This window comes from Natrix helvetica (genome assembly GCF_964273705.1).
Source record: "Natrix helvetica genome assembly, chromosome: 8".
NCBI lineage: Eukaryota > Metazoa > Chordata > Lepidosauria > Squamata > Natricidae > Natrix > Natrix helvetica.
In genome coordinates this window covers 1,177,735-1,315,317 of record NC_138559.1, presented here as the reverse complement: position 1 = coordinate 1,315,317, position 137,583 = coordinate 1,177,735, and the positions used below count along the sequence as shown (strand labels likewise).

General features: G+C 48.3%; 9 protein-coding genes and 1 long non-coding RNA gene across 15 annotated transcripts in view; 6 read left to right on the top strand and 4 right to left on the bottom strand.

Annotated features, from left to right (window-relative positions):
• GGCX (gamma-glutamyl carboxylase) overlaps window positions 1-19,166 on the top strand; it is a 22,720-nt gene extending 3,554 nt beyond the window's left edge. Inside the window, exons 4-15 of the mRNA XM_081960969.1 lie at window positions 645-810; window positions 3,296-3,374; window positions 4,197-4,303; window positions 4,421-4,584; window positions 5,676-5,947; window positions 6,357-6,488; window positions 14,259-14,410; window positions 15,176-15,345; window positions 16,083-16,213; window positions 16,829-16,976; window positions 17,433-17,628; window positions 18,102-19,166. Coding sequence (XP_081817095.1) covers window positions 645-810; window positions 3,296-3,374; window positions 4,197-4,303; window positions 4,421-4,584; window positions 5,676-5,947; window positions 6,357-6,488; window positions 14,259-14,410; window positions 15,176-15,345; window positions 16,083-16,213; window positions 16,829-16,976; window positions 17,433-17,628; window positions 18,102-18,249 — 1,865 coding nt within the window. The 3' untranslated portion in view covers window positions 18,250-19,166. The remainder of the gene's footprint in view (window positions 1-644; window positions 811-3,295; window positions 3,375-4,196; window positions 4,304-4,420; window positions 4,585-5,675; window positions 5,948-6,356; window positions 6,489-14,258; window positions 14,411-15,175; window positions 15,346-16,082; window positions 16,214-16,828; window positions 16,977-17,432; window positions 17,629-18,101) is intronic.
• Window positions 17,644-20,458, bottom strand: LOC309396174. The gene is made up of 3 exons (XR_014176061.1): window positions 20,320-20,458; window positions 19,870-20,031; window positions 17,644-17,683 (listed from the first exon to the last, which is right to left on the bottom strand). It is a non-coding gene; the product is annotated as an uncharacterized lncRNA (long non-coding RNA).
• Window positions 20,459-21,904: 1,446 nt separating this feature from the next.
• Window positions 21,905-25,341, top strand: DKK4 (dickkopf WNT signaling pathway inhibitor 4). Its single transcript, XM_081961052.1, has 4 exons — window positions 21,905-22,238; window positions 23,019-23,172; window positions 23,949-24,098; window positions 24,801-25,341. Exons 1-4 carry the CDS (start codon window positions 22,128-22,130, stop codon window positions 25,052-25,054), a joined length of 669 nt encoding a protein of 222 aa, XP_081817178.1. The 5' UTR covers window positions 21,905-22,127; the 3' UTR covers window positions 25,055-25,341.
• A 2,508-nt stretch (window positions 25,342-27,849) lies between these two features.
• POLB (DNA polymerase beta) lies at window positions 27,850-39,682 on the bottom strand. Its single transcript, XM_081961031.1, has 14 exons — window positions 39,512-39,682; window positions 37,675-37,732; window positions 37,293-37,359; window positions 36,897-36,971; window positions 36,644-36,702; window positions 35,940-35,989; window positions 35,382-35,433; window positions 34,696-34,750; window positions 34,535-34,607; window positions 33,215-33,285; window positions 30,610-30,696; window positions 29,731-29,795; window positions 29,287-29,426; window positions 27,850-28,514 (listed from the first exon to the last, which is right to left on the bottom strand). Exons 1-14 carry the CDS (start codon window positions 39,570-39,572, stop codon window positions 28,420-28,422), a joined length of 1,008 nt encoding a protein of 335 aa, XP_081817157.1. The 5' UTR covers window positions 39,573-39,682; the 3' UTR covers window positions 27,850-28,419.
• UFM1 (ubiquitin fold modifier 1) lies at window positions 39,644-43,344 on the top strand. The gene is made up of 6 exons (XM_081961058.1): window positions 39,644-39,711; window positions 39,809-39,865; window positions 40,645-40,702; window positions 40,939-40,978; window positions 41,262-41,294; window positions 42,304-43,344. Coding segments are annotated over exons 1-6 (288 nt in total). The 5' UTR covers window positions 39,644-39,709; the 3' UTR covers window positions 42,402-43,344.
• Window positions 43,345-44,470: 1,126 nt separating this feature from the next.
• KANSL3 (KAT8 regulatory NSL complex subunit 3) lies at window positions 44,471-65,875 on the bottom strand. Of its 3 annotated transcripts, none has more exons than XM_081960960.1 (22): window positions 65,722-65,875; window positions 64,108-64,385; window positions 63,750-63,920; window positions 61,269-61,359; window positions 60,863-61,048; window positions 59,274-59,405; window positions 58,497-58,613; window positions 57,523-57,624; window positions 57,319-57,390; window positions 56,288-56,362; window positions 55,340-55,497; window positions 54,390-54,453; window positions 53,633-53,836; window positions 52,962-53,115; window positions 50,819-50,998; window positions 49,141-49,225; window positions 48,232-48,389; window positions 47,421-47,533; window positions 46,660-46,882; window positions 46,161-46,279; window positions 45,757-45,922; window positions 44,471-45,166 (listed from the first exon to the last, which is right to left on the bottom strand). In XM_081960960.1, the coding sequence occupies exons 2-22, from the start codon at window positions 64,323-64,325 to the stop codon at window positions 44,595-44,597; spliced, it is 3,360 nt and encodes a 1,119-aa protein (XP_081817086.1). In that variant the 5' UTR covers window positions 64,326-64,385; window positions 65,722-65,875; the 3' UTR covers window positions 44,471-44,594. The 3 variants fall into 3 exon arrangements, with proteins under 3 accessions (XP_081817086.1, XP_081817088.1, XP_081817087.1); XM_081960962.1 differs by lacking the exon at window positions 65,722-65,875 and adding an exon at window positions 64,823-64,844; XM_081960961.1 differs by lacking the exon at window positions 65,722-65,875 and adding an exon at window positions 64,645-64,766.
• DUSP11 (dual specificity phosphatase 11) lies at window positions 65,736-76,988 on the top strand. Of its 2 annotated transcripts, none has more exons than XM_081961021.1 (10): window positions 65,736-66,200; window positions 67,536-67,611; window positions 68,614-68,745; window positions 68,969-69,092; window positions 69,325-69,385; window positions 70,192-70,238; window positions 71,923-71,998; window positions 73,228-73,347; window positions 74,456-74,494; window positions 76,806-76,988. In XM_081961021.1, the coding sequence occupies exons 1-10, from the start codon at window positions 65,845-65,847 to the stop codon at window positions 76,810-76,812; spliced, it is 1,038 nt and encodes a 345-aa protein (XP_081817147.1). In that variant the 5' UTR covers window positions 65,736-65,844; the 3' UTR covers window positions 76,813-76,988. The 2 variants fall into 2 exon arrangements, with proteins under 2 accessions (XP_081817147.1, XP_081817146.1); XM_081961020.1 differs by lacking the exon at window positions 76,806-76,988 and adding an exon at window positions 75,706-76,321.
• Window positions 76,989-78,136: 1,148 nt separating this feature from the next.
• On the top strand, window positions 78,137-105,828 carry STAMBP (STAM binding protein). 3 transcript variants are annotated; one of them, XM_081961024.1, is made up of 10 exons: window positions 78,137-78,281; window positions 79,921-80,134; window positions 81,110-81,185; window positions 83,168-83,263; window positions 93,542-93,905; window positions 94,940-95,064; window positions 96,011-96,103; window positions 96,277-96,389; window positions 103,029-103,128; window positions 105,279-105,828. In XM_081961024.1, exons 2-10 carry the CDS (start codon window positions 79,932-79,934, stop codon window positions 105,333-105,335), a joined length of 1,227 nt encoding a protein of 408 aa, XP_081817150.1. In that variant the 5' UTR covers window positions 78,137-78,281; window positions 79,921-79,931; the 3' UTR covers window positions 105,336-105,828. The 3 variants fall into 3 exon arrangements, with proteins under 3 accessions (XP_081817150.1, XP_081817148.1, XP_081817149.1); XM_081961022.1 differs by having other exon boundaries at window positions 78,139-78,281; window positions 95,966-96,103; XM_081961023.1 differs by lacking the exon at window positions 78,137-78,281 and adding an exon at window positions 78,916-78,933 and having other exon boundaries at window positions 95,966-96,103.
• A 4,780-nt stretch (window positions 105,829-110,608) lies between these two features.
• LOC309396253 (actin, gamma-enteric smooth muscle) lies at window positions 110,609-127,560 on the top strand. Its single transcript, XM_081961238.1, has 9 exons — window positions 110,609-110,726; window positions 114,197-114,350; window positions 115,306-115,434; window positions 116,457-116,567; window positions 117,397-117,481; window positions 118,450-118,611; window positions 119,010-119,201; window positions 119,942-120,123; window positions 127,255-127,560. The coding sequence occupies exons 2-9, from the start codon at window positions 114,225-114,227 to the stop codon at window positions 127,396-127,398; spliced, it is 1,131 nt and encodes a 376-aa protein (XP_081817364.1). The 5' UTR covers window positions 110,609-110,726; window positions 114,197-114,224; the 3' UTR covers window positions 127,399-127,560.
• A 762-nt stretch (window positions 127,561-128,322) lies between these two features.
• On the bottom strand, window positions 128,323-132,397 carry LOC309396373 (interleukin-1 beta-like). The gene is made up of 6 exons (XM_081961468.1): window positions 132,306-132,397; window positions 132,043-132,091; window positions 131,096-131,267; window positions 129,966-130,136; window positions 129,715-129,854; window positions 128,323-128,812 (listed from the first exon to the last, which is right to left on the bottom strand). Exons 2-6 carry the CDS (start codon window positions 132,079-132,081, stop codon window positions 128,606-128,608), a joined length of 729 nt encoding a protein of 242 aa, XP_081817594.1. The 5' UTR covers window positions 132,082-132,091; window positions 132,306-132,397; the 3' UTR covers window positions 128,323-128,605.
• Window positions 132,398-137,583: the final 5,186 nt, after the last annotated feature.

Here is a 137,583-nt window from a genome sequence, read left to right as displayed (position 1 = left end):
TGGGGCTGGGGAAGAGGGGGAACAGGCGGATTGCTTGGCATGAAGGGAGCTGCCGTTTTATAAGGGGAAAAGGAGGTAATTTGGGAGCCCTAGAAAATCTGGACAGCTCTGGACAGCCCATAGAAAGACAGCTTGTTCCGGAGCGGCCCCACGGAAGGACAGCCAAGGCCAGAGGAGCAGCAGACCTTCCCACTTGCCAGAGGGAGAAGACAATTGCAGTAAATCAAATCTACCCGCCTCCAGCCATAAGAGAGTAGCAGCCAAGCATAAATATATCCCTTGATGACTCAAGGAGTGGTTTGTGGGGAGGGCTTACAAGTGTAGCTACAGGCTGGATTAGACGTTGCCTCGGCTTGTAAGGCAAGCGCAGCAGGGAATTAATGGGTTGTCCTTGCATTGTGTACCAGACTCTTGTCCAAAAGCTACCAAGAGGTGAGGAGATGAAGCTGGTTTTCCTCTGTTAGTTGAATGCTGCATAAATAATCTTGCCGTACTGAAAACGAAGCCAAGGTTTTCCAATTTTACATGTTAAAAATAAAGCAGAAGAAAGTATTCAGGAGAAAGCGCTGGAGCTTGTCTGGTTGTTGCGGAGCCCCTGAAAGGCTCAGGACACCCACTCTGGCCCCCCTGGCTTCTTCCCGTAGGGGCCGTGGGCATCATGCTGGGCTGCTTCTACCGCCTGAGCTGCCTCCTCTTCCTGCTGCCCTACTGGTATGTCTTCTTCCTGGACAAAACCACTTGGAACAACCACTCCTACCTGTACGGCCTTCTGGGCTTCCAGCTGCTGTTCATGAATGCCAATCGCTACTGGTAAGGCTTCACCGCTCTTGCGTTTCTTTGGCCCCAGGTGCTTTTCCCCCCTGCAGATCGAGTAAACATGTTTCCTGTCATTCCGGTTGCATAATTTTAATTGGACATTTGCCCCAGCCTGGAGTCTGCCAGAGTCACATGCAGCAGAGGGAAGGCTGCATGCCAACCACGGAAGCTGTCGCGGGAGTGAAGAAACTTTAACAAGCACCCACATATGTGCTGTGCTGGACCTCTACCTGATCCCTGCCTCTTTTAAATACAATGAAGGTTTCTGCAGAAAACACAGCTGCGCCAGAGCTTCACCTGCATCCCCCTCTGTGGCCAGTCTCTACACGGAAGAGGTAGAAACCACAGCCCTAAACTCCCTCACCTATTCACTGGTGTAGGTATGTGGATGATACTTGGATCAAGATTAAAGCACAGGGCGTAAAAGCCTTCACCAACTGCACCATCTCTGTGGACAAATACATTAAGTTGACATAGGAAGATGTGAAGGAAAAGAGTTTGGCTTTCCTGAACACTACAGTATACATTAAGGAAGACAGAAGCCTTAACGTTGAGGCTTACAGAAAACCTCCAGTATTTACCTTTTGATTCTCACCACCCACTGGAGCACAGAATGAAAATACCGGGCTGAAAGTTTGCCTAGCAACCAAGAAGAAAAGAAAAAGAATTAAACACATCCAGGAAGTCCTCAGCTGTGACCCATCGCAAGGCCCCCACTTGACACACCTGAAGCCCTTATAAGCAGAAGAACACCAACACTGGCACCCCCTAAACTCCCCTGAAGGTATTACCTAGCTTGGTAATGAAACGTTCAGAAGCCAACCCAGAAGCTCGGAGAATTAACCTTCACCCTCATCCTGCACGCAAGCTACAGATGTTCACTATGATTGCAAATGCTCTAGGGGAGGGGGCTCAAACTCAAGGCCCGGGGACCGAATCCGTCCCACGGGGTACTTAGAGCTGGCCCACAGAGCTGCGCTGGAAACAGCGAAGGACCGGCCCACGGTGCGTCTGTCAGCAAAAACAGGCTCCCGAGCTCTGCTTTTGGCTGCCACAGCCTCCTGCAACTCTCGGCCAGTGAAAATGTTCCACTTTCACCGGCAGAGGGTTGCAGGAAGCTGTGGCACCCGAAAACAGAGCTCGGGAGCCTGTTTTTACTGGCAGAGCGCTCCAGCCACCACAGGCAACCCTCCCCCCCAGGAGACATGACTACACCCCCCTCTGGCCACCCCAAACTCCCCCCCCCCAGGTCAAACACAACCCTCATGTGGGACTCAGTGAAATTGAGTTTGACACCCCTGGCCTAGCGTCTCCTGCTTGACCCTGATCCCTTCCATGCTCTCTCCCAACTCCGTTATTCTGTTATATCGAAACTGAAACAGGTTTTCAAAGTTGAAGCTTTCTCCCATCCCTTGAGAACTTGAGTATAGAGACAGATTGGGTGGTAGGAACTTTCCTTCCGGATTCTCATCTAGTCCTTATTTTTCCTTGCCACCAGCTAATACCATAACTGGACTTCCTGCCAGTATCTGCGTTATCTTCCTGGCAGGCCTTTCCAGCGTGTGATCACATTTTTCTGTATTTTCCCATGAGCTAGAGATGAATCTCAAGTAAACCTGTGCATGAAATCCTAATATTCTCTAGATGACTCCCCCCAGACATTCGAACTACCACCGACCTCCGTTCCTTCCGGCAAAAGTTAAAGACTCACCTATTTCAATCAGCTGGCCTGGCACTTTCTTAGTTTTACCTCCCGGGGATTTATTTTATTTTAATTGGGTTTGGGGTTTTAATTGTGATGTTTTTAGGATTAGAACATATTTATTTCTTAGTACAGCCTATCTCCCCCTCCAAATGTATCTTAAATGTATTTTATTATTATGACTGGTTTTATTTGTATTGACTGTACACCGCCCCGAGTCCCTTTCTGGGAGAGGGGCGGTCTAAAAATCTAAGAAATAAATAAATAAATAAATAAATGACTACCTTCAAACCACAGAGAAAGGTGCTTTCTTCTCTTTTCTGGGTGACCGAGGAAATTAATGCTGTTGTCTTCTAATTTTGACCTAAAAACCAATACTTACTTTCAATAAAACAAAACTGTTAGTAAACTTTGTGCTTCAGTGAGGTGAATGTAGAAGAATGGGGGCAGAGTTAAGCATGTCATCAGCTTAGAGCTCCAAGCCCAATCCTTCCTGAATTTCATTGACCTTTATCTGGCGCCAATTTAATGCTGAACTTTAGTTGACCAGTCATATAATATATGCATATAGGCATATATCATTTAGATCGTTCATTCTTCAACCTTATGAGTGGTCCTGATTTTTTGTGCCTGTTGGTTATTCTGTTTAGAATCAGCATTATCGAGGCAACGTTCAAGATGTTCACCCAAAGGTTTTTCCAGAGATTACTGAAGGATTAGTTGCTTTTCAAGGCTGCCTCCAGTTCCTACTCTTGCTAATGAGCTTTGTTTCCTCAGGTCCGTTGATGGCCTCTGGCGTCCGCGGAAGAGAAACGCTCATGTCCCTTTGTGGAATTACACCGTTCTTCGTACGCAGGTATTCTCCGGAGCTGCGCCATCTTTGATCTTGGTTTCCTCTGAGAGCAAACAGGGCTAATGAACAGCTCCCAGCTGGCGTTGCTTGCTCTGCATTGCATGCTGGCCCCAGAGTCTCAGGAGGCCATTTGGAAATGGGGAAGCCACGGCTCTAATGTGGACCCCGAGAAAGCCTGGAGGACGGGAATGAGCCAGGCCTACCTTTCCGCGATTCTGGGTTCTTAGGCTGGTGAGAGGCCCTGTCAGAGATGCCATCCAGTTAGAATGCTTAAGATTACAGAATAGGTAAATGGTTACATATATCGTGAGCTACTATTTAAGTTTAGGTTAAGTGTGGAGGTGAACAGCATGAAATGAAATTTACCATTTGTCTCATCCTTGCCGCATCTGTGTTGTTTCTCTGTGTCATATAATATATGTGGGCATGTGCGTAATTCTGTATTCATTTATTTTGTCATGTTCATATTGTGTATATGGGAGGAGGTGACCCTTTGAGAGCTACGTGCAATGAAATTTCATTGTAATGTATGCCGATCAGTGGACATTCAAAGATACTCTAAATTCTACTTCTAAGTTCTGCTTCCCATGCCTTTCAATGTGGCATTCCAAACTCCTGTGGGTTTTTTTTGGGGGGGGGTAGGGGGGTGTCATTTGTGGCTGAAGAAGTTTGAGTGATGAAATTGACTGTGGGAATTTTGCAGGAAGTTGTAACTTGGAAGCTGGTTTGGAAACAGCAGCTAGAGAGTCGCCAGCTGCCGCTTGGTGAGTTTTGCCGACTAGTTTGCCTCGGAGTGCCATGTTTGTTGCCTTTCTTTCTGAACAGGTCTTCATTGTTTATTTCATCGCGGGCATCAAGAAGCTGGATGCCGACTGGGTGGAGGGCTACTCCATGGGCTCCCTTGGGAGGCATTGGCTCTTCAGCCCTTTCAGGTGAGTGATGGAAATCAGGCAGAGAAAGCCTCAGGTGGGTCGGAGAATTCGGCTCCCTCCTCTTCCTCCCTCCTGGACGTTGCAACTTTGGATGAATGCCTCTCTCTGGTCCCTCAGGTTGTTGATGTCAGAGGAACTGACCAGTTTATTGGTGGTGCATGGCGGAGGGCTTGTTTTGGACCTTACGGCTGGCTTCCTGCTGTTCCTGGATGCTACCCGTCCCTTTGCCCTTTTCTTTGTCTCCTACTTCCACTGCATGAATTCCCAACTTTTCAGTATTGGTAAGTTGTGCAGAATCCAAGTGTTTCTTTAAGAAGCCACATGAGAACTTATCAAAGGAGGGTGTTGAGTAATAAGGGTTATGTTAAAAAGGATTAAGATCGGAGTTTTGTTCTGGTCTGTTTTTGCAAGGAGTGGTTAACCAAAGCCTGCAAAAACTGCTCACCTTGAATGAACAATGATCCCTTCTGCAAGATTAGGCAAAGAAGCTTTTGTTAAAGGCGGATTATCTGATATAGCATTGTTTGCTGGTACAGATTTAGTGTATGTTTGAAGGAAAGCCAATGCCACTTTTTGTAGCGATAATGCCTTGGGTTGAAACTTAGAAGTTCAGCCTACAATTGTGGTTGTCTTTGAGGCAGTCGCTCTCAGCCCAGTACGCCTCACAGAGATGGTCTTTTGGGGATAAAGGGTAGGGAGATGCCCGCCTGAGATGCCTCAAGCCAGGAATCCCCAAACTTTGCAACTTTAAGACTTGTGGACTTCAACTCCTAGAATTCTCCCAGGTCTGAAGATCTCCGATCTAAGTGGAGAGATTGCAGAGGAAGGGATTACAAGAGAGTAAGTGATGCTGGCTGGGGGATTCTGGAAGATGAAGTCCACAAGTCTTAAAGTGGCCAAGTTTGGAGACCTCTGATCTAAGTGGAGAGATTGCAGAGGAAGGGATTACAAGAGAGTAAGTGATGCTGGCTGGGGGATTCTGGAAGATGAAGTCCACAAGTCTTAAAGTGGCCAAGTTTGGAGACCTCTGATCTAAGTGGAGAGATTGCAGAGGAAGGGATTACAAGAGAGTAAGTGATGCTGTCTGGGGAAATCTGGGAATTGAAGTCCACAAGTCTTCAAGTGGCCAAGTTTGAAGACCTCTGCCTTAAGCCTTGGAGGAAATGAGGGTAATGAATTTGACAAAAGTTTTAAATAAATCTCGGTATGAGTTGCCCACATGACCAGAAATAATTTCAACGGGAGTCTCTCCTGAACACACTGAAGATGCTGGGTGTCCAGATGTTTATGTATGCACAGCAGATGATCTGTCTTTTGAGTGACCAGAGCCCACCTCTGTCCTTCCATCATACTCCCACTTTTCATCCCAAAGGCATGTTTCCCTTCACCATGCTGGCCACCAGCCCACTCTTCTGCTATCCAGACTGGCCACGTCGACTGATCACCCGCTTCCCTGCCTGCTTCCAAAGGTTTCTGCCACTTACCAAGCCTCCGCAGCGGAGTCTGGAGTGTGTTTACCTGGAGCAACAATGTCCCAAGGGAGCAGCTAGGAAATTGGGGCTGCGGCAGAAGCTGGGCGCCGTTTTTACTGTTCTGTACATCTTGGAGCAGTTCTTCCTACCTTACTCACACTTTATTACCAAGGTGAGAAAGAACCTAAGTATTTTTGTATAAGTGGTTTTTGAACCAAACGGTTTAGAATGGGTAGTATTTGAATGACGACATTTTCCATAGTTCTGGTCCTGACAAGGTGGAGCTCACCAATGGACATAAAAAAATGGAGCCCCTCAGAGAAACTACTGTGTCCTCCTCATAGTAGTATTCCAGCCACAGAAGAGAAAGGGCGGGCCCTGGACTTGGACGTGTGTGGGAGACCACTAGTTAAACTTGCATCAAGGCTGCGTGGTTAAGTCCCAGTTCCGTATAGTTTTAGTACCCCAAAGAGCCCCAAGGAGTCTTAAGGGAAGCTGGAGATTCTCCAAGGCATGAGAAGAGTAGAAGGTGCTTCTTATTCTGGGAATGTCAACTCTCCCCTTAACAATTCTCCCTGCAGGGCTACAACAACTGGACAAATGGGCTGTACGGTTACTCGTGGGACATGATGGTCCATTCACGCTCCCACCAACACGTAAAGATTACTTACCGTGACGGTCGCACTGGGGAGGTTGGCTACTTGAACCCTGGGGTCAGTCTCTCTTTCTTTTCAATGGGCACTGAAATGATACCATCTGGCGTAACTATGGCTCCTTCAAACAAGGATGTGAACGTTTCTTCTGTGCTATGCAGCAGTTGGCCACATGTCAGGTTGCCTGCTGCACGTGTGTTTGTAAAACAGCCATGTGTTGCGAGTGTGATGGAGTCTGTACAACTTTCTATGCAGAAGCAATAAATGGGCAAGGGTTGAGTTTGGGGAGACAACTCCTTTAGTGGTCTCCAAGAGGAAAAGCTTCCCATTGGTGCCTGCAGAGGTTGTGACTTTTGGGTACAATTTTATGCCCATTCTTGGATCCAAAAGCTGTCTGACCTTCTCAAAAAAAAATGTATGTTATGGATCCAAGAAATTGAACAACTTTGTTAAGATTTTCCTTTCCTTGTTTCCACTCCTGCTAATCCTTCTTTGTTCCCTTTATTTAATGGGCTCCTAACGAGTCTTTTCCAGATTATTTAGCTCCTTCATATAATAATAATAATATAACCCAAGGGATTTTGTTCTCCTGTTTGCTGCTTGGAGAATCCAAGCATGGGTTACCTTTGTCCATTAGCCTAGAGACTGAGTTATGAAAATGTTGACCACGCCTCCTCTGACCGGAAGGGTTCAGTTTTTTAACTCAGTCCAGCCTGAAGAGACGTATAAATTTTCTCTAGGATACTAGACAAATTAACTCTCTTATTCTGGAAGTATTTTTTTCCTTGTAGCATTCTCCTTTTTCCTCTAGGTATCTACAGATTAGGAAGGGCAGGCTGTTCCATTCCGATGGTCTGCCTTGCTGGGCCGTTCTCAGCGCAATACTGGCGCTTCTCAACGCTAAATCAGCCGGAACTGGAGGCGATTGACTCCTTCGCCTACCGATCGCTGCAGCCGAGAGCTTCTGCGCCACTCTCATGTCGGCTACCTCGGGCGCGATCCACTTATTAAGCTCAATCAGTCCCTCTTTAATAAACTCGTTTGCCGCTGAGTTTACCTTTGGGCACGATCGGCCTTATTGTTCTGCCGCGATCCGCTTGAGACAGCGATTGGCGTCCTGCTCTCAGCTACTCCACTACCGCTGCCAGTGTTGCAGCCATGAGGGAAAGCAGTTTTGGAGTGGCCATTGTCTTCTGTGGAATTCAAAGCAGCGGTCATTTTTGGAGGATTTGAATTGCGTGCCATTGGAAGCCAACCAAGGGGTGGCCGGATTATTCGCGCCAAGTTAGTGTGACGCGAAATCACCCGAGGGCAGAGCTAGCAGTTTTTTAATGCTGGCCACCATTGTATACAAGGATTCGTCCGGTGCAGTAAAGCGGCACATGCTTTCCTTACTCTGTGCACTCTATTCCGAACTTGATAGCCTGATAGTAGAACGAATCTTCGCTTCTCAACTCGGCTGCTTTATTCTGAGTGAGCTCTCTAAGGATAATAATGGCAGATCGCTTGGCGACTGGGAACAACTCTGGGGCAGAAATCTCCCCCTCATTACCATCTAATCAGTCCAGGGCCAGCGATAGGGTCGGGAGGACTGTCACCAGGACCAGGGCAGCCGCCTCATCCGTGGCTGCCGATAAGGCCGCAGGGCGCAAAGAGAAAAACAAGAAGGGAGCTAGGCCGCCTCCACTTCTAGCAGGTCCCCACCAACTGTTACCGTGCAGGGCTCTCCACCTTTATTTATTTATTTATTTTATTTATTTCTTGGATTTCTAGACCGCCCCTTCTCCCAAGAAGGGACTCGGGGCGGTGTACAGTCAATGCAGATAAAAATACAATCATAAAACACTTAAATACATTTGGATGGAGGAGATAGGCTGTACAAGAAATAAATATATTCTAAAACCCTAAAAAACATCCCCAATTAAAAACCCAAACCCCATTAAAATAAATCCCCGGGAGATAAAACTAAGAGAGTTAGTTGCCTGCCTCACCACCCAGTCTGGCAGGGGTCCAGAGTTGGTCCCCTGATATTCCCATGCCACAAGACCTTTCTGTAGGGGAAGTGGGTTCAAGGCCCCAATCCTTATCTGATCTCTCGGAGGGTCAGGCACCCGCACCTAGGCACATAGAACCAGCAGCTACCTTTACCCCCACCATGGCAGGATTGAGTCCCGAGGAAACTTCTCCCCTCAGCATCCCTCCGGAGCTCAGAAATTTGATCTTGGTTACCATAACTCAGGGAGTAGATGCTGAACTCCAGCGAAGGGGACAATGGCCCAAACACACGGCCTTCTCCAGGGATCCATCTGCTTCACAGGTGGATCCTCCCTCCCCACTCCCCTCAATTCACAGTGAGGGTTCTATCCTTGGTGAGGAGGAGGAGGACCTGGAGGAGCAGGAGCTTTCTGATGATGATGGCCCAGGGCAGGACAAGCTCTCCTTCTCTGGGTTATTTCGGCCTCCATTGTTTAAATCACTGTTATACAAGGCCAAGACCACCGTCAACATGGGTGGCCCCACTACTCAGGCCAGTGCGGCGCTGGGACTGGACTCCACGGACCGGTTTTTTGCTGAACAGGTTCAGGAACAAGATGTTATTCCCTTTCCTAAACTATTTTTAGATGTAGTGCAGAGACAATAGATGCAGCCTGCTGCGACCCCACCTCCCAGCAATGGCGACAGAAAGCTATATAGCTCCACCGCGGAAGAAGACGGGATTCTTCAGTTTCCTACTGTAGACCCCCCCCCCCATTGCCGCTTTGGCCTCTCCAGCCCTGGTGCCATCTGAACTGTTGGAAGGCCTCAAAGGGGAAGATCGCAAAGCCAAATTAATGATATGCAAAATGCACCAGCCGGCCTCCTGGGCGTTACGATCAGCGGCTGCGGCCTCATTTTTCAACCGGACATCCTTGGTGTGGCTTAAACAACTCCAGGCCAGAGTTGCCCCAGAGGATATGCGGCTGTACCAAGATATCAACAAACTGGTCACAGTACTGGAATATTCCTCTGACGCTACTCTTAACGCGACTAAATTCGTGTCTTGAGCTATAGCGTCCAATGTCACGTCCCGCCTCCTCCTATGGTTCCGCCATTGGCAGGCAGATATAAAATCTAAATGGCACCTAGCTTCGACTCCATTCAAGGGTGGGGCCCTGTTTGGTTCTGCCTTGGACCTGATCTTAATAGAGACAAGGGACAAGCGCAAGGTGCTTCCATCCACCAACAGGCGTTCCAATAGGAGACACCAGCCTTATTTCAGGAGGCTGCCATTTCGGGCCACGATTTCGGGTTCACAACAGGCCCTTACGTTCCCCAGTACAACTGGCCATACACACAGGGACAGGACCGTGCTCAGGACCAGTCAGTGCCCGAGACAGGAATAGACAACAGAATCAGCAACAATCGCAGGCTCGGCCATTTCGTGGCGCCAACAACCGGTTTTTTCACTGGTATAGGTGACTCCCAAAGGGATGGGCCTATTGGCGGGCGATTGTCAGCCTTCGCAAGCCGAAGGGCTGAAACCACCTCGAACGCTTGGGTCATCCAGACGGTGATCTTGGTTACCATAACTCACTCTAGAGTTCCTCTCCATCCGCCCGAGACGATTCATCAAGTGCCCCGTCCTCAGGTGTCAAGTGAAACAGGGTCTCATGAACCAAGAGATCCAACACCTGTTATCCATCGACGCCATAGAACCCAAGGGACAGGAAAGGCTAGGGTTCTATTCCATCTTGTTCCTAGTCCCTAAATCCTTGGGAGGATGGAGAGCCATCCTAGATTTAAAGCGACTCAGTCTTTCCATCAAGTACCAAAAATTCAAGATGTAGTCTCTCAAAAGCATATTGACGTGCATCAGACAAGGCAACCTGATGACATCAGTCGACATAAGAGAGGCCTACCTGCATGTGCCAATACATGCAGCACACAGGAAATTCCTGCGTTTCCAGTTTGCGGGCCGCCACTTTCAATACAAGGCCCTACCATTCCGCCTTTCGTCAGCCCTGCAAACTTCTACCAAGCTACTGGCAGCGAATAGTATCTTCGCTCCCTGCGGGTCACAGTAAATTGTTATCTCGACGATGTCTTGATCTTCTCGTCATCGCGATCCCAGGCAGTTCGAGATCTTCAGACGACTATTGACACCTTGCAGCACCACAGCTTTGTGCTGAACTTCCCAAAAAGCCACTTTCAGCCGACTACGAGGCTGTTGCATCTCGGGACTCTCATAAACTCCGACACATGCGAGGTGGCTTTATCTCCGGAACGTCGCAGCAGCATCCAGTCGCTGGTGAGTCACATTCAAGGTCAGAGGTCCTTACCACTGGCGGTGCTTTCCCAACTTCTGGGAAAAATGATTTCGTGTATAGATATTGTTCCCTGGGCACACTTCCATGCTCGTTCCCTCCAGTGGTTCCGTCTTCCGTTTCAGAGGGCGCACACCAGCCACTCTCAATCCAGGTTGCAAATCCCACCCAAGGTGTTCACATCGCTCCACTGGTGGAAGACTCCCAACCTTCTCCAGGGTCTCTATTCAAGGAACCGGAGTGCATTGTGGTAACAACAGACGCGAGCCTATACGGGTGGGGAGCACCTTCTCTCGATCAGGTAGCCCACGGGCGCTGGAGCGCGCAAGAGCTCAGGAACAGCATCCGGCTGGCTCTTCACAAATTTCAGGTCTTGGTCAGGACCAGTCATGTGCTGGTCCTCACAGACAACGTCACCTCCAAGGCTCATGTCAACCACAAGGGAGGCACACGGTCCAAGTCACTGATGTTGGAGGCAGAGAGGCTCCACTGTTGGGCGGAGAAACACCTTTTATCAATGCGAGCGGAGCACATATCAGGGACCATGAATATACAAGCGGATTGGCTGAGCAGAGCAACGGTGGATCAGATGCAGTGGCGTCTATCCCCAGCATTGTTTCAGGAACTATCCCGCAGGTTCAGTCACTGAGAGGTAGACCACTTCGCGCAGCCTCACAACACTCACCTCCCATGGTTCTTTGCCAGGTTCCAGGTACCGGGAGCGGAGGGCATCGACGCACTACGCAGCCCTTGGCCACCAGGTCTGCTATATGTGTTTCTGCCTCTCCCGATAATTCCACATGTCATTCAGAAAATATTGACGGAGAGAGCGGAGGTTCTGCTGGTCGCCCCAATGTGGCCATGGCGCCCCTGGTATGCCGACCTGCTGAATCTGTCCGTCTCTCACCCTTGGAGAATTCCAGACACTCAGATATCTCTCTCTCAGGGGGCACTAATCCATCCGAGCCCCCAAGACTTACAATTAGCCGTGTGGCCCTTGAGAGGGATATCTTAATCAAGCAGAAATTCTCTACCAAGGTCATTAAAACAATCCAGGCAGCTCAGAGTCTGTCGACATCATGCATTTACGAAGCCACCTGGAGAGGCGTCTGTGGGTGGGCCTGCAGAGCCAATATTAACCCCATCTCTGCTTCGGTACCACAAGTGCTCGAGTTTTTACAGACGGGTATGGACAAAGGCCCAATACTCTACGCCGCCAGATTGCAGCACTGTCAACAGTCATTTGCGGCGGACACGGTCGTTCCCTATCTCACCACCCCTGGGTACGGTCATTTCTCAAAGGGGCTTCAAATCTCAAGGCCCCCGTAATCCATCACTATCCCACGTGGGATCTGGCAGTAGTATTGCAGACTCTCACCGCGGGTCGTTCATTCGAACCCTTTCTTCACTCAGGTAGTCTCAGATTGTTGACCCTTAAAACCATTTTCCTTGTAGCCATTACATCAGCTGGGAGGGTGTCGGAATTGGCAGCCCTGTCTATCTGTGAGGACCCCTGTATCTTTCACCCGAATAGGGTGGTCCTTCGCTTGGACCCAGCATTCCTCCCCAAGGTCAACACATGGTTTCACTGGGCGCAGGGAGATCCTCCCGGACTTTGGTCTGTGGCCTGCACACCCGAGGAAGAGGCAATGGCACCATCTTGACGTTCGCAGGGCACTTTGTCGTTATGTGAAACGCACGGCCTCATTCAGAAGGTCGGAAGCCTTATTCGTTTCCTTTCAGCCAGCAACCACGGGACAGAAGGTGTCCTCCAACACCATTGGTTGTTGGCTGAAAGCATGTATTGCCCTCGCATATGAGAGCCAATCCAGGCCTGTGCCCAGGCGCATCACTCCTCATTCCACCAGGAGCGCAGCCACCTCGGCAGCTGGGACACTCAAGCCTCGGTTGAGGAAATTTGCAGGGTGGCGACCTGGTCATCGCTGTCGCCCTCCATCAGGCACTATAAATTGGATGTGTTTGCCTCGGCAGAGGCGTCATTTGGGCGACGAGTCCTCCAGAGGGTCCTACTCAGACCTCCGACCAGCCTAGCTCCCACCCTTGAGATTCATTGCTTCGGCATGTCCCATGCTTGGATTCTCCAAGCAGCGCACAGGAGAACGACCGTTGACTAACCTGAACGGTCCTTCTATGTGCGCTGCGAGGAGAATCCACCCTGGCTTCGGCTGGTCCAGGGGAATTCGGGACTTGTATTTCCGGTTTCCGTATTATTCGGATTGGCCCATGTCTTGAATTGGTCGGACTGTATCAATTGCATTCTGAACTTGTTGGACTATATCATTTACTTCTGAACTGACTAAAAACTGCATCTCTTCGTCCGGCTGAGCTTTCGTACAAAACTGAACCCTTCCAGTCAGAGGAGGCGTGGTCAACCATTTCATAACTCAGTCTCTAGGCTAATGGACAAAGTTAACCCATGCTTGGATTCTTCTTGCAGCGCACATAGAAGGACCGTTCAGGTAAGCCAACGGTCGTTTTCCTAAAGGACGGGTCATAGGAGCGAGCACTGAAAATTAGCCCAGTGAAGAACCAGTTCTCCCTCTCCCTCGTGGCTGTTGCCAGAAGGGCAGTTTTACAGTATTTCCAATTTGTTCTCTGGCCTGCTGATGCTAGAGGATAAGTCTGAAATAAAACATCTTGCCCAAAATATCTCTCCTAGTTGAATCTCTGGAACTGGAAAAGTTTTCTTTGCAAGCTTTGTGTCTGAGCTCCTGAACACTCATGCGCACGCACATGAAGCTCCAACTTCAACAGATTTGTTGGCACCCCCTGATCTTCTGGAGTCTCCATAGTTTGACACAACACAATTGAAGGCTTTCTTATAGTCAGTAAGGCAGATGTTCTTTTGATAGTCTTGAGATTTTTCCATGATCCTGCATCGATTGCAGTATGGTCCCTAGGGCCACAGCCCTTTCTGAAGGGCGGCTTGAACGTCTGGCAATTTCTTTTTGAGGGCCAGTTGTATCATCTTGTATGATCTTAAGGAGAATCATACTAGCACAAAGGTTGAGGGCAGTTGTGTGTTAATTGGAGCCGTCCTTGGAGTTTCTATCCAATGGAATAGGACAGAATGCAGATGTTCGTATTGACGGAAGAGGGGGGGATTTGGCTATCCCAGAAGACAGAGTCGTTGGTCAGTCTGTACATACATATATCTAAATATAGGCGGAGTAAATAGACGTCCTATTTCTCTCTCCACAATGTTCGACTGGGCAGCCCATAATTGGGAGTCTTGTTCCTTCTAGCTTTCCTGTGGAACAAAGCTCCATATCCTACAAAAACGCCATTTAGCAGTCAGGACAAAATGTCCCAGGGAAGTACGTTGATTGTCTTGAGATCGGAAGTAACCCTTCTGATTTGGACTGAGAGGTCTGAGCCCCAGCCTCTGCTCAATGACCCATCCAATGCTGTGCCTCCTTCCTTCTTTCTTTCCCCTCCTCTGTTGCCCTTCCTTCTGCCACCTGCACACCTGTTTTCCAGCTGAGATCTGTGTATATTGGAGCAGGTCTTCACACAGAGCCGGCGCTGGAAGGACCATGCAGACATGCTGAAGCAGTATGCCACTTGCCTCAGTCATCTGTTACGTGATTACAACGTCTCGGAACCAGAGATCTACTTTGATGTTTGGGTTTCCATCAACGATCGTTTCCAGCAAAGGTTAGTGAGACACCTACGGGGACACAGATCTGCACACTGGGCCAATTACTACATGGATTTGTTTTTTTAAAAAAAACCAGAATCTTCAAGAAATGTTGCTTCCAGGCAAAGGGTTCTTTTCGGAATTTGTCACGGGAAATGTAGAAGTTGCAAAATTGGGATTTCTGAAAATTTGGGCAGGTTATGGGAAGACGTTGGGGCTGGCTAGAGATGGGGACATTGCTTCCCATTCAGTTCTAAAAAGGAACAGAAATCAAATCTTGGATAATGTTTAAAACATAAAGTTAGGCCAATTGGCACCACAGTATGTGTGTGTGTGTGTGTGTGTGTGTGTGTATGTGTGTGTGTAAAATATACTATAAAATATATAAACTATAAACATTAGTTTTTGCATTTATCTAATGTTTTACGCCTCCCCATAGATTTTAGCACGCACACGCAGACACACACACACATCTCTTTAAAAATGTATTTTTGTTTTTTAATTTTAAGTTTTGTTTTAATATTTTTTGCTTTTTAATAATTATCGGTTGTTTGTATCGCATCCTCTTTCTGGTGGCCTATGACCATATTAAGGTTTTATTCGATACATTGTTATAATCCCTGGCTTCTAACCTATTCAGGAAAATGATAGCTGGAAGTAGGGGAGCTTCCTGGGTTTAGAAGAGTCAAAGAGGCAGATGGACTGGCACTTCCTACTGATCCATGGGCTCGTGGGCCACTTTCCCCTGGGTGTTGTATTTCTCTCACTCCTATTTTCCCCAGGCTCTTCGATCCAAACACTGACATTGTCCAAGCCCACTGGTCCCCCTTCCAGAAGACCCCGTGGCTGAAGCCTCTTCTCATTGATCTGTCGCCCTGGAGGACCAAACTGACAGAGATTGAAAAGTCGCTGGACAACCAAACCGAGGTTGTCTTCATTGCAGATTTCCCAGGTGCCGAATTTCTCTTCTCTTAAGAACTGGACCTTCATTTCAGGCCAAGGGCATGGGGTGGCCATGGGGCTTGAGGACGAAGGCTTTCAGCTGAATCCTTGGGGTGGAAACTGAATGTGGGACCTCAGAGAAAGGCTTGTGCCCTGTAGAAACTGTGGCTGCTGCTTCAATGGGGCTTTTGGGATGAGAAGCAAAACGTATTCAAAGAAAACCCAGAAAATCCAGTTGCCTCTTGGGAAAAAAAGCACCTTTGGGTTTTATTTAATTATTTTTCAAACACCTCCCGACAATGTGGTCCAATCCACGTTTCTCCACCTACGTAGCTCCCCCTTGTGGTTGAAGTGTAGATTTTTCAATAAATTGTTCCTGGCCAATCACAATTCATAAAAATAAGAAAAATTTCATCCACCCACAACAAAACAGCTTACTTAAAGAGAGCAAAATAAATCCACTATTTTCTATCCTATGTTTCTTCAGCAAAGTTTTAAAAAAAAGAAAGAGACTCCATGCTTCCTTATTCCAGTTTGCCTCCAGTAACCCTCTTCCTTGTCACTTCCCAATGAAGGAGTCTCGAATATGGTTTGGCAGACTTTCCAAAGGAAGTAACAGGCCGGGCCTAAACAGGGCTAACTCTTGTTCACTGGGGGAGCTGCTGAGTTGTGGGAAGAACGGGGGACCCCGGTGCTTCCGTGGCCTTTGCTGTTGACCTTTTGGGCGTCCATCCCATCCCATGGCAGGGCTGCACCTGGAGAACTTTGTGAGCGAGGACCTCGGCAACACCAGTCTCCATCTGCTGAAAGGGGAAGTCAGTGTGGAGGTTGTCAGTTCGCAGAAGAATCATTCACTGCAGGAGGGAGAGAAGATCCAGGTGAGGGCCAGGCTGGATGCCATGCAAGGAGAACCTTTTTCTGTCCAGTTGATGCGCTGATAAAGAAGAGGGGAAATAGGTAACACCACCTCCCCCCCCCTTCTACGTGGGACCTGGACTCATAACACCCTGAGAGATCAGGAGAAGGCAGCTATATAGGCTGGGCGGGACCTTCAGATCTGGCCTTGGCCTCAGGTGGAAGATCGAACCAAAGAACCCCTTGAAGGTTTCTCTGGCTTCTTCTGTGTTTCCCCATTCCCAATAACAATGCAGTGAGAGTCGGTGGTTTTGCTGGAAGGGAAGGGAGGGTGGGGGGAGGGGCTTCCCTGTCCTGCCCATGTGTGTGTGCATGTGTGTGTGTGTATGGATCTACTGTTTATAGACACACCTGCACAGCTACCTATAGCTCCCGATGCCGTCCACCGGTTGCCAGTTGCAGTCGGTTTGCCCTTTGCATCTTCAGGTGCCAGTTTCTCTCGCAGGCTGGGCTATTTGGGAAGGCATATTACTCACCTAGATGCTGGTGGTCCCCTGGCCCTTAGGAAGTGGGGGGGGGGGAAACTCCACTTCGGGGCTGTTCCCAGCTGCCTTTCTGCCCTTTTCTCTTGGTCACAGCTGCCAGCTGGGGAGTACCACAAAGTATTCACGGTCTCTCAGGAGCCCTCCTGCTACATGTATATCTACGTCAACACGACGGAGGTGGCGCTTGAGCGGAATTTCACTCAACTTCAGGAGTTGCGGGAGAAAGTTCAGAACGGGACTGGTAAGCCTGCAAACCAGCTGGTTGCCCAGACAGGCCCTCACAGTGGTTTTCTCCTCATGAATATTACTTCATGACAGCAGTCTTCCAATATCTCAGGGGCTGCCCCAAAGAAGAGGGGGTCAAGCTATTCTCCAAGGCACCTGAGGGTAGAACAAGAAGCAATAGGTAGGAAGGAGAGAAGCAACCTAGAACTAAGGACAAACTTCCTGACAGTCAGAACAATGAATCCGTGGAACAGAAGTTGCCTCCAGAAGTTGTGAATGCTCCAACACTGGAAGACTTTAAGAAGATGTTGGATATCAATTTGTCTGAAATAGTATAGGGTTTCCTGCCTAGGCAGGGGGTTGGACTAGAAGACCTCCAAGGTCCCCTTCCAAACTCTTATTCTATTCTCTGTACTTGCCTGATTTTCAGAAGGTGCTTCAACTTCTGTTTTTGCCACTTCCTTCTTCGCAGAAACGGAGCCTCTCCCACCAGAGTTGCAGCCCATCTTGGAAGATTCTCTGGGAAACATGACGCAGGCAGACCCGATTGTTGAGGCTTTCCTCTACCGCCAGCGACGCATGGAGGAGCGGCAAAGGAGGCGCAACGCAACCCTGGCCGAGCGGCTGCAGCGTTTCATGAGCAAGAAGTACTTTGTTTTCCGCAGGAGGTGAGAGAGGAAGGGGGGAGGGAGGGGAGGTCCTGCTGGGTGCTTCCCACATTCTCTTTGTATTAAATAATGTTATTACAAGTTTTTATTAAAATAGTCAAAGATCATGAAAACTTTAAAAGAAAAATATAAAGCAAGAATAAAAGCTGCAAGAAAACAGAAAATTAAAGAACAATAGAAAGGAAAGTGGCTTCCACCCTCATCATGCCAAGTATAAACCATTTCATCATCTCTCCCTTTCCTGTAAATTAACAGATGACAATCCCCCATAACTCCTAACTTCGGGCAAATCTAGCCAGGATCCTCTTCTCCGGTCTAGCTATCAGCAACCAAAACAAAACAAAAGCCAAGGCAGACTTTTGTGTGGGGTGTGCTGTTTTGCCATTCTTGTGCTCTTCAGGCACACACAAAAGCTCAGCTTGGATTGTGTTGGGTGCCTCCTCCTGACAGTGTTTCCCTGGTTTTGCCCACAGCCTCCTGATGACCTGCATCTCCCTTCGGAACCTGGTGCTGGGCCGCCCCTCCCTCTCTCAGCTGGCCCAGGAGGTGGCCTATGCCAACATGAAAGAGGCTGCCCCCCAGGAGACAGCCCCCCAGGGGCCTGAGCGCTCGGACCTTTGAAGTGACTCACTACCTCAACCCTCACCACTAGCCGGAAGGCCTTCCTGTGGGCCAAGTCCAGAGGGATGTAGCCAGGCCTGAGGAGTCCCCTTGTGTTGCTTAGCTGGAGCCCCTTCCTCCCTTCCCGAGATTGGAGGAGTGGGCTCTGAGCCAGCGTGAGCCTCTCCTGCCCTAGAGGGGCCGAGCGGAGCTTAAACCCCTTGCAGCAAATGCTGCAGGAAGGAGGAGGGAGGGGGGGTTTGGTGGGCTCAGCTGGCCAGCACAATTATAATCCCTCTGCGATGGGAGGAGATCGGAGATCCCACTTTGAGAACAGTTGTCTTCTCTTGGGTGGGTCTCCTCATCCCACCGCACAGCTGGGAGAAAGGATTTGGGCCGAGGGGCTGCTTTTAGAATACCCTTTTGTAGGACTGATTGGATAAGCCCAGGGGGGTTGGGTTCTTTGCGGTGGGGTGGCCAGCTACGCAGCTTGTGGGCGGGAGAGGAAGGAATGTGTGAATGCAGCCAGAGACAGAAAAAGCAGCCCTAATGGCTGCCTCACTCCTCCATGGATGTTGGCATTCTCCCTCTCGGCTCCCTGACATTTCCATGGGTTACAGAGGCAGAGCTTCCCCTCTAAGGCTGCGGTGCCCAAACCTGGGAACTTTTAAGACTTGTGGGCTTCACCTCCCAGAATTCCCCAGCCAGCCAGTCCACGAGTCTTAAAAGTTCCCTGCTCTAAGGTCATCATGAGACATTTCTCTCACTCACGGTCCCCATCCCATAATATCCCACACTTGAGATCCAGGTCTAGCAACACAAACCCCTAGGGATTCCCACCTTCCTTGGAGTGTTCTAAGAGAAAGGGCTGGCTGCATCTCGTGGGATGAAGGCAAGAAGAGCCTTATTTTTCTAATTAAAATCAGCATTGTGCAAAAGTCTCTGCCTTCTGTGTGTTTATTTATTTATACCCCCACCTTTGTTTATTTGTTTCCCAAAGAGCTCAAGGTGTCAGAACAAGGTGTCTTAACAGACCAGGGGTCTCCAGCCATGGGTCATGACCTGGTCCTGGGCCATGGCCCGTTCGGAATTGGGCTGGGCAAGTGGCAGCCATGGGGTTTAGCTGCTGGTTGTCCCCATGCCTCGATCTCCTCTGGGTTGCTCTCTCGTAAGCCAACATTCCTAGCCTAATGTTACACCTGCCCCAGCTGGGTCCCTTGGAAAGACCCTCGACTCCCATTTGGTTGAAGTGATAGGTTCTGCTAAGAATTAGCGGTTGCAGCAAACGTGAGGCCAGATCTGAGTATTCCCGTGCAAACGTTACATGTTTTTCCCGGTCTGTGGCCCTCCCTCCTTCTCTAGATTTTCGGCGGCCAATAGCATCCCAGTTTGATGTTTTGGGAACTGATGTTAGGGATATCTTGAAGAGGTTTCCCATTCTTTCCCAGGCCAGGCAGCCTTGGGGAGGCTGCATTAATCTGATTTGACACCTCTGGTTCCTGCCAGTGTCTTCCCCTCCCCCTCTTACATCCTCCTCCTGCACAACGTCCCCAAATTCCTTTGCCCCCCCTCCCCCTGTTTATGGCAGGATGCCAGCAAGTGTGACGAAGATGGCAGAGCTGACGAGTTAAAAAATATTACATGTGACATTTAAACGAGATCTGACCACAAAGCAGGAGCGCTACACTTGAAACATGAATGAAGAAAAGAAGTCCTGGAAGGTTCTTTGGGGTTCGCCAGATAACAATTAGCGCTCAAAGGCTTCCTCTGATCAGAATTCCAGACATCCCATCCTCCCTTGGCCTGGGGAACAAAGAGGTTTTTATTTTGAAGTTTAGGACTCTTAGAAGTTATCAATCAAACAATCAAACATTATCATTTAAAACAAGAGAGAAACATTAATCAAATCAAAGTACAAAATCACCATGTTAGCAAGTGCAAGAATACTACAAAGTCTAGGTTGATACTACAAACCCCAGTTGTGTGCCCCTCAGGTAGGATCTCCTAATCTACTAACCGCCCCCAAGACGACCCTCCCTCATCCAGGCCCCGGGCCAATAGACAGAGCCAGGAGTTGGGAGTGAGTCTCACCTGGGGCGGGCAGGAGCCACGGCAGAGAAGGCCCTTCTGATGGAATGCCTCCGTCGAGGGGGTCAGCAGCAGGTCCCTTCTGCCAGAACAAGTCCCACCGGCCAGTCCCACTGGGCTGAGACACTTCCTCCAGGAGCCCGGACCCATGTCAGAAACAGTTTTTATGGATAATAACCAACAAAATACAAGTATTTAGAAGATGGCTTTTAACAGGAAAATGTTGATATAAACACATACCCCCAAAATTAAATGCATAAATATACATCAGTTCGAGTACAAAAATGGGAAATTTGAATATGATCATTTACTTGGTCATTCTTTTCCCCCTTGCTTTTTAAAAATAATTCAGCGAACAATTTTTAGAAAATTAATTATTTTAGGAATTCTTTAATTTTGAGGCTGTGATAGAGTAACCAAGTGGACAGGGATGAATGGAAGCATTAAGTAGGGGAGATAAATATTACTCTGAGAGGCGTTGGGGGAGACCCCCACCACCACCAATAAGCCATTGCTAGTGTCCAATTGGCCACTAACCCTCCTTCCTTCCCCAAGGCACCGCAGGCTAAAAACAGTTTGGGATGTAGGCAGCTGTTGATCTTCGCAGTCACATCTCCCGAACTTTGGAGGAGGAACTCAGAATGTCTGGTCTCTTTGAATCAGTGGGATGTGAACCTAGCTAAGCCCCCAGGGGGATTTTAGGATTTAGAAAGAGGTGATGTAGATTTAGTCACAGGGTTAATACACGGGGGGGGGGTTCGTTTCGAGGGCCTGAAGTGACACCGAGGCCAAGGGGGCAAAGCATCAACCGAATGACAACATTTGATCTGCAGAACCCCCCCCCCCAAGGAAATTAATCTCTAGAAGGGCCCCCACCTTGGCTGAATGGAGACCTGACTGTTCAGAGTGGGGTGGAGTGGGAGAGGTTCTTCCCCACGGACTTACTTTGAACGTTGAGGGAGTAGCGGGCGGCCACTTGTGGCCCAGTCTGGCTGAGCTCAGAGCTGGAGACAGTTGACTGCTTGGCAGGTCAAACGGTTTCGTTTCAGTTTGCGATATCTGGTCTTTCCCATGTCCCCTAGGATTTGCCTGGTATTAAGCCCTGAAAGACCCAGGAAGCGTCTCCTTAATTCTGGAAAACAATAGGCGCCTTAGTGGCCAGGGGAAGGGGCGCTTCCTTCAAAGGAGGGCCCGGGTGGCTGCAAGCAGGTGTCCCTGGGCAGCTGCCGAAAGCTGAAAACGCTGCTGCTGCTGCTCCGTGTGGCCCGGCCTCCTCTTCCTTCCCCCCCCAGTGTGGTCAAGTGAATCACCCGTCAGCTGTGAAAGGAGATCTGGGAACAAAACCACTTTTGCAAAGGATTACAAAGACCAGGAAATACAGGTGATTACCAACAGGTGCCTTTGATACCTCCATCCGCTGCCCTCGCTGGCTCTTTGAACTGACTTTGATAGGCTGTAATTAGGGGTGGTTCGGGGGAGGAGGAGGAGGGGGAGGGGGGGCTGGCCTCTGCGGGCCTGCTTCCCTCCAGATCCCTTTGAATGTTTTGTTTTGAAGTAGCGATCAAAGGGATTTGGGGAGACCGGGGGGGGGGGGGTCCAGAGAGGAAGGAAAAGGGAAGCAGGTCCCTATAAATAAGGTGGTGGAAAGGCCCCAGAGGCAGGTGAACTCCTTCGTCTCCCAGAGGCAGAGCATCCTTCCCACAGCAACCTGCCCCAGGTGCTTCAGGAAAGGGACCACCGAGGGACGCTTCAGCCCTGGGAACTGCAAAGCTTCAGAGGAGCTCCGGGGACCGTCTCCCGCAGGGCAGAAGATGGAGGCCACCTTCCTTCTGGGGCTCACCTGCCTCTGCTCCCCTTTGACTGCTCTGGTTCTTGACTTCAATACCATCAGGGGCTCGGCTGAAGTGTCCGGCTCCAGGAAGGTGAGAGGGTTTGAGGTCTTCCGGTTGCGAAGGAGGCTTCAGGCGAGAGGAGGCTGCACTGAGCAGGAGTCTGATTTTGGGATAGATTCTGCTATCATGGAGGGCTTCACTCAGGGGCCTGAAATGCATGGGGCACCTTGGATGTGGGTGTGGACTGGCCCTGGGGAATCTCCCTCCCCTCCCTTCGTTTCTCCCCCCCCCCACCCTTTCTGTCGGGGGAGGGGGTCTGCTCAGGGAACCATCCAGCTGTTCTCCAGTAGCTAAAAGCAAACCCTGGGACTGAGGAGACGTTTAGCCTGGGGATCAACCACTCTCCTGCTTTAGGATACCTTCCCTCCCTCCTACTTAAGTACTCCGGGGGGGGGAGATGAAAACATGGGGGGGGGCATGTCTGTTTGAGCTAACCTGGACCACATCATTTGACTTTAAAAAAGGGGGGGATTTAAAAGGCTGCCCCCCCAGCCCCTCCTGCTCCGGGCCTCTGCAGAGGATTCTTACTAGGATGAAGACCCTCCCCCTCCCCCCCAGGCAGAAAGGGTCAGCGTGACTTAGGGAAGGAACCCAGGGCAACGTCACTTCCTCTAATGGACACCTTTGGATGGCTTCCAGCTTGGACTCCCTGGTCCGTACCTCGTACCCCAATTTAGATCAGCCCCCCACTCCCTCCTTTCCTGGCAAGCTCTTGGACTGAGACGTTGCCCCTCTCAGTCTTGCTTCTTGCTGGTTCTCTCTTAGGGGTCTTCTAACTTTCCTCCCTCCCTCCCTCCCTCCTTTCTCTAGAGCGCCCAATGCTCGACAGACAAAGATTGCCGGGTGGGGAAATATTGTTACAAGCCCCAAGAGGAGCAGCTGCCCTTCTGTGCTCCCTGCCAGGGTTTACGGAGGAGGTGCCAGGGAAGTGGGATGTGTTGCCCGGGGACCATCTGTATCAATGGTAAGTTCTAGCCCCCACAGCCCCTCCAGGAGCCTTCCCCCAGGCTTAGAGGGGGGAGACTAGACTGGGGCGGGGGGCTGAGACGGTGGGGAGCGGTCGGGCAGGATCCACTTGCTCCCTATCTGAGCAAGGTCTGATCTCTCGCAGAGGGTCCCCCAGTGATCCACCTTATGGTTTTACTACCGATTCTGTGGGCATGGCTTGGTGGGCATGGTGAGGCCTGGTGGGCGTGGCTTGGTGGCAGGGGAAGGATACTGCAAAATCCCCATTCCCTCCCGATCCGATGGGACTTGGGAGGCAGAGGATAGATGGGGGCGGGGCCAGCCAAAGGTGGCATTTGCCAGTTCTCCAAACTACTCAAAATTTCCGCTACCGGTTCTCCAGAACCAGTCAGAACCTGCTGGATTTCACCCCTAGTGGAGGGGCTTCCTGTGATCCCATCCCACCTAGGTGTCACCAGCTTACGCCTGGACTGAGCCATCAGGAATAAGCGTCAGGCCTTGATCCTGCCCGCCTGTTGACCAGCTAGACTTGGATGTGACGGGTTGAAAGAGAATTATCTTGTGCAAGGGGAAAGAAGACAGGCAGAGGGGATTTTTCTAACCATTTTTGGATTGCCAAAAGGACCGAGCTCCTATCAACTCATGCACTCTGGACCTCTTCCCAAACAGGCTCGGAGGGATGCCATGAGGGGCGGGGGCGGGCAAAGGAAGCCTCTCCCGTGTTCGGTGCCCAACTGGACCCTTTTAACCTGAGGCTCCTCTTTCTGATGCCAGAAGTGTGTGCCCAGGTGGAAAGGATGCCCTTGGCTGAGGAGCAGAGAGACGGCAGACAGGCTGACTTGAGTGCCAGGGAACGACGGCCACGTCCAGCTCAAGCCGGCCATGTCCGGAAGGAGGGATCTCGGCCGAAGCCACGTAGCCCAGGTAAGAGAGGAAGCAGGAGGGTCTCTGTCAAGCATGCGAGGGAGAGAGGAGCCAGGAGAATTAGGAGAGTCTTTAAAGATCAATCATTTATGGAGGGAAGTTTGGACTTTTTCAACCTGAAACCATCTTGTTACCGGAAGGCCCAGTTGGGGGAGGGGTGATTAATCATTTGGCAGTGGGGAAGAGGTGGCCCCATTGCATTACATCTGGAATGTGACAGAGTGAATCCCTTTTGCTTGCAGACGCAAGGGGGAGGGGTTCCTTGTCTTGTGGAGGCAACAGCGGGGCCACTGTCCACTCTGGGGTCCGGAGACGCAGGGGCCCAGCCAGACCTTCATTCCTTAAAAACACACAATGGATCGTGCTCTGTTGAAGGCTGGTGGGGGCCAGGAGGAGCACAGGTCGTGCATGCTAGGATGCTGGGCAGGGCCACATGACAGGTGGGCAGGGTGAGAGGCAACTTGACCGGGTGGCTGCCATGGGGCAGAAAACCATCCTGCCAACTGGGAATGCCTGGAGGTTGGTAACCCAGATCTGGCAGACCGGAGGGCTTCAAACTTGGCAACGTTAAGACTGGTGGACTTCAACTCCCAGAATTCCCCAGCCAGCATTGTTCAAATTAACTGTCACCCAGCAATGCAGGCTCCAGAATCGGGGTTCGCTTCTGGGAGACCCCTGAGACCTCTTTGCCTCTTCTCACAGCTGGCACGGGGGAGCGCTGCCTCCGGACCTCCGACTGCGGCCAAGGGCACTGCTGCGCCCGCCACTTCTGGGCCAAGATCTGCAAACCTGTTCTTCCCGAAGGCGCCATGTGTTCTGGGCGAGGGCAGAAGGATGGCGGGGTGCCGGGACCCGAAATCTTCCAGCGTTGTGGTTGCGCACCCGGCCTGGTTTGTCAGCGGCCCGTCCGGGGGGCCCCACAGAGAGCTCGCCTGCGTGTCTGCCGTAGCAACTGAGGAGGCTGTGAGCCTGGAAGAGGGCAGAAGCAGAGGGAGCCTAAAGCAAAGCACAGGGATCGGCCCCCAAGGGGGCTGGCTGGCTGCACACCCGCCTTCACGGACATTGCGCCCCTTAGGACTTCATTCATCCCCGGTTACCCCCGTACTTCAGGCGGCAGGAAATTAACCAGCATGGACTTTGCTGCCTCCGTTTCCGCTCCTGTCTTGGCTTATCCCTGGCGTGGGGCGTCCTGATTACGTGTGTTTGAGGCACTCTAAGTAAAGCCATCAACAGATTCCTCCTGCTTTCCTTTCCCCCCTTTTGAGTATCAGCAGCTGGTGGGGGGGAAATGCACTGATTTTGGTAGGGCTGTGATGGGGGGGGGGGGGGCTGGAGGCAGGAAGCCAGTCCACATTTGACTTTTGCACCCTGCCATGCCACGAACGGACAAAAGGCAACGGAAGGAGAGCCCCCTTTAGGCCAGACCTGCTGATAAGCAGCCAAGATCTGATCAACATTCTCTCTCTCACCACTTCTCTTTTGGGTCCAGACATGCACAGAAGTCCTTCCCTGGTTCTCTTAACCGTCATGCCTGATGCAGAGGGGGGCAAGGGGGGCATGGAAGAGGAAATGGTTCCATGGGGGGAGTGGCTCCAGTTGCATAAGCGGCAGGTGCACCCACCACTCAACACAATGGGAGGGAGTGCCTGCCACTTACACAAATGGAGTGGTGCCTGAACGCTCGCCTGCTGCTTGCATGGCCCTGTTCTGGACAGGCTGGGGTCCGGGGCTGGGGTCCCCCTTGCCTAGTGCAATGGACAAAGCCCCTCCTCCCACTCAGTAACTTGAGAGCTGCAGGGAGGGAGGCTGGAGTGAGCTCCCTGCAGGGAGAGGATTTGCTGTCCATTGGCCCCCTCCCCCCTCCAGCTGGTCCCCTGCAAAAGTACTTTCTGGCCTGGGTGGGAGATGGAGCTCCGTCCCCCCCCTTCCCTCCCCCCCTCTGCCAAGACTGTTTTTCTAAAAGGAGTAATTATTCTGACCAACCCCCTTTTTAAACGTCTGAACAGGCCCCCATGAATGCCAGGGTTTCTGAAGGCTGGGATCTGACTTTCTCCTGGAAATGCAACCCCTCAAATGCTTCAAAGGGGGAAAGGGAAGGGAAGGGGGTGGCCCCAGCTTTGGTTCACCACAACAACGCACAGCCAACGTTCTTACAAGCGGTCCTTGACTTACGCCAGTGAAAGTTGCAACCGATTTCTCAAGAGTTGCCTGCGACCCACCCCGAATGCTGCCCTCCTCGGTCAACCGGCTGCCTTTTGGGCGCTTGGCGACTGGCTCACAGTTGGGATGGGTTGCCATATCCTACGGTCACAAGACCACGATTTATGACCTTTTTGCCAAACAAAAGTGCCGTTTGGAAGAATGGATTTGCTTAGCAACCATGTGATTCAGTTTATGACATGTCAAAGAATGCACTTGCCCACTACAGATTGGGTGCTGGAATACGTAGCCCATGGGGGAATAGCCAAGGATATCCTCCCCCCCTTCTTCCCCCAGGAGGAGTGGGGGAGGAGCAGCAAGAGCTCTTACGCCCCCCCACTCCCCATAACGCACAGGGAAGATGGACCTCTTGGGCACCAGTAAGGAAGGCCTTTCCCAGTATCAGGACTGGCAGGAGAGCCGTTCCCTAAACCCTTCTCTTATCAAGGAAGGAAGCCTTCAACTTCATCCATGGCTCCTGCAAGGCATCTTTTCTTTTGGACTCCAGGCCTGCCACACTTTCTACGGTCTGCTTTCTATGGTGGGAAAATGGGAGGGGGGATTATACGGAGTTGGGTGATAGGTAGCCATAACAACATTCTTCTTAGAAAGCCAAGGTCATCCTTTGTCTCTGCACCCCTGCACCTGACCGGAACTGGATGGGAGATATCTGTCTTCATGGCAGTGGGAGGTTGGACCATGGGATGGACTTGTGGGTGTGGGGATGCAAGATCTTGAAACTTTCAACTGGGTGGGGAAAACCGGGAAGCTTTCAGATTCGGGCTTTCCCAGATGTGCCAACATGACTCTCTTAATCAATTGGAACTTTGAGGAATCCTTTGCCTCGGACTCTGATTCAATTTTGGGCGCTATTTGGAACCCTGACATTAACACGAATCTGAAAGCTTCCAGGTGCCTACTTCTTTTGGGGACAGATTCCTGAGTCTCCCTGGCTGCTAAGTCAGAAATGGGAATGAAGGGGAGGGGGGAGGGGCTGTGTTGTGCTGCTCACATAGAGGACTACTGAACACTGCAGTCTACAGGCGCTCAGAAAGCAGAACAGTGAATTCTGGGGTGAAATATCTGCTGTGAGTGCCTAGACAAACCTCCAAAATAGCACCGGAGCATTTTTAACACATGGGCTTCTAAGAGAATCTGCTTCTCAGTTCTTTGAACTGCCACCTGTTCCCGCACAACTTGACTGGACTAAGCCCCTCACCCGATTCAGTTCCCACGACTGAATGCTCAGCAGCCATGTGCAACGTGAGACCTTTCCCTTGGGGCCAGACGCATCCCAAGTGGAACTTCAAAGATCTCCTGAGCTCGGCGTTCTCTTGTCGCCTCAGAGAGGCATGAAGCACACATGCCTGAGGCGAGAATGCTTGGCTCGGAGCCCCTGCGTGCAACCGGCCTGGTACCTTTCGGCTGAAGTGGGAACCTGGAAGCTTTGAGAAGGTTTCTGATGCTTTCTGATGCTTTTTGTCTTCTGCAAAACGTTGAAAGCAGAGTTTTCTTGAAACAACCGCTCTTTCGAGAGAAGAAAGCAAACAAATTAAATCCGTGGTTTTTTTTTAATGATTATTCCTTGGCTTAAACCATTTTTGATCTGCTGCAATTGGAACACAGGAATAAGCACAAGAAATACCTGCTTAAAATAAAACTGAAAAGGTTGCAACGCCTCACTTGCCCTCCTTGGTGAAGGGAAGGGTTGGAGCCGGAATCCCTTTCTTGTCCAGGTTTCTTGTGGGCTGAATCGCCCAACTCCCTGATACGAGGAGAGTTTTTAAGGAAGCAGCCAAGCTCAAACTCTCACTACAGGGTTTTACGTCCTTATTGGCTACTAATTATTTCAGGAAATTAGAAGATTCATAACTTAAATGGGAAATAAGCAGCTTGAACTTCTTTTTTTTAAATCAAGCCAAAGTCGTGTTTCCTGTTTATTGCTTACGGTGAATGTTTGCCTTGCACACTTGTAACAGGTTTTAAGAAAAACCCCTACGTTGCCGTGGCCCCCCTCTCCCAGCCGAACTCTCCAGAACAAGAGGGAGCAGTCAAGCCCAACCCCAGGGCAGCTTCCAGCTCTGCTTGGGGAAGCTCCTTCCAGGGCCTGGTGGGGGCCCAGCTATTCACTCCGCTCTTTGGGCTCCCGATACGGCCATTGGATGTAGTCAAAGATGTCCTTCTCGCTGTCCACAGGCAGTGGCTCCCCCGCAACTCCTGTCAATTCAGACCAGAGAGACCCACTTGGTTACCACCCTAGCAAGAGATCCCCAATTCCCTGGCTAGGAGGCCTGTTAGGCGAACAGGAAGAAGAGGAGGTCTGAGACGCACAGGCAGGCTTGCTTTGTGGACAAAGCTTCCACTTGCACAGGTCTGGCAGTGCCAGATTCTGCTCCCTTCTAGAGCAGGGCTCTTAGGCTCCATTTCATTGGGCAACGCATTAGGGCTGTGGTTGATCTTGGGAGGGGGGAACGGGACGGGACAGGCAGGTGTGGGCCAACTGGGTGGGCACGGCCAGCTTAACGCCACTCACTGGGTGCGGCCGACTGGGTGGGTGTGGCCAGCTTGACGCCACTCCCCAAACTGCTGGCATATTTCCTCTTTGCGCTGGGAAGAAGCGATGAGGGCCGGCCCCTTACATTTTCCAGGATGGCTCCGTGGGCTGGATCCGATCCCATGGTGGGCTGGATGTGGCCCACAGGCCTTGTGCTTGACAGCCCTGTTCTAGAGGAAAGATCCTTCAGACCTTCTACCAACCATCATAGGGAGAAGGACCGGAACCAGGGGAAGAGAACGAAAGGACTGGACTGCTATTAGCAGTGTTAACAAAGGCCCATCCACCAAAACTTTCCTTCTTCTTGACACCAGGAAGCTGATCTCATGAGGACTAGACAACGCAACATGGCTTTGCTTGAGCCAAATTTGGGATGGGTGGGATTACACTCCGACCAAAAAGCTCTTTGTGAGTCAGACAATGAAGGATACTTACCAGTGATGCCGAGAGGCCGGATGGTGTACTCATTCAGGGTGAAGCCCATCTCCAAGGCGTGGGTCCGCATGTTCTTATTGAAGAGGTCACTTCCGGTGAAGTAGAGGACTCCACAGTAATACTGATCCTTGGGAATCAACCTAGAATACAGCCGAGAGGGGGACTGGCACCGGGAGGAGTCCTCGTCTTACAACGTTTACTGGTTGCAATGCTTACAATGCAAGGGAAGCCCAGGGATACTTGGGGAGTCTGTGGGAGGATGGAGAAGGGGGGGGGCAAGGGAGGTGAAGGTGCAAGGGAGGTGTGGTAAGCTTGGTGAGAGTGCATGAGAGTGTGCAGGAGGCACACGGAAGGCTTGGGGAGGGTGTGTGCTGAGGCACAAGCGACTGAGGAGGCAAAGGTAAGAGTTCTAAGGGAGGAGTTCTTGTTCTGTATGAGATTTACCGGATATCGATTCTCCTGTAAGGATAGACGGTGTCATCATCGTTACCTGGAAGCTGACATACACCCTAGAAGCAGAAAAACAGGGAACAATGAATTGCAGGTGTCCTTTCTTCTAATATGGCAAATAAGAAGCCTAGGAAAACAAGAAACTTGTCAACACATTTTATAACTCTTTTAGAGAATTCTTGGATATTAATTCAATTCACCACTATCTCTAAGAGAACATTATAGAAGAGTTCAAATCACCAGGACCAGATGGAAGACACACCCCAAGGTTCTGAAGGAATTGGCAGACGAGATCTCAGAACCACTGAACTCTCTCTTTCAAAGACCCTGGAGCACCGGGGAACATCCAGACAAGGGCTGATGTAGTTCCCACCCCCAATAAACGCAGCAAAAATGTCTCCACCTTAACATTTTCCTATTGAACAAAGAAGCCAAAACACTTCTAAAGCTGAAAACATAATTGAAAGTCCTTCTGAGTTTAACCTTTAGAGGTTTTTTTCCTCGATTCTAATACTATATATAGAAAATAGAATAGAAATATATATGTGTAATACAATAATAAGAGTCCCAAGCTCACCACCTTTTTAAAAATGAGACCGTTCTGGGCTTTTCTGACTCATTTGCCCAGTTCAGTATTCTGCAATCGGACACATTTTACTTAGGCGGGGTTGGCATCTTCCCAAATTCCCAGGCAGGATAGGCAACTAAGGCAAAGCATCTCAACCAGGTGGGACACCAGGTCACGAAGTTGAGGAACTCTGGTCAGAAGAGGATTACAGACCAGCCAAAACGGGAGCTACACTGTTGCCCCTAAAAGACAGAGGACTTTTTAAGACACACAAAATATTTCTTTTGGAAAAAAAGAAGACTCACCATGAATTTTGTTTCCCCCTTTGAGAGTGTGTCCGTAACAAAGCGAATGCTTTCCAGCTGCTCCACAACTTGATGCAAAAGCTTTGGCTTGAAAAGAAACAACCTCATCACAATCAGGAAGAGAATCAAAGTGCTTGAGAATGTTATTGTGCTGCCTCGCCTGGACCTAAGTAAAGTTGAGGAAGGGTCTCAGGCCCTGCACAGGAAACCTGGAAGCCCTGGGATTGCTCTCCTTGGCACAATCCAGAGAAAAGCAACTGCTGCAGATGTTACACCAATGGACGATGCTATTTGTACCCCAGGGCTGAACTATGGGGTCCTCAGGGCTCTTGGAGCTTGGTTGTTCCCTTCCAGGCCTTTCATGACTCAACCAAGTAACATCATCAGTGCCCGGAGGAGATGGCTGTGTGTGTGTGTGTGTGTGATGCTTTCTTTTCAAATATTAGTGGCCTGCTGTGTTCTTGGTGCTTTCTGGCTCCTAGTTTCCTAGTGGAGACTATGGCTAAGTTTGTCCACATGTGGCGAAATGGACGTGTTTTCCTCATGTCCTCTGACTGCCCCTTGGCCTTCTTGGAGTGCTCTGCTCGTCTTCTCCCAGGTTCTCCTCCATAGTGGCTGTTACAGACTGTACGATGCAGAGGATTTCTCTTTTTTCTTCTGGGACTGCTGGGTCTTTTGCTTTACTTTGGATGTTCTGGTTTATGAGCTACGGTGAGGCCACCTGACTGTAATCATCTGTGGGTGGTTTCTGAAATGTTTTAAGTGTCAGTGTTATTCTTCTAACAGCAGAACCCGGTGGGCCATTTCCTCTCGTTTTCTTTTTCAGTCACATTCCTCAAGCAACAAAGATCCGGCAAAGACCCAAATGGGGTCACAGCCACCGTAGCTGTGAGGATGAAAGGCAGGTTTTTCTCTCAGGGTCTCTGTTTCTGAAAAAGGGGCCCTCCTCCCAGGATGAAAATCAAACCACCCATTAGTCTAGAGGGAGACCACACACAAAGCCATGGCAGGAAGGAGAGGGCCTTGAACAAGACCAAAGCATGCCACCAATTAGGGATGGATGACAGGCCATTAACCGCTCACCCCGAGGGCTCTTATTTCAAGAGCGTGCTGTGTGAAGCCTTGTGTGTGTGTGTATATAGAAACCGGTCCCGGCTTTTATCTCCAAACCCTTCATTATCTTGGTTCTTTTGCTTTGCTCCCTGGGAGATCCAGAGCAAGGCTTTTTCATGCCAACGACACTGCAAACTGTTTGCATCTTTAGAAGCAGAGCAGCCTGGCCACTCCAGTGTCTGGCCACAAGGACAATGCAATTTTGACCTACGACAATATTGAACAAGAATTCCCCATGGAAGCACTGACCACCAGAAGGAAGGGAGCCCCATGGCCACTTTTGTTCTATTTGGGATCCCTCAGATTGGACAACCAGATGTTCTTCTATGGCTGGCTAGGGAATTCTGGGAATTGGTCCACAAGTCTTAAAGTTCCCAAGTTTGCACACCCCTGTTCTATGGGTTTCGGACCCTGTACCAGGGATTGAATCCATGGGCCTGTGCGCTTAGGCGCCTGCATACAGTGCATTAACTCTAGGAGCCAGGCAGGCAATGGTGCTCCGTGGTTGCAGGAAGCTGTTAGATACAGCTGTGTAACTATATATCCATGATGGCAAACCTATGTCACGCACGCCAGAGCTGGCATGCAGAGCCCTCTCTGTGGGCAAGTGCACCATCGCCAGCTGCTCTCTTGGTTTCCGGCATGCACATGCACGCTGGCCAGCTGGTCTTCGTGGGTGCCAGAAAAAGGGCTGAAAATGACCCCAAATGCCCCCAAAACAGGCCGTTTTCCAGGCCGTTTTTGGCCTACAAATGGTTGAAAAACGGCCCCACAAGCTGCCAAAAAGGCCCAAGAAACAGGCATGCGTGTGCCCGCCAGCTGGTCTTTGGGTTTCTAGTGCTCTGGTGGGCGCACGCATGCATTTTGGTTTGGGCACTAGGTGCAGAAAAGGTTTGCCATCACTGCTGACCCACAAGCTCTCAAACGTTAGATCATGTCACACCTCTGCCTGCAGGGCTTGAATCCCACGGAAGAACGTCAGGCTACCTTAGGGATCCTAAGCAGTGCAAAACCAGCCTTGGCATGCCTGTGTCTCCTGAAAACCCCACCCTGTGAATGCCCCAACCTCCAAATGGGCCGGGTGGGGGAAGCCATGTAAAGCCCTATGTGAGGGGTCTGACATAATCTAACCTCTCTCTGCTCTGCTCTGAGAGCTAAAGGGAAGGTGGGCGAGGTACTGGCCCAAATGCTCCCGTGAAAGCATTAACTGCAATTTTTACTGTGATGCAAACAATAATGAAAATATTAAAAGCTGCCAAGAAAATATGCATCGCTTCTTCTGGCAGTGCGCATCTTCCTTTTATTCAGACAAACGCAACATCCATAACCTTTGTGACAAGTCATTAAAAAATCTGGCTGAGAATGAAGTGGCAACATTTTTTTAAAAGTGATTAATCCCAAAGTAATTTGCCCTCTTTCAGGGGAGGTTCTTGGATTTCCTGGATCCCAATAACTGCTGGTGTCAACAGGATTATCCAAGAAGGAAACCAACCTTTTTGGCAGATTCTGAAGTGAAGTCTGGGTGGGTCAGCAGGATATCCATATCTCCACTGGATTCTGCACCTTTCAAAGCAAGGCCAGGCAGGAAAAGTCAGTCCCAGCCTTGGATTTAAGATGTAATTTAAGAAAAAATCTGTGAAGTGCTATTCAAAGTGACAGTAGAAGGTTTGTACTTTCAGACTCGCACAATTCTGTAAATGAAGTAGAATTAGCTCATTCGGTCATGTTTTCTGTCTGGTTTACCTGGGAGGGCCGACTTCAACCTTACAACACGGAAAAAGTACAAATTTCAAATTACCAATACCGTCTCAATGAACAATTCTAATGTGTCAAAAACCTGGTGTGTTTTTTGAGACACCAGATTGCCTGAAACCATTTGATAGCAACGGCACCTAAGACTTATATGCCGCTTCACAGTGGCTTTACAGCCCTCTCCGAGCGGTTTACAGAGCCAGCCTCTAGCCCCCAACAATATGGCTCCTCATTTGACTGACCTTGAAAGGAAGGAAGGCTGAGTCAACTTTGAGCCCATCAGGACCGAACTCCTGGCAGTGGGCAGAGTGAGCCTGCAATGCTGCTCACTCTAAAGGCTGCGCTGCCACAGTTCTTAATATGATATATGTCTTGTTCAAAGGTGCAATTAAAGTCCTTTGTTCCCCAAAGCAATCACATTGTGGTCCCTCATTCCAGCCATTCTACATCCATCTGATGAAGAGAGACGTGTCAGGGGCAAGAAACCAGAACGACACTGTGTGCTGAACAAAGTCATGTCTTTGTTGTTGCTTGCCTATCTAGACTAACTGAATTCTCTTGGGGAAAGGCAGTTAAAGGGGGTGGGAACCTGGCCTCTGGCGCTTCCTCTCTTGGAGGGAGTCCGAGCTCGTCCGGCTCTTTTCTCCATCCCCTCCCTACTCTAGCGGGAGATAGGGCCACATCTGCAAGGCCCAAACGCTTATGCCTTTCAGTCAAAGGTGTCAGTTGGAAAAGGTGTTCCGAGGCTCCTTCAGACTGAGAAAAAAGATCTCAAAGCCTTATTATATTCATAGACAATGATCTTTCCTGATCATGAAAACAAACTCTGGACTTACTCCTGCTTTACCTGATGGGCCCGATTTTTGGCAACTTGCTCACCATGATCCCCAGATCTCTGCTGCAGACACATTAATGAAAAGTCTGCTTATTTGGAAAGAACTCAAGATGTGGCAAAAATGAAACACGGAAGACAGGGAAACCCGTGTAGCCTCCTTGCCCATGTTCTAGCAATCGATTCCAAAAGTCATGCGGCAGGAAAGGGAAAATGGGGAACACCAACCTCGGCGAAAACTGCCACAAACCGAAGCGATGTAGACAGGGTCCACTTTCTTCACTTCATTCAGTACAATGTCCTGTTGTGAAGAAAGAGGTCAGGCCATTTGATCTCTGGTGAATTCTTGTGCCTTTTTTCTTCAGCAGAAGGAGTTCATCGTTGCTTACCTGCATTTCAAGCATCTCCTTCCTAGGAATCCTCTTTTCAAAGTCTTTGAAGTATCTGTGCATGCAAAATAAAGGAGGATCAGGGATGAACCGTGGCTGGGATCCAGCACAGATTTATTTTCAAAGAAATTCTGCTGAAATGAAATGCTTAGGTTGGCATCAAATGCCGCCTGGAACTTAAGCACATCAACATTGAAGAAAATGTCCATGCATATTAGACAGAGTTTAAAATATTCATTATAGTGAATGTTTGACATCAGATCAAATTTACAGCAGTTCATCCTAAATAACAACTAAATGCTGCAAATAAAAATTCCACCAACACATCCTGCCCTGCCCTCTTTGCTATTAGGAACAGAAATAAAGAGGATCACTGACAGATTTTGCAAGAAAGGTTTTTCACAAGTGTGATACAGTTTTTAAGTAATCCAACAGTGGTGGCATTTGCTTTGAGAATAGAAATGTCTGTTTTCAAGGACACAGTGGGTGACTTTCAATGCACCTATTTGTTCTTCAAAAAAACCCACCCCAAAATGGAAAATAATCTACTTCCCCTCTCGCCCTGGGCTGCAACTGTTAGCCTCTTGTGAATCAACACAATCAGAATGTCAAAAATGAGGTGTCTTTCCTAGGCATGAAAACCCTGCCTTCTCTTCCCTCAGACGGACAAAGTAATCAGATCTTACTTTAGTCCAATGCGTTGATGATGATTCAATTTATTTTCATTTTTCTTTAAGTCTAGAAAAAAAAAGAGTATGGAACCAATTAAGTTTTTCTTGAATACCAAGCTTGGAGAAAGCCACCTGCCAAGTCTTTCCTAAAACAGAACTGTCCATTGTCCTGAAAACTTTGGGATGCAGCCAGAGAGAGGGAGGGAGGGAGAGAGGGAAAGGGAGGGAGGAGAGGGGAGAGAGAGAGGGAGGGGGGGGGAAGGAAGGTGTCAGAAATTTAATTACTGCAGGAACAATTTGATTTCTGGGTTAAATTTAATATTCCATCAACAAAAATGCTATTACATCTAACGTAACATACCGTTTTTTTTTTAAAAAAAAGCACACACCAGCTACACTGAGATAACATCGTCCTGCAGGAGAATGACGCCTAATTGAGCAACAAGGGAGAGTCAGACTCAGAAGGGAGTCTGCTAATCTGTTTTAGCAGGCTGCTCAACGAATCTCTCAAAGTAGCCATACATTATCAGATGTAAATGCAGGTATGCGAGTGATAACCTTTGAATGGCTCACCTTCCAATGTTTTAATACCTTCGTCTACTAGTTTCCTGGCGGCAGCAGGACTGCAAAGAAAAAGATAACTCATGAACAGCTGGACAGAATTCCCACTGCAAAATCTCAGTACAGCTCAAATTAACACCACATCTGAGTAAGAAAACTGATGGATTGCTTAACCAAAATGGTAGAAATTAATTCAGAAAGGTAAAATAGTGGCAACTCAAAATCTTTGGGAGGCAAAGAAAACTAAAGCTATTCAGAGCTGAGGAAATACCAAACAAGGACAGAAAAAATTTACAGTATTTATTTTATTTAGTGGATGGCAGGGGCCCCCAACCTGTGGGACGTGGCCCATTACTGGGCCATTTGCAAGTAGGCTGCTTGAGTGGGGCATGCCAGTGCAGCGGTACTCCCAGCCCCCTCCCATACAAATACAAATGCTTGCCTGCTCCTCACACAAAACCATCCCCTCTTCCCACCCCCCTCCCAGCACTGGGCCACCAACCCAGAAAGGCAGGGGAACGCTGGCCTACAGCACCTACAGAGGTCGCACACAGAAAAGATGTAAGCAGGCTTTGCTAATATATACAGAGTAAAACTACTTTTATTACTATCATTTTCTTCAGGAAACCTAAATCCTATTTTTTAGATTTAGAATTATTTACTTTTTCCAAACACCCCTTTTGGCAGTTTAAGATTAAATATGCCCATCAATTTACCCAATGCCACTAACTCTGGTCAGTAAATTGATAGAAGAGCTTGTGTCATCTTGTCGAATCTAGAGGAAGGAAAATATGATAAAACCACCACTTTGAAGCACACGCACACACGCACGGGAAGACCCATAGCATAGCTGGGCTGGAACATTATCTCAAGGATACACGAGAGCTGTATGTTAGCATATGAATTGCAAATAGGATGACATGAAATGTAAAAATACATAAAATAAGACTCTAAAATTCTAATATGTACCTTTTCTATCTTACGTAATTTTCCAGTAGATAAAAATTCATCGATCTTTTCTGCAATTTTAGTTCCTACGCCATCCTAAAATATGATGAAATTGACATGAAAAAGAACAAATCTTACATCAGACAACAAGCTCTTAGCATACAAACACGCACAAATGTTTTCAGTTCACTAATTTCTCCAAAATTTCTCAACTGTCCTTTTCAGCAGAGGAGGACCCATTTTCTGTAAAACAGAAGTATGAGATTTCTCATGAACATGTTTAGTGAACGCCTTCTTGCTAAATGGATTTAATTATATTTATAATATTTAAAATCAAGCAATTTCTCAATTAAATTTGACTGAATTAGCCACCATATCAACTTAAAAGTCCTTATTCTTATTAGTTCCAGAACGTACCAATTTCTTTGCTTCAGACCCACTTTTAATCTTGCTAGGGTATTTGGATATTACCGATGCTGCTTTCCTGCATGGGACAAGAAAAAAAAAAGAGTCTTCCTATTTGGGCAGCGTTGTCAGTCTATTGCAGGGATCCCCAACTCCTGGCTCACTGCCACTCGCACAGAACCATCCCATCCCCAACCCGCTGGCTTGCCAAGCCGGAAAGATTTGGGACTGCTGGGCTATGGCAAAAGAGTTTTCCAAATTTCATGACAGAATTCAAGAACATCCTCTTGCAAGAAAGAAATACCAGGAAAATTTCCACTGTAGTTTCTAAAACACTGATGACAGATTTCATGTGAAACAAATTAGATGATTGTTCCCAAAATGTAAATCTTACCTGTAAGCATTGTATTTATGAATAGCTCTGTTCACATTCTTTTCATAGTTGGCCAATTCTGAAAAAAGTTATAAAGAATAGCATAAATTAATATAAATTAACAAATTAAATTAACAGCATTAATTTAAATATGTAATTATTTTTTAAAAATTATATGGCCAAATAACTCAATGACTTTGAGCAGCTTATAAGGTTTAAATCCCAATATAAAAACAATACAAAAAGCAATACACCCCCATCCCTTTGGTGACAAATATGTGAGCATTGCATTTATGTATCTATGTTTATGTATTTATGAATCTGAAGAGGGCTTTGCATAGGAAATGCCCTCGTGCTCTGATAGATTTGGAGCGCCTTTGCAAGGAAGAATGGCAAAGATGCTCAAGGCAAGATGTGCCAGGCTGATAGGCTCCTACCTCAAAATACTGAATATTGTCTAAAAATCAAACAGTACTTCAACAAAGTATTAGTTTAAGTTTTTGTGCGCTTATGCAACCATGTTATTGTATGGTGGTTGGTTTTTTTTTCTTCTAAAAGTGTTTTTTTCCCACTAAAATATTTGTTTATTGAAAAATAAATTGAATCACAGAGCTTATAATGAGTTGGGGTGGTGCAGTGGTTGGAGTGCAGTACTGCAGGCTCCTTTTGCTGACTGCCAGTTGCCTGCAATTTGGCAGTTCAAATCTCACCAGGCTCAAGGTTGACTCGGCTTTTCATCCTTCCGAGGTGGGTAAAATGGGGACCCAGATTGTTGTGGGCAAGAGGCTGACTCTGTAAACGGCTTAGAGAGGGCTGTAAAAGCACTGTAAAGCGGTATACAAGTGCAATTGCTATTATACATTACATTAAAGGTGGAAAAAAATCCTGAAATGATTTAACTAGGATTGATTCTTCTTTCTTTCTTTTTCTTTCTTTCTTTCTTTCTTTCTTTCTTTCTTTCTTTCTTTCTTTCTTTCTTCTTTCTTTCTTTCTTTCTCTCTCTCTCTCTCCCTTCCTTCTTTCTTTCTTCCTTTCTTCCTTCCTCCCTCCCTCCCTCCTTCCTTTCTTTCTTCTTTCTTTCTTTCTTCTTTCTTTTCCTTCTTTCTTTTTCTTTCCTTCCTTCCTTCTTTTTTTACAAAAACCTGGCCTTGTAACATAGGCGTGTTGATTCTTTGTGCCCAGCGTAGGTTCAACACAAGCAGTGAAATGTGGAATACTGTTTCGCATTCGCCTCAGACCCAAAACCATCTTGCAATAGGAGTATGCAAGGGGGCTCAAAAAGAGTTTGGGATTATGGCAGCAGCCTTTCCCGAAGCTGAGCTAGGAAACACACCCAGGGAATCAAAGTCAACAGGAGCCAAGGGTTTTTAGGAAGAAGCTGAGGCTGTTTATGACAGGCCTCTCCAACCTGGGTCACTTGAAGCCTGGAGGACTTCAACTCCCAGAATTCCCCAGCCAGCCCAGGTTGGAAACCTCTGCTTTAGGACCTGGGGATGGACTTCAACTCCCAGAATTCCTTAGCCCAAGCCAGCAAAGGGAAGCTGGCTGGGGCATTCTGGGAGTTGGAGTCCTCCAGACTTCAAGTGGCCCAGGTTGGAGAGGCCTGGTTTATGATGCCCCACAGCCCCCTCCCTGAGGTCCTTGTGCCGCCGAGGCCTCGCAGAGTCTCAGGCCAGCAGGAAGAGACCCGAGGGGAAGACCCAGGCGCTGCGTCGCCTCGGAAGCCAACCGAGCCCTGCTTCCAGTCCCTCCCTGCCTCGGCAAGAGCACCGCCGTCCCCTCAAACCCCCGTGGCGGACCCTGAAACGGCTCTCGGGGCCCCCTCGACCGTCCCTCCGCCTGAACCGGCGGCACCCACCGCTGAGGAGGTCGGTGATGGCCTGGTTGGGGTTCTCCTGCGGCGCCTTGCGCTTGCTCATCGCGGCGGTCCCCTCTGTATGTTCCTAGCTCTCTGCACGGACGACGGGGAGGGGGGGGAAGAACGAGCGAGGCGGAGGCGGAAGTGACGCATTCGGCAGCTCCGGAAGTGGGGCCGCCGGCTGACAAAAACTCAGCGATGTGAGTGGGGCTGCGCGCCCGGCCCTGAGGGACCCCCTCTATCCCCGGTCGGTCTCCCCCGCCAGCTAACCGCCGTTGTCTCCTTCTCTCCCCGCAGGGCGAAGGTCACCTTCAAGATCACGCTGACGTCGGACCCGCGCCTGCCTTACAAAGTGTGAGTCCCGTGCCGCGGCTCGACACGTCACGTCGTGCGCATGCGCAAGTCCATTCGCGTCGGGTACGCGCACACGGCCCCCCAACCCCTGTTTCGGCATCACCCCCCCCTCTGCCCCTCCCCCCCATGTCCGGTCTGCAAAGGCTGCTGCCCCGCGAGGGGCCCTTGGAGGGACGGGGAGCCGAAAGGAAGCCGGTTCCGGGATGGGAGGCTCCCGGGATCTCCCGCAGCCCCCGCCCAGGCTTGGCAGACGTGGCAGGGAAGCCGGAGGAGTCGCTCTCTGCCCAGGAATCTGCCTCCTTGCAGCCCCCGCCAGCTGAGCTTCCTGCAGTAAAATGTAATGCAAGCCCCCCCCCTCAAAAAAACCCATGTGGTTAGAGGTGGGGGTGGGGATTGGGTTCTAATTTCGTTGTATTTAAGTAGAATGACAATAAAGATTATACCTATACTAAAAAAAAGCTGAGCTTCCTGCAGTAAAATCAGGGGTGAAATCCAGCAGGTTCTGTAGTTCGGAGAACCGGCAAATGTCACCTCTGACTGGCCCCAGAGTGGGGAGGGAATGGAGATTTTGCAGTATCCGTCCCCTGCCACGCCCACAGAACCTGTAGTAAAAAATTGAATTGCACCAAAGTAAAATGTAAGGCAAGCTCTCCCTCCCCCGCCAAAATAAAACAACCCAAGTGGTTAGAGGTGGGGGTCAGGATTGGGTTCTAAAAAAAAGAGCTTTGGTGTAGAAATACTAGTAGTCGATTTAGAGAACTGCTATCTTGTTTTTGTAGATTAAGTGTGCCTGAAAACACGCCTTTCACTGCTGTCTTGAAGTTCGCTGCCGAAGAAGTGAGTGGTTTTCAAAATGTCCCAATAGATGTTTCTTTTAGCAACATCTTTTGTATGAAAGATACAAAAAGATATTTTTTATTTGTCAGGAAATGCAATAAAAAGAACAAAATATAGAAATAGTGTCACTTTTCTTCTTGCAAAGCAGGAGTAGCAGGAATATATATTTTTTAATCAAGAGGAAAGGCAAGGTATAATTCTATTATTTTAACTTGTTGCATTTCTATTTGATTTAGTTCAAAGTCCCTGCAGCTACAAGTGCCATTATAACAAACGGTGAGTTTACACCTACATCTCACAGTACTTGGAAACGTGGAAGTGATTCCACTATGCAAAGGTGCTGTTTCAAAAGGCAACTGGGCTGTTTTTGGTTTTTGTTTTTGTTTTGAGGAAGAAGAAAACGTTTTTTTCTTGAAGGAAAAAGCCAGCCCAGTTGCCTTTTGAAAAAGCGCCTTTCAGACAATGATGATCTGGATGATTCCATTCCTTTTCATGGGATCCAGAAGGGCTATATATATACTGCAGAAGAATCTCACTATCATCTTAATTTCTTCCCCAGATGGAATAGGAATAAACCCTGATCAGACAGCTGGTAAGTGCCTGTAAAATTAAGAGTTATGAGTATTCGGTAATGAATTCTGTCAAGTACAGATGTACTGATATTATAGATGTGGGCTAGCAAGAAATAGATTTTTCCAGCGTATAACGTCAATAAAGAAAGCAGCATGAGAAATCATCCCGACAACTTTTCCCAAACATTTCTGAATACTAAATAATTATGTTAAGAAGTGAATTGGCAGATCCTTGTTCTAGTGGCGAATGATGACTTCTGCAATAAAGAGATTGCTGGTCTTTTATCTGTGCAAATATACTCCTCAGAAATTAGATGGCATCTCCAGAGACACACACAGGAACCCAACTGAGCATTTGCAGATGTGAACAAGGATAAATGCTTATCAAGTTTTAAGCATTTCCATGGCTCTATGCTTTTACATTATTGCTGCACAAAACAGCCTTTTACAATAAACTCATGACTCGATTGTGGTTCTGCTAGATCCAAGCAAACCGCAACCAATTTGGTTAATGTTTGGCTCAGATGTTCTGTGTGAACCCTGAAAACTTTTTTCTAATTTATAAGTGATAAAATACATTGACTATGTCTACATCAGTTAAGTGTGTCACTTTTTTAGGAACAGGTTTCATTTAGATTCTGAAGTCTGAAACAAGCTTTGTCTCCTACCCAATGAGAGAATAAATTTGTTTTTACCTAGACCTGCAAATATATTTGTATAATGATTGCGAGCTGTGAAAAATATTTCATGAACAAAGAAAAAGGTCTTTGTGAACCCACTCTTGAGTAGGAGTATAGGAGTATAGGAGTTCTAGAATTCCTTAGAAAGGTTTGATCTGCCACCACATTCTCTCTGCTACTCCCTAGGTAGTAGTGGAGGAGCAAAACATGCAGCTGTTTTTTTTTAAATTTGTTATTTCTTTCCCTTGCACAATCATGTTTATGTATTTACTAAAACCTTTCCTTTGAAGCACAAGCAAAAATCTCTTGTGTATCCTTTTAGGCAGTAACCTTCCTTTTCTTTTTCCAGGGAATGTTTTCCTGAAACATGGTTCAGAATTGCGGCTTATTCCCAGAGATCGTGTGGGAAGATATTGGCATATGGAGGGGCCACCTACACTTAGATAACAGAACTGGCAGACAAATAGGCCAACTGGCAGGTCATCCAAGAAGTGTGCATATCTTGAATTTCTCTATAAAATCATTGTTACCACAGTGAACTCATGATAAGTAGTCAGAATGTCATTTTTGAACAATATCCAGAGGAGCATCTCATCACCACTACCATGTCTGCCTTCTTTATTTGAAGTGTCTCTAAGCTTGTTTGCTTTCTGAGTTCTCCAGTTCACTTGGCGCAGACTTTGCAACCAAGGGCAGTTGGTAAATAGATGATGTTTTCTGTTCCTTTGAAATGAATAGGAAAGCATTTTCTTGCGTTTACCAGCGATGGGACAGCTACTTTTGTAGCCAAAGCAAAGCAGTTCATTAATACATTGACAAAATATTAATTTGGTTTAGACAGTGTAATCATGTATTTGAATATTATGAAAAGTATTACATCACATACCTCCAATATTTGCTAAACGTTTGTGTAACCATTAGAAATCCTTTATTACATTCCAAGAAAAAAGAAAGCAATTTAAATAGCAGGTTACCATTGTGGGTGCTTATATGCTTAAATTATGTTTAATGTTGGTTCCTTGAAATCGTAAGGTTTGTTCCAGGAGAGATTTTATGTGGAAATGCATTTTACTATCGATAATAAATTATACATTTCCGAGCCCTACTGGCACGAAACGTAAAGCCTGCTCACTATTTTACGAGAGTCTTCAAAATGCCAGAGGCTCTGGTGTGCTAGGCTGGTTCCCACTAATCTTTAGGCTTGGGTGGGTTCAGATTTAAACCTTTTATTTATTTCCCCAATTTTTGAGTAACATCTGCTATAGAACTGCATACTACCTAATGGGGTCTGTTGTTAATTGAAAGGATTGAGCATGCTTAGCGTCTTTACTCCTCACTTGATAAATGTTTTATTTTTGGAAGCAAAATAAAGTGTCCATCAGCAATTAAATCTGTCTTACTGGTTTGTGGGTTCTCAAGAAAAGGCATATCAGGAATATTTCTGCTCACCTTGAAATAGTAAAAAAATGAAGTTTGCTGGCAGATTAACTCTTGCTGCTATGGAGCAAGATGAAAATTTTCAACACCCCTCCAATTCAGGGTGCTTTTGCATTTGATCCACAGGGCCAGCCTGGAAATAGCAAAGAATCGGCCCACGGTGCCTCTGGCAGCCAAAACAGGGCACATGGGGGGCGTGTGAGGCAATGGTGGGTTTCAATTTTTTTAGAACCTCTTCTATAGGTGTGGCCTGCTTTGTGGGAGTGGCTTGCTGCCATGTGACCAGATGGGAGTGGCTTGCCAGCCATGTGACTGGGTGGGCGTGGCCAACTTGTAAAATGTGGTGAAACTCACTTAACAACGCTCTTGCTTAGCAACCAAAATGTTGGCTCAGGAACTCTGGCAGTGAAGCACGCAAGTCTTAAAGCTGTCAAGTTACAAAATCCTTGTACCCCTAACCCTTTAGGAAAAAAAAAAAAACCAGGGGTGTTGAAACTTGTCAGCTTTAAGACTTGAGGACTTCAACTCCCAGAATTCCTCCTCTCGCTCTTCATCTTGATGATGTGCAGATGGGAGGGGGGGGGAGCTGGAATCGGTTCTAAACGGCACTGTAGATTTGTGGAACCTCTTCTATAGAAGAGGCTAGAACTGGCAGGAACCCAGCCCTGGTGTGAGGCCACGCGTGTCCTGTTTTTGGCCTGGGCAGCCTGCAGCACACTGATGTCCAAAATGGCATGGGAGGAGGGCGGCGACGGCTCATGCGCAGCCCCATTTTGGCTGCAGGAGGCATCTGCCCCCCCCCCCGTCCTGTCTCCCCCCCCCCCTGCTCACAGAGAACTACAATGCTGATCTGGCCCTCAAAAAAATCCAGTTTGAGACTCCTGATTTCTGCCATTTTACCTTGTTTATTTGGGAAGGGCCTGATGCCCTGAATACAGCCTGACCTGGTGGTCAATGAAATGGTTCTGCCTCCCTTACATACACAGTGCATGTCCACTCAGGAACGCCAAATAAAAACATCTAGCCCATACTTAATACTTGTGGAAAATAGAGCAATTTACAGAGCAATTAAAAGGGGCTACATACACAAAAAGTTTATTAAAAGGGTCAAAGAAACCAAATAAGGTGTCCTCTTGTCAGGGACGCCAGGAATGCTAAGCTGTGCCCTCAAAGGTGACTTCCCGTGGTAAAGCCAAGAAGAGGTCAAATGGCCGGAGGTCCTGGGTTCTGGCTGAGGGCAGCCCCAGCCAGGGGGATGAGCGAGGGGCCGGCCAGGTTGCTGCTCAAAGTAATAAGGGTGGGGCCGGCCGCAGAAGGCAAGACCCCCTGGGGAAGCAAATGTCTGCTTGTCAGGCTCTCCCGGGTGTGGATGATGGTGCTGCTGTCATCCATGACCGATGGGACCCTGCCCAGAGTTTCCATGGTCCCAGGTTCATGCCCTTTGGGCAGGGTCACCTCCCCTCTCTGTCCCAGGCTCCGATCGGCCTTCAAAGCCGTTAGCGCAGAGGTGAGTATCACCGTCTTGGAAGCCGACTGCAAAACAGGCCTCCCTTTCGAATGCCCCAAACCGCCAGAGGGGCTGCTTGTCGTCGAGGTCGCTAAGGTCACAGCTCCCGGAGGGGAGGGAGGAGTAGCGGAGGAGGAGGAAGCAGCAGCAGCAGCAGCAGCAGCCGTCGTTTGGATGGATGCCGCTTCTGCCATGACCGATTTTGTGAGTGCTGAGAGTTTTGCATCTGACATCACGTAGAGGGTCTTCATGGGGCTGGTGGTCGTGACTAGACAAGGAGAGGGACAAAGGGGGGGGGATGGTTCATGCGAGGTTAAGCCTTCGGCTCCCATAACTGAGCCCCTGGGTTTTGCTGAGCATCCTCGGCCTCCGCGGGCGGATCGAAGGGTTCCCTGGTTCTTACTGTGAGCTCTGCCAGCAGCCAGGCGTTCAAAGCTGCCCTCTAGCAACTGACTGTCTTTAGCCTCATAATTTCCATGAACCTCTAAATTATGGCAAGGACTGAAGGGAAGTCAGGGAAGCCAACAAGAAGGAAACTCCCCAGCAATTTTGGCCTTTTCTCCAAAATGCTTCCATGCACTACAAAATTGCCACTAAAACCATGTTTAATGCCAGGCTTCACCCAGGGGATGCTGGTTGGGGTTAACAGAAGTTGGGGGGACACAGCTGGGGCGTTGTGCATTAGTCACAACAGGCATAATCTGAGAAGGCGCAGCTGTCAGAAAAGTTGACCTTGGAGCCAACGGGCGTAACAAGCCAGAGATTTAAAATCTCCCTTTATCCGCGGGAGATTCTATTTAACCGGAAGACCCAGAGCATCCCTGGGGCTCTGGCCGCGGGACTGTCACTCTTTCTCACCTACAGACAGCGATACCGTTGAGGACGGGGGGTGAGATGGGGGGTCAGCCGCAGGGAGTCTCTCGGCGCTCTGGGTTTTCCCAAGGTCCAGTTGAGGCAACCGTTTACTGGGAGGAATGGGGCTGGAGGCTGGGCGGGCCAGATTCCCAGCCGCGTTATCTGCAACCTGAGAAATGGGAGAGGCACAATGAACCGAAAGGGAAGCCAGTCAAAGCGTGCCAAGAATGCTGCGGTGAGCACCAGGCAGGACAAAACCTCACGGCAAGTTGTAGTCAGGGGGGGAAAGAGCAGGCCTTCAAGAGCTGGGTCTCCAGGCCAAAACCCGCTGCCTGATCCTCTCCAAAGAGCGCCCAAGGCAAGCCCCCCCTCTCCCCGGGCTCAGCTCCCCCTGCCTTGCACGTTACCTGGGGCAGCAGCAGCTGCGTCTGCTCCTCCAACGGGGTCTGGGCAGTCTGCCCGAGTGTGGTGGCTCGACTGGCCTGTCCCCGGAGGGTCACTGTGATGGTGGTTGGGGCCTTTAAGCCTGGCAAAGGGGAGGCCAGAGTTACTGGAGGGCCTGAAATGCACATTCCAGCAGGGAGGAGGGCTTTCCCAACAGCCCCCCTGACTGGACAGGAAGACAATTGGGTGGCATATTTTCCAAGGCGGGGCCTCGGCCACAAAGACTGCAACCGTACTTTCATTTGTCTTAAGGGCACTCCATAAGGCGTGAGTTTTTTAAAAACCTGTGGGGCAAGTCCATATGAAATGATGACAGGCTGAAGGTTACCGGGCAAACTTTGCTGGGCCTGGTACCGGTTCAACTCCCACCACTTCGGCTGCTCCCTGACTCTCAAATTGTGTCACGGAGACACGCCAAGAAGCACTTTTCTTTTTGCTCTGCCCATGCAGGCGGACTCTTACCTGTCCCCTGGCCAGAGATGTGGGCCAAACCAGGCAGGCTACTTGCGAGTTTGGCCAGCCCCCCGTTGGTAAGCAGCTGATGAATCGTGGTGGGCTTCCCGCTAGCCGAGGCTCCGAGAGAGGATAAAGAGGTGGCGACCGGGATGGTCCGAACGATCGTGCTTCCGCTGGTTGTGCTGGCACTCAGGCTCTGGAGGGGTGCTGGAGCCTTCAAGGTGGAGTTCTGGGAGGCAGAAAGGAGAAAACGTCACAACAAAAACCACCCAAGAGCTTCAACGGAGGTGCCTTTAATCTGCCACACTCAGGTCTTCAGATCACAAGGAGCCATCGGGTCCAACAAGCCACGTATGGAGACCCTGTGAAAGGGAAGGAGGCGAAGAAGTGATCCTTCACCTCCATCCTTTGTGGAAGTGGAGACTCGTTATCGCTTTCCTTCAGCCCACCTTCTCTGAAGCTTCACACTCAAGAGTTCCACGTGGTCAAATCTGCACAGCTGAAATCAGACTCTGCCCATTCTTTCACACTTCCATGTTTCGTTAAAATGCTCCTTTCCCACCTACCGAAAGGGGCAGGGGGTTGTGCGGGTAAATGTTTAAGACCTCTGGCCATTGCCGCTGCCCCGCTGCCAGCTCTGTGTGAGATGTTGCAGCTTAGCTCTGCTCTCAACCAGCTGGCAAAATCCCAGGAAATTTAACAATGGATTCCAGCAAGTTGGCAGGAGCCGCTGCCCTCCGGCCTGTGCTCCCTCCTCCACTGCCTACCTGCGCCAAGGACCCAGCAGCGGCAACCCCGGCTGGAAGAGCAGCGGGCTTCATGTTGATGTCCTGCAGACTGAAGCTCAAACCTTGTAGAAGGCTGCTAGCTGAAGCTGCCGCTAAAGAGAAACGGAAACGGAAGACAGAAACGCCACATCAGGAAATTCAAGGGCTCCTTTAGACCTGGCCAGCCAGGACGGCATGTCGGCTGATTCACTGGGATTGCAGGTGGGAGGCAATTCACACTTGCTCTCAAGTCCTTCTGAAAGGGAATCCGAAGTGCTTGGATGGGGCACCGGCTTCGGGAAGGTCCACTGCCACCTTTGTCATGAGGTGTTTTAATTGAGGGCTTTGTCTCCAGGTTCCATTGACTTGGAAGGGCTGCATAGAGGTTATAGGAGGGATGGCCCCTCCCCACTTCCATCTCCCTGTCCCACCAGGGTCAGCCCAAGAGGCACATTATGGGGGCTGTTTCCCTGGGCAGGACCCAGGAGGAAAAGGCTTTTCTGTGGTGCCCCCCCCCCCCGCCCTATGGAACAGCCTTCCTACCTGAGGGGAGGCTGCTCCAACCCTGTTGGCCTCAAAACATGGTTTGGTCAACCAGCCTGGGGATCCCACGATCAGAGGATGCCAGATGGTTGCACAATGGTTAACAGGCATGCGCTCTCCGAATGCCATCTTGTTTTCTTCTTTATTTGGATTATGGTTTCAATTGTTTTTTTTAAATCTATTTTGATTGTTTTATTGTCTATGCCGTCCAGAGTTATTACACATGAGTCGGCTGCCTCTCCCTGACAGAATCACAGCCTGCAGTTACCTGGGAGCGCACTGGCAGATTGGGCCTGCAAGCAAGGGGAGCCGCTGGTCACGAGTCTGTTCTGCAGAGCATGGAAAGCACTGGGAGCCGTGTTGCTTGGGATTGCAACCGAGGGGGTGGGGCTGATGGAGGAGGGGCCGCCCGTTGCAGGACTTGCCCTAGGAAACGAAAAAGGAAAGGCAGTTACTGAGCGGGAAAGTGGACCTGAGGCAGTTAAGCTGGGTGGATTATGCGCAGATACTTCTGTGCCCAGAGGAGCTGTGGGGAGGGGCAGCTGTGGAACAGCTTGCAGACAAAATAATGTCTCAGCTTCCCTGCGTCCAGCTGCTGTTGCACCTGCTCTTTAGGCATCCTCTGGGTTACACATCTGCCTTCTCTTTGTGTGGTTGGACGGCAGCTTTTCTCCTGATAAGTGCCAGTGTACCTCTCTTAAAAACAGAGTTCTGCTAGATCAGGCAGCCAATACCCCATTAGTAAGAGGCAGACATCGCCACCCGTCCTTCCTAAGTGGTGCGGTAGCCTAGAGGTGGAGCTCTCGCCTCACAATAGGGGCAAGTATTTCTCTCTCTGGGCACACTGAGAATATAGCTGCTGAATATAACTCTGCCCTGGCGACAGGAAGGGCATCTGGCCAGTAAACACTCAGCTGCCCAGATTCCATCCCGCAAGGAATGATGGGGTCATTAACAGAAGATGATTGTCATCCATCTTCATCACAGGTTCCTGCTGGAGTCTAGGCAGATGTTCCCTGGTAGCCCGCCAGCAGGGAAGGAAGGCTTTCCAAGGACTGTTCTGCGGAGTTTATCATTTCTGATCGGAAGGCAGCATAATGAGCCACCCAGGACAGAGGCTTTTCTCCTTTTAAAGTCATCCAGGCCAGCAACTTGGGCTGCGTCTGCAGATACTCACATGGAAGTGGCAAGCAATCCTGTCACCTCCTTTGCACCGGCCATCGTCTGCCCCAAAGTCACAGCAACAGGCTTTCCTGCAGCTACTGCAAAATGAAAATATAGATTAAGAAGAATCAGGTCATCCTAACGTACAAAATCAGTCTCATTCTAACAACAGGTAGAAAGGATTGAGGGGGGGGGGGTAAAAACCTACATTCATCCTGCAGGTCATAAGCTGTCACGATTGTGAAAAAGACGCAAAACACAATACTTTGCTGCTCACTCAGCAGGTGTCAAAGAATTTACACACCAAACTTCAGCTTTTACAGTATGCAAGAAAAGAAAGGAAGCTCCACCCCTGCCTTCATAAATGAGATACTGCAGCAGCTCTACTAACTACGACTTCCTCCAGATTCCTTCTCTAGCCAAAGACCTCTTCTCATTAGTCAATCATTCACAGCAGGACTTATCTGAATTGGTTTGACTTTTGTCGGCATTCCCCTAAAATACTTATAAAATACACAGGAACAGAAATGAGTTAAAATTATGTATTTATTGCAGTGTTTGGATACAAATAAAAAAATGGTCTTGCTCATTCCTCCTGTCCACGTATGGGAAGAGGGAATTCTTGTTTGGTTCAAGTTTACTTCTGCATTTCATTATTTTCTGTAAAGAGAAATAAAGTTTGGATAATTACATTTTGTTTTTAAAAAGCTGAGACTTTCAAAGCTGATAAATTTATGCTTCAATGACCAAATACAAATTAGTTAATTTGTATGGTAATTTTTTAAAAAATTACAGTCGAATATTTTAGTATTTTAGGCCGATTTTCAAAAAGTATCATATTGTCCAGCTTTGGAAGTCTCTAGGTCCTCTAGGTGTGCTGAGTTTATTCAGTCCTGCTCCACATGAAGGGCTGTTGTAGAAGGGTGGAAATGCCTTAACCTCACTCAGAAAGACTCTCCGCTCTGCAATGGCTTCTGGTGCCACCACAGCCCTGGGGGTTGGAGACCCCTCTGGTAACCACAGCCAAAAACAAGTTATGGAAAAAACACTGACTAAAACGAAGGCTTTTCCATGGAAAGGCTTGCCCTTCTAAAGGGAGTGCCCTGCTGTTTGTGGGAAGCCATGGCAAGGGCACCGTTGAAAGTCCACTAGACCAACCACCAGTTTTTAAAAACCCAGGCAGGTTTCATGACGTTCCGTTCTGCCATCCATCCATCACCTTCACCACATGATGAAATGCAACTCACGAAACACAACCATTTCACCCAACAAATCACAGGGGAGGAGAACGCAGAATCTTCCAGAATCAGGAAAGATCTTTTCTGAGCCACGACCTGCCTTCTCATTGATCAGAATCCACAAAAACCTTCCGTTTCGCAATCCCAACGCTACACGTCCCTTTGTCTTCGTATAATGACACTTATGCTTTAGAAACCATAGCAACACATCCACAAAAATCAAAACTGCAGCTGAGAAACGTCACCCGTTGTAATACTAAAGTATTCTTGAGAACGAGCTCTCCACCAAGTCTCTGCAGGCTGGGAAACACGGGGTTTCAAGGGGTGCCCATCCCAGATCAAACCTGCTTTGCTCCCAGCTGACCAGAACCAAGGAAAACCTGGGAGGCCACGTTATCTTCTGCACTGCCCACCTCCGGGTACGTGTCAGGGGCTCCGTTCCTCAGGACTCACTTTCTGGCGGTCCCTCCAAGGATGGGCCATTCCTGGAGCCAGCAGCTTCTCCATGGGAGACGATGGTCACCTTGATTTTGGCTCGCTTGGAAGATTTGCTGCCATGGGTGGGGCTGGAGGCCTGGTGTCTCTTTAGTGGCTTCCGAAGCTCTTCTTTCTCCCCTGCATCCAGGGACAGCTCTGGGGAAAGAATGACACAGCAGAAGAATTGAGCAGGTCTGTCCCCAGGTCCCTGCCCTTGGTACATCGGCGGCTTTCTACATGCTGCTTGCGCAAGGAAGCATCGGGGCTCCTCCTCTCTGCCTCTTCAGCATCTCTGCTGCTTTTACGGAGGAAACCGGATACATGAACCACACATTTCTGGCAAGCGCTCTGTTCTAACGGAGAGGATTGTAATGAGCACGTGAGGTCATTCTTACATACGGGTATTTCCAGTGGTGGGTTTCAAATCCCGTTCCAACCGGTATGGTTGGAACAGGGCTGCCAGCATCCTCATGGATGCGCACATGCGCACAGTGCGTGCATGTGTCTTAGCGCCTCTGTGATGCTCCAGCTGCTCCGCGGAGCATTGTACAGGGGCTGTACGTGCCATGCGCCTGCGCGGAAGCCTTTAAACATCGGTAAGGAGCTCGGGTGGGCAGGTGGGCCCTCTGGAGCACTGTACCGGGCGGTATCGGGTGCTCCGGGCTGGCTCCGGTACACGCATAGCGGGGCGTCCCACCTGCAACCCACCACTGGGTACTTCTAACAAAATGCTTCAGGTTCTTTCTTCTAACCTTCTCCAATGCCTTCCTTCAGAGCAGAGCACAAGTAACTCTTACTCTACGCAGGGTTAGTAATAAAGGGAAGACCCCTTCCCAATCTCTAGAGTTATTCTGTAATCAGAAATCAAAGCTCTCTCCCAGGAAGATCAAATAACAGACTCGGATGACTGGGTGTTTCTGGAAATCAATCTAACCACAACCAACTTCATTCCGTGTCATTCCACAACCTCCTGCCACTTTCTCGGATGTGAGCTGCACTGAACTAAGTTATTTGTTCTTCAGTAGACCTGGCGTGGAGTGAGCTGTTATATAGTCCTGCAACTCATACGAACAAAATCTAGAGGCCTGAACAAGTGAGCATATTGTATTTGTCAACGACTGACTTTAAAGCACAACAAATGCTTAGATATCCATCTAAAACTAATAAATTGCAAAACATTCTAACCCACAAGGGGACGAATGCGAAAAAGAGGCAATCAATTACAGGTAATCCTTGACCTTAACTGATCCTGAAAGTACAGCTGTAAATTGTGGCCGTCGTTAAGCAGGTCACCACATGACTGCGCCCAATTTCATAACCTTTTTGGAAGTGGTCATTAGACAAATACAGTGGCTGTTAAATGAATGCTACCACTGTTAAGTGAACATGGCGTAGTTCAACAAACCCATTATACCCAATGGCATTTTTTGTTGGAAACCAGCAAAATGCCAATTTCTGGCAAAGAAACCCACCAAAAATCTTAGTCATGTGATTGTGAGGAACTGCAAACAGCCATAAATGCAGGCTGGTTGCAAGCCACCCAAGGTGTGATCCCCTGGCCATTTGGGGGAGGGGGGTTGCAAGTAGCTTTGGGATGGCCTCCACTTAGTGACTGGTAGTAACATAAGGGCCCCCTGTATGTAACTCATGGGTTTCCCACTAAAGAGTGATTCCATGCCTTGGGAGAAGCTTCAGCATCCCCCTCATCCCGATTGTCTGTAGCCAAAGGTTCCCCATCTTTGCTCAGCATACAATTTAATGGATTCTGCTTATTTTGGAAGTCTTCTTCTTCTTCTTCATCATCATCATCATCTTCATGCCTCTCACCAGATTAACCACATTTTGCAATGCTCAGCAGAAAAAAAGCAGAGCAGCAGGGCAGGCCAGAGTGGGGAGCAGCTGCTCTCTCCAGGCTGTGCTTGCTTAGGCCAACATCCCAAAGGGGCCGTTTGGCTCTGCCTACCGTGTGTCACCTGGCCTCTGCTCCCAAGCCGCCACCAGGATCCCCCCGGAGAAGGAAGCCCCATCTTGAAGGATGCCTGCAGACCAAAGCAGGGACTCGATGGAAGCCACCGGGAGATGGCCCATCTGCCGTGTCACAAGAGGGGCTTGGCCTTACCTTGGCCCTGCTTGTACATCACCGCTCCTTCCATGCGCTGCACAGACCTTTTCAGCAGCTGGCTGGCACCAACCTGGCTGGACTTTTGAAGAGAAGAGACGGGCATTTTAGCCTTGGGGCTGGAGGCGGGGCTGCTGGAGACGCTGGAGAACTCCTAAGAAGAGAGAGGCTCTGTGAGGTCTGTGAGATTAACGCTCGCCAACCCGGCCCCGGCCCATCTCTTAGCCTTGCTCCTCCAGTCCCATCCCACAGAGGTGCAACACTGCAGGGCAGCGGTGCTCAAAGGGAGCATCTTCCCAAAGGCAGCGTGGTAAGCGAGCCAGACGATGGACCGTCGGGGAAAAGGTCAACATTTGTCTTCAAGGCGTTTTTCCCTTCCTAGCTACAAGGTTCCTTATTGCCCTCGTATAACTCTTGACTGGGTTTTTCATTTCCATGCAACCTGCCAAGAACTCAGAATTGGATCCTCTCCAAGTAAAAGCTACAGGGAAGCCAACCCCAAATGCCAGCCTCTGCTCCAGCAACAACAAGGACCTCCAGAAGGTTTGGCGAAACTTGCAAGGGAAGATCACCCCAAAAAGCCATCTCCCACACTAGCTGTCTTCCATCCAGCATCTGCTCTGGGCAGGGAGCTCTCTTTCCCTCCCCGATCGCTGTGTTGCTTCCCTCACCTCTGACCCGGAAGGGGAAGCGGGGATTTTGGCTGCCGGAGAGGCTGGCCGGCTGTTCCTGTCGGGCAGGTCGAAAGACAGATCCCGCCTAGCTGCCTCCCGGGCGCTCCTCTTCTTCTTTTCCATGTCCAGATCCCGAGGATCAGGGCCCGCGTGGCCATCCGCTCGAGTGAGCACCCCCGTCAGAAAGTCTGCGATCTCGTCCTGCAGAGAGGAAGAGGCAGCTCCACCTCCGCACACGTCACAAAGGACAGGCAAAGGACTCCACCACCCTTGAGCAGGGAATTTACGTTGTTAAGTGAAGCATCGGTCAAGTGAGTTTTGCCACCCTTCCATTTTACGACCTTTCTTGCCAGAGTTGTTAAGCGAATCACTGCGGCGGAGAAGTCAGTAACACGGGGCGTTGCTAAGTGGATCTGGCTTCCCCACTGACTAGTCAGAGAGTCGCAAAAGGGGACCGGGGGACCCTAGGATGTTGCAACCGTCATAAGTATGAATCAGTTGCCAGGCCTCTGAGTTTTGCTCTCGTGACCATGGGGATGCTACAATACGAGTGTGAAAAATGGTCCTACGTCGTTTTTTCCAGTGCCGTCATAACTCTGAGAGCTCACAAAGCGACCTGTCATAAGTCAAGGACTATCGGTAGAGAGGTGACTCTACAAAGCTAGCCAATGAGTGAGATGCCAGGAGAAAAGCCTCCCCAGCTGGACGGGGGAGAAGCTGCAAGGCAAAGGGGGGGAGAGGCAGCTGCTCTCACCTGGATGCACCTGTCCACCATGCTCTGCGTCAGGCCCTCCGACTTCTTCTTGGCTCGGCTTATCCTGTTTAAAAAAACAGCTGGTCAACATCCAGAGGATCTTTCAGCTCTTATCTCCCTTATCTCCGTCCGTCAGCCCTTCGAGGTAGACCAAGTCATGGAAAAGGCACCTTAGGCCTTCTGGCAGCAGGTTCTCCAAAGCCTGACAGAATTTCTCTCCCCCCCCCGCCCCCCCTAAGCGAGGGAGTCATGGGGTGGGCAATCTCCTCTCCTCCCAGGCTCCCTTCGGCCACATTCCCCCTTCAAAGCTCTCTGCTCCCCGTCAGCCCTCCTTGCTCCTTGGAACCAACAGCAGGGGACAATGCAGACAGACAAACAGCCACTTCCCTCAACGTGGGCAGGTGATTCTTACCTGGGTGTGCACAGATCCATGGACACCACACAAACAACAAACAAGCCATTTATTTCCCTTCCCCCCCCAAAGAAATTGGCATTGCAGAACTGTACTATTTCCAGTTTTCAACTGTTTAAGTTGGGTTCAGACAGCATGCCATCCATCCATCCCTATTTATTTAATAATTTATTAATTATAAATTTTACCATAGAGTAACTCTGGGTTTCTTGAAGTCACATACAGTTAAAACATAAAAATTAAAAAATCAGACATTAAAACCAAGGACACATAGGGAGGATGGAGGTGGAGTGGAGTGGGCTGTGGGTGGGAGATGGGATCTGTTATTATTATTCAATCAACCACCTCCATATCTTGCAAGCTCTATTCCTCATTTATTCCCCCCAATTTATGGCCTTCAGGTAAGGCTGGAGCCATTAAGAAGACCACCGGGGCCTTTCTGTGCCGGTCACTCCCTGAGCCACCGGCAGAATCAATCACCGGCCTTTTCTCACAGCGTTAGAGCAAAGGATCCTGGGACTTGCTCCGGCTCACACACCTGAGGCTGTCGTCCGCCCCTCCCACCACCACCAGGCTGTTTTCAGCGCGAAGCTTCTCTCGGAAATCTTCTATGGCTTCCGTGTTGCACTGGAGAGCGTTCTGGCCAATCACAAAGAGAACCGGCGCCTTCATATCCAGGAGAGGGTCATCGACATCCTGCGCCCCCAAAAAGAGAAGAAGTTGTGACACTGGAGGGAGCGTTTCAGAGCAAAGGTGAGACAGGCCGTCATTCTCCCACTGAAGGCAAGAGGAGAAGGGGTGAGGTGGGGGCACAGGGGATGAGATGGCAAGGTAGCACCAGTGACGCAGTGGGCATGCCTCTGGGCAGACTCAGGGGCACCATGGAGGCTTGGCATGCTGTGGTCCATGGGGTCCCAAAGAGTCAGGCATGACTTAGCAACTGAAGAAGAAGGAGGAGGAGGAGGAGGAGGAGGAGGAGGAGGAGGAGGAGGAGGAGGAGGAGGAGGAGGAAAACAAAGAAGAATTAGGGGGTGCCATGATAGCAGCGTTCCACAAATAGGAGGGAGTAAGCCTATTTTCCAAAGCACCAGAGGGCAGGACAAGAAGCAATGGGTGGAAACTAATCAAGGAGAGAAGCAACCTGGAATCAAGGAGAAACTTCCTAACAGTGAGGACAATTAACCAATGGAACAGCTTGCCACTAGAAGCTGTGGGTGCTCCATCCCTGGGGGGTTTTAAGAAGAGACTGGGCAGTCACTTATCTGAAATGGTAGAGGTTCTCCTGCTTGAGCAGGGGGCTGGACTACAGGACCTCCAAGGTCCCTTCCAGCTCATTCATTCTATTCTATTCTACATAATCTTCTTATTACTGAAGACAACCTGCAGAAGACTTCAGTACAAAGTTGGCAACGTAAGCGCAGGAGATAAAAGAGCAAGTCAAAGAAGGTGAAGAAAAACAGAAACTAAGAATGTTCTTCGCTCTCACCCCTCTGGGTCCATCGATTGTTAAGAGAGGGAATCCAAGACACACAACGGCTGCCACATCTTCCATCACGGAAACCTGGTGGGGAAACAAAAGGGCCCGCAGGTGACGCTGGGGAAGGGCTGCAGGTGCACACGCTCTGGAGCGGGTGAGGCCCGCAAGGCCACTGTGGCTCCTGCAACCAAATACACTCGTTTTGCAAGAGGCGCCCTGGGAAGGCTCACGGAGGGCCTTAGGATTCCTTGGGACAGTGAGGGACAGGGGTGGGTGTCCTAAGCTCACCTACAGGCTGATCTGTTCTGCCAGGTAGAAACTGGGCCACCTGGGGGGAGAAGCAAAGGCGGCCAACAGGCAGCTGGTGAGAAACCACTTTTGTAGTGAGCCAAATGGCTAAATGCTCCCACCCCATGGGCATTTTACGTCACAACAGCCACAGGGCAACGGGAGAAACAGCAACGGCAAGAAGTCCTTGACCCTTTGGCCATTTGTTCAACAACCTTTTGAAGGGAGGAAGCCAGTGGGGAAGCTGGCAGGGAAGGCTGCCCGTCCCTGGAGTGACTTTCCTCCACCCAGGACCCCGGCTCCTCCCTGTGCTTGTGCTGCACTAGCCACTCGTGCACCATCATCCCCTCCCTCCCCCCTCCCTCCCCCAGCCGCAGCCACCGACCTGCCTGCAGGCTTGGGATTTGCAACTGTCTGCGGCTTCCCCACTGACTTTGGTGGTGGGAAGCTGACCGAAGGTTGCCCCACCTAATGACTGTGGAGATTAGTTGAGGACAGCAATGATTAACTGCTCTCATAAATTGAGCACTGTCTGCACCAGCTACGTTCTTGGTCTGATGTGCCTTGAAATGCATGTCAGAATCATCCCTTGAAGCCTTTGGGGCAGCACGCAAGGCCACTTCTGCCTTGGGAGCAATCATTCTGAAAGCTTATGGCTAATCCTGCCGCGTCTTCTAACGCCTAATGTTTGAGTCGAGACAGAGCAACTGGCCTGGGGCACGGAAGGACAGACAGGCGGTAAAGATACTCACGTGGCAGGATAGCAGAGCTCCCGTGTTCCATCCAATCAGGATGACTGGCTTGTGAGAGAAATGGTGGTGGATCTGGTGGGAGGGAGAGAGAAGCCAAGCCATTGGCCACCTTTAGAAGATCACAGCCAGAAGCTTGTTTTGCACTGACAAACGAAGAAGGGATCTGGATTCACAGGGCGGATTCACACGGGCTGCCCACCTCACCTCCATCACTTTGCCTCTCATGGCGCCAATCATATGTTCTAGGCACTGCAACACCCCAACTCCGCTGCCGTTGTTCATTAAGTGGGTCGCGACTGGGATCACCTGGTAGCCCAAAAGAAGGAGCAGCCCTCAGACTTGAGCCACAAGGCCCTAAAGAGACGACTGTGTTCTCCTCGCTCTTCACTGACTGCCCAGCTCTTCACCAGGCGTCCTGGGGCTTGGGAGTTCCAGTCCTGGCCCGAGCGTGTGCAATGGCCCTCAAGCTGGTTGTTTCTGTTGGTCTTTAGCCTTGCAGGCCCCTTGTTTGTTTTGTACTTTCTGGTGTTTCCTACTGCCTCCTTTTTTAAAATATATATTGTTAGCCACCCGCAGCCACTTGTTTGTGACGGGGGCACAAATACACTGAATACAACAAACGTACAGTACCCAAGTGGTCTCCAAGGGCAGACTCAGGTAAGGGGCCCTGCAGCAGCCCAAAAGCACGAAGGCCTGTCCTAAGGGGTTCCTAGTTTAGACAGGAGGAAAACGGACACCTGAGGTGACTTTGTGCCAAGGTCATCCTGGGCACAGCTGCCACCCGCTAGGCCAATTTCTGGCCTCTGGGTTTCCGATGCTCTCTGCCTCCTGCAAATTAGATCAGGCTGGAAAATGGAACGTATCTGAGCAGAAGAAGGAGGAGAGCATCCCCCGAGGGAAGGAGGAGAAAAGCTGCCCAGGCCCCCAGCACAAAACCAGGCGCAACACTTGTCTCGTTGCTGGAGGCAAAGGGCAGGCTGACTGATTCTTGCTTCACGTTCACACACCTCCGGGGAAGCAGATGAACTGGGAAGGGAGAAGGAGCAGGTGGGAAGGCCCACGCAATCTCACCTGCAAGCACAGGGGCTGCCTTCTTTCCCTCCCTCCCTCCCTCCCTCCCCTTGCCAATGGAGGTCTATGCCTAAGACTCAACTTCAGGGTGCCAAAATGGTACCAACCTTTCCCAGACACGAGAGTTGTGACTGCCAGAATCGATGCCGCCGAGAAGTGGGGAACATGGAATTGGAGGGTCCAGATGATGCCAGTAGGATGAGGGGAGAGCCGGGTAACTTGCTCTGGGGGGAAAAAAACCCACAGATGCAAAGGACCCTCAGAAATCTGTCCTTTGGAGCTGCCCCAGCTCAGACAGCAGACTAGGGATTCTCTTTGTAAGCCTAATCACAGGGGTCCTTTGGGGGAAAAGCTTTTTCAAGCATTGCATTGGATTTCCAGGAGGTTTCCCTTGCTGTTCTGCGGGGAAGCCTTTGCTCCACAAGGAAGGGAATGAAGAGAAAGCGCTTAGCCCTGGGCTGAGCAGGCACAGACAGACCCCCGTCTCTCTAGTGGCCTTCGGCCTCCTTCAATCCCACTTCAGGTGACCCTTTGCAGAGTTTTCCTCCCAGGGGAAGCCTCTCTTGGGCAACTCTCCAATGAAGGCCACAAGCAGAAGGGAGTCTTCCAGAACAACAGGGCTGACCACAAGTCTGACCCAAAGGAAACAGGCCAAAGGGGGTGTAAAGCTGCCAGGGGAGGCTTCAAAACATTGGTTGGGAAGGGCCTTGCTTTAACCTGCCCCCGTTTGTTAAGAATAACGAGGAACCGATTCTGGCTTGGTTTGTATATTTGACTAGGGGAGAGCACTTGTCTAGACAGGATGGTTCATATTGTGGCTAGTTGTTTATGAATACCCGTGTCCCTCGGAGCCCTCCTTTTCTGAAGGCCTGTTGCGCACTTACTGGTTTGTTATGGGAGAGAACGCCGATGGCTGGATCCCAGGGCCTCTTCAGCAAGAGGGACAAGGCCTCGGCTCCGGCCGCCCCCGTCTTGGCCGTTGAAGACAAGAGCATCCGGTCAATCAGGGAGGGAATCTGAAACCCAGCAACAACACAGGCTGTGGAAGCCCAGAACCTTCTCTGACCCGCCTCCTCATTGCCCTCTCCTAGGGTTTTTGTTCTTTTTAAAAAAAATATATTCTTTTTATTCTCTTACATACCATTTTAAGTATACATTCACATAATTGGTATTCCTCTTTACGTTTATCATTCTTATACATTTATTATTTCATTTAATAAGTTATAATGTACAATTTGGGTTGCTTTATTTACCATCCCTTCCTCCTTTTGTAACACCTCCTTGTTTTCCCTTTCTTTTCTCCCTCCCTGCTCTACTTTCTTCCTTCCTCCTCTCCTTTTCCTCCCTTCATCCTTTACCTTTCTCCTACTCCTGCTTTTCCTCTTCCCCTTCCTACCCTCTCTCCTTCTCTTTCTCCCCCTTCCATCCTCCTCTTCTTACCTCTTTCTTCTTTCTCCCGTCTTCCTTTCTTTCTCTCCTTCTCTCTCCCTTTCTTTTTCTATTATTGTTGATGTATATTTCAAAACTCAGTTTATGTTTCCTTGGGACGGTATTTCTGTCAGCCCAAATATAATTTGGTATCATTTCTTATTCCCTTACCTTCACTAGTCTACTACCCTAGTTATATTTCCCTCCTTTATATCTCGTTCTTGAATATATACTTATATGTTTAATATTTTCTTTTTCTGTTTTCCGCCCTCTCCTGAGTTTTAAACCTCCTCCTTACGCTCAGCCAAAAGAAAAAAAGGAAAGAAACCCAACTCCTCTCCTGGAACGAACCAGGTCATTCTCTGGAACACCCCATTTTCCACCTGCTCTTACCAGGACATCAGTCCTTCTTTTGGGGGGTTTCATTCAGACTTCAATTACACCCCCCCCCCCAGTTGGTGTCTCCTCATCAATCCCTTCCATCTCCACTTACAATGCAAAAAACTGCAATGCCGGTAGTCCTCGACTTACAGCAGTTCATTTAGTGACCGTTCAAAGTTACGACGGCATTGAACAAAGTGACTTGTGACCGTTGTGTCACACTTATGACCTCTGCAGCAGCCCCAGGGTCCCAGGGTCCAAAGTCAGACGCTGGGCAGCTGGTTCCTGCTTATGACGGCTGCTGAGTCCCAGGCTCCCAGGATCCCCTTTTGCGAACTCCCGGCAAGCGAAGTCCACGGGGAGAGTCCCTGAGCAAGCAGGTGGCTAACCTGTCAACTGGAGCGATTCACTTAACAGCGGTGGCAAGGAAGGTCGTAAAATGGGGCAAAGCTCAAGTAAGAAACATCTCACTTAACAACAGAAATATTGGGGTTGATGATGGTCATTAAGTCAAGGGCTACCTGTACAATGTCAGAACCGGCACTTTGGGTTCTATTGTCAAAACCAGAGGATTTCTTCTACGGGGGGGGGGGGGATGGGACGGGACCCTGAAATGGAAGGAACCCCCCTCCCCCTCCCCTCCCAAGCCCTTCCCCCCCCTCACCTTCCCCTTGAGGGTCTGCAGGGCGTCCAGGTAGGCAGCCAGCATTGGCAGGCTGAGGGTTTCCACCAGGGTGGAGTGGAGCCACTGGATCAGCTTGGTGTCCCAACTGATGCTGGCCAAAGCCTGCCGGACCCGCCGAGCACATTTGTCCACCGCTATTCTCCGCAGCACTGGCTCATTGCAGGCCTTGTGGAAAGCAAGCAAGAAAAGAAAAAATACCCCGGCTGAGTCATGGCACCGCAGCCCTTCTCTCCCAGCTTGGGGGCAAAGCGGAGGCACCCAGATTCAACTGGATGGAAGGCCGGGATGAACAAAACAGGGATTCCACTTTGTGTTCCGGCACCAGTGAGGGAAGGGCAGCCAGCGCAGAGCGCAGGGAAAGGAGCGAGAGCCAGGAGATCCTCACCCCTTCGTTAGCCAATCGGGCCAGTCGGTCAGACTGCAAGGCTTTCAGGATCTTATTAAACAGCTTGTTTTGGGCCATTGTCCAGCCAGATCTGAAAAGGAAAGATTCCGTTATAAAGTCCGGCTCCTGAAAAAAAGCAGGACCGCATCAGAGGTTTCTAACTCCTGCTTGGGTCAGACTAACAGAAAATCTACTTCTGCCCCTGTTTTTGCAGGCAGAGACAAGGAAACAGCAAGCCGACGCCTTCAAATGTTTGCTGCGCATCTAAACGTGGAGAATTACGATTTATTTAAACCTGACCTCTACTGCCTTGAGGCCATTGCTGGAACCTTGAGGAAGTGACCGCAAGGCTCGCATTGCCCTTTCCCAACTGGATGACAGGATCGGGCCTACCAAGTGGAAGGGCAGCTCGTAATGTCGGTTCCTAACACCGCAGCACATGGGGGTTTGTGCACGGACGGCCCCACCCCGGACGAAGCTCACATTCATGCATGTGTTGTGGCAATGAAGAGTTTTCCATTTAAATATTAGAAGTATACTTAAAGTATTTTTCTCCCGAGTAGCACGGCTGCATTAGGGTGTATTGATTCAGTTAGCACATTAATACCCCATATTTCTTCTACCATGGAATTAACAGGGAGGGCTGCAGCTGGTAAGGCAGGAACCAGCAATTCCAGGTTAGAGAGAAGCATTATGAAGACCGTGATTGTTGGGGCCAAGAGGCTGACTTTAAAAACTGCTTAAAGAGCTGGAAAGTGGTATATAAGTCTAAGGGCTATGTTAATGCTATTATAATATAGCCCAGATTGGGGGTACATGTATTCAGGTATTGGGTTATTGCAGAAGCCTCACAACCATGATAAAGCTAGATAGGTTTTTTCATTAGATGCCAGTCCAAGAGTCATGAGATCTGTCTCCTTGTTGTAAAGATTTACTCCAGGATTAAAATTCTAGTCCAGTGATGGCGAACCTATGGCACGTGTGACACAGGTGGCACGCGGAGCCATTTGTCAGGGCACGTTGGCCAACTGACTTCACCCTTTTTTAAAGCCATTTTTCGACCTCCCCAGGCTCCAGAGGCTTCCGGTTTGCTCGGAGGATCGTTTTGAGCGCTCCGAAGGCTTCAGGGACTGTCCAGAGGTTTCCCTGACACCCCCGGAGGGCATTCAGAGGGGTGGGGGAGGCTGTTTTCGCCCTCCCCAGGCTCCTATAAAGCCTCTGGAGCCTGGGGAGGGCAAAAAAAGCATGTAAAAATGGGGGAGGGAGCGTGTGTAGTGCGTACATGCGCACTGGGGGTCGCGCATTGCATTATGGGTGAGGCACGCCCGCACACGACCCCCCTGCGCTCCCCTCACTTATGGCACGCGAGCCAAAAAATGTTCGCCATCGCTGTTCTAGTCTCTTCCTCCCACTCTTCCTGTTAGAGGAAACATCACAGTCGTTTACTTGATAAAGAAGCCTTGAACCTGGAAGATGTACACTCAGTGTTCATAGAATGCTTCTCTCTAACCTGCAACTATAACCACATGGAATCAGTGCAGCCCTTCAAAACATCCTAGGCAAAGCAAAAGACCCAGCAGGAGCCATCTACAACATACAATGTAAGGATTGCAACAACCACTATGTAGGACAAACAAGTAGGAGAGTGGCAGGAGGCATCCATGAACACCAACTGGCAGTCAGAGAAGGCATGATGAAAATTTCACAACATATGGAGAGATTTAACCATAGTTTCAAATGGAAAAATGTGACCATCCTAGACCAGGCCAAATCCAAAAATACCAGGGAATTTCTAAAAGCCTGCCACTCTGATAAATCAGCCATCAATAGATCCATAGACATTAACAACATCTATAGACTGTGCAAAGGAGACAATCAACCAGCCCAAAAGGGAACAAAAAGACTCCAGCACCTCTCCATCAGTAATCAACACCCAGATCAGCATAGATTTAACTCCAAGGTTAACATCAGACCAACAGTCAAGTACACAATACCTCAATCAAGAAACTGCCAAAGAGCCATCAGTAAAGAGCCCAAACAAAGAATCCCTAAAACCACCCACACCAACACAGACAGGCAAGACACCAAAATATATTGACAGCAAACTGTACTCCTTACTAGCACTGATCATGTAACCTAGTTGGGGTAATGAAAACAAAAAAACAAGCAAACTCAGAGAGCACCAAGGACCCCATAAAACGACACCTTATCAATATAGTATGATTTTATAAGACGAGCAGTGTTATACTTATCACACAGTCATTGTTATAATAAGACACAAATCCTCAATTAACATCGATTTCTATGCATAGTTCAGAGTATAATCTGAGATGACCAGAAGCCATCTTTTGAAATTCAAAATCAATTTACAACTCTCATATTATATATCCCCAAATTATACTCAGGATCAGAAACAAGACCATCAAGACAGAGGCAACATCAGCAGAACTTCTAATGTCTTTCTTCCACTCATTTTTATACCTGTTCATATGCTCCTCCCAGTCCTCAGGTGGAGGAGGGGTATCAGTGTCTGTACGGGCAAAAATCACATGGCGTTCACACTCATTCATCACAGTTCGGGCTTTCTGGTTGTCATAGAGGGGCACGGGTGTTGGTGTCACTGTTTCTACATCAATAGGAACATCAGCCTCCCTGGAAAGAGAGATTGCAGTTTCAGGATAAGGAGCATTTTGTAACCATCTGTGGCTTATGAGCTTAAAGAAAATCAGCACACAGGCAATACGTACAGCACTCAAAACATGGGCCCAACATGGGTGGTGTTGGTCCCATTAGATGTTCACTCAAAGACGGAAGGCAGAGAAAGAAAGAGACAACTCACGCAGCACTATTATCCTGATGTCGCTTGGGAGTGACAAACAGCAGGCGTGTGGGACGAGCATTACTGGCATCAGGGTGAGCGCTCCATGGCTTGGCATAGCTGTGGTCCAGGAAGACCAAGTCCAGTTCCCTCTCGTGGACCGACAGCTGGAAAAGCAGAGAGGTCCCCATCCTCCGTGCCGAGGTTTGAAAATCCCGCTCAGTCCCTCGATAAGACATGTTTCAGTCTTTGTGTTCAGCAATGACACAACCTGCTCTCGAAGCTGCACATCGTTTGGTCTGGAAGGGAAGGAGAAGGAACGAACAAGCAGCTGGTGAAAAAACACAAACTAGGGACATGTTCTATGTAGCCCCGATTCATTTATTGATTAATCACAGGCTGCTACGATTCTGAAGTACTCTTTGCAATTTCAAGATAAAATGCACAATGAAATAAATTGCAAGATACATTTTTTTAAAAAAACAGCACGCAATTAGTAACAAAGCCGAACTATTAATCCCACCAGAGGGAATCGCAACCTAAATGCCTTCTCCCTGCCTCTCCCAGGTAAATCAAATCGGCTGGACCAATCCCAAGGGAAGAATCTGCCCCAAAAGATCACGTCGTGCATTGAACACCAGCGCTTTCATGGCACCCAGGAGCAGCCGGGTAACCAAGGGAGAATTGCTTGCAACAAAAGTGTTTCTGCTGATGACTATCGGTGGACTCTCTGCACACTCAGTCCAAGGCAGCCTTTGTGGGCTCTCTGAAGGAGCCTTCTTGTGCAGCACCTCTGCAGGTGATGATGGCAAGATCCTACTGCTCGACCGGCCACAGCTGGACAAAGCCTTTTGGGCCACAGCCTCCCCAGGGTCGGCTGCGCTTGCAGGAGCTGCTAGTCCAGAAGGAGCCCGGGGTCAAAGATGTGCTATTTGGAGGCCAGAGCCAACCTGCCAAGCAAGAGGACCGGAGCAGACACACCTTTTGACCAGGTGTTCCCAGACCCAGACCTGGCCACTTGAAGACTGGTGGACCTCAACTCCCAGAATTCCCCAGCAGGAGGATTCTGGGAATTGAAGTCCTCAAGTGGCCAAGTTTGGAGACCTCTGCCTTTGACGGACGGACAGGCAGCCCCTATCTTCTTCTGCTCGGTTCTCCCTCAGCCAGACCGTCGCAGCACCCAGGCGCCAACGGGAACCTCGGAGGGGGCGATCCGGGCTCTCACCGAGGCCTCGATGGCACCAAACCCCCCACCCCACCCCCCACCCGTGGCTGCCCTTTCGCCTGAATGTTACACGGGGGGAGACTGACCCCTGCAGTGATCAGCCAAGCCCTCCCCCCGCTTCCCCCGCAGCAGCCCTCCGGCTCCAGGAGCCCCCCACCCGGGGAAAGCGAAGGGCCAGAGGCGGGCGGTGAGGAGCCCCAGCCCCGAGGTCTTCCATGGCGGGGCCCCTTCGGAGCCGGCCGCGGGAGAGGCGCCTCCATCTGTGCCTGAGGCAGACGCGAGGCGCGGTGGGGGGGAGGGGGGAGGTAGCGCCGGCGCTCCTGAGCATGTGCAGACCGCAGCCCCTCCCGGACTACAGCTCCCGTCGAGGACCGCTACGCCGCCCCCTCCCCGGCGGAAGCGCCTCTCACCTGCTTCCCCAGCCGAGCAGCAAGGAAGGCGGCAACGCCGCCACCACGGCCTGACTGACCCGGCCAGGCCTCGCGCTTCTGCGCACGCGCGAAGAGGGAGGAGGCGGGAGGGCGGCGGCGGCGATGGCGTTCAGGCTGGGCGCGCGGGCCGGCAGGCGGGGCCTCCCCTTTCGGGGCCCCGAATGGCTTCCCAGGCCGGAGGAGCAGGCCCACGGCGGGGGGGCGCGCGCTGCGCAGGGCGGGAGCGGCGGCGGGGGCGGCGTGGTGGGCGTCCCTCGGGTGCCCCCCCTGCGCCCCGGCGGCTGGCAGGGCCGTGCCGGAAGCTTTGGGCCCGCCCACGGCTGGAAGCCGGAAGCGGCGGAGGCCGGGTCTCCTGGGCATCCGCGTCAAGGCGGCGGCGGCGGCGGCGCCGGCCGGGGCGAGGGTGGCTCCGGCCCGAGGGGGGCCATGGGGAAGCAGAAGAACGCCGTGCCGGACAGGTGAGAGGGGCAGCGGGAGGAGTAGGAGGAGGGAGGCTTCCCCGGGGCAGCCCGGCCCCGTCCCGCTCAGCCAGGCGGTGCCCTCCCCGCGGCATATTTAGCGACGGCGCCTCCTCCTTTTGCCTCGGTAGCTGCAGGCGGAGTGGAGTCTGCCCGGTCCACACTGGATCTGTGAGACGTCCATGATCGGGTTAAATTAGACGAGGGGTCCCCAAACATGGCCACTTGAAGACTGGTGGACTTCAACTCCCAGAATCCTCCAGCCAGCTGGCTGGAGGATTCTGGGAGTTCAAGTCCACCAATCTTCAAGTGGTCAAGTTTGGAGACCTCCGATCTAAGTGGAGAGATTGCAGAAGAAGGGATTACAAGAGAGTAAATTACACTGGCTGGAGGATTCTGGGAGTAGAAGTCCACAAGTCTTCAGGCGGCCAAGTTTGAAGACCTTTGAATTAGACTTTAGACTACCTTTATTGGCTTAAGCTGATACCAGTGGGAGAACACAAATGGAAAGCAAAGTGCTGGTGCACTGCATAAACAGCCCAGTCTGTTAACCATTATGTGCTCGCTTCCTTCTTTGTAACATCTTCCTCTTCAGTGGATGCAAATACAAACAATCCCTTTCTTGCTATCTAATTTGGCCCATTCCAAAGGGTGGGACAGGGGGGAGGGAAAGTGAATTAAAAGGATTAAGAGGCAAACAAAAACTGAAGGGGTAAAACCGATGAATCTTTTGTCAACGGCAGACTGGAGCTGCCAACCTGGCTCTCCCTGCATTGTGCTGAGCATTCTGGGGGAATAGATTTCCCACTTAGCGACCACTTTACTTAGCAATAGTGTCGTTGGTCCAAATATTGGTTACTAAATAAAGACTGCTTGTGGTCCCTTGTCAGCCCATGTTGTGCTGCTAAGGGTTAAACTGAATGGAGATCCTGCATGGGCATCTTTGTGTGTGTGAGAAGATACTAGATGGCAGGAGGCGCCTCACTTCTCCCACTGGCCTGGCCTGGAGTGTTTCTCGACAGTTCTTCTGCACTACCACTTCCATCAACTGGAAGTGGTTTTCACAAATTGGGTTTCCTTTGGAACTATCTACCTACTCAGAAAAAAAAGGCAAAAATAATTTGGGGTAGTAAGAGATAATTTCAGGGAATAACATCATTAGTTTGATTTCTCCTTTGAAACGAGTGTTTGATAGCTGTTTTCTAAAAGTGCCTACATTTGAAATGTATTCAGGACCTCCAAAGAGTTCTCAGCTTCTGTGTTATCTTTCCTCACTGCAACTCTGTCCTAATCACATTGAAGTGAAAGCAACACATTGTTATATTTCCTTTCTAGATGGACTGATTATCGGCCTCTTGGAAAAAGAATTTCCGGGACCCGCTTTATTGCCTTTAAAGTTCCTCTTAAGAAGGTAAGGTGAAGAATGTAGTCACTCAATTGGTTTAACTTCTCAGTGCCTTTTTAAGATAAAAAATGTCACTTGGGGGCAGGTGATTTGCTGGCAGCATATGAGCAATTTGTAGATTTCATGTAGCTTTAACAAAGTATAGGTTTTTAAGATTTCTCCCCCAAGGGAAAGAAATATTTCAAAAGCAAATTTAAATTAGTGAATTTGTTAGCCACAGAGTAAAGTAGATTAAAGTGTCATAAAAGTATCTGGACATTGATGGACGCTTATGGGTATTTTGGGTTCCATGGAGTAAATTTCAGCCTGAACATTGACAATATTAAATAGGGGTAAGTTCTAGAGGCCAGTTTTTTTGTTCATATCTCCTGGCTACCCAAAGGCGTCCAAGGCCTCCTTTTCTTGTCTCTAGGTCAGATCAATATGTTTGACATTCTGGCAGACCTCCCAGGTAACCAGACAGGAGACAGGATCTGATCGACTAATTTTATATTATTGTAAAGCTACATTAACAGAGTCTTGGACATCTGGGTACAGACTTTCCCCCACCACTTTTAGCTGCTTGATCCATCACAATGGGTCCTTCCTAAGATTCTTTCCCTAACCCTTAAGTCGGGGTGGGGGGGGGTGGGGCGCTCCTCTCTCTTGTCTGATTATTTCCTAGGTGGCATAATTTGCCACCCTCTTTTCCCCCAATATAATTTACACATCCCGTTACACACTTTAACTTCAGTTGTACAGTCATTTGGGCAGAAAATATTTATTTATTTTCCATTGCTGTGATCTAGATTTCATTGCTTTAGTGGTAAATTGGACAATTAGAGAGGTTGAATTTGCTTTATAACAATTATCACTTAATGATGGAGTTCCCTTCCAAATTATGATTAACTGAGGACTGTCTGTACTCAAATTATACAAGGTTATGCAAATACAGCTGTGCTTGGCTTCTGATACTTATCCATGTATCTTGATAATTTAGCAGCAACGTTGAATAATTTTTTCCCCCAGAGTTTTGAATGGAGGCTTGCCCCAGATGAGCGTTTTTCTCCCTTAGACCTTATCACTCAAGTCAAAGAGCAAAAGGAAGAACTTGGTTTGATCATTGATTTAACATACACAACACACTATTATGAGCCAATGGTAAGTTTCCTTTAACAGGGATCGGTTCTATGGCCTTAATCCTTAATAACAGTCATTGCTTTGGGATTACAGAGGCAATTTTGAGAAAAGGGTTTTTAAGTTGGTTTCCTGCATATAATAATTGTCATTTTTTTCCTGCTTTATTGAGCTGATTCATTTTTACTTAAGTTGGCTGCTTGGATATTCATTTCAATTATTTCAAATGCTTTACACTTTCTTTTAGGAGCTACCAGATACATTGCAATATTGTAAAATTTTAACAATTGGACACAAAGTACCTAATCACGCTATAGTTTCTAAATTCAAAAGCACTGTGAAAAAATTCCTCAGAGAGAACCAGCATAATGGTAAGTCTGATTGGATGTGCAAATGTTTTGATTTAATAACAGAATTTTACATTAACAAGAATTCTATTCCTAAACCTCTTCGTGGACCATCACAAGGCAGTCTGCCCATAAATATTACTGCCTCTTGCAAAATCAGATACATATTTGTTCATGTATAAAAGCACCTAAAAATTAAAATTATCTCTGTGGTGGGGCTTTTTAAAGACACCATTTGCATTTCCTATCTCCCCAGATAAACTTATTGGCATCCACTGTACACATGGCTTGAATCGAACAGGTTACCTTGTTTGCAGGTAATTTTTTCTAAGAAGCAAAGGTGATTCCGCTGGTCTGTTTTGAAAATTCATATCTACTGCAGAAATGTCACTTTATGTCTATGTTCAGTTGATAGATTGTTATTTATAACTGGATTGTAGCTCAGTTAATTATCATTCCTCTAGAATGATAGACAGAGTCTTATTTTGTTTTGACCCCCAAAATAAACGCTTGGCCTTATTTTCAGGCAGGTCTTATTATTTTTGAGGTGCAGGAGGCGGCGAGCGTGGTCACCTCATGGCTGCTGCTGTGTTGCTATATTTTTGGGGAGGGCTTATTTTAGTGCATGTGCTCAAAAGCCCGATTGGGCTTATTGTCCAGGGAGGTCTTATTTTTAGAGAAACAGGGTATTTAGAAAAGTAATACGTCTAATTTTTCTGTTTCTGTTGGTTTTTAATACACAGTAAATATTTAATTGTTGTAATGCAATGAATACATTTTTAAAACTGAACTAATTCTTAAAAAAGTGTTGAGACCTCATTTCCATGGAGTAATGTGGGATGATGCTGTTTGCACTCATTTATCACATTTGCATAATTGCATCGTTGCACAAATATTAACTGACAAACCGTATAAAGCCTCATTTAATTGGATCTCAGTAAACTCTAAACAGCTGTTTTCACCAGACCGCATTTCCTCTTAAATTTACATCGTGCAGATGATGTAAATCTGAGATTGAATTTATTTTCTTTTCGGTCTGTTGCACTGAAGTCATTAAATGAGCTTCACTGTGTTAGAATTTTTTCTTATGTTTTCTTCTTTTTTTATGTATTGTTGTGTTAAGATACCTTATTGATGTTGAAGGAATGGATCCAAACATGGCAATAGAATGTAAGTATTGTGCCCTTAATTGAGAGCACTCTAGTTCAACTCTTCATTGCCCATACTAACCAGCAGGATAGATAAAATAGCAGATAGCGAATACATGTAAGAGTTTGCATAGCTAAAAAAAGAAAGACAAAAAGCATTAAACGCTAACCAACGAGCACTGTGAATTAAGCTAATTTCTAGTGCCCTGTTTTATTGGAATAGTGGGATTATGGGATATGATAACCAAAAAAATGGCTATTAATTGCAGGCATATTTTACAAGCTATCATGGGGGGGGCATTTTAAAGTTCTGATTAGACAAAATATACAGTATTGGTGATTTAATTCATCAGATTATCTAGAAAGAAAGCATCTCTGTGACTGCTTCAAGTTTACTTTACTTTACTTTATTTAGGATTTATAGACCGCCCCCTCTCCCCGAGGGGACTCGGGGCGGTGTACAGACAAAAGCTAAAAACCGTACATACAATAACCAAATTAAATACCCCCTTTTAAAAACAAATTAAATATAGAATCTGTACAGTGATAATAAAAATTAAAACAGGTTAAAAGGACAACCCCTTAAAATTTAAAATGCCGGCCAGGAGGATTGAAAATTAAAACAACAATTGGGCCAGGCCAGCTAATTGGAACAGGTGGGTCTTGAGTTTCTTGCGGAAGGAGCGGAGATCGGTAGTAGTTCTGATGTCGGGGGGGAGGTCATTCCAGAGGGTCGGGCCCATCACAGAGAAGGCCCTACTCCTGGGCATCGCCCGCTGGCATTGCCTAGTGGACGGCACCCGGAGGAGTCCCTCCCTGTGAGAGCGAATTGGTCGCAGGGATGTATGGGGTAGGATGCGATCCCGCAGATAGCTAGGTCCTGTGCCATGGAGCGCTTTAAAGGTAGCCAGTGCAGCTCGCGCAGGAGAGGTGTTATATGGGAGTACCTGGTACATCCCATGATTACCCGCACGGCCGCATTCTGGACCAGCTGCAGCCTTCGGGTGCATCTCAAGGGGAGCCCCATGTAGAGAGCATTGCAATAGTCCAGGCGGGACGTCACAAGCGCATGGGTGACTGTGTGAAGGGCGTCCCGGTCCAATAGGGGGCGCAATTGGCGCACCAGGCGAACCTGGTGGAACGCCCCCCTTGCCACGGCTGTCACATGGTCATCCATCGACAGCCGGGCATCCAGTTAAACTTTTTTAAAATTAAAGAATTTTATAACTTGTAAAAATACATGAAATTTGAATTGCACTGATAAAGGGCCCGCAGTGCTTTTTCTAAAGATTTATTTTTCCTGTTGCACATAGTGTACATTGCATTGCTAAGACTGGATTGACGGTAGACTCCACTGCACTTTCCAGTAGGGACTGCCATGTTACCTGGAATGTTTCATTGACAGAATGAGAAGTTTTGCATAACATTATGACAGTGGTGATGGAGTTTCCATGGAAAACGATCTTGATCTCCCCACTGCAAATATAGGTGTTTCCCTGAGAAACTAATGCTCTCCCTCTGGCTCCCTCTCAGAAGATTACTTGTGGGGATAGCGCAGTTTATTTTATAGAGAATCACCAAGATTCTGTGGAATTAAGTTTTAAAAATCAGATGTGCTGCTTTGTGCTTTCATGAAAATAGCATGGGTAGAAATAACACATGCAGTGGGGCACACAGAACATCAAAGCTGTTTTTCCCTTTCCTAGTATTCAACAGATGCAGGGGACATTCTATAGAGAGAGAGAACTATATTTCTGCCCTCCAGAGAACATCTGGAAGAAGGTAATTCTCTTTTCCAGGGTGACTTGCTGAAATGCAGCACTTCAACCTTTTTTTTTTTTTTTTGCATTTTGTACAATTGAATTCCTGCCTGGGAAATGGTGTTCCGTAGTTGCTGGTTCTTGCATATTATCCTATAAGCAACATACAAACGTATCCCTCCCTCACTACAAATTATTTGACCAACAACACACCATTGTATACATACAAAGTTCACGTATGTTGACATCCCCAAGTGCCATACCGTAATCCCATTTCCTACATATTTATCCACCAGGACATTAAACCAGGGGAACAAGACTTCCCTGCCCATTTTATCCAAATTGATTAGACCACCTTCAAATGGTTCTCTTACTTCGTTTCTGTTTCTTGTAGCTTCCCAAACACACAACGCATCTATTTTTTCCTCCATTTATTTCATTCTTTAATTCATGCCCTTTACCACTGTCAGCTGTTCCAGGTAAACCAGACAGGAAACAGGATTTAGATCAGGGGTGTCCAAACTTGGGAAATTTAAGACTTGTGGACTTCATCTCCCAGAATTCCCCATGCTGGCTGGGGAATTCTGGGAGTTGAAGTCCACAAGTCTTAAAGTTCCCAAGTTTGGACACCCCTGATTTAGATGAACGAATACTACCTTATTGTAAGGCTACATGAACAGAGTCTTGCAAATCACATTCCCGCCGTCACTTTTAATCACCTGAGCCATTAGGGCGGTTCTTCGTTTCTTTCTCTACCATTAAGCCATCTGGGGTTCTTCCCTGTCTTGTCTGATTGTTCCCTAAGCAGTATTCCTTTCCTTGTTCCCCCAAGGTAACTATCCACATGCTCCATTACAACCAGTGACGACTCTTATGTTTAGAGTCACAGTTGTCATGGTCATCCCCAAATCACCTTAGATACCAGCTTCCACTGTTCATGGTGGCTTTCCTCAACTTTCACATAATGCTTATTGTAAAAGGAAGGCAGAGACTAATTCCTGGTTAGAGATAAACACAACCCAGCGTAGGTTGGCCAGCTTCAACACAATTTGCATAACTTCTGCAATGCAACCAAAGTCCAGTTTTACACCGTGTCTTTTTTCTGTTCTGGGCAAACTAGAACTCTGCTATAGCAGAGACTCCCAAAAGGCTATGGCCAGCATCCCACCACCTAGAAGCTATGGACAGATATTCTGGATCCCTGAAAGCAGTATTTCAAATAACCTATATTTCCTAATCTTTTTTCTAAAGGAACCATCATTATATGGATGTTTCACAGCAGGATTGGATGAAAGGGCATGTTGATTATACCCCAAGTCCTGATTATGAAGTTGCCGACTATGGACCACAAAACTGGAAACACCCTCCAAGGTTTTCCTTCTTTTTTTCTTTCTTTCCATGGATTCAATATAATTAAATGAAAATAGAACCTCCTGCGGTTCTGGATATAAAAGTAGGAAAGATTGGAGTAAATTTAGATGTTGGCAGGTGCTCAAGTAACTTCTAGCAGCAGCTTATTCCCTCCCTCCCTGGTCCCCAGAGCTGTGTCTTTCTTAAGAAACCTTGGCTTGTTCTCCAGAGGGACTGGGAGCTCTTTGGTCCCCTGCCTGTTCTTCCCACCTCTAGGACCTATTTCCCCCAGGAAGCATCTGAATAACAGAAGGCTCAGCCTGGTCCAATTTAACATCTTCCCACAAGTCCCTTGATCTTGACCACTCGGCTGACTGAGGAGGAGGAGGAGGCGGCACAGGGGCTGAGTACGTTGGTTAAGGAGCCAGATTGTGGGAGGAGCACTGTTTACACAAAGTAGGCCACCGTTGCTGTGTTGTGGATGGAAAGATTAACCTCCTTCCTTTGGCTTTTTTAAATTGCTACAATTGTGCACAATCTTTATCTTGCCAACTATGCCTCCTGGTAGATGGTTTGTTTCTGACCTATTGAGATATATGAGCTCAGTGAATAAATCTTCCTGTTTACAACAGTAACCCCAGACTTGAAATCATTGGGTTGTCACATTAATTTATATTATATTGTAAGCATTATTATAATACCTTATAAACATGGTTTATTGAATAAGTCATAGTTGTCTTCACCTTCATACTAGGCATAGATGGGCATTGCTTGGAACAACCATTGCAACCGGTTCAGTTTGTCACAATATCCTACTGTTTATTAATTTTTTATGCTGCCCATCTTCCCTATGAAGTGGCTCTGGGCAGCTTAGTTACCAAACATATTTTCCTAAATTGCACCTTAACGCTTATCACTTAGCCTTTATGCTATAAAGTCCACACCCACATTCTGGTGCTATCAGTGTTTCTCTCTTACAGTGGAAACCAGGTGTGCTCCAGTTTGCCCTAAATTTTCCGGGGAGAAAACAAAAGAAAGGAGGGGCTCACATTGGCCACTGCAAGCCTTTCCTTCCACAAACACTCCTGTTATTTGTGCATCAGCAGTTTTTGCCTTCTTTTTGTTTCAGGAATTTTCCACTTAGGGGATGTGGACGAAGCCAAAAAAGGTAAATTGCAGAAGATGCATGGAATGTCTGCAGCTAAAGCGTGTATCTCTGGCTGCTGTTAGATGAAGAGGACATCAGTTCCAGGGATGGTCATCTTCTACTTGCAATAGGCAGTCATAAATTGCTCTGATGAATTGTGTAATTTAAAGCTGCATTGTTATCTTGATTTTTCATAACTATTTGTAGAATAAGGATTTGGGTTTCTAGTATCCCTTTTTGACAATGCTCAGGTTTGAGAGAAAGTATGATTCCTGGAACAAATTTTGTTCCAAATTTTCATGGACTAATTTTAAAGCAAATAGTGGCTTTTATACTTATCCATTAGCTGTGGTGGCTCAGTGGTTAGATTGCAATATTCCAGGCTGACTCTGCTCGCTGTCAGGAGTTTGATCCTGACTGGCTCAAGGTTGACTCAGCCTTCCATCCTTCTGAGGTTGGCAAAATGAGGACCCAGATGGTTGGGGGGCAAAGATGCTGACTCTCTAAGCTGCTTAGAGAGGGCTGTAAAGCCATGTGAAGCTGTATATAAGGCTAAGGGCTAATTATCTAGCAGGCTGTCAGAATGCCTCACAACAGGCTCCCTGGTTTGTGTGGTTAACCAAGTTTGAGGAAATGATCAAGTGCAACAAAACAGCTGCATATCTTTGTATGTGCTGTGTTGTTATTGCCCATTAAGAAGAGCTGGCTCCTGGTGGCTATAGGAATAGGACCATGTTTGAAGTGGCTTGTCAGTACTTTCTTACTAGGGTGAGCACAGTGGCCGGCCAATCATCAGCCACCCCCCCCCCCTTCATGCTTAAGGCAGGATTAGAACTCATGGCTTCTAATCCGGCACCTTAACCACTGGACCAAACTGGCTCTGTTATATTTATACAAATTACAGCAAGAGTTGCTGTAATTTTAATTGTTGCTGCTTCTCTGAATAAAAGTATAGTAGTATGAAAAGAACTTTGAGATGAATCTGGAATGATTTGTTGGTGGAGTGGAGATTACCCTGTAACTAAAACTCTATCAACCCTTATTAGAGTCTTGGCATTTACCAATAATTAGTAGAAACATTTTTAACTGCTTTAAAGTTTAAACAGCAGGAGGTTCATCCACTACAATTTGAACCATTATGTTCTAAAGCTTATGTTGTGGGCCAAAGGTTAGCAGCACAAGTTCTTCAGGATCAGTTTCTCTGCCCTGAAATCTGACGCTTTTTATTTAAGGAAACATTCTCAAATCTGGAACCGGAATCTCATCACCTGTTACAGTGAAGGGAGCCAAGCTTACAGTCCACAATATCCCCCTTCAGCCAACATCGTGCATCAGGGATCAGGTCATAATGTCAGGCCCAACAATAGGCTGTTCTCCCAGGAAGAGTTTCAAGGACCCTCTTTTCAAGAACTAAATCCTCATGGCTCGCTGCTGCAACAACATAGAAATCAAATAGACGAGCATCACTATTGGATCCCTTAATCATGAAAAAGAAATCAGACAAGATTGCCTTAATCAGGCAAGAAAAGATAATTTGTGGAATTGGCCATGACAATAAATTACACCATTGCTGTTTAGATAGAACGCTTTCTAGCTGCATCCAATTCTACAGTTGCCACCTCATCATTTAATTGCCTTTTTGGAAGAAGAAGAAAAGAAGGCAACCGGAAACCTGATAAACACATTTCCAACAGAAGGATTCTGTTAAGGAAAGTATATTCAATTAATTCACCCAAAATGTTTTCTTCCTACATCACTTGAGGAAAACAGACTTTTTAAAAAGATACTTCTGCAAATCATCCTTATATATTACTCTTTAGATATTAAATAAAATTTATTGTTCCACAACAGTGTAGTGTAGTAAAAATGTTTTCACAAGGAAACTGGTTTTGTTCTTTCGAAGTTGATTTTTACCTTTACAGATGTATGAGGTTCAAGGTTGCAAAAGACATTCAAAGCCAGAGTTGTGATTTGGAAAAAAAATCTCAGTCCTTTGGCATTAGTTCTGTGGTCTGGTACTGAATCCAAAACATGAGAGGCATCAGGCTGCTAATCCCTAATCACATTGCTAAGCACTATAGGGGTAGCTCTCTTGAAACCAGAAATAATAATCTTGAATTAATCATGAGCTGCTATATGTAATTGAAATACAGTAGATGGAATTATGAGATGCATTTTCTGCTGGGAGAAAAAATGTGCTTAAGATTTAGAACTTGTGGGCTGGAAAAAGCACTAGCTGAAATATAATGCTATTAAAATAACATTTGCAGCCCTTAATTATGGTAGAATACATTGTAATAGACAAACACTGAAAGAGTTCTTTATCTTTTAGGAGATAAACGACATGCATCCTGTTTCCCAAATACACTCCTGCCTGATCCTCATCTCACAGAGCAAAAATAGTTCATCTTGCAGTTAGGAAATGTTAAATGCAACAATCAATCAGCAGTAAGGGTCCAATTATTGAGGGAATAATTTCTATATTCCAGCTGCAAGATTCTGATAAACTATTAATGGTTTGTAAATTAATAGTTTAAAAGAGAATAAAATACAAAAAAGCCCATGTTAGTTAGCAAGTACAATATCACAAAGTCCATGTTTGGTGGCCCTCACTAGGATGACTAAAAATATCACCTAATAGTTGAATTGGCAGATATTTAAAAAATTTAAATGTTATCTAAAATGAAATTTCAAAATGTGCATTTCTGAGACCAGGAAAGTCTGAAGATTCCAGCTACATATTTTTCACAGCTTGGAATCCTGTATCACTTGGGCCCATGGACAAATCAAATTCCTTCATCCAAATTCTCTTATGGGTGGGTCCAACATTATGTCAGCTGCTCTGCAAGCATGCAAATGCGGCCACTCAAAAGCAGCAAACGTTTTGAAACCAGTAATTTGAATAACGAGCAATTTAGATCGATTTCCCTATTTTTGGATTTCCATTTCCTACTGTAATAACGCTCCTTGGGGGCCGAAATATGGGATGAGCTTGTCTCCCTTAATTAATACTTTGTTTAGCAAAGTTCACGATGGTGCTGAAAAAGTAACTTCAATCATCGTCTGGAGATTCTCTGCCCTCCAGCTGCTGGTTGTCCCAAAGGTGCTTTTTCAGGAGGCAACTGCACTTTCTTTTTCTTTTTCTTTTGAAGACGTTTTGCCTCTCGTCCAAGAAGCTTCTTCAGCTCTGACAGTAGTGCTAGTGGGGAATGGAAGGATTTATAGTCCTTGCAGACAGCCGGTCATTTGCATTATTTTGGAGGTTTATGTGTGTCCTCAGGGTCAACTGAGTGGTGCAGATGGTTCTTGTAGTCTGCAATTTTTCTGGAAATCTATTCATACTCCCAAGTCCAAATTGCATAGCTAAAAGTCTGTAGAGATTCTCCGCCCTCCAGGTCCTGGCTGTCTCCTGCCTTTTTCAGGAGGCATCTGGACTTTCTGTTTTTTTTTCTTTTGAAGACGTTTCGCTTCTCCTCCAAGAAGCTTCTTCAGCTCTTGACTGGATGGTGGGGGGATTGTATTGGCTTTCCCTCGAAGCCGCCTCGGGAAGAAGGAAGGGAGCCATCCGCCCTTTGTGAGGGCTTTTGGGAAAAGCCCGCCCGCCAGCCGCCCCCAACCCGCGCAGCCTCAGCCAACCCTCCGGCACTCACAAACTTCCAGGTTCACCTTCTTAACCGGAAGCGGAAGCTCTCCGACTCGACTTCCGCCTCCCCCCATCTCAGTGTCCGAGCTGCTGGCCTAGAGAAGCCGGAAGCTACTCTCGAGCGGTTCGGTTGCGGCCCGTTGCCGGCCGGGAACTCCTGTGCAGGTCAGTGGGCAGGAAGCGGGTGGCCTGTCGCCTTCCCTCCCGCGGCCCCAGCACCGCAGGCACCGCAGGCAGGCAGGGCTGTCCCGAGCGGCCTGTAGGGCAGCGGGGGCGGGCGGAGGACACCCCGGGGAGGAAGAGAACAGAGTGGCAAAGGGGCCTTGGAGGTCTTCTAGTCCAGCCCCCTGCTCAGGCAGGAGAGCCTTCGGACAAGGGACTGTCCGGTCTCCTCTCTGCGAAACCTCCAGCGATGGAGCTCCCGCCACTTCTGGAGGGAGGCTCTTCCCCTGGTCAACCGTTCCCTTGGGGAGCTCTGTGCCACCAGATTTCTGTTTAATGTGTGCTGATTAGGGTACATTCAAAGTGACAATTAAGTATTCTATTCTATTCTTCTATTCTTCATTCCAATATTTATTCTATTCTTATTCTACTCTACTTCCTATTCTATTCTATTCCATATTTCTTTTCTATTCTATTCTTCTCACTGTTAGGAAGTTTCTCCTCAATTGCTTCTCTCCTTGATTAGTTTCCATCCATTGTTTCTGTTCTTGCCTTTGGGAAGTAAATTGACACCCCTCCCCCTTCTTTGTGGCAGCCCCTGAAATCCGGGAAGGCTGCTCTCGTGCCACTCCTGGTCCTCCTGCAAGCATTCTTGGTAGGTTTTAGAGGGGATTTCCCTTAGGGGGAGGCCAAATGGGATGCAGCTCCTTCCTGCCCCAGCTCTTCCGAAACTGACCAGAAAACGCTCAGCTCGCAATGTAAATCATGGTGTACTCCGTTAACCCCGTTTGGGGAACCACACATTTTGGGCTGGATTCAGAACAAACGCCAGACTGTGCATGTGAGCCTTTTCCAACCCCACGTGGAGGTTTTCAAGGAGAGACTGGGCGGCCCTGAGTCCAGAATGGTGTAGGGTCTCCTGCTTCACCTGGGGGTTCGGCTAGAAGATCTTCCGTTTCCTTCTCTCTCTTATTCTGTGTTCTTCAATCAGAGCCGGCATGAAATGGGCAAGGTGAAGAAGGCCTTTTCCCAACAATTTCCTAAGCAGGATGACTGTCTTTAGCGCTCCTTGAGACCTAAAGCATGAAGAGTACAAAGCATAACGCCCTACCAGTCCTTGAAACAAAATTCTTTTGAAAGTGGTAAATTTAGCAACTAAACAATTAACAATTTAGTCACCCTGGAATGGTGGAACATCAGTAGGAGCAGATCTCATGAATAATAGGATTGTCCGCCTCTGTAGCTTGTTGATTATTTATTTATCAAATCTATACACTGTCACTGACCAACTCACTGAGTGAGCGAATCGGATTAGGTGATGAAGGATGTGCTTTGCATCTATGTGCTGAAAGAGCATGTGTCAACTAAAGTTTTCCTACTGAACATTGCATTAAATGGGACTAGGTTGCCATTGTCTGCTTTCGGAGATAAGGCTGATAGGGAAAAATATTCTTTAATATCATGTGTGTTGAAACAAGCTAAAGCCAGAGCTTCAAGCTTCTTTGGATTCAAATGCAAATTTTCCTCATTCATTTGTTATTCAAGGTTATGCTTATATATATATCCAAGGAAGCTGGAATAAATTGAATAAATAACTTGGATATAAATGATATCATTCAGATCGTATTAATTTTTCCTGCAGATTAAACCTATATGCCTGACCATGCGGATATCAGCCTGCCCCCAGAAGACCGGGTCAGAGGTCTTATTCATATGGGGAGTTGTGTGGAGGTGAATGAAGATGTTCCACCACGAAGATACTACCGTTCAGGTGTTGAAATCATCCGGATGGCAACTATTTATTCTGAAGAAGGCAACATTGAACGTGCCTTTATATTGTACAACAAATATATTACGTAAGAATTAAGCATTGCTCAATCATAAGCCTCTATTCTGACAGCAATAGAATATCTTTGTGTTGCAAATTAGCTAGACATCCTGGAATTTGTAATAGATGTGACTAAACTTCTTATTTATCTCTAGCCTGAATGTCAGTTTTTGCCTTGGCTTTTGGATCATCTAATTAAAATACATAGAGACCAAAATTACAATTTCTCCAAAGTATTTTTCTCAGTTGAGTTTTAACTTTGACGAATAATTGCCCCATCCCTGATTTAGGAAATTAATAAAACCATCATAGTCATATTTGAGCAAGGCCAGCCCTCACCAAGGAAGAATATTTCATGTAAATGGTAAAATACCAAAACTTTCCACCATTTTCCCAGCATTATTTTTTTTTCCAGGTTAGCCATTGACTTCTTTTAATCTTGTTGCTTTTTCTATTTTTATGATGTTATTGAAAGATACAAGTGAAAATCTTCTTCATTTATCAAATTTTATTGATACAAGCTTGAGAAAAATACTTATTCAGATTATTTTGCTTGTTCTGTCAACCCTTCTATGTCAATGTCCTAATTGAAAATCGTCTTACAGAACTTACAGTAGTCTGAGAGTAAGAAATGAGTGGAATAAAGAGTTAGAGGGTCTTGTATTGTCTAAACCAGGGGTCTCCAAATTTGGCAAGTTTAAGACTTGTGGACCAACTCAGCATAGACGGCTGGAGAATTCTGGGAGTTGAAGTCCACAAGTCTTAAAAGTTGCCAGGTTTGAAGGGCTCTGATATAAACAGTGGGCAAGAGCTTCTTAACTTCTATAGCAAGAGTGTTAGTGGTCCTCAAAGTATATAAATGTAGTGTGTGTGTGTGTGTGTGTGTGTGTGTGTGTGTGTGTGATTGCATTAAACAAATAGCTATAGAATTGCAACTTTGTTATAATGACATTTTTGTTGCATTTCTTTCAATTTTGTTACATAACTTTTTAATGTGTTCCAGACTTTTCTTAGAGAAACTCCCCAAACATCGTGAATATAAAACTGCAGTCATTCCAGAGAAGAGAGACACAGTGAAAGTAAGTGATGCAAATGTTTTTCAATGGGGAAACGTCAGTTGGCTGCCTAGGTGGTATGTTCAGAAGGCCTCTTTTGAGAGAGTCCTGATACGTTTGATGTCCAAGCGTGATGCTCCTCCTGTGAAACAATATCACTGTTTAATCTCGCATTTACTATTTCAGCTTTGCCACTTGTTTCCCTCTGGCTGTGAAGCCTCTGTTCTTCCAGGCAAGCCAGGGCAGCCCATGGCTCACTGTTGTTCAGGCCTTCCATTCTGAATTATTATTGACATGCAGAAGAGCCCCTAGGACAGTGAGGGCGAAACTTTTCCTTATCGCCTGCCACAATTGTGTGTGTGTGTGTGTGCCCACACCAATTCAGTCCTTCCCGCCCACCTGCGCATGCACGCACGACCCCTCCCCAGCCTCCGGAGGCTTTCCTGAAGCCTGGGGAGGTCGGAAACAGCCTCCCCCAGCCCTCCAGAAAGCCGAAAATCAGCTGGCGCACTGGAGCTGATGGCTGGCGTGCCACCTGTGGCACATGTGTCATAGGTTCGCCATCGCCGCCTAGAATTTACCAGCTCCTCTGTCGTCCTCTGGCTATAAAGAAAGCATAAGCATCTACTTCTAGTCTGCAACTCACTTTATGTCATACCTGAACTGGGATTGTCCTTGTGAGCTTGAGCAAGCCAGGATCATAATTGCTTGACATCACGGATCAAACTAGGTTGACTTTGAAAATAAGGATAATACTGCTTTAATTACTTTAAAACAGTGTATAAACAGTCCAGGAATGTATTAATAAAGGAGATCAGGGCAGCAAAGAGAAGCTACTCTGAAAAGCTGAGAATCAGCGCTCAGCAAATGAACCAGCAAATGTGTGAAGAAGCAGCATTTCCCTCTGTTAAAATATTGAAGTCTGCAGGTAACAGTCATTGGCGTGACTCAGAATATAGACAGAAGGTTGAACAATGTGGAGCTGAACACACTTGTTTGTTTGTTTGTTTGTTTTTATTGGATTTATATGCCGCCCTTCTCCCAAAGGACTCAGGGCGGCGTACAACATTAAAAAACACACATCCCGAAAGTTAAAAAGAAATTAAATACATATCCAAAAAAAACAAACCCAATTTATAGGACAATACATTTTAAAAATGAGTTAAAATTAACAGGCCAGGCCAGCTTGCTGGAAAAGCCAACTTTTTAGGGCGCGTCAGAAGGACCGGAGGTCGGGGATTATGCGAAGCTCCAGGGGCAGCTCATTCCAGAGGGAAGGCGCTCCCACAGAGAAGGCTCTCCCCCTGGGGGTCACCAGCCGACACTGTCTGGCCGACGGCACCCTGAGGAAGCCAACTCTGTGGGATCGCACTGGACGGTGGGAGGCTATTGGTGGCAGTAGGTGGTCTTGCAGGTACCCTGGGCCTAAGCCACTTAAAACAGTAGAGATGAAAGTGGATTTTAGGAGGAACTCTCCTATCCTATCACCTCTTATTACGCTAGATAACAGTATCAACTGTAGAGATCCTCAAGTTTCTGGGTTCTGTAATCTCCCAGGATTTAAAATGAATCATCATTCCATAGTCCTTTCTGAGACTTTCCCAGCTGTGTCTCAGTAAAGGAGGTTCCTCAGAGAGGTGGAATGGAAAATCTTTCTTTCCTTCCTTCCTTCCTTCCTTCCTTCCTTCCTTCCTTCCTTCCTTCCTTCCTTCCTTCCTTCCTTCCTTCTTTCTTTCTTTCTTTCTTTCTTTCTTTCTGTTTTGGAACGAGGCCTCAAATGGACAGACCCTGTGATAAGAAGACTTGCTCCTCTTTCCCTGTGTTTCGGTACCAGATTGGTGCATCCCGTGAATTTCAGTGTGGAAATTGCGTAGAAACCTCTACTTTCTTTCAGTGTGTGTTTGCTATGGCCGTCTAGGAATGCTTTTTACTGATAAGTTGCACTGTTCAGCTTTAGTTCTGGTTCCAAATGTCTAATTTTGTGCTGTTTTTTCCCCTTAACTCAGAAACTAAAAGAGGTTGCATTCCCTAAAGCAGAGGAATTGAAAAAGGAGCTTTTAGCCAAATACAACAAGGAATATGCAGAATACAATATACAGAAGGTGAGTAACCACTCTGTTGCCTTGGCTGCTGGAGTCTTTAATCTGGCTGAGCCAGAAGCAAAGAGGTTGGCTGTCAAGCTAGCAATGCTGACCTGGGTTGATTCTCCTTAATGTCTGGGAATAGACATAGCTAAAGCTCTGAGGAAGGCCAGTCGGTACCTTTGGAGATGCTGGGAGAATCCGCAATCAAGAGACAAAATAAGCTGCATCAAGAGAAAAAGTGAGTAGGGCCTTGACAAAAACTAAACATGGTTTAATTTAAATGTAACGACAGTGGCATATATTTAATGTGAATATTGTTTAGTATAAATGACGACAGCTGCTTAATGGTGTCGGGGTTCTGAATCTAAGAAGAGTTGAGCCTGAATAGTACTTGAATACGAAAGAGAGAAATGTGGAAGTTGTTGAATACATTGCTGAAGTCATGACAAACTATGCCCACTGCATTTCTCCTGTGCGCTGCTTGGGGAATCCAAGCATGGGTTAACTTTGTCCATGAGCCTAGAGACTGAGTGATGTAGATGGATGGCCACACCTCCTCTGACTGGACTAGTTCAGTTTTTAAACTCAGTCCAGCCTTAAGAGAAGCAAAAACCTTTCTCTCTAAGTTGTTAGACCAAAGTATTCATCATTATTATTATTCAGCTTGGATTCCCTCGTAACGCCGTTGTATGACAGCTTCTGAATCTCTTTCGCGGTTGTGTCGACCTTTCCTGCATATGGGTTCGTTCCATTTCGCTTATGGTTGCAATTGACTAATTGGCGTTCCTAAAGCCTTTGAGGCTAGGGAACCTGTTATTGATGGCGTTACTGCCTACGGCGCTACTCACTGGGAAGGTCGGTTTGTCTGGACACCCTGTCGTCAGGTCGCTGGAGTTGCTGCCCTTACTTTTGGCATCACGCGCCGCCAAGAGCTGCGGTTGCTAGCTGCTTGCGAGGCTGTGTTCTCAATGCTGTCGGCAGCCATTTTCTTGCCCAATTTGAATTTTCCGCCACTGCTGTAAGTCACGGTGGCCATTTTGGAGCCAATTTCGTGCTGAAAACTAACAATCTGGGTGCGGTTTTTCTACTTTCCACCCACAGTGACATAAAGTCACCAGTTATCTTGCTCCACGAAGGTTGGTTCGCCACCATTCTGCTGGAGCACGCGCTTGATCTCTTGCGGCCTCTGTTTCGATTGCAATCGGCATTTGGCCTATCTTTGATCGTGAGCTTGAGCCTTTTCAATCCTAGTATTACCATGGCAGATCGTTCTACTACTGGGGGCAGCGCTGGGACTTCCACCTCCCCTCAGCTGTCCTCCGATGCCACTGGGACCTCTTCCAGAGCAGATAGGACCACCACCAGGGCTGCTAGCCACAGATCCCACGCTCATTCAGCGGCGCCTGACAGGGCACTAAGTGCGCCAGTAAGACTAAGAATGGGCCTAAGAATCCCACAACCCCCAGGCCGCCTCCCATCTTACTGCCTCCAGCTTAACTGGGAGTCAAGGTTGGTCCCCAGACCTCCGTATCCCCCAAGGCTTAGCCACCGAAGGGCCTGAATCAGGTCTTCAGGGCTCATCTGGCCCTTCTGAGTCCAGCCCAGGCCCAGCTCCTTCCCGTTCAGGGGCCTCGGCTACCTTTACTCCCACTGCCGCTGGCCTTAAACCGGAGGACACTTCTGAATTTGACCTCTCCCCTGGGCTCAGGGACATGATTGCTGCTGCCATTTCTAGGGGAGTAGATGCAGAATTGCAGTGCAGGAGTCAACGATCCAGAAACCTGATTTCTGCTAAGGATTTATCCACCTCTCAGGCTGATCCACCTTCTCCCTTGCCTTCCATCTACAGTGAGGGCTCTGTTCTAGGGGAGGAAGGGGAAATTTTGGATCTAGAGTTATCGGATGATGAAGGCCTGGTCCAAGATAAAGTTGCCTTCTCGGGCCACTTCAGGCCAGCCTTATTTGCATCCTTACTTTATAAGGCCAAGGCCACCTCTAATTTGGGGGGAGCAACCACCCAAGCCAGCACCAAAGTGGGGCTTGACCCCACGGAACGCTTGTTCGCCGAACAGGTGTAGGAGCAGGAAGCTATTCCATCAGCCAGATTGTTTTTGGACGTGATCCAAAAACAATGGTCCCAGCCCACCGCGATTACATCTCCTAGCAACGGTGACAGGAAGCTTTACGCTTCTATACCGGAATTAGAGTTTTGCAGTTTCCTACTGTCAATCCTCCGATAGCGGCTTTGGCTTCCCCAGCCCTCATCCCAACCGAGATTTCGGAGGGCTTGAAGGCTGAGGACCGCAAGGCTGAGCTAGTTATTCCTAAAACGCACCAGGCGGCTGCCTGGGCATTGCGTGCCGCTACGGCGGCTTCCTTTTTCAATAGAACTTCTTTAGTCTGGTTAAGACAGCTACAGAAGAGACTAGTGGCAGAGGTTTTACGCCTTCATCAGGATGTCGTCAAGCTGGTGCCGACATTAGAATTCTCCTCTGATGCCGAGTCGACTTCCGGTCCCTGCAGGCGACGGACGTTTCGTCTGCCGCTTGTCTTCTCAGTGGGCTCCGTTTGGAACACAGGGGGCCTTGGAGGGGACCCCTGCCGTAGGGCGGCTTGTTGGAACCCCCCAGACTCGGCGGCAGCCGGTGGGGTTTTTTCCATCTTTGCCCCAGGAGCCGGGGAGCAGAAGGGGGGGCATGCTTGCCCCTTCGCCGAATGGGCTCCGGAGCAAATAAGTTAATCAAAGGAAGCGTGGCTGAAATGTTGGTTGTGAAGGATCCTTCCTAATCTCTTCAACTATCGGTAACGGACAAGCAGCAGGTTATCGTAAGTTTCTGTTCAATCCATTTTAAACCGAAGATTGGAGGGGGGAGTTTTTCTTTTCTAACCCCCCCCCCTCGGATAAAGCGGCATTCAAACTCTCTCTCTCCACTTTGGAATGGAGAGAGAACAAAGGCTGACTTGCCACTTGAATTAACAATGTGAGAAAGACTGAAATCACAGTTGCAAGAGTGCTTGCTGAGCTGTTTTTAAAAATCAAAACTTTTGCTCTTCTCCCTGTGAAAAGGAGGAGTCAAGATGGCTCCCCTCTGTTCCCGTTTTTGTACTTATAAATGAAGTCTGCCTTTTGAAACCACCCTGGGGGGGGGAAATGATAATTTCTGGCATCTTTTAATACCTCCCTTGAGGGTGCTCTGGATCTCTTCTGCTTCGTGGACTTTCTGGATTTGATTATTTGGTTTTTCCCTTCCTGGTGTACCTCTGTGTCTTGGAACAGTGAAGGAGAATTAACTTTTTACTTTCGGATTCGCCTGCTACCTTGGACCAACCAGGCTGTGTGCTCCAGCGACACCATTTTCTTTGTAAAAGATTCACCATCTCTGAACTTAGACAATGGGACCTAAGAAACCACCAACGGGCAAGTCACTTTCGGCTCCTGCATCGGCGACTTCCAGCCCAAGTACCCAGCAGCCGAAAATTATTTCATTGCTACAAAAAGAAGCGGCTGGAGAGAGTTCAAAAGAATTATCTGTCAACCAAATGTTTCAGGAAATTATGAGGGGCCAAAACGAACTGAGGAAGGAAGTGGCAGATCTCAAAAATGAACTCAGAGGGGTACAACATAACACAACAGAAAATTAACAGAGGATTGCGGTACTGGAGGAAGGGGCAGCTGGGATGGAGGAAAGGGTTAAGGGAAATTTAGAACTGGAAAACTTTATGGCCAAAATAGAATTGGAAAGAATGTCTTTTTTTCTCAGATTCCAGAATCTACCAGAGACAGAAAATGAAGATCTTAAAGATATTATGAGCACAATTTTAGCAGAATACCTTAAGAGAAACAAAGAGCAGATGTGGTGGGATATGGACCTGGTCTATAGAATTAATTCAGCATATGCCAGAACTCACAATGTTCCAAGAGAGGTACACATTAAATTTCTCAGGAGGACCATGAGAGACGAGGTGCTAGGGGCCCAAACGGTGGGACCTCTAAAATACCAAGTTAAAGAAATTACCATTCTTGGACTTCCGGTTCCGGCGGCTGACGGCGACGGGCAGAGACTGCTCGCCCCGCGCATCCCTGGTGGGCTCCCCACCTCCTGGGGGGCACAGGACGCCCCATAGAGGCGTTCTGCCGGAGGAGCGGCGCGGCGGGAGGACCCCTGGATTGGCGGCGGCCGTCGGGGGGCTCCCGCTTCGCTCCAGGCACTGAGGAGCACGAAGGGGAGGCGCTCTGGCGTCTTCGCTGTGAGGCTGTACGGAGTGAAAAAAGAAAGCTGAAGGATGCCGCGGCGGAGCGGTGAGGTGTAGACTTCCTTCATTCCTATTACCAACTTTAAAATCTGTCAGCTGTGCAAACTTGAACTTTTGGCTTGATTTGGAGAGGTGCGGCTGGAGGGGAGGGGGATTTCCCCCCCCCCCCTTGGACAAGCGGCTGGAAACAAGTGTGCTCTCAGCCCCAAGGGAAGGAGGAGGGGGAGAGCCAAACCAAAGATGTCACACTCCTACTAAATGGATTTTCAGATTTAAACTTTTAAGTTTTAAGACAATGAGATCTGGAAGCCCTGGGAACTTTGAACTTTAAAAATTTTATTTGTTGCCTCAATATCCGAAGTTGGCAGGGCAAGATGGCACACTTCCGTTGTCTTCATGAAATGTGAAACTTGACTCCACCTTTTAGCTTCAGGCTTCCGGTCTTTGTCTCCGTGCTACCTGGATAACTCTCTTGTGGATTGTTTGCTTCTGAACCTCCTGGAGTGAAAAACATCTGCTCTTTTGCCAGGGTGAGTAGAAAATTCCCCTGTGCCTGGACTCTCTGCCTCCTGGACTCTCTTAGCTGTTCTACCACTCTGACTGATCTTTCTCTACATTGACTGGACTAGACTCTTTATTACTAACAATGGCATCTAAAAGACCACCTCCTGGAAAGTCAGGCTTTGCTGCCTCTGTCCCGACATCTGCAACCTCAAGCCCTAGCACACAATCAACATTAACAGCCTTTAAACAACCTAAATCTACGGACTTGGAGTTTCACCAAATGTTTCAGCAAATTTTACAGGGACAAGAGGAAATAAAGAAACAACTGAAGGAGATGAAAGAAGAAATTAGAGAGAACCAGAAAAAAATTAATAAGAACTCACAGAGACTGGATCTTTTGGAGGGTGGGGCGGCTGAGATGAGGGGGGGGATAGAGGGCGTGCAGAAGGGAAACAAAGAACTTGACACCCAACAAATGAAAATAGAGTTTGAGAGAATGTCTTTTTATCTTAGGTTTCAAAATGTGATGGAGACAGATGATGAAAACATAAGGGACATCATGACAACCATTTTGGCTGAGTAAATTCAGAAGCAAAAACAACAGATGGGGTGGGAAATAGACCTGGCATATAGAGTGAACTCAGCGTATGCTAGAACACACAATGTCCCCAGGGAGGTACACATTAAATTTCTTAGGAAAAGCACAAGATATGAAATCCTGAATGCACAAAGGGGGCAAGCCTTGACATACAAAGATAAGGAGATAACCATTCTGAAACAGATCCCCAAGAAAGTGAGGGAGAAAAGAAAATTTTATTAGCAATTGGCGAATAAACTATACCAGAAGGGGGTGTGGCTTCGATGGTTACTGCCTGAAGGTATGCTAATATTCTGGGAGGAGACAAGAGTTAGAATTAATACACCCATAGAGGCGCAGGCCTTTATGGAAAAAAATAAACTACTCCTAGAAAAACCAGAAGACACTTCAGTAGATATACAAGACACGGGAGGGGCCGGAGCACTGCCAACGGGGGGCGATGGGGCGACATCAAGAAAGCTCAGATCACACAAATGAGTAAGAAAATCCATGTGATATAAACTGACCGAAATTACCAATTGAATTTACCACACTGACTATATGCTATTATGTAATATTTGAACTTTATGCAAATGTATACCATGAGTCTGGAGGGGGGGGTGCACCTACCGCATTTCGCGGCTGCCAAAATTTGTAATCTCTCCCATACCTTTTCCCTTTGTAAAATATCAAAAAACCAATAAAACTTTGTTTAAAAAAGAAAAGAAATTACCATTCTTAAGCAAATTGCAAAATGATTAGAGAAAAAAGGAGGAAGTACTCTTCCTTATCAAAGAAACTACACAATAGAGGAATTTGGTTCAGATGGTTATTGCCAGAAGGAATGCTGATTTTCTGGGAGGGAAGCCGAATTAGAATTAAGACAGTGGACGAGGCAGAGGCCTTTATTAAAAAACATTTTCCCCTCCCAGAGGACGAAGATAGCGGAGGTGGGGGAAAAAGCAGCAACGTACAAGATATGGAGAAGGGGGGGGGGCATGGCTCCACCCGGGGGCAGGGAGGAGGGAGCAATATCGAAAAGGCTCAGGTCACAAAAATAAATATATCTGAAATATTATCGTAATTGTTGATATACTAGAAAGTGACAAAGAAAGAGATGATTGAACACATTGTTGATATAAAGTAAGAATTCTGTTTATGCTATCCTTTATATGTTATTTCTAAAATTGTAGAAGTGTGAGATTTGGGGGGATTTCTAACATGGGAGCTACTAAAATTTTCTATGTACCCTATTACCTTTTCCCTATAAATGTTTTAAAACCAATAAAAACTTTTTACAAAAAAAAAAATCTCCTCTGATGCCATGCTCAATGCGGTCATGTTCGCATCCTGAGCTGTGGCATCCAACATAGCTTCTCGTCGCCTCTTATGGCTACGCCATTGGCAGGCAGATGTACGTTCTAAATGGCGCCTTGCTTCCACCCCCACCCACTTTGGAGGTGCACGGATAGCTGGCAACAACCTTACCCTCAGCGGCAGCCTTTTCGTGTCGGGGATTTGGAATACACCCCCCTTCCCCATACCCCTCTATCTAACAGATCCTCCTCTCAGTCTCAGGACAGGTTTCAGGATAGAGCCAATATTAGGGACAGAGGTAGACACCAACACCAACAACAGACCCAGGCCCGGCGGCCCTTTTGTGGCGTCAACAACCGGTCCTTTCGTAGGTACTCGGTGACTCGCACGAGGTTGGCCCTATTGGCGGGCGTTTAGCTGCCTTTGCCCACCAATGGGAGGCCACAACCCCGGATGCCTGGGCTCTTCAGACTGTGAGGCTGGGCCTCACTCTGGAATTCCTGGTCATTCCCCCGAGACGTTTCATCAGATGCCCGCTTCCCAGGTGCCAGGTGAAAAGACGCCTGATGGAGACAGAAATTCAGCACCTCATTTCCATCAACACCATATAACAGGTGCCACAAGGGCAGGAGGGTCTAGGATTTTACTCCATACTTTTCCTAGTTCCCAAGAGCTCTGGAGGATGGCAGGCCATCCTAGACTTGAAACGGCTCAATTTCTATCTAAAGTACCCAAAATTCAAAATGCAATTGCTCAAAAGCATTCTAGCGTGCATTCGCGTAGGCAATCTGCTCTCCTCCATCGACATCAAGGAGGCATACCTACACGTGCCGATACATCCGGCCCATCGAAGGTTCTTGCGCTTCCATTTTGCAGGGCGTCATTTCCAATACCGCGCCCTGCCATTCGGCCTATCATCGGCCCCGCGAACCTTCACCAAATTGCTAGCAGTGATTGCAGCCCCCCTGAGGTCAGTTCCCGTAAGGGTCAATTGTTATCTAGATGACATCTTGGTCTTATCGTCTTCCCGGGACCAAGCTGGTTGCGTCCTGCAGCAGACGATCGCCACCTTACAAGATCATGGCTTTGAACTGAACTTCCCCAAGCAGCGCACAGGAGAACGACCGTTGACTTACCTGAATGGTCCTTCTATGTGCGCTGCGAGGGGAATCCAAACCCGCCCTCAGGCTTCGGCTGTTATGGGCCTGGACTCACCTGTCTCCGATTACTTACCTGACTTGCTTTTGACTGTACTACTTTTTGCATCTCTCAAATTGGCTGAACCTTCATCCCAAACTGAACTAGTCCAGTCATAGGAGCCGTGGCCATCAATATATATATGCTGCTCTTGTTGTATTTGGATCTTTCCCCGTGTAAGATTGAGATTGTCTTGGCAACGAAATAGAGAAACACCCCCACAACATGAATAAATGTGACGATGGCTCCCGCTTGCCAGACATCTGGAAACCAGATGTTTTAAGCCAAAAACAGCAGCCTAAGGATGGCGAGTGAGACCTCGCCGAAACGTTGCCAAAACAATCTCAATCTTACACGGGAAAAGACCCAAATACAACAAGACGAGCATACCTACACTCGTGGAAATCTACCGTGTTGTAACGGCCTGTGTGGTGGGTGGAACTCGTTTGTTGACTAGGGCTGTAGTGGGGGTGTTTCTCTATTTCGATGGCTTCCATAATTATTCTCTTGTTGAAGTGTTCAGTTTTGGGATTAACCTGGTTCCTTCAAAATTAATTTCATGTCCTGTAGCTTTAAGGTGCTGGAAAAGGGAGGAAGTTTTTTCTTTTTTTCTTACTGTGTGTTCTGCGATGCGTGCATTTGTTCTCCTGTTCGTTTGTCCTATGTATGTTGCAGGGTAGATTTTGCATGGTATTTCATAGACTCCTTGGTTTTCTATCTGGAATTTGTCTTTGGGGTTTCTTAAGATGTTGGCTATTTTTGGTCAGTGTTGAAGGCTGTCTTGATATTGTGTTTGTGGAGAATTTTGCTGATTTTATCTATGGTGCCTTTGATGTAAGGGAGGAGGGCGATGCCATTTTCCTGTTCTGTGTCTCGGTTTTTGGTGGGGAGTCTCCCTTTGTATTAGGTTGGTAATTGTTTTTGTTTGGAATCCATTGGAGATTAATATGTTTGTGAGAGTGTGTAATTCAGTTTTCAGGTGGTCTTTGTCGCTAGGCATTTGGTTCTGGAGATGAGGGTCTTGGCTACAGAGTTGATCTGTGCAGGGTGGTGAACAGGATTGTGCGTTTAGATAGCAGTTGGTGTGTGTTTTTTTCCAGTAGATGGTGTGTCCTAGGGAGCCATTGGGTTTTTTGTAGATTAGGACATCCAGAAAGGGAAGTTGGTTGTTTGCTTCTATTTCCATAGTGAATTGTATTTTGGGGTGTAGGCTGTTGAGATGTGTGAGGAAGTTGTCCAGTTTTTCTTTCCCGTGTGGCCAAATCACGAAAGTGTCATCAACATATCTAAGCCAAAGTTTGGGTTTGTGTTCAGATTTATCTAAGGCGTTAGTTTCAAAATGTTCCATGTATATGTTTGCGATGACGGGTGAGAGGGGTGATCCCCTGCCCTGCAACATACATAGGACAAACGAACAGGAGAATAAATGCACGCATCGCAGAACACAAGAACTCAATAAGAACAAAAGAAAAAACTTCCTCCCTTTTCCAGCACCTTAAAGCTACAGGACATGAAATTAATTTTGAAGGAATCAAATTAATCTCCAGAACAGAACACTTCAACAAGAGAATAATTATGGAAGCCATCAAAATAGAGAAACACCCCCACAACATGAATATGACGATACCTCCCGCCTACCAGACATCTGGAAAACAGCCCTAGTCAACAAACGAGCCCCACCCACCACCCAGGCCGTTACAACACGAAACAACAATAGACACACAGCCAGCACCAATTATGATACAACCACATAATCAATCATTCCACTTACTGAAAGAAAGCCAGCACTCCACACACACCCACCAAACTTTATAGAAAGACGGTAGCTCCGATCACACTTTAAGCCCAAAACCCAGCCTGAAGATGGCGAGTGAGACCTCGCTGAAACGTTGCCAAGACAATCTCAATCTTACATGGCAAAAGACCCGAATAACCAGATTTTACTGCTAGGGATGTCAGGGTTCCAAATAGCATCCAAAAGTAAATCAGAGTCCAAGGCAAAGTGTTACTCAGAGTCCCAATTTATTAAGAGAGCCCTGTTGGCACATCTGGGAAAACCTGAATCTGAAAAACCTACCCAGTTGAAAGTTCAAGATCTTGCCCCCCACACCCACAAGTCCATCCCATGGTCCAATCTCCCACTGCCACTCTGGCAGCTTCCACCCATCCAGTTCCGATCAGGTGCAGCGGTGCAGAGACAAAGGATGATGACCTTGGCTTTCTAGAAAGAATGTTGTTATGGCTACATAGCATCTCACTCTGTACAATCCCCCTCTCCCATTTTCCCACCATAGAAAATGGCTAGCAGAATAATAGAAAGTGTGGCAGGCCAAAGACCCAAAAGAAAAGATGGCTGCAGGCCTGACAAGGGAAGGAGATGCCCAAAGAGAGTTGCTCCCGCTGTCATTTCCCACGTGACCTGCTGGCTCTTCTCCTTCCCATTCCAGAAGAAGCAAGAGGAGGCGTTTGCTCGCACCTTGGCCCTACAGCAGCAGCTGGAGGAGGAGAGGCAGAGAGTGGCGCGCATGAAGCAGCAGCAGGCCGAGCAGGAGCAGTTCCATGCCTTTGAAGACATGATCAGGCGCCAGGAGCTGGAGAAGGAGCGCCTGAGAGTGGTGCAGCAATTTGGGACAGCAACTCTAGGCCCCTCGGAGGGTCCCTTACTACCCGGCGTGCTCAAGCCCCCCACCGACCCCCAAACTCTTATGTCTGCTGGTCAACCTTTGAGCCCCGCTGGAGGAAGTGGACTGCCAGGGCCACCCGCAGTGGACAGATCGCTAAAACCTGGCACTGTGGGGAACTCCGAAAACAGTAGGTTTTGGAATGAAATTGGTGGAGCTTCTAGGGAACGCAGAGGCAGCCTTGTCAGAATTGCTCCAAATAATCCCCTCTCCCTGCACAATCCAATCCCTTTGGGGCAGACGAGGGAATGCTTAAGATGCCAAAAATTGATCTATTTAAATATAGTAATTCTAATGAACCGGAAGGTTCTTGGCAGAATATCTGGGATTGCTTGGCATTTCTGTTGTTTTCCAAAACTTGAATTCTCCCAAAGTTTCTGCTTGAAAAGTTCTTCTAGGTGCTTCTCTCCAGTCTTCAATCGGCCAATAGTATTGTGTCCCTATCCCAGAGTAGATCTAAGGGCTCAGAGGCACCTATTAGAGTCTCCGGGTGAAGGCCCATCCTGTTTGCCACCCTGCTCCATCTTCTGAGAAAACGGGGCGGGTAAGGTTTAGGTCATTTGGCCTTGGAGAGAGTTTTTCCTCCAGGTTTGGCCAGGTGAGGCCCTTCAGCTGTTTACCTCTAACCAACTGGAGGGTCCTGGCAATAATGCTGGACCCCTCCCTCATTCGTGTCACCGAAAGGCTTTCAGATTTCCCCCCAAAATTTTCTAGGTTGTAGATGGTGCGGCTGCAGTGATCTGTTTTTGTAACAGATTAGTTTTACTTTTATTGAAAGTTAAAAAGAAAACTTGAAAAAAAACTTTGAAAGAGAAACGTCTGCAAAGAAAAACCAGAAAATCCAGTTGCCTCCTGAAAAAAGCACCTTTGGGACAACCTGGAGGACGGAGAATCTCCATCGACAGTTTTAAAAAAATCACAATGCAAAAACTGGAAATAGCACAAAACCACTTTGGAAAAAGATTTCCAGCACTGCTGTAGGTTAGCTGATTATTTGTGGCAGGAGTTTGCTGTGCCCTGTTTGGCAAATGTCAAGTGAGGCTGCTAGATTATGGCTTTTGGGTGGTAGGCAGAGCTTATGAGGAATAAAATTGTCTCTTACCTGGCAAACCAGCAAGTTGGGGCCGGCTAGGCTGGGACTCAGACTTTGCTCTTTCCTTCCAGGCACAGTTATAGACGGCCTTCGCCACATCATTGTCCCCAGGGATCTGTGCCATAAATTTCTGCAGTTGGCAGATGCAAATACAGCCAGAGGTGTGGAGACGTGTGGGATCCTTTGTGGGAAGCTGGTAAGATGATGGCATAAATCCTAAATCCATAAAGTTCTCCCAAACTGGTAACTTGGTCATTTGGAAATACCCTAAGTAGGAATACAGGTCTCACCATTCATCTTTGAAGGGAGTTTGCAAGGATACGAGACACACGCAGGCCCAAGTAGTCAGAATACAAGGTCATATTTTGGTCCTGTTACTTTTGGAAACTGTTGCCTTTCATAATGGATTTTTGTAATTTAAGTCTGACTCACGATTACACATTATTATTCAGGAGTTCCTAATTTATTTAGGTTCAGGGAAAACACCAAGATACAAAAAAGGGGCTGAGACTCTAGAAAGAACGTAGAGAAGAGCAACAAAGCTGATAGAGTTCCAACCGAGAATTAAGGAGAAATTTCCTAACAGTTTTGGGACAATTAATTGGTGGAACAGAAGTTGCTTTCAGAGCTTGTGGGTGCCCCATCACTGGAGGTTTTTAAGAAGAGACTGGACAGCCCATTTGTCCAGAAATGTTCCTATAAATCAGGGGTGTCCAAACTTGGGAACTTTAAGACTTGTGGACTTCAACTTCCAGAATTCCCCAGCCAGCATAGCTGGTTGGGGAATTCTGGGAGTTGAAGTCCACAAGTCTAAAGTTCCCAAGTTTGGACATCCCTGCCATAAATGGAGCATCATGTGCACGCAAGGGCCCACCCCCTCGCATAGTGGAGCTGTACACCCATGTGCAGGTGCCTGCCACTCACGGAACTGTTTCCTGTCCCTCTCCCTCGCTGCTCTGCAAAGCTGGGAAGGCTGGGGACCCCTGTGCTAGGGGATGGCCGTATGCCGATGGCTGCCTACCAACCGTTTACCTGAAAAAGCTATTTGTTGACCCCCCCCCCCAATGACACTTGGCCTTGTTTCTCTCCCCCATCAGATGAGGAATGAATTCACAATAACCCACGTCATTGTTCCCAAGCAGCACGGAGGCCCCGACTATTGCAACACCGAGAGTGAGGAGGAGCTCTTCCTCATCCAGGACCAGAACAGCCTGATCACCTTGGGATGGATCCACGTAAGCCTCCTTCCAGGCTCCCAAAGCTGCCTACGGAGGGGCCTCCTGATGCCCCCAGAGAGAATGGTGGCAGGGCAGAGGAAGAACCTGGGGGCTCTCTCTCTCCCCCTCCCCCTCCCCCTCTCTCCCTGATTCACTTTAACATTTGCCCTGTTTTTGTTTTCTTCCTTTAGACTCATCCTACTCAAACGGCTTTCCTTTCCAGTGTGGATTTGCACACTCATTGCTCCTATCAAATGATGCTGCCAGAGTCCATAGCTATCGTTTGTTCACCGAAGTATCAAGAGTAAGTTACTGGACCGTGTATATCCCAATCTGGTTGTGAGATTGAGTCAGATCACAGGGTTGCATTTGGCACTACAGACCCCTCACATCCTGGACACCAACTGTTTCAACTCCTCCCCTTGGGATGGCACTACAGGGCACGGCATGCCAAAACAACCAGACCCAGGGAAGGTTTTTCCCTTCGCACCATCAATCTGCCATACACCTAATTCTCACAGTGCTGTCTAATGTCTGTGTGTATTCCCCCATATAGTATGCACTATTACCACTTAACCTTGTTATTATCTTCTTCACTTCCTACCCCCTTATTGGGATGATTGATGATGATTGATGATAATGATTCTGTTGCTTTGCATGTATAGTGAGAGCTACTGCACCGGAAATAGATTCCTAGAGATGTATCTAATCACACTTGACCTATTCTATTCTATTCTATTCTATTCTATTCTATATTCTCTTCTGGTTCCTGCTTCTGCCTATTCTATTCCTATTCCTATTCCATCCTATTCTATTCTTTCCAATATTCTATTCTATTTATTCTAATATTCTGTTCTGTTCTCTGTTCTCTATTCTTTCATTATTCTATTCTCTATTCCATTCCATTCCTTTCCAATTCCCTATTCCTATTCTTCTGTACTCTATTCTATTCCTATTGCTTTAAGGGGCAAGCACCACATTCTCCTGTGCGCTGCTTGGGGAATCCAAGCACGGGTTAACTTTGTCCATTAGCCTAGAGACTGAGTTATATAAATTGTTGACCACGCCTCCTTTGACTGGATGGTTCAGTTTTTTAACTCAGTCCAGCCTAAAGAGACGCTGGAGGAGCTTAATTAACAGAAGGTTGGTTCGCCGTCTTCTTTCCTGAGCTGTGGCCGTAGGGAGAGTCGGTTCGCCGCTCTCGTGTCGGCAGGGGAGGGATGGCCCGCTGTTAACGCTCCCAACTCACCTTCCGCTGTGGATCGCGTCGCCGCGTGTGGGCGGCGCGTTATCACCGCCAGCGGCCAGCACGATAGCCGAGGGACCGCCTAACGACGGTGAGCCTGCCGCCCCCCCCCCTAATTCGGTAGCTGACGACCTCTCCGGGCGGGTAGGGAACAGTGGCCATTTTGCCCGTTTTAGATTTCGTGCTGAAAGGACGACTGGCGTCGGCCATTTTGGGACCGTTGGTGCTTTCGCGCCAATTTGACTGTGGAAGGGGCGGAGCTTACCATTGCGCGCCCGATTGTTTGCAAGCGAGTCATGCTATTCAGGTCGGTTCGCCGCCAGAGCTTAGCACCAGAAGGCTTCTGATTGCAAATTCGGCGATTTCTCTCTGAACTCCAAGTGAGCTTGAGCCTTTCATTCCCGCCAGACGCAATTTACCACGAATTGCTATCATGGCCAATGTTTCCAATTCCGGGGGCAATGAAGGTACTCCAAATTCTCCCCCACTGCAATTGGACCTCGCAGGGCCCAGTCTCAGGGCCAGTAGGTCCACCACTAGATCCACCGCTAAGGCCCCCAGAAGCAGGGCACACATGTCTTCTGCAATCCCGGACAGGGCCTCAAAGTGTAAAGAGACAGTCAGGTCTTCAGCCTCGACCGTCGGGTCTGCCCCCAGGTCTCCTCCTAGGCTTGTACCCGAGCACCCTTCTCCTCCCCTCTTGGCCCCCCTCACAGGGGTCCAAGGCTGGTCCCCTGATCTTCCTACACCATTGGCAAGGGGTTCGGTAGAATTAGATCTAGGACCCCGGTCTACCCCAGATCTCTCTGTGGGTGGCCCAGCCAGGAGCCTGGTCTCTCCCCATTCGGAACCTGTGGCCACGTTTACACCAACGGCTGCAGGCCTTAGAGGAAGGGATGGGCCCGAAATGACCCTGCCTCCTGAGATTCATAGCATGATATCTGCTGCTATTTCCCAGGGGGTAGATGCTGAGTTACAACGCAGGGCCCATCGCCATGCCCCTGCTGGCATCGCCAGGGACCTCTCTGTTGACCAGGCTGACCCCTCCTTCACCACCGCCCTCTGCATACAGTAAGGGCTCAATTCTTGGTGAGGAAAAAGATGCAGCAGTCCTGGAATTGTCTGATGATGATGGTCCGGGTCAAGAGGCCCCGGCCTTCTCTGGCCTATTTTGGCCTACCTTATTTAAATCAAAATGGGGTGGGGGTGGGCGACCACCCAGGCTAGTACAGTCATGGGACTTGATTCCACTGACCGGTTCTTTGCAGAACAAGTGCAGGAGCAGGAGGTCATGCCTGTTCCCAAACTGTTTTTGGATGTGGTCCAGAAGCAGTGGACACAACCAACGGCCGTTTCTCCTCCCAGTAATGGGGACAGGAAGCTCTACGCTTCCACACCCGAACTGGACCAACTCCTCCAGTTCCCCACTGTGGACCCCCCAGTAGCAGCCCTGGCTTCTCCGGCCTTGATTCCTTCTGAGATCTTGGAGTGCCTTAAGGCCGAGGACCGCAAGGCCGAGCTAGTCATCCAAAAGACGCACCAAGCGGCTGCCTGGGCGTTGAGAGCCGCTACAGCGGCCTCTTTCATTAACAGAACATCCTTGGTCTGGCTGCAGCAGCTGTAGGCCAGGCTCCCTCCCGAGGACCTGCGCCTTCACCAGGATGTAAACAAGCTGGTGGCAGCACTGGAGTTCTCTTCAGACGCTACCCTTAATGCGGCCAAGTTTGCATCGTGCGCAGTTGTTTTCAATGTGGCATCCCGCCGGCTCCTCTGGCTTCGCCACTGGCAGGCCGATCTCCGCTCCAAGTGGCGTTTGGCCTCCACTCCCTTCAAGGGAGGATCTCCATTTGGAGCTGCGTTGGACCCCATTTTAATTGAAAATAGGGACAAACGCAAGGTGTTCCCCTCGACCACTAGACGTGGGGACCGAAGGCAGCAGCCATACCACAGGAGGCAGTCCTTTCGGGCCGGGGACTCCAGGTATACGTCTACCCCATACATCCCTCCCTATTCCAGACCGTTCTTCCAGTCACAGGACAGGAATCAGGACCTGGCACTGTTCGTCCCCCAATGGGCAGAAACCTCCTCGGATGCATGGGCACTCCAGACTGTGAGGCTGGGTCTCACACTGGAATTCCTCGCTCTTCCCCCAAGACGCTTCATCAGGTGCCCCGTACCACAGTGCCAGGTAAAGAGGCACCTGATGAACTCGGAAATCAACCACCTGCTTTCTATAAACGCTATAGAACAGGTACCCAAGGAACAGGAAGGGCTAGGGTTTTACTCGATCCTTTTCCTGGTCCCCAAAAGTTCGGGGGGATGGCGGGCCATCTTAGACCTGAAAAAGCTCAACCTTTACTTGAAATACTAGAGGTTCAAAATGCAGTCGCTCAAAAGCATCCTGGCATGCATCCGACAAGGCGACCTAATGACCTCCGTGGACATCAAGGAGGCATATCTCCACGTGCCGATACATCCGGCACACCGAAGGTTCCTGCGTTTCCAATTTGCTGGGTGTCATTACCAGTACTGCGCCCTGCCCTTCGGCCTCTCATCGGTCCCACGGACCTTCACCAAGCTACTAGCAGTAGTAGCAGCCTCTCTCAGGGACATTCTGATCCAGGTCAACTGTTATTTAGATGATATCTTAATTCTCTCGTCTTCCCCGGAAATGATGATCCAGGACCTACAAACCACGATCGAGACATTACAACTCCACGGCTTTGCCTTGAACTTCCCGAAAAGTCACCTGCTCACAACCACATCCCTACTCCACCTCGGGATGACCATAGACTCCGAACGGTGTGTGGTGTCGCTCTCTCCGGATCGACATTGGAGTCTGCAGAACCTGGTGAGTCAGGTGCAATCTCGCCAATCTCTTCCCCTCGCAGTGCTCTCCCAACTACTGGGGAAGATGATATCATGCATAGACGTCGTACCATGGTCGAGATTTCATGCCCGTCCCCTCCAGTGGTTCTTGCTTCCATTTCAGAGAGCCCACACCAGCCACACGCAGACCAGGGTCCGATGGTGGGTCTCCTCAAAGACCCTCAAGGGGTGCCTATTCAAGGAGCCGGAACGACTTGTAGTAACAACAGACGCGAGCCTGTTCTGCTGGGGAGCCCACGCCCTGGACAGAGCAGCACAGGGACAATGGACCGCCCAGGAGTTGCGCAACAGCATCAATTGGCTGGAGCTCCGGGCCATCCGCCTCGCCCTCCGGGACTTTCGGGACCTGGTGACAGCCAACCACTCGTTGGTGCTCACGGACAATGTGGCCTCCAAAGCGCATGTCAACCACCAGGGGGGCACCAGATCCCGGGCCCTGATGCTGGAAGCAGAAAGTCTGCACCACTGGGCGGAGGCTCATCTACTATCATTACGGGCGGAGCACATCTCGGGCACAGCCAATGTGCAGGCGGACTGGCTGAGCAGAACCACAGTAGACCAGACGGAGTGGCAACTCCACCCGACTCTGTTCCAGGAACTGGCACGACCCCAGGTGGATCTCTTTGCTCAGCCACACAACGCACAACTGGACAGATTCTTCACCAGATACTATGTTCTGGGAGCAGAGGGCACAGATGCTCTGCGCAGTCCCTGTCCAGAGGGCCTGCTTTACGCCTTCCAGCCTCTTCCACCTGTACCACTCGTCATACAGAAGATTCTGTTGGAGAGGGCGGAAGTGCTCCTGATAGAGCCGATGTGGCCCAGACGTCCATGGTACGCAGACCTGGTCCATCTCTCGGTATCCCGCCCATGGAGAATACCAGATGGCCAGATAGCGCTCGTGCAGGGGTTTCTCACCCATCCAAACCCTCAGCCACTACAATTAGCCGTGTGGCACCTGAGCGGTCAATCCTGAAACGTCAACATTTTTCGGACAAAGTCATCGACACTATGCAAGCTGCCCGCCGTCTGTCAAAGACCCGTATTTATGAAGCCACCTGGCAGGCCTTCTGTCGGTGGTGCCGGACGGTGTCCGTGGACCCATTCAAATCTTCCACACCACAAGTCTTAGATTTCCTGCAATTGGGCCTGGACAAGGGACTAACGGCCAGCACACTCCGCAGGCAGATCGCGGCGCTAGCTACGGTGATAGGAAGGTCCCATGGACAATCCCTCGCTCGCCATCCAAGGGTCCGTGCCTTTCTCAAGGGTGCTTCTAACCTCAAACCACCAGTAGTCCACCGCTACCCTACCTGGGATTTGCCCCTCGTGCTCGCAGCTCTCACGGCGGAACCCTTCGAGCCCATTCATACCATTGGACTTAGATTGTTGACCCTCAAAACCATCTTTTTCGTGGTGATTACATCTGCTCGTAGGGTCTCGGAACTGGCCGCACTTTCAGTGCGCGAAGACCTCTGTATATTTCATTCCAACAGGGTCATGTTACGATTGGATCCGGCCTTCCTGCCAAAAGTCAATCCCCTGTTCCACAGGGCCCAGGAACTTATTCTGTCGGACTTCTGTCCCAATCCGTCACATCCCCGAGAATGGAGGTGGCATCATCTAGACATCCGCAGAGCCCTCCACCGCTACGTGTAGCGCACGGCGTCCTTCAGGAGGTCAGAGGCACTCTTCGTGTCCTTTCAACTGTCATCTATGGGGCAGAAGGTATCCTCACACACCATTGGACGCTGGCTGAAGGCGTGCATTGCCCTCGCTTACGAGTCCCAAGCTCGACCACCGCCCAGGCGCATCACTCCCCACTCTACTAGGAGTGCGGCCACCACGGTGGCATGGGCAACTCAGGCCTCGGTGGAGGACATTTGCAGGGTGGCAACCTGGTGATCCCCATCGCCCTTCATTCGCCATTACAAAGTGGACAAATACGCTTCGGCGGAAGCATCCTTTGGGCGGCGCGTCTTACAGAGGGTTGTTGCATCCATGGCCCTCGACCAGCCGGCACCCCGCCCTTAAGACCTATTGCTTTAGCATGTCCCATGCTTGGATTCCCCAAACAGCGCACAGGAGAATGACTGTTGACTTACCTGAACGGTCTTCTATGTGTGCTGCGAGGGGAATCCAAACCCGCCCTCGGCTTCAGCTGGTCCGGGCGTTGACACTGTCTCCATAATCTCACACACATGCACGCAAGGCGTCTACTTACCTACCTACCTTTCACAAATCTTCATGGCATCTCTTGGACCGGCTGAGCCTTCGTACAAAACTGAACCATCCAGTCAAAGGTGGCGTGGTCAACAATTTACATAACTCAGTCTCTAGGCTAATGGACAAAGTTAACCCATGCTTGGATTCCCCTCGCAGCGCACATAGAAGGACCGTTCAGGTAAGTCAACGGTCATTTCAGACGCACTCTGTGCCTCCCTGAATAACTAATGAAGTTGGGGGAGATTGTGATTCAGAGGGAGCCCAGTTCAATTTAAGCAGCTCATTAGGGAGCGTAGTTTTGTTCAAATCCTGTGGAAATTCCACTTCTGTTCCAGTCTTCCTGTTGGGGAAAACTTAGCCGAAATTGAGAAGGTTGGCAGCCCGGAAGGGCAAAGTGTAAAGAATGGTCCCTATTGCAGATAAACAGGGTTGTGGTTTTGTAGGTAGGAGGGGTTTTTGGAGAGGTTTCTTCAAGGTGCAGCTCTCCTCTCTTCTTCTGAACTCAATGCTGTCCTTGGCCCCGAGACCATTGGCAGTGTTTGGGGCCAGCTGATTTGGTCCACCATTACTGGTTTTTTTTAGGACTGGATTCTTTAAACTGACAGACCATGGGATGGAGGAGATCTCTTCCTGCAGACAAAAAGGATTCCATCCCCACTGCAAGGATCCTCCTCTCTTTACTGTAAGTACCCGAGAGAAGCTGGGCCCTTCCACTTGCGGCTGCTTCCCAAGGCTCCCTCTGGAAGTCCAGGGAGAAGGTCTTTCCACAGACGTGACTTGGAAGGCGGGGCGAGTCCATCCTGCCTTAATAGTTGCCCTTCTTCTGGTGTTTGGGAGGTGGTGTTTATCCCCTTAGTTGTAGGATTTGGTTCTTTTTACTATACTTCAGTCAGTGTTGTTGTGGAGTTGGACAGCCTGACCAAAATAAATAAAGCCGTGGGATATTAATGGCAAAATGCTCTCGGCTTGTTCCTGTCAGAAAACAACCTTTCTCCATCTCTCCCCACCTCCTCTCTAAATTTTCTACCTCCAAAGCTTCCTAAAAACGTGTCCAACGGCCGTAGATTTGACTCCAAATCAAAGAGCTTTTAGGAAGTGTTTCCCCCTCCCATAGCAATAAGAAACTAGCTCTGATATGTCATCAAATAAACATCTCAGATTATTTTATCTGGAGCTAACCTGGGCCAACCGGACATACATTTCAACAGCTGCTCAACCACCAGGCATCCTCTTCCCTTGACTTTGATATTTTCTTTGTTTCACGTTGATTTTCTGTCTGCTGCTCTGAGTAAATCTCTGAGTAAGTTGCATATGCCTGAACTTTGCAGCCAGTGAGGAAGACAAACAGTCTCCCACTCTCTTGGGTAAGCGTCTTGTAAAATGTTTACCCAATTCTAAATTCTAGGACCCACAAGTGTGCCACAATTTATGTATTTGTTATGTCAAATTAGGTGGCCTCCCATCTCATCCACATGGCGTTGGGCAGCTTATCATTTTAAAAAAACACCAAAGATCTAAAAGCAATATAAAAGCCAAGCTACCCAATCAGCAACTGAGGTAAAAGGAACCACCAGCAGCCATCAGGGCAACCCTTGTACAGGCCCCAGCACGCATCCAGTTCCCCAAGCCCAGTGGTAGAAGGGGGTCTTTTAAGACATGCCCCCAACCCAGTAGGGCGAGGGCCAACCGAATCCCTCCCAGTGGGGATGTTCTAAAGGGCAGGCCCCGGGACACAAAGGCTCCTTTCTGGGCCTGCCAGATCCCATTCCGTCACAGGCCTCTCCTGCCCGGTCTGAGGGATGGAGAAAGAAGTTCCTCACCCCAAGCCACAAAGGGCTTCGCAGGTCCTCCCAGAGCTTTAGATTGGAACTGGGATAACAGTGGCAGCCAATTCAACTGGTAGAGCAGAGAAATTACATGTTCTGACGGAGAAGCAGACACGACTGCTGGGCCTCTGTGCTCGGCTTCAGCTCTAGCTTCTAGACGCTGCACAAGAGACACCTCCCAGTCTCGGAACGGGTTCAGCTAGCCCAAAGGTCCTGCTGGCCACAGCTGCCACTTCCTCAGACAAAAGCCACGAGTCCAGGAATATTTGGGGCAGCCCCACCCCATCCAGAACAAGAGCTGGAACGTCCCTGGAAGCAGTTTAGGGCCCTAAACACCACAGGCCCTCCGTCATCCTGGGGCTGAGCTGAAGCTGCTGTTCCCCATCCAAGCCTCCAAAGGCCAAAGCAGGATCCCCACAGCATCACTTGGAGGGTCTGGGAGGGAAATGCAAAGCTGGGTATCGCCTTTGTCCTCATCCAGTGCTGTCAGCGACCTTCCCCAGAGGCCTTGGATGGAGGTTGAATTAGAGTAAGGGGAGTGCGGCAACCCTCTTCCTCCTCACCACTGACTGACTGGAACTGGCTGCAGAGGAGGGAAGAGGACCAGGACAACACAACGCCTCCCACCTCCTGCCTGGGGAGCCAATGCGAAGGACGCCATGGTTGGTGGTATGCAAAGCTGCCTAAGAAGCCCTTTCCAATCCCGCCTGAAGGACACGGCCCCTGCCTGGATACAGACCACAAGGGCTCCAGGTCTTCTGCTGCTGCCAGGATTCTCTGGAGCTGCTGCCTGACCGTCTTCTCAACAACTTTCTCTGGGAAGGAAATGTTGAAAATTGGGCAAAAAGGGTCCAGAAAGTCAGGCCTAAGGCGGCCTCTAAGACGGAGCGGGCGAACAGCGTCTTTTTAGGCGAAGGCGAGACAGCTGTTTGTCTCCGAGGGAGAATTCATCCGTTCCCTGTCTACTTTCTTCCAAACTGTCATGGTTTTCTTTTCTCTCTTTCAGACTTGCAACCACATGACGGTCACGGAAGCAGAAGTGACGGTGCTGGACCTTCGATGAGGCTGCCTTTGTATCTCCTATCGGTTCTTCCTGTCCTCCTCAAAGCTAATTTATGGTTGCTCCTCTCACTTTCTCTGCAGGGATCCCCAGAATCGTACCTGTAACACAGCAAAGGAATTTTGCCTTCTTTTTGATCACATATGAATAATAATTTGGGGCATCGCTGAGAATCACTAAAGCAAAATTATAAACTAAAATTAACCCTAATACCCTCAATAGCGTCTCGTCTTGGCTGCCGACTGAGGTTTCCCAACAAACCAGGAGACACACACAGAGGCACAGACAAAGAGGAAGAATTCTCGGAAGTCTGTGGCTTGACTCGGAGAACGTCCATCCTTCTCTGTATTAAGATTGACTCTTGCACGTTCTTGGGAAACATCCGTCCTGTCAGTGGGTTGGAATTCTCACACTCAACTGTGCTGTGCCAAAATGTTGACTTCAGTGAGCAGTAATAAAGCACGTTTTGTGCCGAAGGAAGTGCCCACAAAGAAAACCAGGCTATTGTCTACTGGTCTTAGATGGCTCTTCCCTAGATCAGTGGTCCCCAAGCTTTCTGGTTTGGTGGATGAGTGGTGGTGGGGGGAGGAAATGGTTCCATGTGAGGGGCAGACACACGCTGCGACTGCTCGCTTGCCACAGCCTGGGGGTTAGGGACCCCTGCCCTGGATAATGGCACCTTGTTCCAAGGGAAGAATTCATGTGTTTAAGAAGAGAGAATCAAAGAAGTTTCTAGAAATAACTAACAGGTTTTGTTTTTTTTGTTACCGAGTTTTTAGGAATTTGCATTTTTCCAAAACGTTTCAATCTAAATTTAATTTTTCTACAGCTGGGCTTTTAAAGCCTTTGAAGGACTAAACTAAACTATCCTGTGTAGCCCAAGTACAGAAAGGGATGTGATATCAAAATGCTCTCTAAGAAATCATCTTCATTGTATTCAGTCGGCTTTTAGGTGCCTTTTCCGTGCTATAAATCGAAAGAGAATAGATGAGATCAGTTAAGAGGAAATCTCCCAATTTAGCCACCTGGCCGTGTCCTCAAGTTACTTTAAATGTGCTGCTCTAGGAATTATATCTTAACCATCAAGAATGATGATGATGTGCTAGTGTTTGGCACCACTATATCAAGCAACACAGTTTAAAGTTGGGCCTAAGCGATTGAGCCCAATTCCTGCTGTGGACCTGGAGATGCCTCGTGTTGCTGCTGCTGTGATCTTCTCCTACCCCAAAGGGAAAAGAGCACCCAAAATATGCACCTGACCTCCATAATTGTTTCTTAATAGCAGCTGATCCTCAATGAGGCCCTTCCTAATTCCTGATTTTCTCCAGTGGCTTCATTCATTCATAATTAGGTATAAATATTTCTGCAGAGAGAGACATGAAAGCACCTAGCATTTCTGCACAGATGCCTTCGTTGCAAAACAGGCCAATTGTGGCTCGATGGACTTCTGCACTAATTTTGCAGATTTGCTTGTATATCCTTGTTTACAGGGGTAAGAGCCAGTTTTGGTGCCCTGGACAGAACTTTGCTTTTGGGGATTGAGCTTCCTACTCCCATTGCCTCCTCCTCCCTCTTAAGACGCATTCCATCCGCCTCCATCCTCTTACATCAGGGGTGTCCAAACTTGGGAGTTTTAAGCCTTTTCGCTTAAGAGGAAAATGCAAATAGGGGCCACTCTGGGCTCAGAGATTAAGGGGTGGGGGGGAAACCCTGGCTTTCTGCTTGAAGCAGCTGGCTGGGGAATTCTGGGAGTTGAACTCCACAAGTCTTAAATGTTCCCAAGTTTAGACACCCCTGTCTCTTACATGGACACTTTCTGACTCTCCATTCCTGGGGGCAAGTTCATTAGGTGCCAGTGTGACGCCTTCCTTTCTGGGGCAGCCTCGCCGGACAGATACATCCAAAGACGGGCCAGGATTCCCACAGCTCCCTTCCCCCAATTCGGCTTTCTGGCCAGAGCCGGTTGGAACTTCCATATTTCGTCTGTAACCTTGTGTAGACGGAATGAACACATTGACTGACAGGAAGAGGGTGTGCGTGAAAGCGCATCGTTTGCAAAGGGAAGTGAAACTGGATTTTAATTAAATTGCCTATTTTTTAAGGGGCCACATTTCCCTCACCCCCTGCAAGTCTGTCTCTCGGGGTTGAAGTCACGGATCTGGAGGCGAATTTTGCTGCCTGTGGAACCTAATGCCAAGCGCCTCTCCTCCAGTTTGGAGGCAGATGGGAAGCTCTGGGAAGGAGCTGCTCCCTGATCCCTCTTGACGGGCTCTGCGCCTTGCTAGCCTTCCTCTCCCCTGACGCCCGGCCCCCTCCAAGGAGCCTCTGCCGGACTCTGAGGCACATTCGTTTCCCTTAAAAAGGCAACGGGGAGTTTCTGCGCATCTGGTTGGATCTTGGGAGGCTCTTCGTTCTCCTTCTGTTGCAGATCCTTGTCATCACAGCTGGGCAGGAAATAGGTTGTGCCGCCCGGAGCCGCCCGGGGACCAGCCAGGTTGCTGTCCCTAACAGGCAGAGAGGATGCCTGGCCCATGCAGGTGGATTAAAGGGAAGCGGGGGACCCCCAGAATGGATCCTACCAGAGTGAGGGTCCCTATGTGTAAATGCCTGGCTGAGAACTGGATTTGCACCAGGAAGGGGAGGAGGCATTTCAGCAAAGTTTTCTTTTTTTTTGTTCTCTAGGCATACATTCACATAGATATTATTCTTTTGTACGTTTGCCATTCTTACACATTTGTTGTTCTATTTTGAGGGTTGCTTTGTTTACCATTCCTCACCTGTTTTGACACCACTGTCTTTTCCCTTTCTTTTCTCCCTCCCCCCCTTCTCTACTTTCTTCCTCTCCTTTCCCTTCCTTCTTCCCTTACCTCTCCCTTACTCATCTCTTCCTCTTTCTACCCTCTCCCCTTCTCCCTTCCATCTTCCTCTCTTCACCTCTTTCTTCCTTCCCTCCTCTTCCTCTCATCTGGGAGGAGACATTTCATGCCTACCATCGTCTGCTAACATTCAGAGGGAGTTGAAAGTTAGTTAACCAGAAACATTTAGAAGCTTTCTAGCCGTGGGCCAAGGGGCAGAGAGAAGCGGCCCACCTCGGCAGCAGGGAGCAGCCGTCCCTCCCCTGAAGAGCATCTGGGGTGAACTGACAAGGCGGGCAGGGGAGGCATGGGGGGTCTGCCGTTCGCTATTCCCCCCTTCTCTCACCCCCCCCCCCGTTCTTTAGGGAGAAAGGGCGATGCCCATGTCAGGCATAAGCCTGGCTCTGGCCCTCCTCCCTCCTTTAGCGTATTCCCCATCGGTCCTTGAGTAAGAACATCAGCGTCTGCTCTGCCAGAAGTTGCTTCTCTTCTTCCTAATAGCAGGACTGCTTTAATGGGGGGGGGCAGATTTGGGGAAAATCCTTCCAGGCTGATTTGTGCCGTCTTCTCCCTTTTCCTCTGAGGGTGGTCAGCTGATGGCCACTTCCCCACACCTTTCAACTGCCCTTCAGTGACTCCGGCTCTTCAAAGCTTTGATGCTTTCAAGGTAGAAAGAGGGAAGGCTCTTTTCTACCTTTAAGATCCTTCAGGCTGGCATTTTGATAGTCAATCAGAACAAGGTTTTCATGATTAATTATTTGACAGTATCCGTCTCAATAGCCAACATCCTTCTATGTTGCTGAATTACATGTAAAATAGAGTGAATTCTGCCTAGGGGGGATTTGGAGGCCCCAGCAATGGCAAATGACACAGGGGGGGGGGGCTCGAGGGGCCTCGACATTCTGCAAAATGGACGTTTCCTGAGAAGAGCCACCAGATCCCCCAAACGCTCCTTGGACCCAGATTAGTTGCCATTTGGTTAGGTTAGGCTAGATTTGTGTTTGTTACAGATCAGGTGCTGGTTTTGCCGGGCTCAAACTTAGCAAAAGGAGGTAAAAGACTTGCAAAAATGAAGCAGTGAAGTTTCTCAATGGCAGGAAAGGGGCAGATCAGAGCTCTAGGTCCCAATCCACCACACCCCCCCCCCCAGTCTTCCCAAATTGATGGGACTCTCTAGGATGGGCCTCTTGCTTCCATGCTCATCCCATGCCTCTCCGGAAGAGACCTGTGAAAGGACACCCCTCCCTTCTCTCCCTCCCTCCTTCCTTCCTTCCCTCTTTTCCTCTTTTTTCCTTCCTTCCCTCCTCTTCTTCTATTCCTTTCTTCCTTCCTTCCTTCCCTCCCTCCGTCCCTTCATCTTCCCTCCCTCCTTCCTTCCCACCCTCCCTTTTCTTCCTCTCCTCCTTTCTTCCTCTCTTCCTTTCTCTCTTCCTTTCTCCCTTCCTTCCCTCCCTCTGTCCCTTCATCTTCCCTCCCTCCCTCTTTTCTTCCTTCCTCCCCTCCTTCCTTCCTCTATTCCTTTCTCCCTTCCTTCCCTTCCTCTATTCCTTTCTCCCTTCCTTCCCTTCCTCCGTCCCTTCATCTTTCTTTTAACTTTCTTTTAACTTTTGTAATATGTGTTTTTATGTTGTATGCCGCCCTGAGTCCTTTGGGAGATGGGTGGCATATGTCAGTAAACCTAAACCTAACCTAAACCTAAACCTAAACCTTCCTTCCTCTCTTCCTTTCTCTCTTCCTTCCCTCCCTCCCTCCCTCCTTCTTTCCTTCTGCCCTTCCCTCCCTCCCTCTTTTCTTCCTTCCTCCCCTCCTTCCTTCCTCTTTTCCTTTCTCCCTTTGTTTCTTCCTTCCTTCCCTCCCTCCCTTCATCTTCCCTCCCTCCTTCCTTCCCTCCCTCCTTCCTTCCCTCCCTCCCTCCCCCCTTTCTCCTTCCTTCCCTGCCTCCCCCCTTCATCTTCCCTCCCTTCCTCTCTTCCTTCATTCCTTTCCTCCCTCTTTTCTCCCTTCCCTCTTTTCTTCCTTCCCCCTTCCTTTCTCTCTTCCTTTCTCTCTTCCTTCCTTTCTTCCCTCCTTCCCTCCCTCCTTCCTTCCTTCCCTCCCTTTTCTTCCTTCCTCCCCTCCTTCCTTCCTCTATTCCTTTCTCTCCTCCTTCCTTTCTTCCTTCCTTCCCTGCCTCCCTCCCTCTTTCCTTCCTTCCCTCCTTCCTCCACTGCTGCTTATAAGGACTGGCCCCTGGCTTGTTTATTAAAAGTGCAGCAAAGAAGGAGCGGATTCACAAGTGAGGCGTTGCTTTCCCACTTTCTTTCTTTTTTTTACCGCGCGCATTTTTCTGACAATTCCCGGGGCTCCTTCTGCCACCAGCCAAGGTCAATATACTGAAATAAAGCACCTTATATGGCTAACATGCCGCTCATTGGCCTTTTTAGGGTCTTGATGGGGGGAAGATCCGCCTCGGGGGTTTGATAATCTGGCTGGTATTTATAGGGAAGGCATCCCCACCGCAAAGTCCCCGAGGGAAGAGAGGCGTTTCCTGCGGCACTCGGTGAGTAAGGTGAACCGATTCTGCTCAGGGAATCCATTTCTCCAGAGCTGGGAAGGACCAGGGAGATCCCTCCAAGGGCCGCACCTTAAAACTCTGGAAGTGGAAGTTGGATCCCATCTGGGCTGAGACGCAGCCGTCAACTCTCCGCTCCTTTAGATCCTCCCAGAGTCCCCGGGAACCTTTTGCATTATTGACCCAGATGCTTTCAACTCTTTTGACAGGTCTCAGTTGGGGGTGGGGAGGCAGCCCCAAGCAGCTCCTGTCCTGGGAAGGGGGGAACCTCTCGGGGGGAAGAGGGGGGCTGGCAGATTGGAAAGAAACTTTGGGGGAAACTGGGGAGCCTCTGGGGGGCTATTTCTGGGCATGTCCTAGAATTCAAGGCAGGCAGGTGAGAGCTTCTTCCCCGGGATTTCTGATTCCATTCCAGGAATGCGTTTGTATGATTATTTTTTACTGCCACTGAAATTAGGATCAGTTCGGAGGATCTTCTCTTCTAACGTTACAAAAGCAGGATGTTGGGCTTGGATCTGAAGGAGAAGCAGAAGGAGGGGCTCTTTCTAAAAAGGCAGAAGGAGAAAGTTTATTTCCATTTTTGGGAAAAGCCTGGGTGGACCTCCCGTTTCTCTTTCCTCTCGCCCAGCCCGGAGCTGCCCTTCACAGCCCTGCTGTCACTCCTGCGCTGAGCTCTTGGGATGGGGGGAAAGATCAGAGGCTTTGGCCATCCACTGACACGCTGCTGCTGCTGCTGCTGTGGATTGTTTAAATTCATCCTAAAACCGCATCATCTGGGGGAGGGGGGATTAGACCTGAAATCCCCCAAATGAGGGGTACCCCAGCCCCCAGGTCACAGCCTGATCAGAACAGGGCCACGCAAGCAGCAGTCAGCATGCACGAGCAGCCCCATTGGCCCCAGCGGTGTCTGTGTGTGTGGGGGCACTCGTGTGCATTCACAAGGGCTGCCGCTCACACCGAACCTTTTCCTCTTCCCCTCCCCCACCATCGGTCCCCCAATGCAGAAAGGCTGGGGATCTTCATGAATGCTTCTTCCTCCTTCCAGGTTTTCAGTCAAGTACTTTAAAAGAGTTTTACTTTTAGAGAAGCAAATGTTGGGACTCATTTCATCTTGGAGCACCTCCCTCCCGCCCATCTCTTTTTCTTCCTTCCTCCCATCCATCCATCTTTTCCTTCCATCTTTTCCCTTCCTTCCATCTTTCCCCCCTCCCCCCCTCCTTCCTTCTTTCCTTACTCTTTCTGTAGTTGCTTAAAGCTTTGTGGTTTGGGAGACCTTCATTAAATCCGTCCTTATCCAAAGAAGCCTGAAGCCCTGAAGTGAGGCGAGTCTGAATTGAGCAAAGACCTGAGCCTTCTGGTCTATAAAAGGTCAGAGCCTGTTTGGCTCTGTTGCCTCTTTGGATGTTTAGAATGACTTATGGTTATTCTTAAAAGCCAAAGATATGAAGCTGAAAGAAAATTTCATTCAAATGCAGCAGTTATTTTTAGCTAGTTGGCAATTGAAAAATACCCAGTTGATGGTACAAAATATTAATTTGATGTTGCTCAATAGTCTTTAGAGGTAAATATGAGATTGTCCTTTGGTCATTAAACTGCTCAGGGTCACCCAAGACATGTGGAAACATCCCAGTGTCATCTGGGAATTGCTGGTCAAGAATTTCCTGGTTGTGAAGGGATGGAACAGAGAGTCCGTCTGCTTGGGTCATTTGAGTCCAGCAAAAATGTTTGCTCTTCTGAGTGTAGAGACTCATCATGGATTGTAGCTATTGTTCATTGGTAGCCCTGGTCTCCATGCTTTAAAAGAATAGAAATAGAAATAATAGAAATAGAATTATTTATTGGCCAAGTGTGATTGGACACCCAAGGAGTTGGTCTATCATACAGAAGCTTTCAGTGTACATACAAACTGTAAACATATAGCGTACATAAAAACATAAGTTCTCAATGTACATACAAACAAAGTGATAAATCATAAATCAGAAGATACAAACAACAAAATGTTGAATCACAAGATACCAATAGGAGTAGGCAATAGGAAAGGTGAGAAGGATAACAGCAAGGTGTTTAGCAAAATAATGGTGCCAGAGGAAAAAGCTCTCTTTGGGTGTGTCCCCCCATAGCAGCGTCCTGAGGGGAGGAGATGAAACAGTTTATGTCCAGGATGTAAGGAGGGGTCTGCAGATATTTTCTCAGCCCTCTTTCTGGTTTGTGCAGTGTACAGATCTTCAGTGGGAGGCAGGCTGGTTGATATTGCTTTTTCTGCAGTCCTAATTATCCGTTGAAGTCTGTGGCTGTCTTGTTTGGTTGCTGTACCAAACTGGACAATTGTAGAAGTAGAAATGACCGATTCAATAATTCCTCTGTAGAACTCTATCAGCAGCTCCTTGATATAATAAGCAGGTTTATTTCTTTATTTTGGATTTATTAGATTTTTCCTCACCTTTTGTACAAGAGCTCAATTGCAACTTAGTGCCTTCTAATCTGATTCTTTCAACAAGAACCCTATGAGGTTGGCCTACCTATGTTATTTCAAAGAGCAATCTACTGGTAGCAGAAACTTCTTATTTTCCATTTTATCCTCCTGAAGTTTCCTTGGAACTTTTCCATGCAGTGAGATGCTCTTCTCGCACCAGAGGCCTTTTGTCTCACTTGGGCAAGTAACAGCAGCTGGAGGGCTCAGCCCAGGCATCCCATTAGCTTGTTTTCCTTCAGCCATCCTGAGCTCATTTGCTACAAAATTATCTTGTCCCCATCCATCACCAATTCTTCTCTCTTGGGATACAGCTTGGGTGCACCGGTAAGGATGAGCTGCAGCTATCAATCAAGGCTTCTGGTTTGCCTCTTGAACAGCTGAAATCCAGTGATGGAGAGCTGCTAAGATGTCAGGATGATGAGTTTTATAGGTGCCAATAAGTGCAGCACACATATATCTTTTGGGTTTTGGGGGCCTAAATAAAAATGATTGATTGATAGAATGGAATGGAATGGAATGGAAATCTTTATTGGCCAAGTGGGCACACAAGGAATTTGTCTTTGGTGCATATGCTCTCAGTGTACATAAAAAGACAAGGCACATTGTCTTGACAAGATACATGATTGATTGGTTGGTTGGTTGATTGACGTAAAAAGTGGTTTACTTTCAGTTAATTTGTCAAGCAAGGTTCTCCTTAAAGAATCCAAGAAATTGCATTTGGTGATATGGCAACAAAACTTTTGCAAGAGTTCCTGATCTGCTCCCACTGGCTTTATCGGAGCATTCCCGTGCGGAGAGAGAAATGCCTGTTGCCTTGGGGAATAGTTTCCCCAGAAGAGCTTTCTTCCCCTTCTGACTTGGGTCGGGGGCTTGCCTGGGCACCTGCCCTAAGCCCTGTGCCCGCTCCTTGCCTGCCCACCTTGGTTCTTCCAGGTGAAGAAAAACTCCTAACTTCCCAGCACAGCCAAACTCTTCTGTCCTTCAGGCCCCCTGCACCGTCTTTTGTCACAGCCATGTGTGAAGAGGAGACAACGGCCTTGGTTTGCGACAACGGCTCCGGGCTCTGCAAGGCTGGCTTTGCTGGGGATGACGCCCCTCGCGCAGTCTTCCCCTCCATCGTGGGACGCCCACGTCACCAGGTTGGTATCCCAAGCTTTTTCTTGAGGGGGAGAGTGATTCTGGACTCCGAAGGGGTGCAAGACCCCGGCTAAGGGAGCCAGAGTCTCAAGAAGGGCCATTCCCCTCCCGCTGAAAAGAACCTCAGGATCTGCGTACGCCAGCAGCCGCGTTCAGAGAAAGAGGAGATGAAAAGCTAGTAATCAAAATCTGAATGGAAAGTGCTTCATGTAGGGACAAACAAGACAATGGACCTTAAATGCTGATAATGCAAAAGCCATTCATTCGCCTGGTGCATTTGGGTGCGTGAAACTTGCAACCACCCTCAAAATGCAACCTGTCAGATGTCTGAAGAAAATTCAGACTGAGGTTTTTTTTCAACTGCAGAACTTTTAGCATTTACTCTAGGAATGAGGTCAGCTCCCTAGAAACGGACAGTCTCTTTGGCTCCAGCCTCATCTAGGATGTAAGCCTGATCCTGAAGAAGGCAGAGAGGATCGGACAGGATCGGGGCTAATCTTCTGGGGATTCAGCTCCTCATAAGAAGGATCAGGAAGGCGCTTCGCAGTGAGACGCACCGTCTGGGCCTGCATTGACGCTCCTCCTCCTGTCCAGCCAAGAGTGGCCTGGCCCCTACGCAGGGGGTGGATCGGTACTACGAGAGACTGGTCAAGTGGCTTCCTGGGTTGGCTGGGACCCATGGAGAAGCCAGGAGGGTAGCCGTTGGCTCTCGCCCTGGGCAGGTGTTCCCGACCCCCAGGAAGAAGGAAGGGGACCCAATTCTGCCCAGCTCGGCTACGATGGCTCCCTAATCCTTGTTTGTGAGGAGGGTGAGCTGCCCTTTGAATGTTGGACAGCACTAGGCCCCTCTTCTAGGCCGAGGAGTTGAGCCTGGCTGGAGAAAATGAAGCATCTGATCAACCCTTGTAGTAGGTCCTGCCTCCGTTGCCTGCTTGACCGTACCCCTTTGCCTTCTAGGGCGTGATGGTGGGGATGGGCCAGAAAGACAGCTACGTGGGGGACGAGGCCCAAAGCAAGAGAGGAATCCTGACCCTGAAGTACCCCATTGAACACGGCATCATCACCAACTGGGACGACATGGAGAAGGTGGGCTTTTACTCGGAGGTTGCACCTGACCTTCTGGTCTTTAAGCAGAAGTGCTGACCGGAAGCAGCGGGAGAGAATTCAGGCACCCTCCCTTGTGCCTTGATTGACTTCTCTGGTGGGATTAAATCAGCTGGTTCAAACTGCAGCCTCCCAGTTTCCAAGTAAACGAAATTTCAATTGGAGACAGATGTGCCCTTAACTGAATTCCCCCAGGAAAAAAATCCTTCTGGGATGTATGTTAAAATATGAATCTTTTAGATCTGGTACACAGAGGACAATTCCTTGTAAAATGTCATCGCCACCAATTCCCACTTAAATCTTTTAGGGTCTTATTTTCTGTTTGTGCTTCAGGCTGGTTGGGGAGCCCCCGTCTGCCTGATCTGGCCACACAGCAGATTGGCCAGCTGGCCCCAATCCCTTGGCTACTGGGAAGAGGCGATGGGAGAGGAGGGCCAGCTGAATATGCATGCCCGAGGGGGGGGGCAGCTGTGTGTGGGGGTCCAGAATGAAGTGGGAGTAATAAGGTAGCTGCGTTCAATTGTTCCAGACCTGTGATGATGAACATATGGCACGTGTTTCACAGGTGGAATGCGGAGCCACCTCTGAGGGCACGCAAGCAGTGCCCTAGATCAGCTGCAGCGCACATGTGCATGCCGGCCAGCTGATTTTCAGCCTCCGAAGGGCCAGGAGGGGCTGTTTTTGCTCTCCCAAGGTCCAGGAAAGCCTGGGAAGGGCAAAACACGGGCCTACCAGACCTACCAGAAGTTTGGAAATGGCCATTTCTGGCTTCCGGAGGGCCTCCAGGGGGCCGGGGGAGGCTGTTTTCGCCCTCCCCAGAGTTCAGGAGGGAGCGGGAGGCATCATGCGCACATGCACAGGGGGCAGCGGGGTGGGTGGGGTTGAATTATTGGTATGGGCACCCGTAGGCTTTCGGCACCCGAGCCAAAAAAGGTTAGCCGTCCCCATTCTAGACCCCCTCCTGCTGCAAACAAAGTTCGTCAACGCTGCCCTTTCTCCTCTAGATCTGGCACCACTCCTTCTACAATGAATTGCGAGTGGCCCCGGAAGAGCACCCCACGCTGCTCACAGAGGCACCCCTGAACCCCAAGGCAAACCGGGAGAAGATGACCCAGGTAAATCCCCCATCCCAAGGCCGTTGTGAGAAAGGGCAGACACGGGGGGGGGGGGGGGAGGAAGCAACCATGGACCCAATTACTGCTCCAAGCAAGAGTCAGAACTTGAGAGGCAGAACTTGAGAGGCAGAGAGAGAGCCCACCTGGAGCATTGGTCAGTGTATCCTGTGCAACGGAAGGATTTGGGAGACCCAGAAAGCCGGCAGCTCAGAAGCTTCCTAGGCAAAACCAGGTGGGGAGATCTCCCCTCGGACAGATACTCTTCATTTTCTTTTTTCTTTTAAATATTTTTTATTAAACAGTTTTTTAAAAAAAGATTTTTTCCCCCCCAATTTCCTTCTATACAACATTTCCACATCGGTTTATATCCGTTGCATATGCATTTCTCCCCCCCTTGTTTCAATTTCTCTTTGTCTGTACATATGATTCTAATGTTTTTTTTAATACATTTTAATGTATGCATTCCTTCAATTCCAATCCTTCATTGTATGTCATTTCCATTTATACATGTTTATTCATCTCTACATATATATGACTAATCCCTAACTCCCGTGTCTTCTTCATTTAATCTTTCCTTAATCTTTACGCCTGTTCTCTCACCATTTATGCCGCTCATTCCATACCATATAATAATTGGTTTCCTCTTTATCTTTAATTTCTTTTGTGAGTCTATCCGTCTCTGCACACGGATCCTCCTCATTTTCAAGAGAGTTCCACACATTCATAGAAGGGGCTTCCCTTTAATGGGGCTTCCCAAATTCTTATTGAGCAAAGCCTGTTCTGCGTGATCTGATGCTCCCGTTCCTGCTTTTCCTTTTTCCTCCCCCAGATTATGTTTGAGACCTTTAACGTCCCAGCCATGTACGTTGCCATCCAGGCTGTCTTGTCTCTTTACGCATCTGGCCGAACCACAGGTGAGTGCGTCCGTATTTATCTTCACAAGTTTGCATTTGGGTGGTTTTGTAACATACATGCATGCATACATACATACATACATACATACATACAAAGATACATACATACATACCATTTAATGTATCACCTTTCTACCCCGCCCATCTCATCCAAATCACTCTACACTTAGAACAGCAACTACAGCTCAAATCCAGAAATAAGTCTTAACAGCACTGCTGAAAGGGACAGGAAAGCTGTTTATTTATTTATTTATTTGAAAAAAACTTTATTGAAAATTCAAAACATTAAAATACCAATACCTTTAAAAATATTTTTTATAAGTTACAATCCTTTTTGCCAGTGCGGGCATAACCATTTGTTATTCAAAGACACTTTTATACATTCCTAATTATTCCTATATCTATACATCTATGTTTCTAAGGTGTACATTTCATCTTCCTATTATTTTTCCAGGGATACCAGTTTTCCCAAACTGTATAATATTCTGAGTCTTCCAGGGACAACAAAGCTGTCTAAAGCAGCCGCCTCTCTTCCAGAACCTGAAAAAGGAGGCGTTGGCTTTAAAGGCTTCCTTGGAAGTGCTCCGTGGGCATTTCCCCCCCAGCTGCTTCCCCCTTGCCGATCTGCTCCATCTTTCTTGTGAGGGTACCTGGCACATGACAAAGGCAACTTCTGGCCATTTAATCTCTTGGTTGGATTCTTTAGGTGAAGCCTTAGCAGATTGGCTTTATATAACTTTATAAGCTTGTGCTGGAGATCCGTACTTATGCTGGGCAGAGTCTCGGTGGCCCCTACCCTGAGCCTCAGTGAATGCTCCCAGGGACTTCAGGCTAGGGAAGGAAGGCTGTGACATCAGCCTTAAGCCACACTCACAAATGGGCATCTCTCTTGAGGTTTTACCCACCCTGCTTTTGCTAGGAGGTGGGGGGGGGGAAAGAAAATAATGTTTCCCCTTTTAAATTTCAAGGTATCGTCCTGGACTCTGGCGACGGTGTCACTCACAACGTGCCCATTTACGAAGGCTATGCTCTGCCTCACGCAATTATGCGCCTGGATCTGGCTGGCCGGGACCTCACGGACTACCTCATGAAAATCCTCACAGAGAGAGGATATTCTTTTGTCACCACCGGTAAGGTGGAGTTGGGCCTCTCGGGCTCTGGGGGGGGATGGACTATATTAGTATTTCTTTCTCTGCCAAGGGACAAAAGGACTCTTCTTTTAGGGAACTGGCCAGGCTCTTCTTAAAAACCTCCAGTGATGGAGCGCCCACGACTTCTGGTGGCAAGGAGTTCCACTGGTTAATGGTCCCCACTGTTCGGAAGTTTGTCCTTAGTTCCAGGTTGCTTCTCTTCTTGATTAGTTTCTGTCCATTGTTTCTTGTTCTGCCCCTCCAGTGCTTTGGAGATGTGGATTAGTGCAGGACATACCCGCAACTCAGAGGAGCGCATGTCAGACATGCCTTACGCCTGCATGTTCAGTGCGCTGCTGTGGGCTGCTGTGGGTGCAACCAGCCTGTGTCTTCCACAGCTGAAAGAGAAATTGTGCGGGACATCAAGGAGAAGTTGTGCTACGTCGCCCTGGATTTTGAGAACGAGATGGCCACGGCAGCTTCCTCGTCATCCCTGGAGAAAAGCTACGAGCTGCCTGATGGACAGGTCATCACCATCGGCAACGAGCGGTTCCGTTGCCCCGAAACCCTCTTCCAGCCCTCCTTCATAGGTGAGTCTCTCCTGGGGGAGAAAACATCTCACTCTGGGTAAAGAACGAACGGGAAGCCATAAACCGCTTTGCAGGGAAACCAGAGGAGGGATTCAGCAGGTTCTGACCAGTTCTGGAGAACAGATAGTGGAGATTTTGAATAGTTTGGAGAACCGGAAAATACCCCCTCTGGCAGGCCCCGCCCCTATCTATTCTCTGCCTCCCGAGTCTCAGCTGATTGGGTGGGAATGGGGATTTTGCAGTATCCTTCCGCTGCCACGCCCATTAAGCCACGCCACACCCACCAAGCTATGCCCACCAACCATGCCACACCCACCAGGTACGCACACGGAACCGGTAGTAAAAAAAATTGAATCCCACCATGGAGTGAAACTGTGGGGAACCCTAAAGTCACGGTTTCAGTTGAAGCTAGCAACGACAAATAGCTTTGGTTTTTCTGGTTTTGACGGTGGTCAAAAAAGTCAACATGGCAGCCACAATGATGCACTCAAAGCCCAGCCTCTTTTCATATGCGCTGCAAAGGCTCTCGGCCATTACTTGCCTGAACACTTGCGCTGGAAATGGAATTTCCCAAAGATGTTCTGTGGAAAGACATTGTGCCCAATGGTGTCGTCTTTAGGGTAGTGACGGTGATAAACCAAGGTGGACTTTGATGCAAAAATCATTCTTCAAGCTACAAAGGGAATTCTAGGTCAGCGCTAAATCCTCACTGGATCTGTGATCTTGCGCTCTTTCCACAGGCATGGAATCGGCTGGCATCCACGAGACGACGTACAATTCCATCATGAAATGTGACATTGACATCCGCAAGGATCTCTATGCCAACAATGTTCTTTCCGGAGGCACCACCATGTATCCTGGCATCGCAGACAGAATGCAAAAAGAAATCACTGCCTTGGCTCCCAGCACAATGAAGATAAAGGCAAGTCTGCTGACTTTGGGGGTCCCCCAGCCCCTGGGTCCTGGCTGGCTATGCGGCCGCGGTCCGTTCAGAACTGGGTTGCACAAGTGGCAGGCAAGCACACCCAGTTCCATTTGCACAAGCGGTGGGCACTCACACATGCCTGGGAAGCTCCGCAAGTGGCGGGCGCGTCCACCGCTCATGCAGACGGAGCCTCACGCCATGCACATGAGGGCCCCCCGCTTGAGCAAATGGAGCCTGTGCACAGGAGCACACAACGCACCTGCCTCTCGTACAGAATCATTTCTTCTCCCCTCCCGCCGGTCTGCAAAGCTGGGAAGGTTGGGGGCCACTGGTTCAGCACACCAGCAATCCGTACAGGATGTGCAACCTTAGAGAATCGAAATCAGTTCTGTGTACTTGGGGTAACCAGCTGTCAGCGTTCCAAATATCATGCAGAATTAAATCAGAGTCCAAGTCAGAGCTATCTTTAAAGTTCCAATTTAATAAGACAGACATGTTGGCACATCTGTGGAAATCCCAAATCTAAAGCTTCCTGGGATTCCACCCAGTTGAAAGTTCATGATCTTATACCTACACCCTTAAATCCATCACATGGTCCAATCTTCTTCGGCCACTCTGGCATCTCCACCCACCTGGTTCCGGTCAGGTGCAGAGGTGCAGAGACAAAAGATGACCTTGGGCTTCTAGAAAGGAATGACAACAACACATTCCACAATTCTACTCCTTTCTATTCCCCCTCCTAATTACTACACTAATGAAACAGCATAATGAAATAAGAGAGAGTGCTACTACAAAAAAATAGAGAGGGCCACCTCTTGCCATGCGCTTACATCTCCAAGAAACTTACCACTACTGAAAGGAGGAGAGGCCACCTGTCAGGCCTGCAGTTTTATACCTTTTTAGGAGGGGGGAAATTCTTTTGCACTTCAGAGGAACTTCAGAGAAGCTAATGATGAATTGCTTCTCTGAAGTTCTTCCAAAGTGCAAAAGAACTTGCATGGGAGGAAATTGTCATCTTTATAGCATCTGGGAAGATGCACGCACAGTCGGAGGGGGATGGCTGGAGGGGGCTCCCAGACCAACTTCTTCAGCCAAACGTGAATCAATCTCCTCCCACCCCTTCACTAGTGAAAGTGGCAATGGACTGGAAGACTGGAGTGAAGATAATTACTCCTTCCAAACAGCATAATGAAATAATAGAGAGTGTGGCAGACCAAAGATCCTAAAAAGGTATATAACTGCAGGCCTGACAGGCGGCCTCTCCTCAGAAGAAAAACATTTCCTGAAAAGAGAATAACATAAAAGTTAACATAACAAAATTAACCACCTCTTCTCCCCCCAGGGGACCTTTGACTTATTGGGAAACTTCTCATGGAATTGTTTTACTAACTCCTCCATTTTTAGATTCCAGCTTTTCACCCAAGTAGCTTCAGACAAAGGGTAACCCTTCCAATGCACTAAGTACTGTAAGCGACCCCTATTCAGCCTGGTGTCTACGATATTTTCCACCTCAGATTGTGTTTCCTCTTCTATCACTCCAGGAGGAGAGAAAGCTTGGGTGGGTGCTCTTATGCTGGACCCAATTACTGGCTTCAACAAGCTACAGTGAAATTCTGGGTCAATTTTCCCTAGACTTCTGGGTAGACTGAGTTGAACTGTAACTGGGTTAACTATCTTCACTATTGGGAATGGACCTAGAAATTTTGGACCAAATTCCTTGCTAGGTATTTTTAATCTCATGTATTTGGTAGATACTAAAACTTTGTCCCCCACACAGAAGTGGGTTTGGAGCGAGCGATGTTTATCAGCTTGATTCTTGTAGGCTTCTGCCACATCTTCTAGAGCCTTCTTCGTATTCTCCCATCCGTTCTTTAGCATGTCTATTCATTCATTCAGAGACATGGAGGAGGGAGGTTCTCTAGGCAGCTCAGGCATGGCAACAAATTCCATGCCATTGGTAATCTGGAAAGGAGTGAATCCAGTGCTGCTGTGGACCGCATCTTTGTACGCCACTTCGGCGAAGGGTAGCAAGTCCGAGCAGTTGTCTTGCTGATAGTCCACATAACACCGGATGTATCGTTCCACCACCGCTTTGGCTCTCTCTGCTGCGCAGTTCATGTTGGGATGAACCTCTGAGCTCAGTTCTTGTGTGGACCCAATGGATTTCAGAACCTCTCTCCAGAACTTGGCTGTGAACTGGCTCCATGGTCTGAAATGATCCTCTTGGGCAATCCATGCAGGCGATAAATGTGTTTCACAAACATTTTCGCTAATTTCTTTGCAGACGGCAATCCTGAGCAAGCAATGAAGTGTGCCTGCTTGGAAACCAAATCAATAACTGTCCAGATTACTCTATCCCAATGCTGTCTGGGAGTTCGATGACAAAGTCCATTGTGACCTCTTCCCATGGTCGGTTAGGGCTGGCCACTCGTTGTAGCAGTCCAGGGGACTTCTCCAGCAATGGTTTCATCGTTGCGCAAGTAGCACAGCTTTTTACGTAATCTTCCACCTCCGATTCCATCTTTGCACACCAAAATTGATGCCTGGCGAGGTGGAGCATTTTTAGGAATCCAAAGTGGCCTCCTAGTTCTGCCTCATGGCTTCGCTGTAGAACTTCCAGCCTCAACCCTGCAGGGACATACAGTTTTGACCCCTTCCAGGCTAATCCATTTCCCATTGTTAGAATATCCTGGTTATTGTTGAGCCACTGGGGGCAAATTGGTGCTCTGTTGGGAGCACCAATTTCATAGCTGTCATCAGCTTATCCTGGCTTCCATTACTGTCATACTGCGGTTATCTCAACAAAACATCCCCCAACAAGTTTTTTGGTACTTGTTGGACCCCTGGGGTTTTGGTCTCAGCTGCAGGTGCTGCAGGTTCTGGGGTCTCGGGTTCAATCATCCCTGACTGGCCCTTTTCCTCCACCGGTGGTAGCGGCCCAAATGCAATCATCAATTTCCTACAGCCATCTTCCCATTTTATCGTAGGCTTCCACTTGTCAAGCCATGCAAGCCCCAATATAATGTTTTCTGGCATCTCTGGAGCCACAATGAATCTGAGAAGCTCATAGTGGCGGCCCACTTGTAACTTTACCAGTTCAGTTATTAGCATGGCTGGGGCCCCTCCAATTAGCATTCCATCTACCTGCTCAACCCGAATGGGACAGGCTAGAGGTCTTGTGCGTAGGCCCAGTTGCTTTACAATCGACATGCTGATTAAGCATTGAGTGCAACCGGTGTCCAAGACTACTTCAACTTCCCCTTCCTCCCCCGTTTCAGGCACTTGGAGGTTGACTTGGAAGGCGAAGGGGCGGATGGGTGCATTCACCATTGGTTCGTCTTCAGCATTTTCCTCCTCTGAGGCCTCCTTCTTGGTAGGACTCTTTGTCACCTTAGGTTGGGGATCCTCTTCCAGAGGTTGTTGGCCCAGATGACTCTTTTCTGGTGGCATCTGGGGCCTTCTCTTTACTGCCGTGGTGGTTGGTGTGCACGCTTGTAGCATTGGGGCTGGAGCCAAGCACTCTGATGCTCTGTGGCTAAGTTGACAGCAACGATGGCATTTTATTGGCCCCCACGAAGGAAGGAACCTAGTTACATCTCCAAAATTAGGAACCACCTCATCACATTGTTCCGCTATTTGTCCTGCAGCTTCCCCCTTGGTCATCCCTTCTTCCATTGTCGAGAACGCTTCTCTGTAGGAAGGTGGGGCAAGAACCTGTTGGGGCATTGGAGGGAAGACTGCAACCAGTGGGGAGGTGAATCCCTGGTTTGGCCACTGCCCAGTTATCTGCCATGGTGCCATCTGCTGAGGGAGGGCAGGTGCCCACTGGCATCACTTCCATCCATGACCTGGGGTTAAGACCCATTCCGGGGGTTCCTGATTCACACGTTGCAGTTCAACCAACGATGGCTTGCTGGAGGGGTTATGTGCCAAGGCCCCCTCTGCTGGCTTGGAGGAGTTATGGGCCAAGGCCCCCTATGCTGGCTTAGAGGATATTCCCATGTTGATGGCCAACCAGGTGCCCACTGGCATCTTTTCCATCTGGGAAGAAAGCCCAATTTGGTGATTGTTGATTCACAAGCTGCAGCCCAATTTCCAGTGGCTGGCTAGTGAAAGATGTTGGCCAAATCCCTTCTTGCTGGCTGGGTTGAATTCCCTATTTTGATAGGGAATCTGTCTTCAACTCAGTTACAATACAATAGTAGAGTTGGAAGGGACCTTGGAGGCCTTCTGGTCCAACCCCCTGCCTAGGCAGGAAACCCTATACCGTTTCAGACAGATGGCTATCCAACATCTTCTTAAAGACTTCCAGTGTTGGGGCATTCACAACTTCTGGAGGCAAGCTGTTCCACTGATTAATTGTTCTAACTGTCAGGAAGTTTCTCCTCAGTTCTAAGTTGCTTCTCTCCTTGATTAGTTTCCACCCATTGCTTCTTGTTCTACCCTCAGGTGCCTTGGAGAATAGTTTGACTCCCTCTTCTTTGTGGCAACCCCTGAGATATTGGAACACTGCTATCATGTCTCCCCTAGTCCTTCTTTCTCTTAAGCTAGACATACCCAGTTCCTGCAACCGTTCTTCATATGTTTTAGTCTCCAGTCCCCTAATCATCTTTGTTGCTCTTCTCTGCACTCTTTCTAGAGTCTCCACATCTTTTTTACATAGTGGCGACCAGAACTGAATGCAGTATTCCAAGTGTGGCCTTACCAAGGCCTTATAAAGTGGTATTAACACTTCACGTGATCTTGATTCTATCCCTCTGTTGATGCAGCCTAGAACTGTGTTGGCTTTTTTGGCAGCTGCTGCACACTGCTGGCTCATATTTAAATGGTTGTCCACTAGGACTCCAAGATCCCTTTCACAGTTACTACTACTGAGCAAGGTATCACCTATACTGTACCTGTGCATTCTGTTTTTGTTGCCTAAATGTAGAACCTTACTCTTTTCACCATTGAATTTCATTTTATTAGATAGTGCCCAATGTTCAAGTTTGTCAAGATCCTTCTGTATCTTAAGCCTATCTTCTGGAGTGCTGGCTATTCCTGCCAGCTTGGTGTCATCTGCAAATTTGATGAGTTCCCCATTTATTCCCTCATCCAAATCATTGATGAAGATGTTGAAGAGGACTGGGCCCAAAACAGAGCCTTGGGGTACTCCATTGCATACCTCCCTCCATGTAGATGCAGCTCCATTGAGGACTACACGTTGAGTGCGGTTGGTCAGCCAGTTACGAATCCATCTGGTGGTGATGCTGTCTAACCCACATTCTTCTACTTTATCTAGTAGTAGGTTATGGTCTACCTTATCAAAAGCCTTACTGAAGTCCAAGTAAACTATATCGACGGCATTCCTCTGGTCCACTAATGTTGTCACATTATCAAAGAATGCAATAAGATTAGTCTGGCATGATCTGTTTTTGACAAATCCATGTTGGCTTTTGGCTATTACTTTGTTTGCTTCTAGGTGTTCGCAAATTCGTTGCTTGATTATTTTTTCCAGAACCTTTCCTGGTATTGCAGGAAAGTTGCAGGGTAATAAGTCATTTCATTTATCGCTGTTTGGAAGGAGTAATTATCTCCACTCCAGTCCTCCAGTCCATTGCAGCTTTTTCCCACTAGAATTCTTGGCTGGGGAAGGAGAGGGAGCATCGCTCACGTTTAGCTGTTCAAGTTGATCTGGGACTTTCATTCTCCAGCCGTGCGGTGAATTAGTTTTCCCAGTCCCCTCTGGCTGCATCTTCCCAGACGCTATTTATCTGAAAATTTCCTCTCCCACAAATTCCTTTGTTGCTTGGGAGAGATGCAGAGAAGCATCTTATCTCAGCTTCTTAACTCAAAAGGCTTTCTCTTAATTGTTCACTGATATTTTATGCTGACCCGGTCAGTCAGCATTGGGAAATCAGCACCCCTTGCCAGCCCCCATGCAGGGGGGTTGCTGGTGATTTATTTTAAAAGGAGATTTGGGATAATGTCAGCATTCCAAATATCATGCAGAATTAAATCAGAGTCAAAGGCAGAGCTATCCTTAAAGTTCCAATTTAATAAGAGAGACATGTTGGCACATCTGTGGAAATCCCAAATCTAAAAGCTTCCTGAGATTTCACCCAGTTGAAAGTTCATGAACTTATCCCCGCACCCATAAATCCATCACATGGTCCAATCTTCTTCGGCCACACTGGCATCTCCACCCACCTGGTTCCGGTCAGGTGCAGAGGTGTGGAGACAAAAGATGACCTTGGCTTCTAGAAAGGAATGACAACAACACATTCCACAATTCTACTCCTTTCTATTCCCTCTCCCAATTATTACACTAATGAAACAGCATAATGAAGTAATAAGAGAGTGTGGCAGGCCAAAGATCCTACAAAGAGATAGGACTGCAGGCCTGACACCAGCAGCAGCAGCTGTGGAAGGAGATAATCCAGGATAAGAACATGGGAGAGTTTAATTGGGAGCCCCCCAGAGTTGGCCGAACGATGGGCAGCTCTATAAACATTTGAAATAAATAAAGAAGTCAAGGAGAATGTCTTCTTCCTGTGAACAGATGTTGAGCCAGCTCTGCTGAATTTAGGACCCACTGATGTGGATTTTAGGATTCTGCACATTTAGGAAAAACCAAATGCAGCATCCTAACATATAAACATTGGACAAATGTTGCATAATATGCATAGATCAAGCATTCTGGGTTTTTTTTTGGGGGGGGGGGAGCTTTATAGCTCTTCAGGTTAGAATTGTTTGTTTTTGCTGAATCCTGCCTCTTTGTTATTCCATTGTCAACTGACCAGCAAATGAATCTCCACATTTTCTAGTCTCAGAGAATCTCTCTCTCACTAATGATGAAAGAGTAGAATCTAATATAAAAGCTGTTCTTTCTTTCTTTCTTTCTTTATTTTCTTCCTCCCTCCTTTCTTTTTCTTCCTTCCTTCTTTTCTTCCTCCCTCCCTCCCTCCCTCCCTCCTTCTTTTTCTTCCTTCCTTTCTTTTCTTCCTTCCTTCCTTCCACCCTCTTTCACATGCAATTCATATCTTTTGTAGGACAGCTGTTCTCACGGATCTGGGTTTCTGTACCTCTGAAATGTGAGGTCTGTATCTCTCTTGATCGCTCGTAACTGTTTTGGAAATCTTTCCACAGATCATTGCTCCCCCTGAGCGCAAATATTCTGTTTGGATTGGAGGCTCCATTCTGGCCTCTCTCTCCACCTTCCAGCAAATGTGGATAAGCAAACCAGAATATGACGAAGCCGGCCCTTCAATTGTACACCGGAAGTGCTTCTAAAGACCCAAACCGGATTATTCTCAAGCCAGAAGTCTCCTTCCTTCCTTCCTTCCTTCCTTCCTTCCTTCCTTCCTTCCTTCCTTCCTTCCTTCCTTCCTTCCTTCCTTCTCTGCATTGAGTTCTGAACCTTGCAAGTAGCATTAAACACTGTTTTTCAAGCCATGCAGTCTCTGTATTTTCTCTGCCATTTTTATTTTAGCTGCTTTCAATAAATATCTTAGTGCTTTATCACATGCCGGTAGTCCTCAATGTACAACCAGTGGTGGGATTCAGCCGGTCCGCACCCCTTCGGGAGAAACGCTTGTTAACTTCCAGAGCAGTTTGGGTGAATTGGTTGTGGGAAGAAATCATTAGGGCAGAGAAACGGTTGTTAAATTATTTGAATCCCACCACTGCATACAACCACAATGGAGCCCAAGCTTTCCTGTTGTTAAGTGAGACATCTGCTAAGTGCATTTTGTCCCAATTTATGACCTTTCATGCCACCGTTAAGTGAAACGTGTAGTTGTTAAATTAGAGACACAGTTATTAAGCAAACCTCCTTGTCAGGAAGTCAGTAAATAGGTGGGTTTCCATCTTCCCCAGGCCAGGGCAAAGATAAATCTGTGATTCCTTTCCCAATTTGACGCTTGGCTGGAGGTGGACCCTTGCTGGCTGGAATGCAGGGTGGTGCCCCTTCCCCATTTGGCCCTGGCTTTTCTCCCCACTGGCCCGGAGGAGGCAGCCCTGGCCTCCCTCTGGAGGAGTCAACCCAGGGGAGACCTTGGTGGAGCAGGGTGCAGAGTCCCCCTCCCCAAGGGGCCTCTTTCAGCTCCCAGCTGCTGGCTGAGCTTTGGTCTCCCCACACCCACCTACCCACTCTCAATTTGGAGCACAAAGAAGGAGGGATCGTCCAAAAAAATGGATTCAAATGTCCATCGGTCATAAATTATTTATTAAATTATTCACAACGGCTTCAATATAAAACTTAATTTATCATCACATAAACTGGTAAAAAAAACCTGGAAAATACTTATTAAATTAGTAATAAATATAAATATTCACACACACACACACGCACACGCATACACACAAACAGTTTGTATCTCGGTACGGAGACTTTCTGGCCAAAGAAAAAGTCCCTGACCATGGGGACACCACGTCTGGCTTTCCCTGGCTGAGATGTCCGGGGGAGCCTCGCAAAGTCTGGATCAGAGCAGCCTTCCGCTCACGGGCTGGTGAGGCTGTAATCCACAATCCTCCGGCCTCCGATGTCCTGGGTCACGGCCACGGCCTCCTCAGACTGGGTGGACGTGCAGATGTACCATCCCGGGCACTGGGCCGATTCAAACCTTGTGTGCTTTCCGATTTCAGTTTTGTAGAAAAGGAAGCGGCCCAGCTGAGATTTGTCAAGGTTCCCTTGGATGGTGGCTTCCTGCAGAGGGAACAAGCTGGGTTAATTCTCGGAGTGCAGGCTGGGAGGAGTGGATGTCTACATTTGGGCCTATATCAATGGCCGTGGGCTTGCTTTAAGCCCAGGGGTCTCCAACCTTGGCAACTTTAAGCCTGGAGGACTTCAACTTGAAGGTTGGAGACACCTGACTTAGATGATCCTTCTGGCCTTTTCAACTCTATCATTTGTGGCTGGGGAATTCTGGGAGTTGAAATCCGCCAGGCTTAAAGTTGCCAAGGTCGGAGACCCCTGCTTTAGCCCCCAAAGACTTCTGAAGTATAGAATAACACTGTTGGAGGGGACATTGGAGGTCTTCTAGTCCAACCCCTGCTCAAGCAAAATATTGACTCTTTCCCAGTTGTCTTTCATGGCTGGATCCCCAAACATTCGCCCCCTTAAGTGTTGTGTCGCCTTGCAGGAAGCAATGATTGGACGATGTTTGGGCTGACTTGATTTTTCAACCAAACTCTCTGGTTTCCTGGCCTTCCCTGCATTGTTCCAGCCACAGCCTGACCTTCAGTTGAACCTCATGGAACATCACTGACCCTCCCCCCACCCCCCAAGGGCCATCACTCATAACTGGGGCTTTTCAGGTTTGGTCATTAGCCTCCTTGGCACTCATCACCACTGCTGTCCTGGGCTGCTTCTCCCTTAGGATTCACAGGCAGCCTCTGTTTGGGGTGGGAGGGGGGCTGCAAGCATATCCTGACTATCCAGAGAAAGAGGGAAGAAGAGCTGGAAATGGGCACCATCCACCCCGGACAGGCGAAGGCTGCTTGGATTTAAGCCCCATTTTAAGCCACCAGAAGACCTCCAGGCTCCCTTCCAACTCTGTTATTCTGCCCCATGGTTGCATTTCAAAAGAACCCGACGGAGCAACTGACCTCCAACTGCAGCACTGGTGGCTGTCCCTCTTTCTTTTCGCAAGAGATATAAAGCTTCCCCTTCTGGATGCTCAAAGCCACGGGGACCTTTGGAGTTCCAGCCTCGGCTTTTGGACGATACACAGACATCTTTAATTTCACTGAAAAAAATAAAACCAGTGGTGAAAACTATTGTCAAGACAGAGAAGATGGAAGGCACAGGCTTCCCACTAATTCAGCTTGGCAAGGGAGAGGTAGCAGCTGGGCTTCACCTGCTTGCTCAATGTTGGGGCCCTGAAGATGCATGGCCACCAACTGTGCGGGCTCCTTGAAGACAAAGGACTTCTGGTCAGAGTCCTGGATGTTGTAGACGATATTCTTCCAGAAGTGATAGGTGGAATTAGTGGCTTCTGTGCATCCGTAGATGTCAAAAGTGACAGGTTCTGAGCAGGAAAAAAGAACATTCTCATTTGAGTTACTCATTCCCCCTTATAAGGCGACTGTGGGAGTTGCTACCACCGAATCTTCCACAAGTTCAGCCAAATGAACTTTGGAGTTTCTGCCCCTCTCCAACAGCAGCTGAGCCCGCTAGCCTAAAACTGTTAGTAAGGCGATGGAGAGGAGAAGTTTGGGGAAAGCTCCTAAGTCACTCTCATCATTTAAATAGAATTATTTCTCCACCAGAGAGATAATTTTTCTAACCCTCTAGAGGACTGCTAAAACAAAACCCTAAACATTCACCTGTCAGATCTAACACTCCCTCGTTTTACAGGCTGAATCTATGTGATCCAAGGTGACTATCAGGAAAGACATTGGAGCACTCCTTGGTAACTATGTTCCAGCCTGTATTTTCTAGGGCCATGATAGTCAACCTATGGCATGTGTGCCAGAGGGGGCATGCAGAGCCCTCTCTGTGGGCTCTTGCGCTGGTCTTCGTGGGTGCCGGAGGGGTGGAAAATGGCCTGAAAACAGCTCCAAAAACGGACAAAAAACGAAGCTGTTTTTCAGGCCATTTTCTGGGCTGTTTTCTGGGCCGAAAAATGGCTTGAAAAACAGCCTGAAAATGTCCCCAAAACACCCCCAAAACACCCCCCCAAAACAGGCATGCACACGCTAGCCAGCTGGTCTTTGGGTTTCTGGCACTCCAGTGCACGCACATACACCCACATGCATGCATGTTCCAGTTTGGGCACTCGGTGCCGAAAAGTTTTGTCATCCCTGTTCTAGGACTTGCTGCCTTTTTAAATACGAGCACAGGACGAAGGCAGCATGAGCTTCTGCTTCAAATTTGGTTCTGCTAGTTTGTCCTTCCGCTTGTTGGGCCTGAGAAATAACATTCTGCTGGGAGGGATTTCTTACAGTCCGAAAACATAAAGGAGGCATTTGATGCTGCAAACGCTACCTAAGATTGTGCTCAGAATGTCCATCAGGTCCTCGTCCGAGAAGAGCCTGGCGGAAGACTTCTTCATGCTCTCGCTCGCGATGACGATCAGTACGGCCTTCCTGAAGCTCTTCTTGGGCTCATTTTTGGTCACGGCTACCTGGACATCCATCTCACTCACCTGGAAGGCGTCCTGGGGCAAAAGAGAAACGAGCAGAAGGTTTTTATAGACGTTTGCTCCCTTAAAAGGTAGCACCATGAAGGAGCAGAGGAACAAGGTCATTTCCCATCCTTCCTTCAAACCTTTATCCCAGGGGGACAAAATACAGCTATCGTTTTTTATAAACTTGGTGATTATATCTAATACACACACACACACACACACACATACCAGGCACATTAAAGTACCTCTTCACAGACAGTAAATATGACAGCAGGTTAAAAAAAGAAAGATCTTTACTGCAAAGTCCTTCATCTGCAGCCTGGCAAGCCAAATCCAGCATGCTGTAGATTTACACTTCCAGAAAGTTAGATCCCTGATTGTGATGGATTGTGGCTTTCAGCAATAAGACATGATGGCTGACGTGGACACAAGGAATAGTATGCCATTAATGGCTTCCATATTGTAGGACCTAGAATCATTTGCATTTTTTTTGCAAGTTATCACAATTCCAGTGATGGAGGAATTTGAAAAGTGAAAAGTAACCAATCAAGTCCCCAAGATGCTGGGTCTAATCCTAGCCTGGGGGCCTTCCTTCTCCCCAGGGACAGGGAGAGGCTGGGAAAGAGGTCTGGCAGGTCCATCAGGCTGAAGAGCTTCAGCTGAGCTCCAGGTACTCGTTGGAGCACAAGATGGCTTGGAAATGCCTAGGTTTGCAGCTCCAGCCGTATGCTGATGAAGGAGGTGCCAAAAGTCCTTGTCTGACCAGAGGAGCCCTGTTCCAGAAGGAGATGGTTGAGCCTCTTACCTTTGTCAGGTACGGCTGCTCCGCTGCACAGAACTGCATCCTGCTGATGCTGAGAAACATAGAAAATAAAAGTGAGTCAGATCTTTTCCCTTATTTCTGACAGTCAATTTGTCGCAATTAGAGCAGAAGGACTCCTGGAGTCAGAGATGACACACATACGTTTATTAAAGTGTGTCTTTTCAGATAAGACTTCTGCTTTCTTATCTAGAGCAAACATGAAAAAGGCAAACACAGAGATAGATAATTCAGGGTAAACTTTATACCTGGAGAAAACAGCTGTCAGGCTTCTTCCCGATCCTCTGATCTGATCCTCTCTAGACTGGCCTCTGCTCTCCCGGGGAAGGCCTTATATTCGCTGTGGCAGCTGGGGAGGAGGAAGTTTCTCTCACGCAGAACTCCCCTTCCAGCAGCTTCTAAGAACAGGATGCGGTCGATTGTGAAAATGGAGAAATCCTTAAAAACAATAAAACTTTGCATAAAAATTAGACATCTGGGAAATTATTGAAAGCGATGATGTGTGTTAGGATGTTCGGTGTGAAAACACTCATGAAGGATGACTTAATTGCCCAGGGAGGAATTCCTTGCCCCACCCCTGCTGAGTCTCGTCAGTTCAGCAGAGTCAAGAGATGCCTCTGGGCTCTTGCGACAGCAGAGCAGGGCCTCCAGCCCAGGGGCTTCTGCCTTCACTCTTCCATTGCCGGAGATGCTCAGTTGCAGGGCTGGAAACCGCAGCCAGTGAACAGTTCCCCGGCCTTGGGCCGTGTGACATCACCCATATCACTGCTGAAAGAGCTGCGTTGACTGCCAAGGTGCTGCTGGCATCAGTGAAGGCCGTTGCGTTATTCCATAGTACCCTCATCATGCTGGGGTCAAGCTAACCCAGATGGCCTTCAGCCTGCCAACTTGCAATTGTAGGTGGAAACTGCCTTGGGTGACCCTCCTACAGCAGAACTTGCATGAATTGGAAGAAAACGGGTTGGGTTTTTGTGGGGGTTGTCCTGGCCCCATTCCTGGAATTCCTCATGGAAATGAAACATGCTCCCAATTGATTTCAATGCTCCTAGATTCCTTGTCATCCTTTGCGGACTCCCAGGAGAAATTCTGGTGGGACTGGGGGGTTGGATTCATTGGCCAAGACTGAAGGATGGAACCTGAAGTCCAATCATTGTTCCAGATTATAACTTTTTGTGGTGAAATTGCACTACCAGGTTGAGGCTTTGTCTACAAAGCAAAATTCCTGTGTGGGAGTCAACAGCACAACATGGCCCAGAATCCCTTTTTGAGGGAAATGGGAGGTTCAGTAATGTGAAAGATAAACAAGCAAGCAAACAAACAAATGAAAGGCAGAACGACAGGAAGCTCCACAACGAGACAAACTGGAATAGCAGGCTCCGAGGAGTTCCGTGTTTAGGGCTATTTTCAATGGAGGGGAAAAAATCTGAAATCTAAATTTATGCAACTAGCCAACAGAGGGAGGAGGCAGGGCAGCCCCCGACACCTGCTGGAGCCCCTCAGGGCTGGTTCTCCGGCCTGGGAGACTTTCACTGCTGATTCACAGCTGCCCTCCTGTCCTCAGATTCTCCAGGTCAAAGGTCTCAATCGCAGGAGCTGAGCTTGGGGCGTGAAGCTGTCAGCGGGGCAGGCATCACCTTTGGGCATTTCCAGGCTGCGTCCTGTGGTTGCGTCAGTCACTTGTGGTTTCGATAGGAAGAGGATTTGCGCTCTGAGTCATTGTCGTTGCTTGTCTTCCTTCCTGGGTGGTTTTGCTCTTATCAGCCGCCCCGCAACATTGGCTCCAGGTCCTCTGCCACCTTCTGATCCAGAAAAGGCCTCAGGTGTCAGTCCCATCCCTTTCCAATGCTCTCTTAAGTACACCTTGCTTGTCAGTCGGAGGGAATGCCCCTCCCTCCCTCCCTCCCTCCCTTTCCCTCTCCCCCCCACCCCCATCTACGTGACGTGGGAAAAGAGGAAGAGGAAGTGGACATGTGAGAAAATGCACACTTTTTGCTATGAATTACCGCCCTATGAATAATGACCGTTGCTTCTTAATATTCTTTCATCATCAAATTTCCCAGCGTAATAACCAGAATTTAGAAATATTCTGGTTGGGTGGACGAGGCATTTCATCCTCTCTCCAAAGCAAAGGCAGGTAGAAAGATTAGCCAAACTTCTCTCTCACACACACGGGAGAGGGCTCCTTCTCTGCAGAGTCATAGGCCTTCAAAACTGACCAAAGGACTGAGATGAGGGAAAAGGCGAGGAACTCATTAAACTTTCAGACGACACTAAGCTTGGATGGATCTTGACAGACGTGAACCCTGGCCCTATCTAAGACAATGAAATTCAGTGGAGAGAAAAGTAAGGTTTTATACTTGCACCTCCTATCAGAACTAACCCTTCCATCCTCCCCCCCCCCCCCCGCACTATCCAGGCAGAACTGATGAAGCTTCTTGGATAAGAAGCAACACGTCTTCTTCCTCAAGGAAAAAACACCGTCCAGTTGCCTCTTGAAAAAGCACCCTTGAGACAACCATGACCTGGGTGACTGTTGAATCTCCATGGATGTCCCAAAGGGCTTTTTCACGAGGCAATTGGACTTTTCTTTGAAGACGTTTCCCTTCTCATCCAAGAAGCTTCTTCAGCTCTGACTGGATGGTGGGGAATGGAAGGATTTATGTTCCTTGCTGACAGCTGGTCCTGATGAGGCTGGAATTCACAGCGGTTGTGTGTGGGGAAGGTGTGGGGGCCATTAGATAGAGACGGTGATCCTATGGAGTCTCCCATCTGTCTTTTGAATGGTGTCTGTCTGTCTGTCTCTCTCTCTCTCTCACACACACACACACGATCAGAGCCCAAAGAAGAAGTACAAGAAGTACACATTTGTGATTATTTTTGTGATGAATCTAATTAAAATTATTATAATATAAAAATATAGAAAAAAACAAAAGTTAGAAAACTAAAAGAAAGAAAGAAAGAAAATAGTGAATAAAGGAGAATATAAAAACAATTATCTCAATCTTTTACTTTACATTTCTCAGCATTTCAAATCATTTTTATAACAACAATTATTTTAATAGCATTAGAATGGTGTTAATAACATTAACTATCTATAGAATATAGAATGTTAATATAATAGATTAATATAATATAGAATGTTAATAACATTCTATAACAAAATGATTCCATGGTGGCACAGTGATTAGAGTGCAGTATTTATTGCAGGTGACTTCTGCTGCCTGCAATTTGGCAGTTCGAATCTCACCAGGCTCAAGGTTGACTCAGCCTTCCATCCTTCCGAGGTTGGTAAAATGAGGACCCAGATTGTTGGGGGCAAGAGGCTGACTCTGTAAACCGCTTAGAGAGGGCTGTAAAAAAAACAGTGAAGTGGTATATAAGTCTAAGTGCTGTTGCTGATCGTCAAAACCTAAAATCAATGTTTCCCCACCCCCACCCCCTGAGAGTTTATAGAGGTCTTCCAGCGAGAGAGGTAGCTGATTCCTCCCATCTGAAAGATAACTCTAGGCAGATAGGATGCCACTCCCTACAGCTCCAGGCCGAGGTTTAGGAGCTATGCTTACAACAAATGTGAAGATGTTTATGAATTTTGGACAAGACTGGAAGACCCAGGCAGGATATGGTTGAGGCCAGATGAAAGAAGCAAAGAAAAAGTGGGAGAAGAAGTAATTCTAGAAACCGTGTCTGCAGTCGTATCAAAGTGAGGTTTTGGGTGCAAGAACACAACTTGCAGTTGGGTCGAAGGCCAGCCGAATTGGCAGGACGCCACGTGGCTGCAAACGTTTGGAGGCCATCGGAAGGGAAGATGCAGTGGAGCCTCTTAGGAAAGAGAGACTCTCAACTCAGTGAGGTTCTCTTACTAAAGGAAGTTGGTTGCAGTAAAGTCAGGCTAGATTGAAGGGGGGGGGGGGAGAAGGAAGAGTGGCAAGAGAAGCCCACACTCTCCTCAGCCTCCAGAAAGGAATGGCGATGGTATAAATCATGGTGGCAGATGCCCAATCTGAGCTTCCAGTGCTTCAAATTTATTTATTTATTGCTACATCTGGGAGTGTTGCAGAAAATGACAGACTTAGACTTCTCAGGATACAGGAAGAGTTTATTTGGCAGCCAGGTTCAGAAACGTTAGCCCATGGCTAGCATTGCAAATTCTGAACAATCTTTATTATCGAAGCACGCATTCTTATACATTCTCAAAGACAGTGTAACACGGAAACACTTAACTCATTTCTTATTGATTACCTTGGGGAAAAAGCCCTATAAGGAGATGGGGGTCTTACTTCTCCTTTTGTTACAGGTATGGACTACGTGCCATTAACGAACTTTAATTGAACCTTGTGGTTTTGGACTTTTGACATAGGGACATTTGCTGGAACATGTTGTGGTTGAAGGCTGATGACATTTCCCTGTCCCTTTAAGCAAGCTTCTAACTGTCCCTTTTATGCCACGTCTTCATTCTTATATTTTAATCCATATTTTATTCTACTTTATTTCCCCCCTTCTAGACTCTATTAAGGCCCACAATTGAGTCTAGCCTGTTAGATTAACAATATAAGCATGCAGGATACAGAATAGCAAAAAAGCAAGGATACAAGCAATACACATCTTAGGGCTTATCTTCCAAAATCACTTTCTCTACTTCTAAGAGTGCAATTTGAATATCATCTTCTTTAAGGGTATGTGGGATTAGGCCTTTTTTTTTTTACATTAACTACTTTTCACCCTGTGTTTCCTTTACAGAACTCATAATGAGTTGTTTAAGCAAGGGTATTATGCAAGGGAGGAAGGCTAAACTTGCGATTCCACATAATAAAAGAAATAGCATTTGCTTGATCCAACCTGTTCGTGGTAGCCAAGAGAACCACACATCTATTCCTTATACTTTTTGACCAATAGAGGAAGCTCAGACTCGTAGTTCTTGGACCACCCCCTGAACTGCTCCTGATCTATTCATATGGAAACAGCAAGCTTTTCCCATATAAGAAGACTCCATTTTCCCCTACACACACTCCTATGTTCATAGAAAAGGCATGGGCTCGGAGGTTCCTTTCATTAGTCCAGACCTGTAAGGTTCCTGCCAAGTACAAACCAGTTAGGGGCTGTAATGGAACTTCTTGGCTAGGGTCCATTTGCCTATCCCTGAGAACTGGTCCTTCAAAGAGATAGTGGGAACTGGTGTTTCCAAGGGGAAAATGAACACAAAATCCCATGGTGGACTGTATTGAAAGCCAAATGGGAAGTCGGGGTGGCTGGAATGGCCTTGGGGCAGCTTCCAGTGGTCAGATTCCCCTCCCATCGATTAAAAACAAGTGGGGTTGGGAGTGAGAAAGTGACTTTCTGTTGGAAGAGCTTGTGAGCAGAGGGAGACATGCTGCGAGTTAATTTCACGTCTACAAGGGTTTTCCCGGGGGCAAGGTACATTTCAGATGGGCATTGTTCCTCTGATAGTGACCCCACAGGAATGCCAGGTTCCTGATATCGTTTGATGCACAAGGACTATTGTAGCTTTGTTGTTGTTGTTGTTTTCAA

Coding starts and splice junctions, on each gene's coding strand:
- DKK4 (XM_081961052.1), top strand. CDS start 22,128: ATGGAGGCCACCTTCCTTCTGGGGCTCACCTGCCTCTGCTCCCCTTTG. Junction 23,173..23,948: donor GGGGACCATCTGTATCAATG/GTAAGTTCTAGC, acceptor TTCTGATGCCAG/AAGTGTGTGCCCAGGTGGAA. Junction 24,099..24,800: donor GCCGAAGCCACGTAGCCCAG/GTAAGAGAGGAA, acceptor CTCTTCTCACAG/CTGGCACGGGGGAGCGCTGC.
- POLB (XM_081961031.1), bottom strand. CDS start 39,572: ATGAGCAAGCGCAAGGCGCCGCAGGAGAACCCCAACCAGGCCATCACC. Junction 37,360..37,674: donor CATAAATACAATGCTTACAG/GTAAGATTTACA, acceptor TGTCCCATGCAG/GAAAGCAGCATCGGTAATAT. Junction 28,515..29,286: donor CCGGCCTCTCGGCATCACTG/GTAAGTATCCTT, acceptor CTGAATTGACAG/GAGTTGCGGGGGAGCCACTG.
- UFM1 (XM_081961058.1), top strand. Junction 40,979..41,261: donor AAGTGCCATTATAACAAACG/GTGAGTTTACAC, acceptor TTTCTTCCCCAG/ATGGAATAGGAATAAACCCT. Junction 41,295..42,303: donor AAACCCTGATCAGACAGCTG/GTAAGTGCCTGT, acceptor TTCTTTTTCCAG/GGAATGTTTTCCTGAAACAT.
- KANSL3 (XM_081960960.1), bottom strand. CDS start 64,325: ATGTCTTATCGAGGGACTGAGCGGGATTTTCAAACCTCGGCACGGAGG. Junction 57,625..58,496: donor AACTCTCGTGTCTGGGAAAG/GTTGGTACCATT, acceptor TTGGGCTACCAG/GTGATCCCAGTCGCGACCCA. Junction 45,167..45,756: donor AACGGTATCGCTGTCTGTAG/GTGAGAAAGAGT, acceptor CTCCTTGTCTAG/TCACGACCACCAGCCCCATG.
- DUSP11 (XM_081961020.1), top strand. CDS start 65,845: ATGGCGTTCAGGCTGGGCGCGCGGGCCGGCAGGCGGGGCCTCCCCTTT. Junction 68,746..68,968: donor CACACTATTATGAGCCAATG/GTAAGTTTCCTT, acceptor ACTTTCTTTTAG/GAGCTACCAGATACATTGCA. Junction 74,495..75,705: donor TGTGGACGAAGCCAAAAAAG/GTAAATTGCAGA, acceptor TTTTTATTTAAG/GAAACATTCTCAAATCTGGA.
- STAMBP (XM_081961022.1), top strand. CDS start 79,932: ATGCCTGACCATGCGGATATCAGCCTGCCCCCAGAAGACCGGGTCAGA. Junction 80,135..81,109: donor TTGTACAACAAATATATTAC/GTAAGAATTAAG, acceptor AATGTGTTCCAG/ACTTTTCTTAGAGAAACTCC. Junction 103,129..105,278: donor AGGATCCTCCTCTCTTTACT/GTAAGTACCCGA, acceptor TCTCTCTTTCAG/ACTTGCAACCACATGACGGT.
- LOC309396253 (XM_081961238.1), top strand. CDS start 114,225: ATGTGTGAAGAGGAGACAACGGCCTTGGTTTGCGACAACGGCTCCGGG. Junction 114,351..115,305: donor TGGGACGCCCACGTCACCAG/GTTGGTATCCCA, acceptor TTTGCCTTCTAG/GGCGTGATGGTGGGGATGGG. Junction 116,568..117,396: donor ACCGGGAGAAGATGACCCAG/GTAAATCCCCCA, acceptor TTCCTCCCCCAG/ATTATGTTTGAGACCTTTAA.
- LOC309396373 (XM_081961468.1), bottom strand. CDS start 132,081: ATGCAGTTCTGTGCAGCGGAGCAGCCGTACCTGACAAAG. Junction 131,268..132,042: donor AGCAGCCGTACCTGACAAAG/GTAAGAGGCTCA, acceptor CTTTTGCCCCAG/GACGCCTTCCAGGTGAGTGA. Junction 130,137..131,095: donor CATTCTGAGCACAATCTTAG/GTAGCGTTTGCA, acceptor TTTCCTGCTCAG/AACCTGTCACTTTTGACATC.